The sequence below is a fragment of the Salminus brasiliensis genome, chromosome 6 (assembly GCF_030463535.1).
Source record: "Salminus brasiliensis chromosome 6, fSalBra1.hap2, whole genome shotgun sequence".
Lineage (NCBI taxonomy): Eukaryota > Metazoa > Chordata > Actinopteri > Characiformes > Bryconidae > Salminus > Salminus brasiliensis.
In genome coordinates this window covers 34,654,658-34,764,929 of record NC_132883.1, presented here as the reverse complement: position 1 = coordinate 34,764,929, position 110,272 = coordinate 34,654,658, and the positions used below count along the sequence as shown (strand labels likewise).

General features: G+C 39.0%; 2 protein-coding genes across 3 annotated transcripts; one reads left to right on the top strand and one right to left on the bottom strand.

Annotated features, from left to right (window-relative positions):
* Nucleotides 1-909: 909 nt before the first annotated feature.
* Nucleotides 910-22,707, bottom strand: gabrd (gamma-aminobutyric acid type A receptor subunit delta). The gene is made up of 9 exons (XM_072682166.1): nucleotides 22,455-22,707; nucleotides 8,942-9,057; nucleotides 6,174-6,241; nucleotides 5,678-5,898; nucleotides 4,969-5,051; nucleotides 4,755-4,892; nucleotides 3,610-3,765; nucleotides 3,289-3,497; nucleotides 910-2,290 (listed from the first exon to the last, which is right to left on the bottom strand). The coding sequence occupies exons 1-9, from the start codon at nucleotides 22,517-22,519 to the stop codon at nucleotides 1,982-1,984; spliced, it is 1,365 nt and encodes a 454-aa protein (XP_072538267.1). The 5' UTR covers nucleotides 22,520-22,707; the 3' UTR covers nucleotides 910-1,981.
* Nucleotides 22,708-28,384: 5,677 nt separating this feature from the next.
* Nucleotides 28,385-105,085, top strand: cfap74 (cilia and flagella associated protein 74). Of its 2 annotated transcripts, none has more exons than XM_072681025.1 (39): nucleotides 28,385-28,443; nucleotides 30,003-30,116; nucleotides 30,207-30,294; nucleotides 30,368-30,511; nucleotides 35,855-35,953; nucleotides 36,046-36,150; nucleotides 36,573-36,746; nucleotides 37,023-37,133; nucleotides 37,223-37,325; nucleotides 41,621-41,778; nucleotides 41,888-42,095; nucleotides 42,637-42,834; nucleotides 47,590-47,745; nucleotides 48,216-48,334; nucleotides 55,886-55,952; nucleotides 57,930-58,019; nucleotides 58,138-58,305; nucleotides 59,085-59,196; nucleotides 61,000-61,145; nucleotides 62,312-62,434; nucleotides 62,524-62,645; nucleotides 70,809-70,937; nucleotides 81,834-81,921; nucleotides 84,911-85,084; nucleotides 89,249-89,382; nucleotides 89,719-89,995; nucleotides 90,748-90,909; nucleotides 91,495-91,655; nucleotides 92,547-92,678; nucleotides 93,189-93,298; nucleotides 93,388-93,443; nucleotides 93,567-93,686; nucleotides 94,366-94,521; nucleotides 95,943-96,072; nucleotides 98,924-99,078; nucleotides 99,761-99,899; nucleotides 100,575-100,702; nucleotides 101,724-101,858; nucleotides 104,692-105,085. In XM_072681025.1, exons 1-39 carry the CDS (start codon nucleotides 28,392-28,394, stop codon nucleotides 104,788-104,790), a joined length of 5,142 nt encoding a protein of 1,713 aa, XP_072537126.1. In that variant the 5' UTR covers nucleotides 28,385-28,391; the 3' UTR covers nucleotides 104,791-105,085. The 2 variants fall into 2 exon arrangements, with proteins under 2 accessions (XP_072537126.1, XP_072537127.1); XM_072681026.1 differs by lacking the exon at nucleotides 28,385-28,443 and adding an exon at nucleotides 28,604-28,878.
* Nucleotides 105,086-110,272: the final 5,187 nt, after the last annotated feature.

Here is a 110,272-nt window from a genome sequence, read left to right as displayed (position 1 = left end):
AAGGAAGGAGTGGTCATTAAGTGGGCATAAATAAAGAGCTGACAAATTCTGCATGGAAACCAATGCATTCTTAACTGTACACCAGCAAGATTGTCTCCAAGCTAATCTGCTTACCTGATTTAAGGTAAGACGGCTCACAATCAGCTTAGTTTACAATTGAGTGAATAATGTAATGGGGCTATATAGCATACACTATGTGTTCAAATGTTTGTAGACACCCCTTCTAATGAATGCATTTAGCTGCTTTAGATTGCAAAGATGTGCAAATGCTAACACTCAGCTGGGCCACTACTGACTAAGGTCCTGTCCACATGTATATGGACAGGTTTTTAAAAACTGAGGTTTTTGTCTGCAGTTCTTATATGCTCTCCAAGGTGGAGATGTGTGTTTTTAATGTTGCCGTGTGGGTGAGGAAAACTGAGCTTTACTAGATTTTAGAACATTGCTGTGAGGACAAAAGCATTAGTGAGATCAGTATGTTGGACGATCACCGCCCCACCTCCCCAACTCATCCCAGAAGTATTGAATGGAGCAACATCATTCCAGAGACCACTGCTTCACAGCTCAGCCATGGGGGTCTTTATACTCCTCTAGTAATAACATGGTCCTAATTAACCTAGTCATGAACAGGGTCAGTGTTTGTTTTTACCCTGCAGCTTCTCACAGTGCTCTAACTGATCTAGCCAATACTGCCGTAGAGCATACGGTCCTGTCATAGTGAAGTAGCAATACAAATACTGTGATAAATCATACTGTTATACAAACAGTTTGTTTTCTCTCACAGTTACAGTCGGGCATTACGTGTCTGGAAACCCTTCATATGAAAAAACAGAAAACAACCCATTATTTATTATATCATTAATTTTTATTTCGATTTTTTTTTTAATTTTCCAAAAATATTTTTCTGTGCTGTGCCCCTCCCGCACCCCTACATCCCATGGTGCTGCATTTTATGCATGATAACAGATGGGCTACAGATTGCAACTGTGCAGATATACAAAGGACCTAAACTGATGAGTGAGTAACAGGGGAGGGGTTTCTAATAAATTAGACGGTGAGTGTATATACCTGCCATAAATGTTTACATCATTACTTCCCACTTCTGGTCGTCGTATTATAAATAAATAAATATATCTAGAATATGCTATCTAAGGTTATGTTTTGTATACTAACATGCATTAGGCTTGTTGAGGTCAATCATAACACTGATCAAAATGTATCATATATGGCTTGGTTCCGTGGGAGAACACAGGCCTTAGGTCTACATTCACACCACAACAGGTTCGTTACTTAACTTGTGGTCTTTAAGCTCTTCTTTCATGAAAGTGGAACTCCTTTTTTAGTCGTTGTCTCAAGTCAGAGTTAAAGGTCTCGGTTTTACTTAAATTTTTATGAATGAATCCGAGGACAGTCAAAAACAATCCTGTAGATTAATTGTAGATGAAAGAATGGATTAATAATGAACAAAAACTTACTACAGTATAGCTGTCATGCAAAGTTGTCTGTCTGTCATTTGATCTTATCAGTTTTTAGCTGAAATTTCTACTCTGAGGACACTGGACTTCAGCCGAAACAGGGCAGATGTTGTTGCAGAGACGAGGTCAGAATCAACTGCAACGTAACACAAAGTACAGTAACACATGAAGAAAGTGTGTGAGTGTAAGTGAGGGTGCAAAAGCGAGGTCCGACATTCCTAATACGAAGCAGTTCTTCTGGCACTTTCCCATGTTTCTCCAGGTTTAATCTGAGAGATTACTGAGCTTCACCACAGCTTCTCATTGCAAAGTCCAGCTGAAGATCAGCCATCCACAACAAATGACAGTCTGGCATTGTAAAAGTACATAAAAGTCCATAGTAATTCCAACAGTCCAACAGTTTAATCGTCCTAATGATCCAATGTCAGAAAATCTGTCACACAGTTTTGGCACCACTTTGCTTCACTGATCTATTTACATGCATCCAGTACTGAGGCCTCGGTAAATCACATGGTGTAAGCCACCCAGTAGATGACATTGACCACAGCAAAGGTGAAAGGGAAGACAGCGCGGGCGTAGATGTCGATGGTGTCGGCATCGATGGGCTTGCACTTGCAGCACTTCTTTTCCTGGCTGCTCTCCCGCTCAGCACGGCGCACACGGGCACTGCGCGTCTCCGCCTCTTCCTGTGGCTCTGTTGGGGTCTCTGAGGGGCGCTGTGCTCGGTTCTGCCTGGAGATAAGAACACCCTGGTTCATGCCTGTCACCGACAAAGAGAAGAGAACCATGGCCTGCTTGCCATTCTTCACCATGGACTGTAAAAAGAAGGAGACACAGGAGTGTCACAGGAGAGCCCCAAGAAACCAGAGTGTACGCAAGGCCTACATCATCAATACATGCTAATACATCAGTGAAATGTAGCAGGTCCAGTAATGCTTTCCACCTAATTTATACGAGCGTTGTATACTACATGGACAAAAGTATTGGGACACCTGCTCATTTAAGGGTATAAAAAAAGTTCATGCTGCCTTTGTAAGAGTAACTGTCTGTACTGTACTGAAGGCTTTCTACTGGATTTTGGAGCATTGGCGTGAGGATCTTATCCAGAGCAACTTACAAGGTTACGCGTATTACAGGTGGGTAGTTTTAGAAGACTTGCCCAAGGGACCATTGGTGTTCCCAGCCTGGGAAATAAACCACAGTCTCCCACATGTTGTGGTAGCTCAATGGCAGATAGTGATGTTAACCCTTGCGCCACACCAACTCCCGAATTCTGCCAATTCTATTGACAATAGACTCGACGGGAACTAGAAAAGCTGTTTGTGCACATCTTTGTCAGCACTGGGTGCAACTTTAAGTAACTAAATGCATCAAACTCTCAGAGAATCTCAAAGAAAGCTTGTGCAATTAATGCTAAAAAGAGAGGCTAAGGCTGTTCTGAGAGTAAGGGGCAGCCCTACCCAGTATTAGTGCTTTAATGTGTAAGTGTATGCATGTGTGTTTTTTGGAACTAGTCATAATTCATTATTATATTTTCCAAAAGCATTATGTTTGGAATGTAAATTATAAATAGTGTATTTGAATAGTGCATATTTTAAACAGGCTACAGTTTCTATAACTTACATCAGCCTCTCCAGTTTAAAATATGGAGAGGACAATTGAGTTTGAACATTAGAAATATGGGCCCTCTAATGTTCTGAAGAACACTGTAGCTAAATGTCTCCTTTCCTTGCCCAGAACCAACAATCATTCTCATATTTTGGCATCAGCTTGAGCACACCACACTGAGTTGAGCTTAGCGCTTTTATTTTACCTCAGCACTCTTGTTTGCCTTGACCTTGGCTTTCTCTTTCTTGCTGTAGTCGGCATTGTAGTGGGCGAAGGCATACTCAATCAGGGCAGCAAACACAAACACGTAGCAGATCCAGAAATAGACATCCAGGGCTTTTATGGCGGAGGCACGGGGCAGTGAGGAGCGAGCGCTGACCATCAGAGTTGTCATGGTGAGCACTGTGGTGATCCCTAAGGGCAAAATTCCTTCATTTTAGTTTTTTTAAAACTTAATTGTAGGATTTTATTTTATATATATCACAAGTAGTACATTTCTTCGGTCTGCCGAAATGAGTAAACTAACCTAGCGACACCCTTGCAGGGACAGCTGATTGGCTGATCCAGAAAGAAACCCATGACATGGCTACCAATAAGATGGAGGGCATGTAGGATTGGATGATGTACACTCCTCGATTGCGTCTCAACTGGAAACGTAAGCTGAGACGAGGGAATCTTCCGGCTATTAAAAAAGACAACACAGCAAAATGCAGTTTCTATTAATGATACTTAATAAATAACTGAGTAACTGAGAAAGAAATTGATATGATGGATTTTAGTTGTTAGTAGAAAAAACTCTTAACAGGAACATCTGTCAACAGGCAATTGAATCCAATACAATTATGCTCTTTGTAATCATTTGTAATCATGTAGTTGCTAATGATATCTGTGACAAACCTATTATCACAATAATAAATGTATCATGACAATAATACATGTTCACTGATCAATATAGCACCACTAGTAGGTGAAGTAAAAAACGCTGATTATCTTCATCTACAGTGGCATCTGTCAAGGAATGGGATCTACATATAAGGCAGCAAGTGAATAGTCAGTTCTTGAAGGTAATGTATTCAAAGCAGGAAAAATGGCAAGCATATGAAGTTGCGCCACTTTGACAAGAGCCAAATTGTACTGGCTAGACGACTGGGTCAGAGCATATCCAAAACATCAGGCTGAGTCTTGTTGGTTTTTTTGAGGTATACAGTGGTCAGGAAAAGAAAAGGTAACCGGTAGACCAGCGACAGGGTCATGGGCACCTGAGGCTCACTAATGCGATCTATGGAGGCCTCACCTCACAACTAACAGGACTTAAAGGATCTGCTGCTAATGCCTTTGTCCCAGATATCACAGGACACTTTCAGAAGTCTTGTGAATATGCCTCGAATGGTTAGATCATTGTGGCAGCACAAGAGGGAACTAGTTAATATTAGACTGGCACAATTAAAATACTATACAAATGATTAACCAGTAATTATGCTAATTATCACTTTTATGCGTTTTGTAATGAAATATATTTTCTCACCCTCAAACAAAATGAGTTACAAGTTTCATAGTAACTCAAAAGTAGGGGAGTATTGGGAGGATGCACAATAAGCTCTGATAACAAAACTGACACATATTGTCATGTAATTTAGGACAATAACTGTCAAAAGCTTTAATGAGATTTACCTGATTTGAAGTTCATAATCTCAGTAACGAAACGGTAGTCCGTAATAGTGAACTGGGACAACTCCAGTTTGTCCAGTCCGTGGATGTATTTCTGACTCTCTGACCAGTGATATACGATGTCCTCTGAAGAGTAGCCATCTGCGGTGCCAAGAAACACACATTGATGTAACAGCAGTATGAAACCATATTCAAAAACTCCAATCTCTCCACTCACAGCTCTCAAGGTCCAGCATGCATTCCTGTTCGTCCATGGGGTACTTGGTAAGATCCATGTCGCAGGCCACTGTGGACGTGATTCTGGAATAGAAAATGAGTGACAATAGTGAGACAGATAGATGTTGTAGGAACAGCCTTATGTGCGTCTGTGTGTTTTTATTATAATGTCTGTGTGTGACTATACCAGATGTGAGAGTGTCTTTCATTAACCCTAAGCTTAATTAAGCCTGAACTATCAAATAGGAAGAAATTGCCAGAAAATTGTAATGCTTTACAACTGGAGTGTTTATTTGACTTTCTGACCAGTTATTAAACATAATTCATTAAATAACGCTTTGCATATAACTTATTTTTAATCATATTTGATAAATCAGGAATGTATTGCACATAGCAATGTTTTTTTTTGTTTGTTTTTTTTACAAACTGAAACATATAGAACATATTGTTTAAGCCCTTATACTCTGCATTCAATTTTTTCAAATGTAAAAATCTGTATGTATTTTTCTGGTGCATGCAGTGTACAGAAAATCCTCCCGGAAGCAGAAAACATATTATTGTTATTTCTTTTATTACCAATATGTTATTTAATACTTTTAAAATTCATTTTAAATTGTTATCACACCGATGTGGCAAAACTTTAAACAAACAAAAGTCATTACATTGCTGCCTACACACATACATACACATGCACACACACACACACACACCTGCTGCTGTAGAGGATGACCCCATCAGGTTGCAAGCGTATGAGCTTGTTCTCCACAGTGACGTCATGGAACCAGGCTGACTTGGCATTGACGATGAATGTGTCTGGTAGCCAGAGTTTATCTACAAAGCGGCTGTCCAGCCCCAGGGTCTTGTTCGTATGGTTGTAAGACAGACGGTCGTCTCGCCAACTCTGACGCAGAAACACGGTCATGGTGTACTCCTGCCAGCACACACACATGCACAAACATGTACACATGCGAATACAAGGTAAGCTCATGCGGTCGCAACTATATTGAAGGTTCAAATGAGCAAAATTGTTTATAACAGGCACATCAGTTATCCAACAGGCAGTGGCAAAACATAACAAATGGATTTTTATTTGAGACTGTGTAATGTAATGACATACATATTTAATTTTGGACAAACCAGCAATATTTCTTGAAATATTCTATGTCAAGAAAAGCAACAAGCAAAACACAGTTATCCATACATTACCATATTGGCTTCTGAGATATGGTCAATGCTAGCTACTTCAATAGCCATGGCCACATTCACTGGAGGTCCTGTGAAAAGAAACGTGAGAAAAAGGAAACGTAACCCCCCCCCAAACACACACACACACCACCCCAACCCCAACCTGCTTTCCCTCCGGCCCCCCGGATGTCACAGAAAACTCAACAGTGTCAGCTGAAGAACAGTCTGCTAATGTGCTAATGGCTGAGCAGCCATTTTAATGAAGTGATGTTTGGGTTTGGATGGTTTGGTTCTTGCCTGAAATGGTGGAGGCTGCAGATGAGAGGTAATAAAGACTGAGGGACATTTGTTCCATTATTATAACATTATAACATTGTTGTTATGTCATTTTTTTTTACAAGAAAAGAACTGTGTAAAAGCTGTGTAAAAGAGCTGTGTATAAGAGTTTTGCAGATGTGCTTTAAAATCAGATGTCGTTAGAGCTTTAGGCCCTTTTTACACTAAACTATAGAGCATCTAGCTGTATAGTTTAGGTCCTATGGCAGCATCTAGGGTCAACTGAACTGAATCAATCCTAAACTGACATCCTGGCCATTAAGGGACCCTTCCCTTTCCTTGCCAATGGATACTTTTATCACCTCCATTTACAGACTGATTAATGTACTGTAGCAGTCTAACTGTCTTCTGCACCGTGGCCTCTCATTTCTGCAAGGCTATTTGTTCAGTACGACCTTTCGTATGTATATATATATATATATATATATATATATATATATATATATATATATAATTATTTTTTTTTCAATATTAAGTGTACCCAGATGTAGCAGTTTGTAAGAAATTCTGCTGATGAAGCAATGTTATTTATATGTGGCTTATTTTACACTATATGTCCAAGTGTTTGTGGACACCCCTTCTACTTATTGCATTCACCTACCTTAAGTTGCACCAATTGCTGACACAGATGTGTAAACACAAACACAGCTTGTCTAGCCCCTGTAATTAGAATAGAACTCTCCGGAGCACATAAACATGAACTGACTGGCACCATGCTAATGCCACACTAATGCCAGCCGTGGGATCGATGGGTATAAAGTGCCCCAGCATTGAGCTGTGGAGCAGTGGTAATGTATTCTCTGGAATGACGGTGTTCCATTCAACGCTTTTAGGATGAGCTGTGGAGTTGGGAATAAGGTGGGATGGGGCCCATCCTCTTCACTGGAGAGTAGAGACAGTTACTCCAACAGAAGCAGCTAAACTCATTTTAATACCCTTGATTTCAGAAGAGACAATGAATGAGCAGGTGTCCCAATACTTTTGTCCATATAGTGTACTTGCCGTGTTTAGCCTCCTAACATGCACATCCATTATAAACAGTTTCTGAATTGTGTAATAAGAGATTCTTTAGAAGAGTCTCTTAATTATTTCAGTTTTGAGTGGTAGAGCTTCAGCTCCAGTCTCTCTAGGCTGGGAGAGTACTAGCAGGAGTATAGAGAGAATAGTCAATCAAAAAAGCCCAAAGGCTGATTAAAGGGGCGGATATAATAGCGGGTACTGGTAATGAAGCATTGCTTTATATTCACGAAAACATCAACTTTTCATTTTCTAGGATCATATGACCACAGGTCATTTGGGTTTCTAGACAACAGAACCCACTAGAAATTAGCTTGTCCTATTGTAGTTTTACTGTCGTACTGATGTGAGAGCGCTTATTACAGTTGATACTAATTTAATACAAATAAGGCTCATCTCAGTTTAGGTAATTTGACAGTTGACAACTGACATATCAGCCAATAAAGCCCTGTTCATCTAAAACTACTGAACTAACAACTAAAAACTACTTTTAATTTTTGACCATATGCAGTTTTCTGCTCATTAAAATGTTTTCATTGGCCATGCCCTAACTATCAGCTTCACTCTGAAGTAACCAATTTATTTTTTTATTATTCTATTTCTTTCAAGTTATATTTTAACGAACCCACGCACACAATCCTCAGCGCCCATTTAGACATGACAAATCCCCTCAAACATGCTCTAAGATGTTCCATGCTCCTGACATTTGAAATGGCGATGAAACAAGCAGTCACACCGGCAGAGAAATGAAGTGGAAAAGAGGAAAGCAGAGTTCCATGATGGTCATGAATGTCTGTTCAGCATACAGCCTTTTACTGCTTATACAGTACCTTTGCATTCGAATGTGTCATCTCTGCAATGTTTCACAAGTCAGCCAGAGAAACAGACAGACAGTGACCTTGCAAAAGGCCTTTTAGTGGAAATGGCTCAGATACATGTTCACTTAGGCTTGAGCTGAGTTAAGCTGTGAGATAGAGAAATCTACGCTGTGGCCATTGGATGTGACACATTTGACAAGCATTCTTAGCAACATCGTCTTTTCGTGGGCAGCGCTGGAACATGCATATTCATGCTGTTGCATAATGCATTAAATAATGGATTCATAATTGTGCCGATGGTTTCTGTGGGCTTGCTCACTCCACGCGTATTGAGAGCTCATTAATGTCTAAAGTCAGAATTAAACAGCTCATTAAAAACGTGTGGCCTAAATATATCGCACTTCAGAAATTGGACTTCAGGTACTGGAACACAACCTTATATGGAGTAGAAGTAGTAGCAGTAGGAGGAGGAGAAGGAGGAGTAGAAGTGGAACTAGAAACCACAGCATTTTACCTACAAACATGTGCCTTTTTTGAGCGTTTAGCTAAGAATGACTGTAAATGTGAGGAAGGATGAATGGGCAATCCAATGACACGAGCAGTAGATCTCAAACTCACCTCCTATCCCCGGCCGAAAGTTTCGAGCATAGCCTTTCATTAAGTCATCCAGATTAGGCAACCAGGATATCTCAATGTCTGTACCTACATAGTCACCAATGTCACTCAGCATGGCCCTACAGGAACAAATTCAAAGACATCATAATTATGGGGCATAATGTGAATCCTGAAAAATTAAGAAAGTAATCTTAAATGGTATGGAAAAGTACAACTGTAGAAGAAAACAAGAATGGTAGAAAGGAGGGTAGGAGGAAGATGAAACGGATGTATGAAAAACAAGGACACACGGTGTCACTGATGTGAAGCACCAAAAGCTATGTAGCAATAGTGCTCTCTTGTGGAAAATTGTAGGCTTGCTAAACATGAGTGAGACGGGAGAACCAGGCTTAGGAGGTGCTTGAAATCACCACTTACTATGATACCCCCTTACTATGATACCTGTTACCTTAACACTTCTTAATATTTGAAAAGCTTGAAAATGGGGCAAATACAGTTCACAAAATACCACATAAATAACATTTCAAATAAAAAAAACACAAATTCAAATGCAATTTAATACCTTTTTAAGACCTCAAAAAAAGAAAATTATACAGTTTGTACCTCAGGACACAAACTAAAAGAGATCAACTGTTTAAACAACTGTTTATATATTTTGAAATGCATACTATGGCATGCCAAGGGTTTTGGAACCTCTAGTCAAAAATCATGCAGGATACCTGGATACCTCTTTTTTGGATACTTTTCGTTTTTGTTATTTCTAAAACTACATTTTTAATAAAAATAAATAAATAATCAAGCCTATGTTGTCCTTTTGTGTCATCCTTACCTTTTACGCCTTTTCGGGTCATCTTTAGCTACTCACAGGAACATATTTTGAACAGGAGTGCACCAAACTTTTGCATGCCACTGTACATAATTTATATTCACTAGCCCGATTCTCAATATCTAGCGCCGCTAACTGTGCTGTATGTTCCTTGCATGGGCTTTTCACTGTGTTTGACTTTATCAGTTCTGCTGTCCTCTCATTGGTCAATTTCTGTTGACTGAATATTGTGGTTGCTATTATGAATTAGTGTCATACACAGAATAATTTATTCCAGCCCAGTTTTTTCTGGAATGACTTTAGAATTTGACACCTTGTGAACCCTGTGACATCCTTTTGCCTATCTGATTATTTTTACTGCATTCTTAAAAGCATACAAAAATAATATTTTCATCTAAATCCAGAAATCATGGTACGATGAGATCCAGTGCACAAGCATCTTTGGGTGCTTCAAAATAAATTCATACACAACCTACATTCTAAAATACCAATGCTATGAGGACATGTCAGCGGTAGTCCTCAACCAGTATCCCACGGAATTGTCCACAATATGCCATATGTCAACAATAATTTAGACCCACAACATCACATTTGCAATAAAGACAGAGACACACCTACAATTAAACAAAGAACATGTTTTGTTTCTTCTATATGTTTTTTAATGTACTATTTATTTTACATTTGCAGTAGCAGCATCTGAAGCACACTGAAGCCCTTGTCGGTCAGGGCCCTCTGGATGCTGGGCCCATTGGTTTTCCGATTCACGGGCTTAGATAAGAACAGCACAGTTGTGCTGGATTTCTCATGAACTGATTTAAACAAGGAGTGGCCTAAATATATATTAAATATACAGGCTCTGACTCAGAGGGTAGTCATAATGCCTTGTTTATTGTCACTTACAGCTCCATTTTTAATTCTTATTTATTTGTCAATGCTGTCTTCCTAAATGTGTTCCTAAAAAGAATCAGACACATGGGGGCAGTATAAACCTAAAGGGCTATCCTAAGAGACTGCTGAAGACATTTTAAATGCTGCATCTCACACAAAAGTAACTGAAACAATTATCATGGACTGCTGATGTGTGTTCCTAAATATTCTGCTATATTAAAAGCAAGAGTGGGAAACTCTTACGACATACCACGACCCTCTACAGAAATAGTTCCACATGGGAAGAAGAGAAGTGGAAATTCTAAGATATTTAAATAATTAAAATCCATTACCAGTAGATTTTTATTTTGCCATTTTTGTTGTGTTGTATTTCTCTGTATTTCCCTTGTGTACATGCATATATCACTTCATATGAATCTTTCTGCTTGACATTATTGGGTTTCTCATATTTTTGCACTGAGGTATCTGCACTTTACCTGCGTATACGAATATTATGTAGAACATAATGCAATTACCCTGTTCAACCCTGTTGCATCCACATGGCCCACCAAAAGATAGTACATATATCTATCTATCTATGTGCACTATATGTCCAAATGTTTATGGACACCCTTTGTAATAAATGCAGAACAAACAAATGCTACTTTGGTTCATTTGAGCAACTTATAGCGGTTATCAGGCTACAAATCTACTGAGTAGGTCCCCCTTGTGCCGCCACAACAGATCTGATCTTTCAATGCATGAACTCCAAAAGACCTCTGATTGTGTCCTGTGGTATCCGGCAGCAAGATGTTATCAGCAGTAACTGCTAACAGTAACACTTAAGTCCTGTAAGTTGTGGGGTGGGATCTCCATGAGCATCAATGAGCCTTAGGTGCCCTCAGGCCACCCTATTTTTGTAGATACTGACCACTGATATGCTTTGATAGTCAGTCGCCATTACAATTTGATTCTTGTCGAAGTAGCTCAGATCCTTATGCTTGCAACACATCACATTCACAAACTTACTGTTTACTTGCTGCATAATATATCCACCCCTTACAGATGCCATTGTTGATGAAGATTATCAATGCTTTACACCTCACCTGTCAGTGGAGCTAATGTTATGGCTGATCATATGTCAGCCCTACTGGTTTATAGACCCATCACCTAGCTGTGATGGAATCTGGCTGCAGTACGACAAGAAACATAGGGCTACTAATATCACTGGACACATACAAACACTGGATCTAGTAACCTGCTCCTGCGGCAATCAATTAGTATTGATAGTAATTAGTAATTACAGTATAATACTACAGTAATGGCTGGCACATTGCAATTAGTAAGTAATTGCTCATAATGCACTGCTGAAATGAAATATTCGCTCTGTAGGTTGGGTCGTAGTCTACTTTGGACTGAGGAACATGACAGGTTCTTACTCCAAGACATTCTATCCAGAATAACTGAGAAATTATACTGTCAGGATCTCATTGTAAGTCGTTAGTATTTGTTTAGCTGATGTGTTTATTTTTAAGTGACTGTTTTGCTTATTATCATGGAAAATGTGCATCATAGGGTGGCTAAAATGTCTTTTTAAACTGGAATGTATTTTCTTCAGCTGGACCTGGGAACAAGCTATTTTAAGTCTGTCATGTCAGGTGTCATGAAAACATTAAATCCTAGGAGTACTGGTACATGACACTTAGGCCAGACAGCCAAGTACTATTCTACATAATGTCCTTGCAAGATATCACTAAAAAGGTAACAGGCCAAAATGTTAAATTAAAGGCTAAAACTAATTTAATTCATCAAAGGAATATAAAGAATATAACGTTTTACCTACCAGTCATCTTAACATCCCTATATTTATAAGTTAATTACCTTAACAATTTATTTAGTATTTATTAAGTGTGTCATTTACCATGACTGCAATGACACCAAATCAGTATCACAGCACATGTTCATCAGTTAATTGCTAAGCATCCCCCAGAGACATCTCTAAGACAACAGACGACGTAAGATGGCTTTGAGGACGATGGTAAAGAGATCGTAAAATGCTAATGTTGCTGCCTCTTTGATTAGCCCTGAGAGACGTGCTAAATGTCTGGTTTCACTGCAAAACCATTCACCAAGTTAATTTCCTTTCCATTCCTTTGGCACTTCCTTTTCGGTTCCTCTTCATTAACACGGCTTCCCTTGAGGCCACAATGCTTTATCTGTCCCTTAGCCGGAGACACAGTGCAGTGAGGGAGTGCAAAACAATAGGCAAGAGACACAAATGTGACTGGTACCATAAAACGCATCTCTAATCTTGAGTGTATTCAACTACAGCTATTTGCTTTGTTCTGTAAATCCACTAACTGGATACAAACTCAGTCCAGAACAATACAGTGAGTGTCAGAACACAGAAGTACTAGCAAAAATCACTATCAGTAAAAAGTCGACTGGTCTGTCTTCATATGACAATGATAATACATTGAGCATACACACATCTTAAGTGACATTACTCTGGTGTGTCAGTGAAGAGCAGGTTTGTCTCCTGTTTTTCTTTCTTTTTTGATCCAAAACTGTGACTCAAAAAACGCAGTCTGTTCTGAACAGAGAGTTCTGTGGTCCAAGAAGAGCTTATTAATGTGAATTAGCCAGTCTGTAGACTTTGTTTATTTTTTGTTTTTATTTGTTTCATTTATGTTTTATTTTTTGTTTTAGTTTTATTTATGTAGGATATTTATATTACAATTCCAAAGTCTGAATATTTGGTGAACAAAGATATATTCATCCTTTAAAAGGGTATATTTGGATTATTATGAAACTGTTATGAGTGGCATAAATGTGTGTTAAGATGACTATAATATTGTTTAGTACAATTATTTCTTGGACAATGTCCACAAAAACCATGGTTCATTTCCTAATCCATATTTGACCTTTTTGGTAAAATCCTGGTTATTTGATACTTAATAATCAGGTCAATATTATATATGACTCAGTGTATTAGTATACACTAATATATATATATATATATATATATATATATATATATATATATATATATATATATATATATATATATTCTAATACAATGAACCACCATTAGTACTAATAACCTGATCAACATTAAAACCACTGAAAGGTAAAGTGAACAATGACAAGGGCCAGATTCTGATAACCAGACGGCTGGGTCATAGCATCTGCAAAACAGCAGGTCTTGTGGGGTGTTCCTATTATGCAGTGCGTAACCAGCGACAGGGCTATAGGTGCCATTCTCCCCTGTACTCAAGTGCATATCAATCAACTGAACAAATAATTGAACTATGAGCCTCCAAGCACTGCGGCTCTCGCCCCATTTTAAAGTTAACTCTGATTGTTGCCAGTAGAGAGTTCAGTCTGCAGCCCTGCAAATTTGACTCTTGTCAGACGCTCCTTACGTTTTCATAGTGCCGACTGCTGCTAATACCAGCAAATGAGAAATAGAAGGCCAGCAAAGCAAAGCATTTGTGCATACATTCTGGGCAAACAGACATATATTTCATTGGACACATTTAGCCTTGTTTCTATATTTTCCTAAAGTCTTTGCATTTAGCCTTGAAAGGTTGTTGGTAGTGGGCTGGGTGTATTGGGCTGTAAATTTTGGACTGTGGAAATAATGACTCAAGACTATTATGTTTTATAGCTGTTTTTCTTTATACTTTTGAAATATGATACAACAGCATCGAAGGTAAATTCAAATACATTGTCACTTCCATGTACCAAATTATTGCAAGGTGAATACAGTTTGAAATTTTAGGGCACCTTTTAAAGACACACATTTTACATTGAACTTCAACAACTGAAGTAACAACATCCTCACCCCCATGAACAAGAGTGTGTCACTTAATTAGTCATTTTCTACCAGACTGGGGATTCCCTTTTGGCCTACTGTGTGCCCTGTGAGATATGCAATAGTCCTGTGGGCTCTTTCGCTGGCACCACAGAAAGGTTTGCTGCGTATCAATCTGATACATTCTTAGGATGGAGACTAAATAGTCTACTGGTAACCTGATGGTGAAAAGAGAAACCAATAGGGTCAACTATGAATGCAGACAATTGCATCACACTCCTCTTTGTATTCTCTGTATTCTTCATAGTGTCCATTAATTGTTTCAGATTTCAGATCAAATACAAAGACACCTTTCTCTGGACTTTACACTTGCCCCAACACCTGTGGCACTGTTCCAAATAGGTAAAATGATGCATTCAGCAGGCGAAATTTACCAGTAAACATCTGAATATCAGTAAATACCAGTAAAAATCTGAGTTGGTTGGTGTGGCGCCAGAGATAACACCACTACTTGCCACTGAGCTACCACACCATGTGGGAGCCTGGGGTTTGATTCCCGGTCTGGGTGACTATGCTGCGCTACACCAATAAGAGTCCTTGGGCAAGACTCTTAACACTCCATTGGCCCACCTCTGTAATACGAGTAACCCTGTAAGTCGCTCTGGATAAGAGCGTCAGCTAAATGCCATAAATGTGAATATTCCCACTGGAGACTTGTGGATCATCCTTGCAGTGTTTTAACAGCCTCAATTTTAATTTGCTCTGTGTTCCATACGTTTTCTTGTGATGTCTTTACAATGTTGCGTTTTATTGTGACTAGAGACGCAGAGCCGATTGTGGGAAGGCTAAACACCTTTTGTCTCAGTAATGGTAGCTTTAATGCTGCCACCCTTCAAACAGTGAACAATTTTCCTGCCTCTGCCCATACCTTGGCAGTCTGCAGCAGCACTGTATTCTGTCTGTCCGATTTCACCTTCACTGTACTAGGTATAACAGAGGACACACCAGCATCTGCACTGGCACTAGGCACCTTGTTCATACATATTATTTGGTGCAACCACAAGTAGCACATGAAATGCCCTTGGCCTTGTAGAACCTTACTACATGTTTGGATCTTTTTGGACAGAAACTTGGGGCCTTATTCACCCAAATATATATATATATATCTTCCTCGTCAAAATATCCAGCATCATAAGAGCAGCTAGATCCCATTGTCCTCATAAAACTGAACAAATACCATATAAGTGAGTAAAGGCGAGTAGTTTTGGGTATTGCTCCGATAATACAGCTGCTGGTTGCATGATGGCTGTTTGGGTTCCAGGTCACTGGATGACATTGGCTTTAGGAATGTTTCTTGGTTGCTGGATCTCTCTTTGTCAAACTGCTTGAACTGAAGTGCTCTCTCTCTCTGCTTTCAACTTCCTTTTGCAGAAAGTTCATGAGCTCAGGCACGCTCCGTTTTTCATCTGATGAGCGTAGCCAAGAGCAATGTCATCGGGTATCATTTGCAGTAATACTGGGCAGCAAGCTACCTTGTTTGCATTACATGTCTAGTGATTCCTATGAATTAACTATGTATTAGAATTTCAAATTCATCCCAGAGCTTGTCTTAATGCTGTTATATAGTTCTTTTAAGTTTCAAGTTCTGCAATATTGAGAGACGTAAGGTGAACTCTTTACAATTACTTGCATTTCTATATTGATTACCAATTATATCTGGTTCCTGGCAAATCTGTTCTTCTTAAAAAAAATAAATGGTAGGGCGAACCATGCCTCGTGCTACAGTTGCCGTTCACACCTGGCACTAACGTGTCCTGGGTGAATGGATCATGAGTGGGCAACACAAAGTACAGGTGTGAACAGAGTACAATGCGTTTCAAGGAACTGTCATCCGATCGCTCTGGGCTGGGCGATATGGTACAAATACTACCACTACTACACAATTCTTAAAGACATTTTGATGATGCACAATATATATCATGATACATGTAATCACAGACTAAATACATCAATAGCCACAGACTCTTAAAAAACGACTATTCAGACACTGTCCATTTCGGAATACAGTGTTTTTTATTCAACATCTGCTGCTCTTTATAAACTTTGTCTTGTACTTACAAAGGATTCTCACTCTTTTTTGCAACTGTTTCTAGGCATTGAACAATTTGAAGTCAATTCTCCATTTCAGCAGTTTAACTGATTGTTTATTCAGCAATCTGTCTGAGTTTGTAGTGCCACTGGTGAGATGTGTTCTGCTACTCACAGACTCACAGCTTCTGTGGAGTACTCTGCTTGGGCCACTCTTCCACAGCATAATGCCATACAGGTACTCATGTGTATGCTCTCAATCTTCACCTCTAGCTCAAGCATCAGTATGTATCAGTTCTGTGCACTAACAGTATCCTCGATATGCTTAGAAAAGCCTTTTCAGCACAAACACACAACGTGTTTGGAGGAAAAGAACACTGCAAACCAAAACCTTATCTCAACTCTGAAGCATCATTTGCTGCCTCAGAACTTAAAGGTACTGGCATCACTGAGGAAAAAATAATTTCACAGATGTATTCAAACATTTTACAGGTGAATGTAAGGACAGCAGTGCATGACTTCAAGCTGAAATGCTGTGGCACGACCTGAAGAGGACTGTGGAACCAAAGCATTGAAGAAATATGAATAAACTGAAACACATTAATAAGGGGAAGTGGTCCAATGGTCCTCCTCCAGCAATGTGCAAAATCTTTTTTGCCGCTACAGGAAACTTTTGGTGAGTTCACTTACATTTTCTAGCACGCACTGTGAATGTATACTGATGTGCTCAGAAAAATACATGACCTGCACAACTGTTAGTGTGTTATTAGTTAGGTTAGACTATATTCGTCTATAATTGTAACTTAGATAACAAAAATAGGAATCCAAATACTTCCAAATAATTCTTTCTTGCAACTGTTTTTAGGCATTAAACATGTGAATTATCCACTTCAGCAGTTTAACTGATTATTCAGCAAGCTGTCTGAGTTTGTAGCGCCACTGGTGAGGCGTGTCTTGTCTCGCAATCTCTTCAGGGTTTCAGCACTAAACGCAGTGGAAAACACAAAATAAATTAACTGAGTGGCATATTTTCAAAGGAACTTGGGGTCTTTTGGTTGGTTCTTTTTCAATTAATTCTTTTTTTTTATTAAGAGATCTTTTAAAGAAACACATTTTAAACTAGAGGCACAACAGAAGTAGGCCTGAAAAACTATCTAAAGAGGTACAGTAATTGAATTTCACACTTTATATTCACCCTATATACATTTTAGGCCAGCATGCTGGAAGACTTTCATGTGTAATTTAAAGGAAACTAAAATGAAATTATGCAGCCAATTCAACAGCTACAGTGTAGGAAACAACTGTTACTACCACTACTTCTATTGCCCATTTGCTGCAGTGACTGGAAAAGTGCTCTAAAATCTTTTCATAATGTGATACTTACGTGTCATTTCCAAGTTCCATAACATTCTATATAACTAATCCTAATGTTCATGTTATGTTTGCCGTTGATTCTAATACTGTTTGGCAGACCATGGATTACAATGGTTGCCAATGGAGCTACAAAAATGCCTTCACAAACAAATCAAATCAAAATAAACAAGAATCAACACAGATAAGGGCCGAAAATGATGATGTAAACAGGAGAGGCTTCACAGATGCTCCACTGGGTGCTTTAAATGGGTTCTCGGTAGTTTCAGCATAGTCAAACTAGGCTAACATCACAGAGGGCTCACTCATGTAGGTCAATCGGCTCTAAATTCAGCAGAATTTTCCTGCTTGTTAATGTAATTCTGGGATGTTTGGAATATGGAAAAAGGAAAACAGGGCCATTAGCAGCACTAACAGCCACTGACAAACTCATTCACGTCCTCCTTTGCAAAATGTAACGGCAAATTATTGTTGCAATGCCTTACGCTTTATTGAATACGGCCGAATCCTGCTTGGAAGATGTTGCATCCCGAAAAGGATTCAAATATTATAAACTACACGGCTGAGTCTTCTGCTTGAACTCTCACCAAAAAAAAAGAAAAAAAAAACTGTAAGAAGCCGTTAAACGGAATGGTCTTTCACCCTTTCAGCAGCTTAAGCACTCCATTCCGAGCACATGGAGTGAATCTGAATCCCATTACAATTCCGTGCCTACAGCCATTTCTGAGATTGGTCTTGGCACACCGCAATACTTGGATCATGGTGAGGCTTTTAAATGGGACATTCGAATTATTGTGTACCGTTAAATTTGAGGGAGAGCGGGCTGCAGGTGTTGATCTGTACCCTCAGAGAAAATGGTCCATCAATTGTATTACAGATATAAAAGCAGCGATCGTATCAATAAAGCAAAATGTAAAATGGCATTTTCATTACTCAAATCTCAGGAAATGTTCCGCGTGGTTTAGACAAGGGTATGCGTAGCACATGCAGGAGGCACGGCAGGACGCCAAAAGTATGAAATAGCGGAAATAGCAGTGCTTTGTTTACAGCACATCGAAGATGGCGAATGAGGCTATCGACACATCCACTGTGAATTCACTTGACAATTACCTGCTCTATTCACACATGGTCTCACTTTAAAAGGGGCTATAGTATGTGTATGTGTACCCATTAGATGGGTAAGAATTTAGCAATGCTCCTAAATGTCTCTCCTGTTATATCTGAAATGTATATGTGTAAGAATCAAAGTTTAGGACTTGGAACTCCACTTGAGACTTGCTTGTAACTTAGTTTTGCTTCTACTGTTAAAGCAAGGGTTACACTACACAATTTTTACCCCGATTGTCAGTCTGGCTGAGTCTGTGCTGTTTGCTCTAGCAGATTTTTTCATCAATCAGAGTTGACAGTTGGAGAGAGAATCCAAATGTCAACTCTGAGAGCTCTAGTGTGTGTTGGAGTATAAAATGCATGATATTTTCGACTCAATTCTAAGCGTAATCTAGTAGCATATACTACTCTACTCACTATAAGTTCCATGTATGATGCAGCAGCTACATTCTGGCGCTAGTACATGTCCGACACTGGACTGACATTTTTTTGCATCACCATAAACTTAGCAAATTTCAATGGGGAAGTGTGAGATTTCCAGTCTTTTTATAATCTGCTACCACAAACAAAGTCATGTAGTGTAGTGTCTTGACTGTACTGAGTGGGGGATTCAGCTGGAGACTTGCCTGTACTGACTTAAGGCTCGTCTTCAGTCTTGCCTGTACTGACTCGAGACTCTGAGACTTGAATGGTACCTTCACTGGCAGTGGTGGCTCAGCGGTTAGAGTGCCGGGCTGTGGGTTCAATTCCTGGGCTCGGCAAGCTGCCACTGTTGGGCCCTTGAGCAAGGCCCTTTACCCTCTCTGCTCCCTGGGCGCTGGAGTTGGCTGCCCACCACTCTGGGTGTGTGTGTACTCACTGCCACTAGTTTGTGTGTGTGTGTGTGTGTGTTCACTACCACAGATGGGTTAAATGTGGAGGACACATTTCACTGTTCAGTGACAAATACATGCACCTTTACTGACTTGGGACTTGACTTCCAACTTGAGACTTGCTTGTACTAATCTGGGATTTGGCTTTAGTAGCCTGCAATGACTAGAGGTTCAACTGGACACTTGCCTGTACTGATTCAAGGCTCGTTTTGGGGCTTGCTTGTACTGAGTCGTGACTTCAGACTTGCCTGTTATGACTCAATACTTCCCTTTTTTGACCTGGGATTTGGCTTCAGTCTTACCCGTACTGACTGGGGACGTAACTGGAGACTTGCAAATGCAAATTTACTTGTAACAATGCTACTGCTGGTTTTGAAAAACACAAACTTCACCATAAAACAAGTGGACATACCTCTATTAGACAGCAACCAGTAAATAAGCCTTGTTACTGTGTTCTGCGAGCATGTCGACCAATCCCAGCTCTGAATAATGATTCTATCAAGGTATTAGAATTATTTAACAATAGGGCATTATTTTGATCAAGTCAACCAATCGGTAGTGAACCTACTGATTCACTATTGTACACTTCAAACCAAACTGAAATCACAATACACCAATGAGCCAAAACATTATGACCATATGCTTAATATGCAGTAGGTACTCTGTGTGCCACCTAAATATCTTACTCTACAGGACCTCTAAAGGCATCCTGTGGTGACTAGCTGTAAGACATTAGCAGCAGATTCTTTAAGTTTTAAGATGCAAACATTTTGCACACCCCACAGGTAAACAGCAAACACATACCTGGCTGTCCATGTAAACAAAAACAGTATGCATCACTCCACTGTTTGAACCAGGGCTCAGCATAGGTACCCTGACGTTACGCAGCCCCATGACAATCAGCTGTGTGTCATGACACATTCCTTCAGTAGCCATCATTAAAAATCCCTTCTTTTAGACGTAATAGCCTTCGCTGCCCTTATACATCAATGAGCTATCGGCACCTAAGCCCCTGTCACTAGTTTGTGGTTTGAACCTGTCACACTGAACACTGTCTGTAGAACTGTGGATATAGTCCTATAATCACAAAACCTGTCTTTTGTCAATAACAAGCAGTGCTAGAGTACACAGGCGTGTGTGTGTGAGTGTGTGTGTGCCTGACCCAGTACAAAGGCATCTTCAAAGCAAACAGGCTACAGATTTGAGATCCCTGTACAGATAGGGAGCGAGGAACCTTCAGCGTTGCTTCGTTGCAGCAGCTTAATTGAAAAGCTGTTAACTGCAGCTTCCAGAAGGTGATGAGGTAACATCAGCTGCTTTCACGCTCTTCTGGCAAGTGCCGCGCCGCATAGGCAGCACGTAAAAGAGCAAGAGGCAGAAAAGGAGGCTGGATATAATAATAATAATAATAAAAAAACACATATCCTTGCTAGAAATAAATCATGCATTGAGAAAAGCGACAATGTGAAAATGGAAAAAGTGTCAGTGAAAAATGTGACAGACAAATTATCACAAAGCGTCATGACAGATATAATTTTTTTTTCCAGTGTATATTTCATGAACTGAGAGTGAAAGATCACAGCCTGCACATGTTGTCATTTAGTTCCTACTATCAAGTTCACATATATTTAGCAGGTGTATGGTAAATCTTTTGTCTTTAGCTAATTCAGGCCAGCATTTCTTGAATTTAGAAGGCAACATATTCAGAAGCAGCTCATGTATCATAATCTTTTGTCATATATGAAGAGCCACTGTTTAAAACGACTTTAGTAAGACGACTTATGTTTTCTATACCCTTATTATTCTATACCCTACCAGCTCCATAAGGCTCCCTGTGACTAGTGACAGTGACTGAGAGAGTATTTCTACTCTCTTACTGATGATTCAGCAGAAGGAAACAACTCAAGCTTGGCAAAATGGTGCATCATTCTATTTTCTCTCACTTTCTATTGTGGGCCTCGACTGGAATGTGTAATTCCAGTTTTAGCTAGTAAACACTTCGGCACTCAACACTTTAGCAGTGGATTTTCTCAACTCATTGCCACTTCTAACACAGCTGCTACTTTTCTCTGTCTGCCTTTCTGCTATAGTCCAATGCTCAGGGTCTGGAGAGCTGGAGCAGTTGGGTGGCCCCCATAAGATCAAACTGACACGCCCCACCAAACTGAACGTGGGGGCTCATACAATTTCTAAACATAAGGTCCTCATTTATTTAGGATTAACATTGGGTTTACAAAGCCGTTTCATTAGTTAGTGCAATGGTTGTATTAATATATTATAATATTATATATAAACATATAAATAACTACATAGAGAAATATACATATATATATATCTACATGTATTACAAATATATATATATAAATAAATTAACTCTCTTTGAGCAATAAAATGGTGAAATGTACCTCTCTCCTTTGCTAAGATTAAATTAAACCTCTTTTTTAGTGTTTTTAGTCATAAGAAGCAAATCTTATTTTAAAATGTTATCAGTCAGGACGAAAATCCACACGGGTTTTAGGAGCCTCCCAGCACCAGTGGTGTCCAGTCAGCATCGCCTCACTGCCTTACCTGACAAACTGCTTCCCGCCGACGAAGAGCGCGAGGAGCCGCACGAGGAAAGTGAGCGCTTCCATTTTGAAGTTTTCCTGACGAGAGGTTAAGCCCGAGTTAGAGGAGCCGAGGAAGGAGAACAGCCGAGAAGAGACATGTTTCAGGCGGATATATCCGTCCCTTCAGCCAACTTGGTGCTTCTAGCGCAGCGCTAAACTCTCACACACGACGCTCGCTCTCTCTCTCTCTCTCTCGAGCGCTCCCTCTTCCTCCCCCTCTCGCGCGCGTTCTCTCTCTCTCTCTCTCTCGCTCTCTCTTTGTGTACCCCCCCCCCCCCCCCCCCCCCGCTTCGAGAACAACGTCAGATTCAATCGGCCACGACTTTAAAACGACAGTCCTCGGCTATTATATAATAGCAGAGCTCTCCGCGAAACTCCTCCGTTCCCAGTCGTCACGGGAACTTGATCTGATTTCATTTCGCAGATAATTTGGCACTGGACGATTAGCCCGACGTTTGGTCTTCTTTTTCAAGTCTATTTTTAAAGATCATTTCGACCAAAAGTTGACAGAACAATTTAAGGAGAAAAACACAACGACTACTGGACTCTTTATTCAGAACGGCTGGATTCAAAGGCACGCGCATTTATAAATATGCATGAGTGGGCGGAGAACCAGAACACAATAAGCAGGTGAAGCGGAGATGAACGCACACTCACACGTGGAGAACCAGAGGGTCGCTGGAAAAGTGGGCAGTGAGTGTGAGGGAGTGAGCACGCTGTCCTTAGCTCAGTGAAAACTTTACAGTCTATTCTATCACAGTTTGCAGACCCCTGAACAGTACACAGGCGTGTGTGTGTGTGAGTGTGTGTGTGCCTGACCCAGTACAAAGGCATCTTCAAAGCAAACAGGCTACAGATTTGAGATCCCTGTACAGATAGGGAGCGAGGAACCTTCAGCGTTGCTTCGTTGCAGCAGCTTAATTGAAAAGCTGTTGACTGCAGCTTCCAGAAGGTGATGAGGTAACATCAGCTGCTTTCTACAGAACTACAGACTACAGAACTCGCATTCTGTAGTCTGCATCACACCCATATAAGGAACTTGAGAAGAAGAAAAAAAAAAGGCAAACTCTGGCAAATAAATGTTTTGTCATGTGACATTTTAGAGTTTTCTTTATTACAAGGTTAGAGTTTATGTTATGAATACAGTCCAACTGTTTAAAGCTCATCAACACTATGTAGCATGTTGACCTTAAAAAAACAGCTTCACGTCGATTGTACACTGACTTGTGGTGTATGGTGAATGGTGTCTTTGTCATTACCACTGTACGGTGACTATGTACCGGTATAACCTATATACTCCACAGCCTCAGCCTACAAGCTTCTTCAGCATCTCAGATGCCGGTTCTATGTCTCTCAGCTTGTCAGCAAATGCACATTCATAGCTGTCCACATAGGAGAGCTCAAAGCGCAATTGGTATTTACGGCAGTGGAGTGAAAGGGAATGACACTCCACCAGCTGCAGTGGGAGCCCAGGAGCAAAAAAAACACAAATTCTTGCATAATGCTGCTTTAATTTTGCGCAAATACATATTTGATGAGAGCACATGCTGTAGCAGGAGCATGCGATCGCTCCACACAGTTACACAGTTACAAATAGTGCCCAGAATCTATTTTTTTTTTTTCAGGAGTTGTTCTCCTCATTTGTGTGTGAGTTTGAACATTTCTTGTTCAGCAGAAATCAGGACAAAGAATGCTGGGCCTACTCAAATGTCAGATTGCGTTTACATTATAGAACTGGAGCTTAAATCTCTTTTGTTCTTTCCTTAAATACGCCTATTTACAGCCCTGTTATTTTGCCTCAGAGTGAAATACCCGACTATTTTTTTTTCAGATGGCTCGTCGGTAGCCCAGTTTGTTTTTGGGAAATAGACGTTAGAGAGAAGAGATGGTAAAAGCCACTTATCTAGTGATTAGCGAGCTTTTAGCCTAACATGGATCCCTGTCCCAGCTACGCCAAAGAAAAAACAGAGAATACAGGCATTTTAAGGACCCTTTAAATGTAAGACAGATGTAATTTGTTTCATGTGCGAACTCAAAATCAGATTATTGAAAAAAAATTGATGATGAAAGACTGCGTTTCTGCGGGTAATTTCAGGTTTATTCCAACCAATGACAAACATGGGTCACTTACGAGCATGAAAGTGAACTGCCAAGACAGAAAGATCAGATTTGAGCAAAAAAACTTATCCAATGTAAACGTAGCCTAGTCTTCAGGAGTTGTTCTCCTCATTTGTGTGTGAGTTTGAACATTTTTTTTGTGTAATCAGTGTGTTTTCTACCAGTTTCAGCTGCGCTAGCTTTGTGTTCTTGTTTGCTAGAAAATTGAGACAGAGTACATTATGGTTTAGTCTATGATCTTATCTGTTCTCCCCAAAACCAAACTTAGTGTAGTTACCATTGTACTTGTCAGGTTTGGCCTTTTTTCAGACTGATGAGTGTGTAGTGGCCCATAAAACATTTCTTTCGGCTCATGTCAAGGTTTATACTGGCTTAGGGGACAAATCGCAGACTCTGTTTTGAGAACCATGGTCTTAAGGATTCCTGTGCATTGAACTGACTCCAGCTTCACCCAAATACCCCTCACAAACCAGTGCCAGTTGACACCTTCCTAGAAAATCACAGAGATGCTTATCTGGGTGGGATTCAAATCCAATTCGAATATGGCTTTAGTGTTATTTGTTTAACTGCACAGGCACATATGAGGGCCCACACTCCTTACTCGTATAATTACATAAACTACATATTGAATTCATACATCTTTCAAAATATAATGATACATTAATAATGTTAAATTAATGTTATATAAATATATATGATAATATTATAGTATTAGTATAATTTTAATATTAGTACTTAATTTATTCATATTCCTATAATTTAGTTCAGAGTTAAGACATCAGATTATGAGAATCAATCACATGTTAGCACTGCACAGTTTAGAGTCCTAACTCCCTGAGTGATGTACAGTGTTAGAGAGGGTCTGTGAGCTAGCTTAGCATTTTCGCTTGATGACAGGGAGGTGGTATCACACTGGCAAATCATTTGTCTTAAATGGTATGAAACGACAAATCAATGACCAGGGACATGGACTAAAAAGTGAAAAAGGTCCGGGTTCATTTCAGGCTGGTGTGCTGGACTGGTTGATGTTCCGACTGGCTAGTCATTGTCTTGTTTCCTTTTTTTCTTCAGATGCCTGGGTGTTCAAAATGACCACCTTGGCATTTTCTTCTGCCCTTACTGTATGTCCATTTCAATGTGATTTCTCACTCATGTGCTGTAGCTGTGAATGAGACCTATTATTATGTAGGCCAATAATGGACTCTGGATATTTTTAGCACTTTACAGGGCATGGAACACCTACTTTAGTGAGATCAGAGTAGCAAAGGAATCACTGTTTCTTATTTAGCAATCTTCTGTTATCCCTAGATGAATCAAAACAATATATAATAGATGCACACACTACAGAGAATATAACATAATAGTGTAAAACCTTACTTAAACATTACTTAAGCCTAAGTTAAAGGGTTTAGTAGTATTTTATGGTAGTATTACAGACTAAGGTCTGTAGATTATGATTCTTTAATCCACCCTTATAGGACAGCAACACCCCTGCAGAGGGTAATGGTTTGGCTCAGGTGATGCAGGGGTGGGCTAATCCTTAAATATATAAAAAGAAATATATGCAAAGATTTATATAGTCTTATATAATACGTACATTTTTATGTCAATATTTTAATGGAGTTATGACATAACAGAATTTTGGGAGAAGGACCACGTCTCAAACTCCTCCTCCTCCTGACCCTCAAGCCTTTTATATAACCTCTTCTCAGTCCAACTCGACGAACAAACGCCACACCCACCTCCATCCCGTCTCCTCCCTTTCTTCCATCACTCATCTCACAAATGGACTCCAAGCCAAAAATATTCTGAGCCCACCCTCTGCACCGTTGCATCTCAGAACGTGGTCCATTCTAGCAAACTAGCCATTTTCTTTTTAAGTTGTCTTGATTGACCACTTATAATAGGTTTCCCAAACGCAGCTTAGCACAAAGATTACTCTTAAGTGGTGGAGAAAGGATCACACTAAACTCTCCCTCTACCATTACCACAAAGAAGCTTTCAGGCTGTAGTCAGTAGTATGTCAGCACTTCACTGGCCTACACATAGGGTGCAAAGGTAGGACTAGCCTACTTTTGCTTTTGCTCATCCACCAAACAAAAGCCAGTACAGTGTGGAAGAAACTCAGCTGTTGGTGGGAGAATCTGTGTCACTGTCGTTCTCCAGAGGTTTGAAACGCAGCAAGCATTTTCTCATGCATTCCTACCTGCCCTGGTTTCCACCTCTCAACCCCAAGGGAGCACGAGCAAGTAAAGGACGCATTAAAGGCTGCTCCATCTGACCACTCGTCAGAACTGTACCTATGCCTGTTCATTTGCGACCTCTTGACCAGTCAGTAGGATCGGTGATGTTGACAGCCTTCGGCATAAATGCTGTTCTTGCAAAAGAGTCCTCCCCCTTTCCTCCTTGTTCAGCAGAAATCAGGACAAAGAATGCTGGGCCTACTCAAATGTCAGATTGCGTTTACATTATAGAACTGGAGCTTAAATCTCTTTTGTTCTTTCCTTAAATACGCCTATTTACAGCCCTGTTATTTTGCCTCAGAGTGAAATACCCGACTATTTTTTTTTTCAGATGGCTCGTCGGTAGCCCAGTTTGTTTTTGGGAAATAGACTTTAGAGAGAAGAGATGGTAAAAGCCACTTATCTAGTGATTAGCGAGCTTTTAGCCTAACATGGATCCCTGTCCCAGCTACGCCAAAGAAAAAACAGAGAATACAGGCATTTTAAGGACCCTTTAAATGTAAGACAGATGTAATTTGTTTCATGTGCGAACTCAAAATCAGATTATTGAAAAAAAATTGATGATGAAAGACTGCATTTCTGCGGGTAATTTCAGGTTTATTCCAACCAATGACAAACATGGGTCACTTACGAGCATGAAAGTGAACTGCCAAGACAGAAAGATCAGATTTGAGCAAAAAAACGTATCCAATGTAAACGTAGCCTAGTCTGAGGAACATAGGTATACGCCCACACCCAAATGCATACCAAACAGAACCAAGTGTAGCTATAATCAGAACCATTTCAAGAATGGCTATGACTGATAAGTTCTGATTTGCCAGCAGTGCAAATGAACAATAGTGTCCTAGCCTTTTTCAGCTTATTCAGGGTTCTCGCCTTCTCCTGAAATCCTGCTGATGGGGGAAAGATGCTTATCAACTATACAAGCAGCAATCTGTCTGCCATCTTCCATCTGTATCCAATGATGACTACTCTTCAACTAAATGGCAAACAAGGGCAATTTCCATTTCTCATTTGCCCCCGTAGTCCTCTTCCCTTCACACAGGCCCAAGTTCTTCTTTTGTATTTACATCTTTTGCTTAAATTCAAATGATAGCTGAAATGCCTCTGAACTCTCTCTCTCTCTCTAGCATGGTCCATTACCCATAAAACAGAAATTCACCATATGATCTTTTGCAAGCCACGTTTTGCCTGAAGAAATGCACTGAAGATATTGATTTGTCTTCTATATTTGTTTCTGAGCAAAGCTTTCTATGTAGGTCGAGATGACTGAAGATTTTGCCATCCGTCTCTATTGGTAATCATCTGATCAAAACAGCAGACTACACACATGTCCATCTACCACACCACAGCCACTGAAACGTATATCAGGCTAATAAGGAAAAAGCATACCACATTAAACTCAATATATATTGTGCATCTGCCCATGCATGCGTTCGTCTGAAATCTTTCATCTATGAATAAACTCCCAGATCTCTGTACATACACTGATCCCAGATCAGCTCCGCTTAGGCCTTTCCCCGGCTGCGGTGTCCATGGCAACACAGCAAACAGAAGCAGCTTGCCCTGTCTTCTTGGACAGAAACGGTAAGTCAGAAAACCACCGTGAAAAGTGATGGCAAAGAAAATGGCAACGAAGGAAAGCAGTAGTAGTAGCAACACGGCGACAACAGCGAACGTTTCCTGTAGTTAATATTACAAGAAGCTATTCAAGACTGCTTTAGTCGCCTGTGACTCTGCTAGCTAATGTAGCTAATGCTATCTAGCTACTAGCTAAATTCTCAGCTTCTGAACTTCACGTGAGTGGCGCAGGCTGCTATCTGAACGATAGTCTAACAGTGGTTTGTAAATGTAGTGTAGTGATAGCTAGCTATGTTAAATGGGAAACATTTCTGCATACTTTAATTCGGAGTGGTTCTGTGTGAACTGCGCCGTTTTAGAAACCTTGTCTAAATACAGCACAAAGTTAGTTATTGACGCTGGACTGAATGGTTACGAATACGCCGCCTGATGCAGTTTGAGGTAAGGGGCCGTGTCTCTTAGGGTCATGCAGGGTGTTGTACAAAAAAAGTGCCCAAAACTATTTTGCCATTATTAATATGACAAAAGCTAGCTAGCATTTTCAATGTGAATAATGCATCATGTCACATAAATCAGCTTAATGGAAAGACTTAATGGAAAGTTTTCATCTTAACATAGAATCACACTCCTACCCATCATTCAGAAACGCCACAGGTTAGCTAGTGCTAGCTAGATACTGTACTAGTGGTTCCGTGAAGCCATCAGTGCTTATCTGTCTAACATACGGAGACCCTAAAAGGTAACAAAATAATAGTTCATAATTAATCATTAATATTTACATTTCATTGATGTAATAAATCATACCTTCAGTTGATTAAAGCTCCTCGTTTTAATGAATCATTCCCTCGGTTTAATAAATTGTTCCCTCAGTTTAGATAAAGCGCCCCCTGTTGAACAAATAACTAGATAGAGGGAACGAATTGATAAATTATGGAAACAATTTATTAAATAGAGGGAACGAATTGATAAACACTGAGAACAATTGATTGAATTTAGGAAACAAACTATTAAATTGAGGCAGTGGTTTATGCCTCTAAGACAAGACAACCATATTCACAATTTGTGCTGGACACATAAAATTTGGCTTCTGCCTTTAACCCATCCAGCATCCATTTCTTGCGGCAGCCGGGGAGCAGGGAGGGTGAAGGGCCTTGCTTAGGGGCCCAACAGTGGCAGCTTGCCAAGCTCAGCTATGGAACCCACAACCCTGTCAGCTATAGTGCTCTAATCGCTGAGCCACCAAGATTTCCTTACCTTGACACTTTAGGGGCTCCATAGTAAACAGATGTAAGTAGAGCATTTTACTTAAGCAGAAGTCACTGCAGCAAAGCAATGACATGCATCAGTATAGCAACTAAAATTGCAACAGCATATTTTAGGGTTCCTTTTGGCCGGCAAAAAGATCAAATGTGAGCAACAGCAAAATAGTTCTGGTGCTGAACCAACTGAACTGAAAGAAAATTAGAAATAAGAAAAAGAGTAAATGTCTTTATTTACATATATATTTGCATACAAGTATTTTTTACTGGATGGGTTCTACCAGTTCCTGTGTGTTTGCTTTGCAGCTACGGTAAACATCACTATGGAGGACAGTGTCTCTGAGGACTTTCCAGATGCACCAGCATCAGCAGTTGAACATAATGCTCCCCAGTCTACCTGGACAGATGAGGACACAGAAGGTGAGTAATATCATAAGAAAGAATGATCTGTATTATTATGAGCAGATGAATTTATGTATTTCTTCCATCAAACATGCCTCCCCTTTTCAGAAGAAGAAGATGGAACTTGGGGGGACATTTTAAAGGATGCAGATGGCTTTCCCGCTGATTATTCTATGGATTTTGAGGACCCAGAGTGGTGAGTCTAGTATCTCATATAAAAATATCCAGCAGCATGTGTTTGTCTTCCTGACAGCCTGTCTTCCTGTCAGGGACATGAATGAGTCCAGAGATATGGAGGTTGACACGAGAGAGAGGAGCTACGTTGACGGCACACGGATGTTCAAGCTGAGAAAGAACCTGGACCAGTTGGACAGCTTTTACAAACAGAAGGAGCTCAACGTGTTAAAGGCCAGGTCTGCATACACACATGCATGCATGCACAGTTCTATAATTTGACCTCACTCCCCTCTTTACACTTAACAACAGGACAGAGTGCACTTTAATTGGTGGATATATTTAAAACTCTCAAGGCAGTAAAAAAAAAAAACATATCCACCTGACATAATGTGTTTCCATATTGTGCCTTTAGCACAAGCTGTGGAGAAGCTGTTAGGTGGGTGGATGGAGCGACTCAGAGGTCACACTGTATTTGAATAGCAGCGCGGAACAAACATGCTGTCAGAATTCTGGAACATGCTGCCACTGAAATGCATAAGGCTGTGTGCAGTCAGACGAGCGGGGTGTTTCTGTTGCTTTACGTAGGATCGGGTTTTTTCTGCTGCTGTTAATTCACAGTGCTTAGGATACACTGTTCTATCAAGATCTGCATACGGTTTACTGAACTAGTCCTGCAACAAATTATTATTTCCATATTTTGTTAATCGATTCATTATGAATTCAGTTAAACAAAAAAAGCAGTAATTAAGACATTTTAACATTTTACAGCAGGTTTATTTAAAAATAAATAAAACAGAAGCAAGTTTTAGTCTATAGCAACAGATTTTGTGTTTGAAAACCAAAATACAAACAGTAGGTATCATTGTGATTATGTTATACTATACACAAATAGAGAAAATAGTTGGTACCCCTCGGTTAATGAAAGAAAAACTCACAATGGTCACAGAAATAACTTGAATCTGACAAAAGTAATAATAAATAAAAATGCTATGAAAATTAACCAATGAAAGTCAGACATTGCTTTTCAACCATGCTTCAACAGAATTATTTTTTAAAAATAAACTCATTAAACAGGCCTGGACAGAAATGATGGTACCCTTAACTTAATATTTTGTTTTTGAAGCAATCACTGCAATCAAATGATTCCTGTAACTGTCAATGAGACTTCTGCATCTCTTAGCAGGTATTTTATTTCCTCATGAGCAAACTGCTCCAGTTGTCTCGGGTTTGAAGGGTGCCTTTTCCAGACGGCATGTTTCAGCTCCTTCCAAAGATGCTCAATAGAATTTAGATCAGGGCTCATAGAAGGCCACTTCAGAATAGTCCAATGTTTTCCTCTTAGCCGTTCTTAGGTGTTTTTAGCTGTATGTTTTGGGTCATTATCCTGTTGCAAAACCCATGACCTGCGACTAAGACCAAGCTTTCTGACACTGGGTAGCACATTTCTCTCTAGAATCCCTTGATAGTCTTCAGATTTCATTGTACCCTGCACAGATTCAAGACACCCTGTGCCAGATGCAGCAAAGCAGCCCCAGAACATAACAGAGCCTCCACGTTTCACAGTTGGGACAGTGTTCTTTCCTTGATATGCTTCATTTTTCCATCTGTGAACACTGAGCTGATTTGCCTTGACCGAAAGTTTCATTTTTGTCTCATCTGTCCATAGGACATTCTCCCAGAAGCTTTGGGGTTTGTCAACATGTAGTTTGGCAAACTCCACTCTGGCTTTTTTATGATTTGTTTTCAACAATGGTGTCTTCCTTGGTTTTCTCCCATGAAGTCCACTTTGGCTCAAACAACGATGGATGGTGCGATCTGACACTGATGTTCCTTGAGCTTGAAGTTCAACTTTCTCTTTAGAAGTTTTTCTGGGCTCTTTTGTTACCTTTCATATTATCTGTCTCTTTGATTTGTCATCAATTTTCCTCCTGCGGCCATATCCAGGGAGGTTGGCTACAGTCCCATGGATCCTAAATTTCTGAATAATATGTGCAGCTGTAGTCACAGGAACATCAAGCTGCTTGGAGATGGTCTTATAACCTTTACCTTTAACATGCTTGTCTATAATTTTCTTTCTAATCTCCTGAGGCAACTCATTTCTTCGCTTCCTCTGGTCCATGTTGAGTGTGGTACACACCATGTCACCAAACAGCACAGTGACTACCTGTAGTCCTATATATAGGCCCACTGACTGATTACAAGATTGTGATGCTAATTAGTGGACAGACCTTGATTTAACATGTCCCTTTGGTCACATTATTTTCAGGGGTACCATCATTTTTGTCCAGGCCTGTTTCATGAGTGTATTTTTTTAAATAATTATTTTGAAGCAGGGTTCAAAATCAGTGTCGGGTTTTCATTTGAATAGAATTTTTTGTTATTACTTTTGTCAGATTCAAGTTATTTCTGTGGTCATTGTGGGTTTTTCTTTCATTAACCGAGGGGTACCAACACTTTTGTCCATGTGTGTAACTCCTGAAGAATAGCAAAGGAAAAAAAAACTGTTTTGTCCGGATAGGAGGCCGATACACAATATAAAAATCTTTTAAAATACTTGGTAACTAATTATAGCATGCAGTTTAGACTAATAATTTCCAAATACAGCTCACCCTTTTAGCCAACTTTGTTTATTTTTTTTATAATTACTATAAAAAAAGCTAGCCGAAATGCAGACAAAGACAGGCTATTTTTGACTTCTCACTATGGTTTTAGTATCTTAGTTACTCACTGTGCTGAGCTTCTGCTTCTGCCAGGAAAGCAGTAAGTTCATTTAAGATCCTAACACATAACAGTTGTGATGTCATGCCAGGTGTATTTGTTTTCAGTCTTTTTAGATGAGTGAAGTAAGTATACTTTTTGTTTTGTTTTGCCTAACAGTGCACTGCGTTCTCTGCCATCTGTATTTTCAGCCTTTCAAACAAGTGATGAGAAGCGCAAATGTCATCAAGCCAACCAATCAATAACAGAAGTTGTTGCAGTGCATTATTACAGTGCATTACGTTGTATTGTGGCTACTGTACTATTACATTTACATTTATAGTATTTTATAAGATTCTCTTACAAAAGTTCTCAGTTGCCCCCTCAGGAGATACCACTAGCTAGTATGCAATCACATGCCTTAATTAAATACAAGATTTGTGCTTCAGTCTGCGTTTAAAAACAGAGAGTAACTCCACCCTGTCCCCAGGACAGAGAAAGTCTAGATGATAGTCCTCCATGCACCATGAAGCCAAGCCACACTTGAAGCTCAAAGCACGAAAGTACAAATCGGGATTTGACCCTTGCCACTAGGTAGGGATAGGGCTCAGTGTTTTAAATTTGATATGGGCAGCTTAGGGTTGACTGTCCGGAAGCCACATAAATGTAGAATTATCTGCGGTACCTACACAACATGCTATTCCCCACCCCGGGGATTATCGCAACCACCGTAATAGTTTAAGATTGATAGGTGTATGAAAGAAGTGGATAACGCCCAACCCTAGGGCAGATACAGAAACTGCAGCTGGAGTGACCTGGGAAGTTTTAAAGAAGGTGGTAAAAACACAGTGTATTCCAGGGATGTATAGTAGCTCAGTCTTGCTGAGGTTGAGCTTCAGCTGATGGTCCACCATTCATGAGGAGACATGCAGAGATACGAGTTAAAACCTGGGTGTATTTGATGTGAGAAGCTGTAGGACATTGTCTGTGGAACGAGTAAAAAAATCAGATAATTAGGTGGAGGAGGGTGGTGTCTAATAGGAGGAGTGGAAACAGTAGGAAAGGAAATTGTTATCGGCGACAAAATCTTCCAGGGAAAGGGAAATAGGTGGCAGGGGAGCGAAAGGGTTAAGGAAAGAGGAGAAAATTATGCTGATGCTTCCATGTTCTCTCTGTAAAAGGATGACTTTGCAGCAGTTACTTCCACTGCGACCATAGAAAGGAGAGTACAGTATGAGCAGAGATCTGAGACTCGTTGTGATTTCCTCCACCTTCTCTCAACCACTCTTAGTTCTCTTTAGTTCCTGTGCAGAACATTTGTAAGCTAAGGAGCAGGCAGAGAGAATCTTGCTGGTCTTAAAGAGGGAGGACAAAGAATTGAAGAGAAGAGTGATGAGTAGAAAATGAAGAAAAAGAATCAAGGTGTGTAGGGGGTGCTTATGGTAGTTGGCGCAAGAGATGATTGGGGAATACGGTGTGTGAAGAGTGTAAAGAGGGGTTACTGACAGATCCAGTGCTGGGGCAGGTCTGCCGAAGATCAAGTTCAGTACGTTGCCTGCTCTGTGCGTTGAAGGAGACTGGATGAAGTTGAGATCAAAAGATGACAGCAAGGGACGAAGGCAGAGTGACTGTATCTGACAGAAGGTTGCAGTCACAGAGGAGAATGAGGGACCCACCCAGGAGAATGTCCAGCTTGCCACTGAAGTTGTCCAAAGAACCTGGGGGGGCATAGATAACAATGATACAGAGTTTAGTGAGAAGAGATACTGTAACAGCATGGTCTTCAAATGAGGAAATGTTACAATGTAAAAATAAAAGTGGAGTGAAAATCATTCTAGAGATAGAAGTAAACCTGTCTATCACAGAGAGTGGGAGAAGGTAAAGACAGATGATAGGGCAGCTTTCCTGGAGTGATACACATGTCTGCAAAATCTGAAAGAAGTCTGCTTTCTAGACTGCAGACTGGCAGTTTCAGCCCTTCAGCCACCGTGGCCTAAGATTGTGATGAACGAGGGTGGGAGATGAGCTTTCTGCATCTGTGACTGTGTCTTTTAGAGCTGTGGAAGAAATTGAAAAACGCGTTGGAAGCCAACTGAGATAGGAATGAAGAAAGTGATAATTAGAGTGTAAAATGAGGATGCTATAAAGCACTGCCTTTGTTTTAGATATTGTGGATTTGTAATGTTTTGAATGTTAAGCTAATTGGGGCAGCAGATTTAAATTAGAGTTCAAGGGGACTGGGCCAAAGTCTCTGACCATAGAGGTTTGCAGTAAGCCTACCACTGCTGAGCAAAATGGTCTGGATGGCTTCTAGCATTTTGAACAGCTCAGACGTTCAGATGTTCTTTTCCTGGTGAGCAAACAAGCTGCTGCTCTTTTTGCACTAGTTGTAGCCTTTTTAGACAGACAGCATGGCAACCAGTCAGTAACACAGTCTAAACTAGTGCTTCTAAATGCAGCTTATTTCTCAGCACCTCAGTTGTTGGTTACCATGTTTCCTTCTTTCAGCATGTTTCTCAAGTTCTAAAATCCAGTCTTAGTGTTGTATTACTTATATGGGACTAAATATGATAAAGGTCTTTATAACGGCATTGTATCTTTTTATGAACAAATGTGTGTAAAGATTGCACGTGAGCTTCGCAACTGGATTTTCAACAAACTCACACTTCTATATAACTGTTGGAAATAATTCTCTTTTCTAAAGACTGCATGATGCTGTCTGCAGTGAGCTGAGGTATGATTAATTTCCTGTTCCCCCGTGAGTGCTGCTGAAAGAGACTCTTTTGAAACTAATTTGGAAAGCTGCGTTTCGCCATCAAAAGCTTTTGTAGGCCATTTCAGTCTCTAGCCAGTGCTCCACTTTTCTGCTGTGCTTTTCACAGGGAGGAACTGAAAGCCTGCCGTCTCCACCTGGCTGAGCTGGACAAAGAGCGGGACAACTTGGAAAAGAAGATAGAGGAGGAGAAACTAGCCGAGAACAGGTAAAGCATAAAATGAGAGTTGCATTGTTGATACAGGAGAAGAAGCATCTGTTCTTCCTTCATCCCTGTTGTGTTTGTGTTGTTCTCGGCAGTGTGGCAGTGTTCCGCCTACGTGCCCGGCACAAGTGCCTGTGTGTACAGCTCCAAGGAGAGGAAGAGCTGGAGGCTCATCTAGCCATGGTCCTGCAGGAACATGAGTGAGTGTGATACCTCCATACCACCTCACCAATATGAATGTCCCAAGAACCACATGCGCACACACAGTGCACTCAAGTATCTCACCTTTTGTTTTATTAGTAGATTCCTATTCACACATCTAAATATAAAGAAGTCCTGTTCCTGTTTCATATTCGCAATATAGTTGCTGCTAATAAGCAGAAGAATTCAGTCGAAATTGCAAATTTTACTTATTTATTTTTGATGAGCAACCTTTTTTCTGTGAGGTGGAAGCACATTTTTGAGGAGTCAAAAAAGGAAATGGAATTATATAATCACATTTAAAAGAACTAAAACCTTTGTAAATATATAAGGATTCAGTGGAAAACACACTTACCATTGCTGCTACTAAAGGTTTTTCATGTAATTGTTTTTTGTTTTGTTTTTTTATTCTTTTGTCCAGACTGGAACTATGTGAAGTGGAGGTAGAACTAGGTCGTTTCCTCAGCCTGCGTCACGAGGTGGAGCAGGATGAGAAGAATTTTAAGGCTCAGAAACAAGAAAAGCATTGTCAACGAATCCAACGGGAAAAGAACATCGCCAAAGGAGCCAGACTGCGAGTGCTGCGTGCTAAAAAGTAACAAAAGTGACATGTCTCATCAAAGGTTGTAGGTTCTCACACAGGAAGTCACATCCCATCTTACATTCTCCAGCAGTTCTTAATCACAGAGTTTAAGATGATATCACTTGCAAAGTGGTGAACAGAGTACCCATATGTTACATTTTTACACACCTGATTAACATCTCTTCATCATTAAACTATCAGTGGCATTCTAGAGTGACATATTTTCATTGAATTAATTTACCATTAAAACGTTCTGCTCAACCAGAGTGATGTTGTGATGTGTGTCAGTGAGCAGGAGAAGGCCTTGAGAGAGCAGGCGGAGCTTGACCAGAGGAGGCAGGACCAGGCCCTCGCCGGTCGACAGAAAGCTGTGGTCTTTCTCAAACAGACTCTGAAGAGGTGTCACACATTTGTTTTCATGTATTCACACCTACGTTTTGTACTCACTGACTGCTGACAAGGGCACTAATTCACCTGTGCATTTGAAGGATGCGCCAGAAAGAGATGGAGAGAGAGGAGAAGAGGAAAGAGCAGATGAAGAGGAGAATGGATGCAGCAGCATCACTGAAGGCCAATATAGTGGCCACCCAAGTAAGTGACAAGATTGGAAATCAAGAACTGTAGATCTTCATCTTCATGATCTTCATGATTCATGATCAAAAAGTTTGGTTTACACAAGAAAGTGAAGTACACACTGCAAAAACTATTCCTTGGCAAGTGAAATCACCATACATCTAGTGCACATATCTAATAGTTATAACAGGATATGAAAGTTCTGCTCACATTGTGAGTGTACAGTGGGGCCAAAAAGTATTTAGTCTGATTTAGTACTGATTGTGCAAGTTATAGGTACACTTCAGCTATGAGAGACAAAATGAGAAAAAAATCCAGGAGATCACATTGTAGGATTTTTAAATTTGGAAATTATGGTGGAAAATAAGTATTTGGTCAATAACAAAAGTTAACTCACAACATAACCTTTGTTGGCAATCACAGAGGTCAAATGTTTACTGTAAGTCTTCACTAGGTTTGCACACACTGTAGCTGGTATTTTGGCCCATTCTTCCATGCAGATCTAGATGTTTTGGGGCTGTCAGTGGGCAACACAGACTTTCACGTTTCATCTTCAATACTCTCACTGATGGAAGGAGGTTTTGGCTTAAAATCTCACGATACATGGCCTCGTTCATTCCCTCAACACGGATCAGTCAAACACGACGAGTTATCTTTTTACCAAAAGGTTCTATTTTGGTTTCATCTGACCACATGATATTCTCCCAATCCTCTCCTGGATTATCCATATGCTCTCTGGCAAACTTCAGACGGACATGTACCGGCTTAAGCAGGTGGACACGCCTGGCACTGCAGGATTTGAGTCCTTCTCGGCATAGTGTGTTACTGATGGTAGCCTTTGTTACTTTGGTCCCAGCTCTCTGCAGGTCATTCATCAGGTCCCTCCGTGTAGTTCTGGGATTTTAGTTCACTGTTCTCATTATCATTTTAACCCCATGGGATGAGATCTTGCGTGGGGCTCCAGCTCGAGGGAGATTATCAATGGCCTTGTATGTCTTATTTCCTTACAATTGCTCCCACAGTTTATTTATTTACACCTACCTGCTTGCTTATTGTAGATTCACTCTTCCCAGCCTGGTGCAGGCTGGTGCAATTTTCTTCCTGGTGTCCTTTGACAGCACTTTGGTCTTGTAAATATTCAGGTCATCTGTAACTTTCTATATATAATATTTTTCAACTAAATCTGTTTCACATCTCTCAGCTTCTTCAGCTCGTTATTACCTTTAGTACTTTTTACTTTTTTTTATTTATCCCGTACCCTATTTATTGTTTAGTGTAATTTTCCTTTAGTTTAATACTGTAAATAATCTGTGTTCTGTGTTTTTGTTACTTGTCATACATGTTGCTCTCACCAAGACAAATTTATTGTATGTGTAACATACTTGGTGAAATAAAGAGGTTCTGATTCTGATTCTGATCCTGATTGGCCATGGTTAAGTTTGAAGTCTGACTGTTTGAGGCTGTGGACAGGTGTCTTTTATACAAATAGGTCAAACAGGGGCCATTAATACAAGTAACAAGTGGAGGACAGAAAAGCTTTTTAAAGAAGATACAGGTCTGTGAGAACCAGAAATCTTGCTTGTTTGTGGGTGACCAAATACTTATTTTCCACCATAATTTACATAAAATTCTTTAAAAATCCTACAATGTGATTTCCTGGATTTTTTTTCTCATTTTGTCTGTCATAGTTGAAGTGTACCAATAATGTAAATTACAGATCTCATCCTTCTAAGTAGGAAAACTTGCACAATCAGTGTCTGACTTTATACTTTTTGGCCCCACTGTATATATAACTTTTTATTAATACTAAAAATGCAACATGAGTAACGTGTTGCCTCCTAATGCCAGTTCTATACTCTGTAAAGTAAGCAAACAATCATAGGCTATTTTGACCTAAAAAGTCCATTGTTTCTAGAAATAGGGTTGAGACAACCCAGTAATTCTGGTTCTGAAATGGTTCTGGATGTAATTCTATAGGATTCCTTATAAATCTTATATATTGTTTTGTCTAAAAGTTTTTAAAAAGATAATTTCATCAGAACCACTTTCTAAAGAGAACAGTTTGTCCTGGTGAGTGTGGAAAGCAACTTTCTGACAGTATCTACTGTGAAGTGAACTAAAGAATGTGGATTGGCTTTGATTGAACAATAGAATTTTCTTACAGTGGCTCTCCACTTCAGTACATTGTTTTTTAAACAAACAATGATGACGTGTATTGCAGGATGTCAAGGGTATTTACATCTGCATGGGATGAGTCATGTAGAAATCATCGCTCTATTTTGTACATAAACCTACCCTGCACCTGTTTCAGGGGACTATAAGTAACTATAAATAACTGTTTGTAGTCATTTCTTCATTAGCTGTGTGTCACTGCATTGTCATTTAGGCCTATTTGTTTTCATATGGTAATAAAACATTTGCAGTATGACATATAAAAATAAAGGGTATTGATGCTGTCTCTCAACATAAGGACCAAATACATGTCCAAACACACGCAGGCCAACATGATGCTGAAAAGTGAACTGATTAGAATACTTTTGGATAGAATGAAAAAACTATTGATGTGCAAAAGCCCAGAAAGACCCCAGTATAATACACGCAGGGTTCGCCACAAGAGGCAAACCACTAGTGCTTGTACTGTGATCATGTACAGGAACGTTTTTTTTGTTTGTTTGTTTTTATTGATGGTTTAATTGCAACAGCAGGATGAATTCAGAATTATTCTGAAGCTTAATTCAACCAAATGCTTCAAAACTCACACAACTAAAGCACATTACAGAGGCAGAAAGTGCAGAATGACTGGATCTAAACCCTTCTGAGCATGAGCACTGCTCAGAACAAGCAGCAGGAACTAAAAATAACTGCATCACAGACCATACAGAGTATCAGAGGGGAGGTCTGATGATCTGTCAGTAGGTTTCTGTTTTTTAGGCACTCGTTGATATGTATAATGTGCTATATATAAATAATAGTAACCTTTAGCCCCTTCTAATGGGATGTGTTTTTTTTTGGAATGTGCACAGGTACTGCAGTACCCAGTTAACCCTTTGAGGTTGTTTGAGCTTTTAATGTTTATCAAACATTAAAAATTGTGATTTTATGTTTTTACAGGATGTTTTAAAGGATATTACAGGAGTGTGTTTATAATATTACACCTTATTACTATTACTAGTGCCTTGATTGTGAGTAATGTGTAGCTTCATAACAAAGTCAAGTTGGGTCAGTGCATCTCTAAAAGTTAGCCATCGATAGTAAAACACAGTATAATCAGTTCAGCAATAGTATCTTCTCATAGCTCATGGCCTTTTTCAGTGTACTACATTCTCATGCCAACCAAACTTTGGAAAAGTGGGTCAGCCTGGAGTAGCGCAGCTTTGTTGCAGTTTATTGCAATATTGTAGTTTATTGCAATGTTGTGGCAATACTGTAGAACCCATGGAAGCGTGCAGATTCTAGAAACATGACACATTGAACACTAAATATTTTATCTAAATATTTAGTTTGTGGAATCACAACCAATTATTTTATTGCGGTGTGTTATTGCAGACATACCACAGTTCTAGGACTGATAGTTACTAGATTGTTAGACAGTGAAAACACAAAAACTGACCAAGTCAGTTAGCTTACTTAGAGATATAAAATATAGCTCAGACCTGTAAGCAAATTAAATACTGGGGTTTATACAGGGCAGTGGTGGCTCAGCGGTTAGAGCGCCGGGATATCGATAACAGGGTTGTGGGTTCGATTCCCGGGCTCGGCAAGCTGCCACTGTTGGGCCCTTGAGCAAGGCCCTTTACCCTCTCTGCTCCCCGGGCGCTGGAGTTGGCTGCCCACCGCTCTGGGTGTGTGTGTGTACTCACTGCCCCTAACACGTGTGTGTGTGTGTGAGTGTGTGTTCACTACCAGATGGGTTAAATGCGGAGGACACATTTCGCTGTACAGTCCACACTGTACAGTGACGAATACGTGCACCTTTATCCTTTATCCTTTCTTCTTTCCCAGAGATGAGGAGATCGGCCACTCGTTAAAATATAAATGTGAGTTCTTGTAAAGCTTATTCTGGCGTCTGGTTACGGAAAAAAGTGCAGATACTGTATTGACTCTTCTAGAATGCCTCTTTGCCAATCAATTTTTTCAACATTTCCTATGATGGGCAGGAGAAAAAGGAGAAAAACAACAGGACTTGGCCCTCCAAAAGTCCAGTCGGGACCAGCCACTCTGCATTGGAAAAAACTACTGGTTGTATTTAAACAGCATGAAGCCAGAATAATCCTCTTATAAATAATGGATATTCACGATTTTTCTGGTTCCAGGAAACACTGCGTGTAAGACAGGTCAAGGAGAAAGCCCGCTTGCAGAAGCAGAGAGAGCACGAGAGTCATCAGAGAGAATCACTGAAGGCAGCAGGCGTAAACAGCATCAAACTCATGCACCTGCGGAAAGCACAGGAGGACCTCCACAGAAAGCAAGAGTAGGATTTTTTAGAACATTGCTAAGGCCTCAGAGTTACTTCTTCATTAATATCTCCTAACTTGTCTAGTAGGAAAACCTATTAACCAGATTATGTGTCTGGTTTGTAGGGAATTCCAGGAGATGCAGAAAGCCAGGCGAATAGAGATCATCTCCAAACTGCTCGTAGAGGATGAGATGAAGGAGAAACTGGAGAAACAGCACACACTCCTCTTCCATCCAACACCACCACACGTGACTCAGACCGCAGCTCTGAAGCGGCGGGAACAGAGACTGTTACAGAGCATACTGCCTCCATCACCACAAGCAGAGCAAGAGGTACCTCACTTACTGAATATTTTCATGAAGTTGTGTCCATGTTATAAAAATCAAAAAGGGTCAAGCATCATGATATATGTTCAGCAGCTAGCAATAGCTATCTTGTTAGCAATTAGCTTAGTTGGCTAGCATGGGCCACACACCTTGGATTGCGGACGGGTTTACTAGGCAATGTGGTATTACTGTTTGGAGTGACTTTTTGGAAAAGCTATCCCCCCAGAATTTTGATTTTTAAGGCTTTCAGGGGATCCTAGGGGGTTAGTTAGAAGGTCCTGAACCCATCAGGACTACTTTTTTTTTAGTTACCTTGGCAGTGTGGCAATGTGGTAATTTGGTTACTATTCCGTACTGCTGTGCAATGTAAAAACTCTTATTGATCCTTCTTGATGTTGGTGAAATACAAATACATTTAGGTTACATTATCAATAATTATAAATAATTAATGTCTCATATTAATAAGCACACCATACCTATGTAATGGGTTTTAGGAAAAAACAGTAAAGACAGGTAATTAAGCAAGTCTTCTTTTTGGTCTTCTCAGGAGAGACTGGCCCAGCGCCATGCATCATCTTGTGTCAGCTCCAGAAGTGATGTCAGCTCCTCTCTGGACTTCATTAAGGACGAGAGAAGGAGCGAGGGCAGTGAAGCTGTGGAGGGAGGAGGAGGAGGAGGAGAGAGAATGTGCCTGGTGCAGCCTGAGTTCACTGGCCTCTGGGACCGCAAGCACAGTGATTACACGGTAAATTCCGCATCGGATAAGAGATTACATAAGTTCACATTAGATTGCATTTTGATCTTTCCAGATTCTGATAAAGTTGCTTTGCAGGGCTACAAATTGTGATGTAATATAGCAGGTAGACTTTTGTCAGAATCAGAATCAAAATCAGAATCAGAATTGGACTTTATTGGCCAAGTATGCTTACACATACAAGGAATTTGTTTTTGGTTACAGTAGCTCATAGTGCACGATAACTGACATTACAGAAGTAACAAACACACCCAACCTACACACACACTCACACACAGTGACATACACACACAGACACACCTGTAAACTTAACATGTGCAGAGTGTATATTTAAAGTAAAGTGCTAAGTGCAGCAGTAAAGAACAGTGCAGACTGGATTAAATAGATATAAATATGGAGAACAGAGGAGCCACTGGTTGAGACGGTAGTACAGATTGTTCTGAGACACTATCAGATAAATAAAGTGCAGTACAGAGAAAGGAGAGAGAGAGAGAGCATCTGAATAGGATGTATGTATGTAGTAGACTGTATTCAGAAAGTAGTGTTGTAATGTTCAGCTGTTCAGTAGAGACAGTATTCAAAGAGACATCCAAAAAAGGATTTTTTTGCACATTCCCACTAATAAGATCAAGCAATACCATACAAGCTCATTACAATTATAAATAGCTCTTAAGATGTGGAACCTCCCTGCTGGAATACAGGATGAGTCTTTGTGGAAAACACAAAGAACGATCCTGGTTGTTTGTCTGATTTGAAAAAGGTGACGGTGAATAGACAGAGAAGGAGATTTGAGAGTTCACCTCCACTCCACTCCTTTATGAGAAAATCTCTCTCTCTCTCTCTTTGCCTCAGTATGCATCCACTGTAGCCCCTAAACGCACAGTGACACACATCACTTCTTATTTGCTGGTATTGGTGAAACCTCAAACCCAAGTTGACGCACTGCCAAGACTCAGACTGTGTGCAGGCAGCCATGTGGAAGATATCTGGGGCTGGATTGTTGTGTTTGCAGCAGAGCACAAAGCCATATCACGCAAATGGGTCTAGTGGGCCATATTAGGAGGCTGGCTGTAATTAAGAACAGAATGAAGTCCGAAGTGGGCTCATGGCGCTGGTTCTGTTTGAATCAGCAGTAGTGATAGTTTAATGGGTCCAGCAATACTGAAGTGATTATTAGTGTGAATAATCTGAGCATTACAAATTGTTTTGTAGGGACGCACAAAATATTGACTGAAATATTGAATATTCATCTGTTTCAATTATTTGCAGGCAGATTTGACTATTTAACAATTACTAATGGTCTAAATGCAAATTATGGCAGATAATAACAACCAATGATTTGGTGTAGGTTTTTACTAATGCACTAATTGTGATTTGTAAAATCTGCCGGTGATCCAACTTTATAGTTTCAACATGTCTTACACGCAGCAGTCGTTTGCAAAAGTTTGGACACCTCTGTTCAACAAATCCAACAAATTTAACCAGGAGCAACATTTCTATTTATTACCTAAAACAGGAAAAGTTTTTTTTCTGATTTCATGTCAGACTGTGAGAAAAAAACGCATGTGTCTTTTTATATAGTGTATGTAAACTTCTGGTTTCAATTGTACATAATACATTTTTTGTAATATGTTAAATTCAACAATAAGACAGTAAGGATGCATTAAACTGTGCATAAGTGCATTCTCTGTAAAAGAGATGTATTTACTTTCACCAGGGATGCCAAAATATTTGCATAAAAGTATATGGATTACTGTGTGAACCTGTTTTAAAATGCAGTTCAAGTGAAATGATCAGTAATTGTATCAGCCACAAAAACAAGGAGTTAGTTATTGATTATTGTTAACAGCCCCAAAATGCCATATCAAAGCATGTCTATGTATATTCCTGACGGGAGTTCCAATGACTTTTTCAAACTTTCTGCAGTAATCAATCATTGATATGTAAACGAGTTATTCAGAGTGTTGGTACATTCAGAGTGCATTATAGATAAACCCACTCACTCTTCTCTGTAGTAGCAGTAGGAACCCAGGCCCAGAATGTCTACAGCACTAATATAGTAATACAATTATATAGTCATTATATAAAAAAATGTTTTTCCAGCTTATTCACCTCATTCCCTCAAATTTCCACGTTCTCAAATCAGACATGAGATTGATAATATAGATACACCAAAAATGAAATTCATAAATAAAACAGCTAATAAATAAATTACACTTAATGAGGGTGCAAAGGGGAATTTCCTCCACTTTTCAAATGTTTCACTTTGTTTTTTGACCTTTGGTTTGGTTTATCTTAATCATTTAATACATTTTGAGAAATTACTCATTATCAACCGCGGTGGAGCTTTAATAGCTGAAATAATAGAAACTGATGTGAGACAGTCTTATGGATACCAGTGGGTCTGGTCATAGGACAAATCAAAGTCATCTATAGAAAACAATAGTAAACAATTTATGTTATTGAAAAAATATATGACATTGTTTATTATGTGCTATTACATTTACTTATGCCAGATTTTGTGCTATTTTTGGGGACATTAAATTAAGCAAATAAACCTTAATTGTGCTTAAGAATTTGCAGAAGTGTGTTTTCTGTTTAGGATGCAAACTTATTTTCACTTCAAAATCAACAACACTGTAATCTGACTAGAGGTGCCCAAACATTTGCATAAGACTAAAATTTAGTGTTAGTTTTCGATATAGACTGCCCTTGCTATATTTGCTGAAAATATCACTATAAAATGCATACATAATGACCAAAGATAATACAAAACACTGTAAGTACCTTAGTTAATTTGGTCTCTACAGTATTACATCTTTTTTGCAGGGATTTTTTACAACCCAGTTATATTACAAGCTTTATTAATTTCCTATTCAAACTCTTTGCAACTGATATTTGATAGATTTAGATTAAATATTGCTCACTTGTGTTTGTCCCAATTCTGAATTGCCTTAAACCAATTAAGCATTTCTCTGCTTGTGCTCAGATATAAATTTTGCCTCTTTCTGTTTCACTTAACTGAAGATGGTGGTTTGGTATCTTAGTTTGTAACATTTAAGGTAAACACTTATTTTATTCTCTCTTTTATAGAGAGGGCTTTAGGTAGTGCACTATACACAATGTGAATTTAATTTTTGCATAACAACAATTGCATTTTCCGTACTAATACGTTTCATCTGTATATATTATCAAGACATATCATGCATGCTCACAACATTTTTAAATGCTTCATAAGATGTTGAACTTCCCTACTCTACTCCCTACTAAGTATGATTCTCTTTGAAAACAGTATTTTATGTGCACTGGGTAGCAGAGACTTAAAAGACAGAATAAAATATTTTGATGCTGACTGAGGGTGGTATCATGGGGTTGCACTATATTCATTTTTTAGTAACTGAATAATGTAAAGTGTGTTTTTGGAATTTGGTTCACAGATTTAGAAGTGATGTTTAGTTCTGAAAGACTGTCGTTTAAGAGGTTGTTCTTAAAGACAGTACCTTATTGCAGTACATTAAATTGACTTGATTCAAATGTATACACCATTTCCACATGAACAAAATAAATGACACACACACAAGTATATACATAATGATACTGAAGTTTGTAAACACCTTTTTTTATTTTTATTTCTGCATACATTCGTACATCAGTTTTTTCTTCTAATGCCAAAATGGATAAAGAGCACCCAATTAAACAAATGACAAATAAACATATATAGTTTTTACATTTGTTTTTTGAGCACAATTATCCAAACGCTGAGTACCCAGCGCTCTCCTCCAAGCGCGTAGGTTGTCTGGTGATGCTGCATCGGCGGTGGTTGCACATGCGTTGGAGGAGGCATGTGTCATTCCTCACCCTCCCAGTGTCAGAATTGATAGGGGGCAAGTCCTAACGAGTGGGCTGGGTAATTGGCCATCTAAAATTGGGGAGGAAGATTGGGAGAAAAAAAAACCTAAAGAACACAAATTTGTATGTGTTAATTGTATGTAATTACAATTAACGGTAACCGGCCTTGCTTAGTTCATGTTTTCAGTTCAATCAATTCATTTAATTGTACTCTGCAGATGGGAAGTTATTCTGATGTAAGAAAGATGCTCTCTCTTTAATATTCATTATGCATATTTTTTTGCCTATAGTTTGAAAATAGCTTATTTCCGTAGACAAATCCCTGTACTTTAGCATGTGACATGTCAATCCGACACTGACAGCAGGCCAGGTAAACAGTGTGCAGTCTGCAATCTGACATGCTGAAACAATGATAGTATGCCAAAACATCGGTTGACAATAGCTGGCAGTAGCTGAACTCTTTTTCCGAAAATATTAAGAGAGAATAATAAAGTTCTCATTCAACCATACAGAATGTTTGTGATAATGAATGTGAAGGAGCTTTAAGAAAACACATTTCATCTTTTTTCTCTGAAAATCATTGAAGTTCAAGTTATCCATGGTTCAGGAGAGAGAAGAGGTAGTAATCATCTGCAGTGAAGTGCTGTAAATTGCTTTATTGATTCAAACCAACACGCTATAGAAAAGGCATAGAAAAGGCAAGAATAAAACATATGGTGTGGGCACCATATCATACTCAAACCATGATAGACTTAGCCCATTGTATTAACTATTTTTGAGAGAATACCTTAGTGAGTGGTAAGTAGAGTTTTCAGTACTACTTTTAAAAGTCACTTTCATCATTTTTTTTGGTTTCATCCTCCAATGTGTTGTTTTTCCAAATTGAAATGTTTTCAGAGCACTACAGATGAAGATATTCCTGTTAAAGAATCTCATCTTTGGTCCATGAAGACAGGCCTGGACAAAAGTTTGGCCTCAAAGGCTGCCAAGAAAGCTGCAGGTGGCAAAGAATCAAAAGCATTTGTCAGCAAGCCAGAAGTGGTCCTCTTTAAGGTAGATGCTGCTTCACAGTTTTTGTATTATTTAAAAAAAATATATGACACTGGAAGTCAAAAAGAATTGCTCAAATGTTTTTTGTACTGATCACTAATACACAGCAAAGACAATTGGAAGTGTCTATCAGTAGGCTCTTATCTAACTGCCTCACATACCTCCTATAGTGGGTTGATTGTTCTTTTGTACACACTTTTTTTACACCATCTAGTAACTGTGTTCTCCATGGCATCACCTAAATGTCTTCAGTCTTTTACCCACTCTGTCACTTGATGAACAATATGGCAACTTGCCATCTTATTGGCACAGCAAGTCATTTTTTTAAAAAAGTAACGGATCCCTTCAAACACCCAAAACCTCATTGTATGACGTGTACAACTGAGCAGTTCATTTTGACCACTGCTGTATTTTTAAACTTGTGTCAGTGTGTACTAGAGCTTGAATTAATAGGACACCATGCTATTTTGCAGGATTTTGATGTTGGAAAGACATACAAGAAGAAGGTTATACTTACAAATGTCTCTCATGGCACAAATTACTGCAGACTTCTGGGAGTTTCACAGAACCTCATGGATTTCATAGCCGTGAGGTGAGCATCTAAATAATTGGTCAGAGTTTGGTTTTAATTGATTGTAAACAACACTGTGCAAAATTCGGAAAGATTCACCATTCATTTATATAATTTCTCTTCAAAAGAACCATATCAAGATAATTCCTTTTTAGCATCAAGAAACCTGAGGTATTAATAATTAAATTTGCTGTTTCCAAACCATCCTAATATTACCAAACATCTGCAGTGGCCTGTCCATTGCCAACACCAGCAGCTTCCCTTTTGTCCGTTACCTTTTCTCAGTAAGAGCATCTTACTCAGAAAGGAACAGAATATCACTGTCCAATGTAAATTAGGCCTATCAGCAATAAATGTGTTTTTAGCTTTAAAAACTCCACTTGTATTTAATGAAATATTTAAAGATAAGAAAAGCACCATTAAATTGAGAATCACCATACGCAACTAGGACTGCTGTATGATTAATCGACTGCTGGACGCTGTGTTATCCTTTCTGTTGCTAATTAAGTGTGCAGGTGTGTTTCTGTGTAATATTTTAGTACTAATAGCATTACTCACAACAACTCGACTGACATAATGAAACCTTTTCAAATATTCCATTTTGATGTTTTTTAGTTTCCTACATACTCTAAAAAAAGCCAGCAGCCATTTACAATGCCCTGCAAGCAAAACCAGCATACACCAGCAAACAAGACCAGCATTAACCAGTTTAGACCACTTTAGATAAACATGGAATTCATGCTGGTCTAATGCTGCCTTCAAGTCTGCCTATGAAGATGTCATTTCTGTTTGAGTGGTTTTGGTCAAAAACAGCACAAACACCCTGGGGAAAATGCTTGTTTACTGCTGTTGTTCTGTTGCGAGCAGAGAGCAAGTGTATTTTCAATTACTGCAAACAAAACTAACAAAGAGTGAAGTATAAGCATTAGGTGAGCAATATTTTTATTCAGTAATAAATATGATTACTTATCTGTTATGTGTTCACATGTGGACGAGCGTAAACCATTTAAGAAAATAGACTGCAGTGTTTTTTTGTTGATGCATCCCCAACTTGGAAAGTCTTGGCTCATCAAAAATACGGGTTTGTGGTGGCATTCACATGCACATGCATCTCGGGAATACAATATTTCCAACATGACTTCAAGGCAGCATAAGCTGTTTGTTTTAGCCTAAAATATGAACATTTCTTGTTGAATGGACCAATATATCCATCCAAGATCACTTATAAAATAAAATAACATAATTTTTTACAATCTTTTTACATTAGCTCTAAAAAGTATGACTTCTTACCTTTCCCTGTGAATTTTTCAGTTTTGTTCCAGCAGCAATGGTATATATAATTTAGTAGACAGGGGATGTGCTTCATGAGGAGTGTTTGATGTGGATATGAGATGCTGTGGTATTTGGTGTAGACACATGTAATGTGATGTTTTTATGTGAATTTTTTATCATTTATACATATACACACGTTTTCTTTTGTCCTTATTTGAATATATGGCTATATGGCGGGCCCAAAGTGTTATTATAAACTTCTATTGCCAAAGAATAGCCCCACCAGATTGTACAGAGATCCTTGTAGTTACTGAATAATTTACCTTAGTGTATAATAATCCTGTCTGTTAATAGGTCATCAGTAATCTGTAGAGGAATACATTTTTAAAGTAACCCTCCCAACCCTGGTAATCAGTATGTAGTATATATCACAGATCCTCAGTTCACAAAATCCCAGGTAGCTTGTAAGACCAGTGGTGTAAGTTCTGTAAATGGTAGTGAAATGGTCTTTTACGTATTTTGCGCTGTTGAGGTTTATTATTCTTGTACATTTCGCCCCTTCCTGTCAAGTTGGGTATTTATGGAATCCGAATCAATCTGTGTTTGTATGGAAGTGAGCAGCAGTAGTAAGACTCTGCTCTCTTTGCCATATGTCTGTGCCTCCTTTGACGCCCCCAGAAATTCTAAAAATGGCTTCTTCTCTCTCTCTCTCTCTCTCTCTCTCTCTCTCTCTCTCTCTCTCTCTCTTTTATGTGTCTCTCTCTCTGTCTCTCTGTCTTTTTCTCTCCCTGCGTTCTTTTGCTTTATGCCAGAGCCCCCTCTCCTGAGTTTCAGTGTCACATGCATTCACACACACACACACACACACACACACAGCTTCTTGTCTCAGTTCGCCACACACAGGAAATGGGTTGATGACACAGATACTGTTTGATTTATTTTATTATTTTTTTTGCCAGTTTTTACATATCAAAGTTTTTTTTAAGCTTTTTCAACAGCCTGCTAATGAGAAATATGTCTTTTTTCCCAGCATGGCATGCATGCATCCCTTCCCCCATTTCATCTCCTTCATCATGTATCTGATTTATTACTGTTTCCAGAAAAACATTACGTTACGTCCTACAACTTGAAGCCTTTGAGGCCACTTCATACAGTCCCGTTTTGTCCACAAATGACATTTAATATTTTTTCAAAGTGCTGAAAAGTGCTTTTAACAAGTTCACACAATACCACAGTCAGAAAGACACATTATATTTGTGAATGTGATATATATGTATATACCCTGTTCCTTTAAAAAAAATGAAGAAGATGGTTTTAAATAGCTACATTAAGGGGCTGCATGATAATGTTAGATCCATATGGATGTCAGAAGCTACCCTGATTGTAGCATTGACAATGCCTGTAAAACAATAGTGGAGACCTTTTTAGGGGATATTTAAACATTTTTTAATGATTCTATATACAATTCCAGATAGCCAATTGCCCAGCCTAATCATTAGTACTTTCCCCCTATCACATGTAATACTCTTGACACTGGGAGGACTGACATGTGCAACCAGCCACTGCCTCTTTCGAAATGGCTGCCGTTCAAAAAGAAGTGGCTAACTGACAGCTGTGCCGGCCAGCATCATACTGAAGTGATGTGGGGAAAGAGCCATCTACCCACCCAGAGAGAGCAGGGCCAATTGTGCTGTCTCTTTTTCCAGCTGCTGATGGCAGTGGCAGCATCTAGCCTAGGAAGATAGAAAAATTACCTGCAGGAATATTACGATAAGTAGAATTATGAAATAACTCAATTTTGGGAGGAGGAGCATGCCTGAAACCCCTTCTCCCTAATCCAACAATTTATAAATTCTCTACCTTGTTCATGTGTCTACAACAAGTCTTCGCAACCCTCCACCACCCTGCCAAACTCCAGCCCAAAATTACTTTAAGTTCTCCATCATCTATCATAGTCTTCTCCCAAATCATCGCGAGGTAGTCCGGACTACCAAATCTACAGAACTATTTTTATGATCCAAATTGAATTGCAGAGTGCTACACTACAGAGCCCTACCCTGATTGTATTATAATAACCATGTAATTACCAACTGTGGTAACTTCTAATATTACTTAATATACACTATAATTAATAATGATAACTATATTCTGCACAGATACCTTGTATTTGTTTGTTTGTTTAAAAAAATCTAAATATTGCCAAACTGGCACATTGGCACCCTCCTATTAGACAAACTTGACCATTTTACTCTGGTTTAATTTGTAACACCCTTGTGTTCTTGGATGCTTTTAATAACTTAACATAAACATTAGTTTGAAAAGTCAACTTTACCCAAACTTTCGATGGGCACCAAATGTTATATTATAATGCATGACAAAGCAGTGTAGTGTTGAATAGACTTCATTGTACTTGAAATACAATTCATTAATTGCAGAAGAAGTAGAATGATGACAAATCATGGCATTAAGGGGTCAGTGCACACTTGCCCAAGGTCCCTTTCAGCATTGCAATAATTGAACATTATAGGGCAAAGCAGCAGTTCCCGCTGTCTCCTTAGGCTGGGTGGTAGGGAGTGGAAGCAGCTCATTAGTGGAACTCTTAGAGCTAAACCCATTACCTTGAACTCACCTGGGATAAATTAACCAGATTTTATAAAGCTGTGATCTGGCAGGCTAATTCGAGCTGGGAGACAGACTGTTGGCACAAGCCATGTAGAGGCAGCAAAAAATAGACCCTGAAAAACACATAAGGGACATAATAGCATCATCCACCTTGCATATATTATAGAGAGTTTTGTTAGGAGAAACAACTTTTTGAACCTAATTGTGCTGCGTGAGTTAAAGATACAGTTCGGAAACAACAATCAAGGTTAGGTCACAACATCAATACTGACAAGGTGTCAATAAACACACTTAGACTATAGCAAACAACAATTTTAAGTTTTGAAAGAAGAAATTTCAGAACAGCTAAACCAGGCCAGTGTTCCCAAGCTAGCAACATAGTTCCCAAAGTAGAAAACGTTTAAATTGATAGTTTAGATGAAAATGAAAATGTACACTCAGCAAAAATGGTTCTATATAGTTGTAAAGAGCAATGATCCATAACAAAAGCAGAACTTATTGACTTGATTGATGTTAATTCAACATCTTATACAAGAGGCTTTTATTCATAGGAAAGAACCATATAAAAGTGTCAGCATAAAAATACATATATGTGTACTGATTTATACATGTGTACTTTATGTTTGTTGTAGTAGGTTTTTTACCTGTTAGCTACATTAGCTTTATAGCTCAAATCAAAACTGAAGAACACCTATTTCTTTTCCTTGTCAGGAAATACAGAACAGGAAAGGAAACATTAGAAATTAAATATAATATTAAATGTTTTAGTATTTTGTGTGTCTATCTTTAATATATTTTCAGGAGATTAGCTTTTAGTTTTTCTGATGGAATCGGAAGCGATGTTTCCACCCCTCCAACATTTTCTCCAACACCTTTAAAGCATTTTATGCTTCTCATAATTCAAATGTTCCCAACCACATTCAGTGACATTGAGGTCTGGGGCCTTGGGTGGTCCATCACTGCTTGGCTGCTGGCTGATGAGTCTCCATTTGAGATGCGAACAAAATTCTGTACAATTAATTTTATCTCAGTAGTAACATGTATTTTTCATCCTTAAAATGGTTCTTCAAAGTCAGTGGTTATATGCAGAGCCATGACAACTTGTTGGTAGAAGTAGTGGCATGCAAAAGTTTGGGCTGATCTCCAAAAGACATGAAGGCATTAAATAATTTTGTTTTCTACAATTTTATAGTAAAACAAAGAAAAGGAACACTATTCAAAAGTATGGGCATCACAACAAATTAATCTTTTTTCAGATAACTAAGCTATGGCTTGTTCACACTCTTTGCTAGAAAAGTCCAGGTGATGCACACTTCCAAGCTTTATAATGGACTCCTTAAACCTTCCGAACAATCAGCAGCCATTTGGCTCCTCTAAGCAGCTGTGTAGCACTCTAAAATGTTTAATAATTAATGTCCGCAAAGCAAGAAAATACTATAGGTATACTATCTAAGTTGCCATAGAACAAGAATGATGAACATCAAGTTGATGTCTGAAAAGTCTCGTAGACTTGTTAGAAAGGCAATGGACTGCAAAAGATCTACATGAAGATTAAGGTGACTCTGGAGTGGTGGTGCATTGTTCTACTGTGCAGCAACACCTGAACCGACATGACCTTCATAGAGACGAGGGTGGATTGATCATGCTTGTAGAAGGAAGAATGGATTTGATTGAATACCAGCAAGAATTAAACAATACTAGCTAAAAAAAAATGAAACGAGGATGGCTTCGACAGTAGGGCAGTAGTGTACTAGCTCAAGCGGATTGGTTTTGCCATGACCCTGACAGTTCTTCTGACCTAAACATCATTGAAAATCTGTGGATAGAGGCCCTGAATGTCACAGAACTACAGGTCTTTTGTGAGGAATAATGGGTGCAAACAGTGTACTGAAACAGTATAGCAGTATATGCATTAGTGTGATACAAATGTCAGTCATAATTGCAACATATAAGATGTTAAATCAACCCAGTTCAAACCATAAATCACCAAATTGTTCATCTTGGTAACCTCCAATAAATAAACTGGGCTTTACATCTTCTGTTAAACTCCTAGGCAGGCTTTGCTTAAGATAGACAGACCCAGGGAGGCCAGAGACAGCAAGCACAGAACCGTGTGTATATCTGTTAAAATATTGACAGGCAAATGGATGTTTGTGAGAGGAGCTGATAACCTGTGAGAGTGGGAGGTGTTTCCATATCTGTAACAATCAGAAAAGACTGCCGACATATCTCCATAAACTAAAATGAAAGAGTGAGAGGGAAAAGAAAGTAAAATGGGGAAAAAATAAAGATGAAAATGTGGGTTGGGAAAATCTGGTGCAGGCAGATGGTGCATCCGTGATACCAGACTTAAAATCTTAAAAAAAAAAAAAATAAAAAAAAAACGAAGGCTGCCTGTCCGTGAGTTAGTTATCAGCCTTCCATCCATCCATCTGTGCGTTTTGCTTCTACTGGTGCTTTGCCATGCTGTATTGATTGCTTTGTATTTTTGAAGGTTGGGTCTGAGCTGAAGGCAAATAGTATTGCAAAAAGAGATATTGATCACTTGTTTTCTCTTGTTAGACTCTTATGCTTTTAAAAATTCAAGCTAAAATCACATGCCACTATCTTGTGCTGCAGATGCTTTTTTAAAACAAAATCAGGTTCTTTAAAATTAAGACAGTGAAACCATTGATTACAATAATGAATAACACATCGTTTTAAAAGTGCACAATAATGGTTGCTATAAACTGAAAAGAGGATGCTCTAAATTGTCTTTTCAGCTTAGTTTTTTTAAAAACAAGTGCAATGTTTTCCAAACATACACTATGTCAGCAAATAGATTTATCTCGGTTGCAGTCAGTACTCTAATCGTTAAATAAGAATAAGAATAAGACCATAAGAATAAGAAATAAGAAGTTATGAAAAAGTGCTTATTGCTTCATATATCATGACAGAAAGCTGCTGACAGTAGTGCATTCTCATGAGCAATATGTATAAGTAATATTTTGCTGCTGTCACACAAAACCTGGCATCTCCAAAATAACAACTTTACAGGAGACGGTAAAATATCCTCTTGAAAGTCAGTGTTAAAAGATGTTATTCAACATCATTTTGCATCCTTTCTATTGGTTCATTCAGCATGAAAAAAAAAATCTTTAGAATTGTGGTTGCGGTATGCGATATTGCAGTTGCGATATGTGCCTTCTAATTTAGTTTGAAAAGAGACATTAGCCCAAATTATTATGAGGTCTGTTACTTTGCTTTCCCACCACTGAACCTCCCTCACTGCTGCCCATTCCCCCTTCTGCGCATTTATGAGAAATGTTAAGTTTGATTGATGTAAAAGTTGCATGAATTCTGATCTGAGTCACACAGCCATGTATGAGATTTCAACATTTCTACATATGAACGTGCCGTTCACACTGCCACACATAACACATCTGTGTTCCCTATGATGAAAAAGATCGGGCCACTTTTACCTGCACTTTATTAGATAAAAAAAAAATCAGATGCTGCTGCTTCAGTTTAGTTGTTTTTCCTAAACACAAAGTGTATGTGGAACCACTTATTTGCATATAATGATGTTTTGTTTTGTGAGATTTGGTGAAAGTGCATCATGTTCTTTAAACAACAGCAGTGTTCTCTATATGAGTGTTTGAATTGCTGTATATGTCCATTTCTCTGTTCTGAATTCAGTTTTGAGCCTCCTGGGCCCATGTCTGCAGGTATGGCATGTGAACTAGAGGCTGTTTTCAAACCTGTGGTAAGTTCTCTTTTTACACATATTATTAATTTCTACTACAACTTGAATACATTATGGAGAATCTCAGTCATTCCTTGTAGCTGTGGATTTATTCGTAGTAGTTGTACATGGCACACAATAAAGGATACACCTGGTGAATAGCAAGAAAGCAAACCCATATACTCAATTTGCTTACACTGTGAAAAAAACAACAACAGTCATTTACTTCATGTCGTGACAGGCAGTTCAACCACTATATCATTTAAAATCTCATTCATTTGAAAGCAAACATTTGAAAGTTTAGATGACAAAAGCCATATTTTTCAGCAATCCAAATCAAAAATCATATTCTACTTTGTTCTGCTCTGTTACATTTTTACAAGGATTGGAGCTGCTTGTGGTCAGGGGCAATGGGTATATCCGAAACAGGTGTTTTAAGAATGGATTAAGCCTGCAGACCTCTAAAATGTGGTGAAACCTAGTGGTGCATGTCCCTGAACTGCAGGGGCTGTGTAAAAAGATGCTAGTATCCAATGCTTTCAAAGCCATGACACTTACCAGTCATTAAGGTACCATAGGTTCTCAGGATGTATTTTTGGGTTTCCTGAAGGGTGATGCTGAGGCTTTTGGGTTATAGTCTTTGAGATTGTACATGTAGTACAGAGTTAAGACACAAATAGCTGTATTACAAGTTCTAGAACACCATCCATGAGAAGCTTGAACAAATTAAATTGAAAGGTTTGGATGTTTTAATGCTGTGTGGGTTAGACAGTGTCTCTTTGTCAGGAATTTAAAGTTACAAAGGCAAGTTGGCTGCTGTGTCTCCAAATTAGTTTTAGTAGGGTGTTACCATGGGTATACCATGATGATAGTTCAGAAAGCAAGATTGGTCAATTTATGCCCAAAGTCAAGCCTGTGCATTAAGAGAAGAAGTAAGTTATTGTCCTATTAAACAGACCTTGACCTAAAGCAGAGTTGTAAAGCAGAGTATCGGAAATGCTGCTTTTTAGAACCACTCAAGTTGACAAACCATCGAGAAGTACTTCAAAATATTTTCCATATTAAAACCCAGTCAAACACAATTTTGCTTTTACAAAATGCAGCATTCCATTGAAAATGCCTGGTAGCCATTGTGAATTCTGTATCAAGTGCTTACTGCTATAGTGAGGAGTGTCATTTGAAGATTTAGCTCCCATTTCATTGGGAGTCCTCCCGCATGGTGTGGTTGCTTACTGGCAGGTAATGGTGTTATCGGTTTCGCCACACCAACAGGATCTTAGTTCTACAAAGTCTTGGCCTGTAGTCCCTCTGTGGTGCCCTTTTGTCCTGAGAAGCGCACCGCATTCTTCTCCTATAACATAGATCAGTTGCTTGCACTGTTGGCCACATGTTTTAGGTAATCTGTTTTTGATATAGCAGCCATGTTTTGCTTCTAACTATCTTAGTATTTGTACATCCTGATACCACATTCAAAAACTCTACATTAGCTTTCTCCAAACCAGTAGAACAGAAGAACACAGTGATGGAACCTATCATGTGTACTTTGAAAAACTGCTAAATCTCTCCGTGGTTTGTCTGATTTTATAGATTTTATGGGGAGAGAAAGGGACGGGACTCCCAGTGTTGCCCTTTCACTGATGCATAAAGACTTGATTGCGTGTGGTTTCACAAACCAGCATCAGCTGAATTGCACTATAGGTAGATAGTATGTAGTCCTGAAAAGTTTCTGTATAGAACTAAATACAAAATGTTTTTCACCATTGCAAAGAAGCTTTTAACTACACACACACACATTTAGGAATCCAAGAACTATTTCCTTTAGTAAAGAACCCTTAAATAACTCTTTTTAAGAGTGTAGCTCTGTCCTAGGTTTATACTTCCCAATTTATGAAAGTTCAAGCACTAATATTCACACACAAACTTTCTCTTAGCAGATTCTTTATTTAATCTATTTGTAAGATATTTCATGAAATTTCAATGCTTGCTTTCCTTTCTTAGCTCAATGGAAATTTGGATGGTGAGATTCAGTTCCAATCAGCTACTGGCTCTTTTTTTGTAACCGTCAAGTGCACAAGGAAAAGATGTGAGGTGAGAACGTCTCTGATATTGAGTGTTCATACAAATCATATTATCTATAAGTGTCATAAATACAAGAGTTTTTTTCTGAAGATGTTAAGTCTATCTTCTCTCTCTCTGTTTTCCCCAGATGGTTGTTGATAGCAGCCTCATTGACTTTGGCACCCATGTGGTCGGGCAGACAATTTCACGGGTAATCACCCTGACCAACAGGGGGGCTTTGGGTACTAGATTTGCAGTGGCTCCCCTCTCTACCAATTGCCTTCCACTATCCAAACATTCATCTTCTAAAACACAGGTAAGTCCAAGCAAGGCAACGAGCACTGGATTATTTTATGATTATGATTGATTTTATGTCAGAACATGAGAAATGGCTCTCTTGAAAAGTTTGAGAATGATAGAAAGGATCCAATAAATGCACAAAAAATGGTAGGTACAAGATATCTGGCCCAATTTTGCCCAGTAACAATAAAAATTAGCCAAGACAACAAACACATCATTCTAGCCCTTAGTCCAATTACATGAGTATGAAGTTGTCTTTCAAGAAAGTGTCTCTCTTGAGATTTTTGAGATAATAATAGAAATGCAGTTAAGCTACTAAGGGGGAAGTCTACCTCGCTGGGATGTAAAAGGTCTTTTTCAGTCATTTTGACATTAAATGTTGTAGAGAAATTTACTGATTAGTTTCAGTGATAGTGAGTGATAAAACTAGAGCTTTTAATGCCTGCAGTGTGAGTGTATTTATTAGCTGTGAACCAAGTGTTTATATGTAATTTTGATCATGGTATGTACAGATAAAGAAAACACCTTGAATTGTGTTTTTAAAATGCATTCTAGCTTAAAGCTATCTGGCCTCAATATTGTCATAGCTGTTGATGTAATAGTTTCTGTGATGTGGCTTTTAGAGACATTACATTACAGCTCTTTGGTTTCTTCCACTATTGCTTACCTTTATATCTCAAGTATTTAATTGTGCAATAATTTTGAAAAGAAAAGTTGGCACCCTTTCTCAAACTATTAGAAGTCACCTAATATTCAGTATGCATTTCTAAATAGTAAAAGATGTTTCCCACCTAGGTCCCTGCTGACAGCAGCAGTGTGAAAGCTCCTGCTTTGAATCCTGTCCCAGAACAAATTGAACCTGAGGTAGAAAGCACTGCATGCATAAGTTACACAGAAATACAAACAGGTGAGTCATGGTATTTTGATGTTGTTGCGTACAACAAATGTACAGTCTGTGAAAATGTCATTTATGAGATATTTGAAAGAGGCTTGCAAGGTGAAATATTTGGGTAAGCAACAATAACTATAACATAACTAACATCTGTGACATTGTATTTTACATGACATTGTACACTATTAAAATGTATTATTATAAAAAATGGCTTATACCATCGAAGAACAGCTCTTGCTTCCCTAAAGAATATTTCACTGGATGGTTCTCTAAAAAATATTTTTTGTAAATGACACATAAGTGCCAAACACATTTAAGGTTTAAAACCTACACGGGAGGCAAATGACCCCAAGTTCTATGCTTTTGCATGTGAAATTATTCAACCCCCATTGCAAATTAGGTTTATTAGCAAAATTTACAAACATTAGTTGTTTAAAATAAATCAGAAAAGCATGACACAACTAATATTTCCCCAGATTCAACACAAAATGCCACTTTTAATGATTACTGCAGTCTCAGAATTATTCAACCCCTTCATGACCATGATGCATAGCCAGACACCAGCTTCTGGCAATGTTCTTTAGAAATCTTAGCCCGTTCCTTATCGGCAGTGTCCTCCAGTTCACTAATACTCTTGGGTTTGCATGCTGCAATCGCCTTCTTAAAATCTCACCAGAGAGTTTCTATGGGGTTTAAGTCAGGCAATTGTGATAGTCACTCTAAAACCTTCAGGGGTTTGGTGGACTTTGAGGTATGCTTGGGGTAATTGTCCTATTAGAAGGTCTACTGACAGCCAAGCTTCAGCTTTCTCATGGAGGACATGATGTTTTCTCCTAGGATTTCCTGACACTTGATAGAATCCATCTGGCCCTGCACACACTGCAGGTTTCCAGTGCCAGAGGAAGCAAAGCAGCCCCAGGGCATCGCCAAGACATACTTCACTGTAGGGAGGGTGCTTTTCTCAGTATATGCTTCATTTTCTCTCCTTCACACATACCACTGATCCAAACATACCCCCCAAAACACCCCAGTTTTGATTCATCTCTCCTCACAAGTTTTGGGATTCTGTTCTGTGGAGGGATGAAACAAAACTGGAACTTTTTGGGCATTTGGATCAGCAGTATGTCTGGAGAAGAAAAGATGAATCATACTGGCATACTTAGTACTAAAGACATTTGTCATGAAGGGGTTAAATAATTCTGAGACTGCAGTCATCATTAAGTGGCATTTTGTGATGAATTTGGAAAAAGCACTTGTGTTGTTGTGTTGAGCAATTTATATGTTGCTTGTTTGATTGGTTTATTGAAAGAAGCTGAAAGTTTGTACATTTTGCTAATAAAACTAATTTAAGATGTAAAAAGCTGTATTTTTCTGTATGTAATAAAATAAAACATTTGTTTGTCAGGAAGCAGTGAAAATTGTGTGACTTGTTTTTGTTTGTTTGGTAACAAAAATGAAGTAAAAACAATATGGTATTGAGACAATACTACTATAAACACATAGTGCAGTTAGAGTAAGCTTTAATCATTCTAAAATTGATTGTTGTAGCCATGGTATAACTACAGTATATCAAATCTTACATTTTCTGGGGCAGTTGTGTTATATCCTATGCTGTCCATTTTAGTGAGTAATTAGTTAAATGTAAAGTAAATCTTTAAAAAAAGGAGTGACTTGGGCCTATATGTGCATCAGTGCCTGTACACAAAAACAGGCTACCAATTCACTGGTGCAAATTTCTCAGCAAATAGTATATACAATCCTGAACTGAAAGAAGACTGTACTTCTGTGAGATCATTTATGACCTATTGTGATTTTTAGATACATCCCCCACCAGCTCTAATGCCCACGTAGATGCAGAAGCAACAGGAACTGATCAGGGTTCAGAAGACAAGTGTTTGGAGATGAGCACTGCAGAGATCGAACAGGACCATGGCTCTGAGGACACTGAAATAAGCATCGGTGAAGTATGTAGATAAACATTTTACTTAACTTAGCAGTTTAGGTGCTTGGGGTAACTGTAGAGCAGATTTCAGATCCAGCTCATAGAAAATGTTAGCAAACATAGAAACCAAAAACTATACTGAACATACCTTATGTAGTACTAGTTTTGTTGACAGATCCAGCTCATAGAAAATGTTAGCAAACATAGAAACCAAAAACTATACTGAACATACATAAGCAGATTTCAGATCCAGCTCATAGAAAATGTTAGCAAACATAGAAACCAAAAACTATACTGAACATACCTTATGTAGTACTAGTTTTGTTGACAGATCCAGCTCATAGAAAATGTTAGCAAACATAGAAACCAAAAACTATACTGAACATACCTTATGTAGTACTAGTTTTGTTGACAGACCGTCAACATATTTCCTCAATAATTTTGTTAATATTTATATACATTGTGCTTATAATATGCACTAAGCATTATTAATAGTGACCATTTGATGCAATTAGTATTATTATTAAGATATGCAAAATATATATGAATTTATGTCTTATATCTTAAATATATATTAATTTAGACTAAAATAATATATATATATATATATATATATATATATATATATTCATATATATACATATATATATATATATATATATATATATATATATGAACAATAGAGAGTAAGTAAGTATCCCATGTGATAGCTGCACAGCCATAGGGTCATAAGCCCCAGTGGGCATCGATTGCATGGGTGATGCACAAGGAAACCAACCAATTACAGAAAATTGCCAGTATAATTTGGACATACTTCTATATTTGACTGGTATGGAAATAAAGCAGGAGGAAAGAAAGGCAGAGTTGCATCCACTGTTACTGGAAAAAAAATTGTAAAGGCAAAAAGATTAAATTGACTACAATGTTAGGCAGGAAAGGTTTAATTGTGTTCTATTTTATCCCATTATTGATTGGTCTTCAGCCATTGCTGCCATTTTCTCTTCTTCCTCTTTTCTTATCTCTTGATGCTGATGCTTTTTCCATGCCTTTTCAAGATTCTCATTTGGTCACTGACGCCATGTGTGAATTAACTTGTATTTGCCAAGTTGTATCAGCTTGTATCAGTTGTATCTCCAGAGGACGAAAGAAGTTACCCAGAGACTTTGTGCTTTCCTCTTCCCCCATTAGATGCATGAGGGTGAGGTTGGCCCCTTCAGTAGTGTCAAACTGCCCATTATTTTCACACCGACCATTCCGGGAGAAACCAAGCTAGATATCCAGATTACCTTCTCACAGCCGGACTGTAAAGCGGTAAAGAGCACTGCAAAATCAGAACTTTAAGGGGTTGTTTTTCATGTTGTTTGCCCTGCACTGACCATTCTAATGTATTAAACACACAGATTGTGGTGTCAGCTCGTGGTATTGCAGAAAGTGTTCCTGTGTGGGTGACCAAACCAAGCATGGACCTGAGGATCTGCATGTATGATCGCCTGTACCAAGACAGCATTGAAGTTCAAAGCAGGTAAGGTCAGCATCTGAATTGTGGACTTATGGAACAATATCCTAGGTTAAGAAGTTTTGCTGTACCCCAAATGCAAAAGTTTGGTGTACAAAGTAAACTTTTGTAGTTTTGCAGTGGAGCTACAAACTATTAAAAGCAAGTAATAAGGTATATAAGTACCCAACCTCCCTCCAAATAACTTGCGTCTACAGTGGCGTTAAAACTTTTGTATACAACATTATACCTTATTGTGTCCATTAACCTAATTTAGAACACTGCTGCAACCAGAAATATCCATCCAAAAGAGGTCCTGTGGTCCAAAAGTATATATAAAAATAATGAAGTACTACAGAACAACACATCACCAAACACACTGAATAGACATATACATACATCTTAAAGTATATCTCCATGTTTCTTGTGAGCATTGTTATGTGTTGGAAATGGTGATAGGACTCAAGCTAGAAATTAGATGGTCTTAAAGGGGCCATAGACTGGAAAAGTGTATTTATCCTGGCATAGTTTAATATTAAGAGTTCAGTACATGGAAAAGACATTATGTGAACCCCAAACACTGTTGTGTCCTTTTTAAAATGCAAACCCACATAAAACAGAGCTGTAACACAGGCCAATTCCCAACACCCAGTGTCTAGTGTACCCAATATCTGAAGAATTGCAAACAAGGCTAAAAAGTTAACAGGGTTGCTTTTTTCACCCAAGCCAAAGTTACATACTTAATATTTATACAATTAGGAGCCCCTTAACTCAATAAATGTATTCTTTGCTTTAAAAAAATATTAAGAAGCATTTATTTTTAGAGATTTTTACATTTTATAAATTCTGCCACATCCTGAGCCATCTTTGATTAATTAGTGACTTTGCAAATCTGTTATAGTCATAAAAACCAAAAAAAGATATAAATAGTTGTATTATACATTGTCTTACTTGCGTATTGGTCAGGCTTTAACGTACACTTGCAGTGATTGCTTCTGTGCATGTCTACTGGGGTGAGTGCGTATGTGTGTGTGTGTGTGTGTAGCTACGGGTTCACGTCACATTGGCGGATTTGGTACTGTAGCCATCTGGAACTTGAACAGATCATTGCATGTGCTGATGACTGTGTGTGTATTTGTACCCACCCTTGGAAAAAGCACGCACACACACACATATTCGTGCACATACACAGATTCACTTAATTGGATCCACACAATATTTGTTTACTCGCACTGTCACGCAATAGTCTTGATAAGACGGAAACATGCCTGCATGTGCTTTCTTAAAGCTTTAAAAGTGCATCATTTGATTAGTGTTTAAATCAAGTGAAGTATTTAAATCAAGGCACAAAAAAGTCTCTGACAGTAGCTGACACATTCTTTAGCTCTCTGCTGTCTAAAAACCACTCAAAATAAGCCCTTCATCCTGTCACCCCTGCCTGGTTTAACAAGCCTCTGTTTGCTGCTGTTTCCCCTCCTCTCTCTAGTTCTCTCACACACATGCTCACAGTTTGTTTCTATCCAATGTCGGGATATGGGGTCGTACATACTGGTGTGGTCTGCCCACACTTATAATGGATGTGAATGTCATGACAGCAGTGGGCTGTCATTTAAACAAACTGATTTTTTTTTTTATTTTAGCCCGTTTTATACATACATGGTCAAAGAATATACCCACACCCACATAAATGATTAATTCAGTGGTGCAAAAAGTGACAAAATGTCTTTTAACTTAATCCATAATTTCCTGTCAGTGATCCTGATGGGCTACAGCTGGCAGCTTCTCTGTGCCTACATCAACTGGATTTGTTTCACAGCACTCATTGCTCTGACAGACACAGAGTACAATAGGAAAGTCAAAGGAATGGATAAAGCAGACTAACATGAAGCGAAGAGTTCTGCTAGCTTGTTGATGTCTGCCAAAAGCGTTTGGTCAAGATACAACCAAATGTAAATTTTTGACCTTGTATACATAATTATTGCATTTTAATGAAGCACTGTTTGGTTTAATTGTTACTTGTTTCAAGCTGAGAAAGACCTAATATCCTAAGATGCTGTGTTTTGATGTTATGTTTTTAAACCCCCCCTCTGTTACACATATTTATAATACACTATATAAGGGTACCTGTTAGTCCTCTTATGATCATGATGTTTTAGCTATAGATAAACATAGTCATATAAATAATTGTTATTCGTGATTGAATACTTTCTAGTTTGTTTTATGCAAACCTGTGCAGAAAAAATGAGCTCACTCCACCTGTTTCTGTTGTCTCTGTGGTTGGCATAGCAACAGCCAAGCTGCTAACCCAGCAACCAGGGGTTCCCAGCAACTAGAACTTTCAACTTTCAACAACATCAAAAAGGATTAGATGGTACTCTGCTTTGCCATGCACAATGCTGCACTTCTAAAAGCAGCTCAGAGTGAGCTACAGCAGTGGCAGCTGGTGGTCAGGTTTGGGTATTAAGCACTATGGCAGCAACAAAATATGCAAAGTGTTTAGGAGAGCATGGAGTCATCTGGTGGCATCCATATCAGTGCTAACACAGTAGAAAAAACAGAATTATGGCAGGTTTTCATGTCAAAACAGGAGGCCTTAAGTGATGGAGACTGCTCTTGAGATGAGCTAGTGCTAAAGCTACCACTAGAGCTTTATGGTGCTATTCTATATTCTGCAGAGTGTGCGTAATGTTTTAATTAAAATGTCAGCATAACTTGAAAACCACCTCCTTGTTTCTACACTCACTGTCCATTTTATCATTGCCACTGTACATATAGCAGCACCTTGTGGTTCTTTAATAACAGACTGTAGTCAATCTTTTCATTTCTGCATACTTTGTTAGGATGGACCACAGGACCACCACAGAGCAGGTATTATTTGGGTGGTGGGTCATTCTCAGCACTGCAGTAACACTGACATGATACTGGCAAACATGATACTCTACTGACCACCAACCAAATACTACCTGCACTGTGGTGGTCCTGTGAGGTCCTGACCATTGAAAGGAGGTGAAAGGAGGCTAACTAAGAATGCAGAGAAACGATAATTATAGAACTACAAAGACTTTATATATGGTATAAGTCTATAAGCTCCCTGTAAACAGCTAAGCAGATCTGATCATTTCTGTAACACACACACAAACATATATATATATATATATAGTATATTGTTAGCATAAACTGTAACCCAGATGAGGTTAACTTTACTCTAGCTAGTTTAGTCTCTGTGTCTACAAACATGTGGATAATTATACACATTAATACAGTGTCCATCTCTCAACCCCTCAGGTTTGCTTTCAGCAGGTATATTTGTCACTGTGGGCCACAGGAGTAAAATAATCAGATGAATAATAAAATAAGGCCATATCAGGGACAATTATAAAATTGTTACAGGTTAAGGAATGCACTGATGAGTTCAAAAATGAAAGACAACAAGACATAATGGTTGATAGAAGTATCAGGATGAATTCTGTGTAGAGTAGGGCTGCACAATATATTGTTTCAGCATCGAATGTGCAGTGCCATGTAAGGCAAGTTCAACTAAACACATCCTGCTACAACTTCCTTGATACAAAAGGAAAATATCTGAAATATATCTGCCCAGTATTGTTTATTTTGCCCCAATTATTGATACACAGAGGGCATTATGACATATTAGAAACATTGACCTCTAGTGAAAAGGCCTTTTTAAAGTATTTTTTTTAATATCACAATATAGAACAACAAAATATGACGATGTCTGTTTTTTTGTTCCCAATATCATGCAGCCTTAGTATAGAGTTATAATTCTATGCTCTTATTCAGTCACATGCTGCAGTACAGATGGTTCTTGAGTTCAATCAATTGCAGACACAAAAACAAGCAGCAACTGAAATTGGCTACAGTAAAGGCCTGGCAGAACATCTTAAGGATGGAAGATGTCTATGGTCAAATATGTCCAATGCTTCTAATAATTTATAGGCACCATAGTTTGTCCACTTACTTTTGAGCCTGTAGAAATTGAGAGACTACATCAAAAGTGTCACAACTTGCAGTGGTGATGCACAGATGCAAAAAAATAATTGTCCAAATACTTATGGATCTGACACTCATAGATCTAAAAGGTACTTTACACAGTCAGAACGTGACCTGATATTGTAGCTTGATCCTGTGTATCTCTGTACAGTTGTTCCTGCAAATAAACAGAGAAATACACACTGTTTCTCACTCATATATTGCACACACATACACGCACCCACTCATGAATATAACACACACAGCCACAGAGAGAAGCCTCCTCATCGAGGTGATTAATATCCTTTGTTTCTTATGGGACACACACTTCAAGCACCCACACTCACTCATGTGACAGAAGCAGTCCTCTGCCCCCTTTTTTCTTTCCCTATGAGCTGCGTACTGCTTTTGAATTTGGGCTGCAGGATTCTTAATATAGAGATATTTAAAAAAAAAAGCCTCTGAAAATCCTCCAAGTCTTCCTCCCAGTGCTGCAGCTACGCTAAGTGGGTTGACAGCAGCAGCTTTATACACAGTGTTATGTCAGCATACATGTGAATTACAGAAAGAAGGAAGTAATGGAAAAATAATTCAGAAGGACTTTTGGGAGTGTGCAAAAAAAGCTAAAGGGCACACACACACACTTAGTAACTGTAACACACACTACGTCCACCATCTGGACCTGCCAGGCACTGATAGTGACACTACTGCCAGAAGCAAGGAGGACTCAGCCACTAATGAGTATTAGCGTGTCAGGAATAGTCCCGAGAGTGGCCAGTTCTTCCTTTCCAGGAACTATGAGTTGGGCTAGATCTGAACATCTTTGCAACATGCTTTCGTCCAGCATTACGTCACTGTAACGCAAAAACCCTAAAAAATTACAAGAGAACAAATTTGCAGGAGAAGAAAGAAAGATTTATTTTACTTATACAGTGCACGTATGTTGGAGGTTGCAGAATGTATGAGTATGTGAGTCAGGAGCTTTCAATGTGCTGCAGTGATTTCAGCGATTGTAGCATAACATGTTTAATTTAATTAATTATTTTTTTAATTTAAATGTAATTTTAATTCATTTAATTTAATAAATAGGCCAGCACAGGCATGTGCTAGCTCATACCTCAGTGCTGCATACCTGATGCTTTCCTCCAGGTGCGTTGGTTGTACAGTGACAAGCAGCAAAAAATTGCAAGCAGCAACAGTCATCACCCTCCCAGTATTTTGAGCATTAAGTGCGATAGGGGGAGAGCACTGATGAGTGGGTTGAGTAATGGGAGATGATTGGAAAAAAAATCTATATATATAGAATAGAATATATATAATATATATTTATATATTGCCCATTGTTGTTACACTTGCGGTGACTTGTTTAGAACTACTTTTTTTTTTTGAAAAGGATCATCTAATAAATAACTACTAAATGTATGCCATCATTTTCTCCATAGAGAATGCCACATTAGCTTGAAACCACTCAAGTCAACCAATCAGTTAAAACTTAGAAATGCAGAAATGAGAGCACAAAGGGCTTTTGATTCTTTTTTACTGTGAAGTGTTTTCATTATTATTGTGAAAAATGTTTGAAACGCAATTAATTAAATTAGTGTGTTTAAATGTTCTTTTCAGACTAGTCATCTATAGAAGGACCATAACGATTCTTCCGAGGCAGGATTTTTTCTCAGTTTACAAAAGGCAAAACTAGTTCATTCCAGGCCTAATTTGAACTACAGTTTCTCTTTTTTGGAGTCTGCTGTGAAAATCATGTGTTCTAAGGGACTGAAGACAGCTTCTTTTCTTTTTTGATGCTTGAGATTGATGTTTTTCAGTTTGCTGGGTTTTTTAATGTTTTTTTGTGAGCTACCAAAGTTGTGCTTTTCAGCAGCTGTCATAGTGTAAATTGCCAGACTAGACGATCAAGCTGTGAAGCGGCTTTGAGTTTCTGCGGTTTGATGTAATTGGCCACAAACAAAAGGCCTTGGAGAAATCTAAAGAAACTAACCATTCTGTATTATTAAACCATTTCTATACCACTTCTATTAAAAATAAATTAATTAATTATTAATTTTTAAATTGGTATTAATATGGTTCAGTAATACAGAATGGTTAGTTTCTTTTGATTACATAGCTAAAAGTACACAGTAGTGACCATAGAAGAAACCAGTAGTGGATTTTGTCTGTACGTCCGTCCATTTTTAATGATTACAGCAGGCATGGGGGAAACTGTGTAACTTTAGGATGAACTTTTGATTTAGGAACACAAGCCAAATGTTAGTGTCCGAAAGCCTCTCAGTGGTATATCGGCCAAGCGCTCCATGAAGGTCTCCAATTTATACTCTTTAGACCGCCACTGCCCTTGCCTGCAGCACAAACCCATCTGTTGAGTGCTATGTGGGTCACTTCACTGAAGGAAAATGAGGTGCTAACAGCATACTGCAATGTCAGGGAATTTCTAGCTCCTCATCGTTGAGATACCCCATCCCTCTCCCCTGAGAATCCGTAGAGGAGCCTGACTTGAAGGGCACCACACAAGGACTCAATTACGCATTCATAATGTACACAAAGCAAGTCAAGAAAATCTATCTGGAAACATATAGGTAACCAGTCTTTTCCTTTAAGCTTTCACTTTACCCCAAATGTAGTTGATATGAATATTCATAGTAAGTACACATAACCATAGCAGACCTTTATGAGCCAGTGTGCTGTTAATTGATGTTGCAGTACCCAACTACTAATTTAGTAAGCTGTGTTCATCATTCATCTGGCAGTGCTGTCATTACTGTAGGAGTATTTTAACCGTCCTTATTTAACCCCTCACTCAATTAGAGCACTATCAAAACCCTTTTATGTAAGTTGAGAAATTACCACGCAGGCAGTGCTGGTGAGTCATGGAGAGCCGTAAGCCCTTGGCACATTGCTCACAGTTGTAGGTGTGCGTAGTCGGAATTCTGTGGAGAATTCCCAGGATGGTTAGCCATTTATATCCCTCGATCTGGAAGCTCCTTGCCACGAGGCGCAACCCGCCTTTGGATTCTTCATCAAAATTAGGTCACCTTAATAATGGCAAAGATGGGGACAGTTACACATTACATGGAGCTATTAATGTCCAAAACAATCAGGTGCTCCTGTGTGTCCTTGCTGAGTGTACTTTTCTTAGTGGTTTTTTTTTTTAGCTTTCCAGAAGTACATTATACATTATTATACATTCTTAAAACTGTGCCTAAGATGGTTCCATGTTTGTGTGAATTTGAAGAATCTTTAAATTGCTAAAGACTGTAAAGGTTCTTTAGATTTGTAACGGTTCTTCATGCACACACAAACATGGTTATTTATGTAAACAACAGTGGTTCTTCTATGGCATTGCTCAAAGACACATTTTAAGCAGCTTTATGTTCAAAAGTGTATAGATCTAATAATTATTAACAAAAAAATTATAATGCACAGGCACAGTCATAGCTTTGAGGTAAGCAGTTTGACCAGTGAACGGTTGTTTTTAACCTCCATCACATGCTGGCAGTGTTAAACAGTGGCTATTAGAGCTAGGCTTCAGTTCAGGCCATAAATGCCAAGAAACTGGAACTTCCAGAAGACCAATTCCAATTTTTCTCACAAAATTAGTCCCACCAATTGGAAATCAAAATTGCTGATAATCTAACATATGTTCAGCTAATGAAGTCCTAATCAGCGAGAGTTCACTTGACTGTATCTACCAAGATGTTCATGGTGGGCCGCTTCTGGCCACTTGCAGTATTTATACATCTGCCTTCAGATGTGCCTGGGTTTAAACTCACTTTAAGCCATCAGTGCCAAAGTGAAGCATGTATGCAAAAGCTTGAGGTGTGAAAACCTAGATACTAAGAGATTAAAATTCTGACTGAATCATTTTCATTAACTAAAACTTATGGAAGTACACTGGCAGATCTTCTCAGAGAACCCTGAAGATTCTCCACCGTATGACAGTATAAAAGGTTAAAGCTTATTCTGGTTGTAGGTCAGCATCTACCAGTGCATTTGTTTTGCTGAGGAGAATAACAAGGCAAGTGTATCAGGGGAAATCTAGTATACTGGTAAAGGAGCTTATAGCAGGATCATCTTTAATTAACCTCTTTCTTTGGTTTGTTTTGCAGTTTATTTATATTATATATTTTTTATATTATTTATTTATTTACATAATTTATTCCAGTACACATGCATGTCTTTGTGTTCCAGAGCCAATACAGCCCTCAAGGTGACGTTCGAGGTGTGTAAGCAGATGAAGAACCACATGGACATCTTGCCTAAAACTGGCTTCATCCAGGCCAAATCCAGCTTCCATGCCCTGCTTAAGTTCCTGCCCAGGTAATAGTCAAGTCAAGTCAAGTCAAGTGGGTTTTATTGTCATTTCAACTACATACAGTACACAGTGAAACAACGTTCCTCCAGGACCATGGTGCAACATAGACACAGTGCATACAGAACACAAGTGCAACACAATACAAGTGTGGACAGACAACACAACACAGTACAGACAGAGAACAATAAATAATTGGGGGTAGTGTGCAAATTATGCAGTGTGCAATAAATATTGAGTCCAGTGAGGTAGGTAAGTTATTTGTGCAAAATGCTTTGTGCAGAAATGCTTCCCATATTATCTGGGGTAAATGGTTGGAGAGAGAGAGAGAGAGAGAGAGAGAGAGAGAGAGAGAGAGAGAGATTGTGCATGTAACAAAAAAACATCAGTTCAGAAGTTGAGTTGAGTTGAGAAGTCTGATGGCTTGGGGGAAGAAGCTATTGCAGAGTCTGGTCGTGTTGGACCGGATGCTGCGGTACCTTCTTCCTGATGGCAGGAGGGAGAACAGTCTGTGTGAAGGGTGGGTGGAGTCATCCTCAATGCTGGTTGCTTTGGGGCAGTGTAAATGTCCATGATGGAGGGGAGAGAGATGGCTCCTGCCGGCCAGGTTTTCATCTGCTTCTGAACTGGTCTGGGGCGTCTGATGAGAGGTGTGTAGGCTGGAGTCAGCCACACAGACATGTGGTCCGAGAACGCGAGGTGGGGGCGGGGCCCCGCATGGTACGCGCTGGGGATGATTGTGTAAACAAGGTCCAGCGCGGTCGTTCCTCTCGTTGCAAAGTCCACATATTGATGGAATTTAGGGAGGACTGACTTGAGATTAGCGTGGTTGAAATCTCCGGCGACAATGAACAGTCCGAATAGCCAAAGTAATAACCCCTGAAGCAAGAAAAATGACAAACCTTAATGCATACTGTTGCTATATGGCAAACATTACCTGATATTGCAATCCCAAACTTTGTTTCCAAGCATGAAAGTTTAATACATGGGATAAAATGTTTTTTTTAATAATCTGTCACATCTAGCAAATCTTCTATAAACTAATTTTACCCATCTGCCTATACTTTGCCATCCAGCCACACTAGGGCCAGTAAACCTCATAAGATGAGTCGTTTGAATGTTGTAGCCTACAAATATTACACCTAGCAACAACATTTTCAAATTAGCCCACTTGGGCAGGAAAACTGTGAATCTGGCAACCCTGGGGCCAAATGTGTGCATGCGGAAAACAGCACAGTTTTTGTTGTTGTCATAGCGACCCTGCAGCTTGAAATCCCTTCTGTTTTCCAACTGTTAAATGCAGTTTTACTGTCACAGCTGTTTTCAAACTGTTCTGAACATTTTCACTATGATGGCTTTTCTCATGCTTGGTTGTAGGATTGGGAGGGTGTTGCTCCGCATCTGTATTTTTTTGAGTGAAGGAGGAGGGAATAATCACTGTTGCTGCTTATTTTTGTGGGGCTAATGAGTTAATGCACATGACTTTGTTTTATGCCTGGATGATGAATGTGGCTGCGTCGTATTGCAGTGTACTGTTTTTCTCTAACTGTAGGCGTTGCATATTACAGCTCCTTTGTTGCATGCTGTGGCAGTGTGGAAACAAAATGCAAAATAGCCCCCTTAAAATATTTCAAAAACAATTCTAAAACTCTCCACATGTGGCAAACCTTTTTTATAGAAATATAAAAAGTAGGTACCTCGGACAATAAAAGGCATATTTAAAAAAGGACTTAAAACAGGACAATAAAAAAAATATTCTGGCAGGGTGAGGAATGACAAATGCCACTACCAGCACTACCAGCCACTGTCCCTTTTCGAACTGCTGAAGTAATGTGGGGCGAGAGAGAGGCATCTAACTCACCTGCAGAGAGTAAGGTCAGTTGTGCTCTCTCTGGCGGCGGTTGCTGATGGCAGGCAGCATGAACCGGGATTCGCAGTGGGAGCATCTTAGTCTGCTAGACCACTGAAAGCCCTCCTCGCTGTACATCTGTTAGTGTAATTTACTTTTACGAAATTGTACTGATATTTCTAAAACACAGACTGCTGCATTTTACTGTGGACTGCAAGAGGCCCTTAAAAACGGATGTAAGAAGCTTATATGCATGCGTGCATTTGACCTGGGATAAACATTAAGGGCAAAATCAATACATAAATAAATAAGCAAACGTTATTTGAACTGAGGAATGTGTGGCATGATAACATAAAAACAGACATTGTGTGTGAGACGGTGCCTGTCAATTCAGGTTAAGCTTTGATCATGAAAGATGCTGATTCTGCTGGTCCCACTCACTCCGGCTTGGATGTTTTTTTTTCTGCTGCAGATCTTCAAATGTGTGGTGCTGCATTAGAAAGTACCCCCAAAATTAGAAAAGTATTAGAAAGTATTCCCACCTGCCACTGCATTCTTGACCTGTTTCAAATCTGGCAACCTGTGAAAAACAGTGCAGTGTTTGTGGTTGCTGTAGCAACTGTGCAGCTTAAAATCCTTCAGATTTCACACTGTGAAATACAGTTTCACTGTTTTGGCTGATTTCAGTTTCACTAGAACGGGTTGCCTTGTGCATAGCACTAGATTTGAGCACTTTAGTTTTGGGGCTGTAAATGACCCAATGACCCAATGCTGGTGCCATGCCATGGGGGTCATGAGAGTGCATCAGGGTGTGGCCCTGCTGTCTTTGTTTTTACTCACTGCTTTTTGCGTTTCTCATGGAGGCGTATTGACAGCTAAGAAGCTTGGAGGTCCAGCTGCATGGCTTACATGACAAAAGTTAATGGCACATTTGATCAGAGCTGGCGGGCTGATCCAGGGGGAAGTGAAACCTCACTAATCTGCTTTAGTGAATCAGAAAGCTTTAAAAACGTGGATTAGAACAGCATTACTCTCGCCCGCCCTCTCTCTCTCTCTCTCTCTCTCTCTCTCTCTCTCTCTCTCTCTCTTTCTCTCTCTGTCTCTCTCCCCCCCCTCTCTCTCTCTCTTTCTTTCTATCTCACTCTCACGCTCTCTCTCTCTCATCTTTCCCTCCTCACTCCTCTTCACTGACTCCTCTCCTCCCATGCTCAAAGCTCAGCCGCCAGATTTGCTTCCACTCACTCGATTGCTTATGTAACCTACTATAGGTTTTGCATTTTTCCTGTGACACCCCATTTTTCCATCACCAGGTACTAGCTAGATAAATAACACAACTGCAAGTGTGGATGTTTTGGGGGTGAAGTATATGTTTTTTAAATGGCTTTGCTCTCTTGTTTGGAGTTTTTATAGCGGTGGAGTGGATGAATAATTCGTGCCCTACCAGCAGCTCACACGCTCAGCAAGGATCATCGTCAGATTCGTTTTTTTGTTTTTTTTCTTGCCGTGTCTTTCACCATTATCCTGTATCCTGTCAGGAAGGCGAGTCAAAACGTGAAGCTGATGTTATGCTTCTTTTTTTTTATCCTCCACTTTTTCTCACTCACACAAACACACACACTCACAGATATGTGTTTTATATGGTGTCAGTATATGTGATTATTCATGTGCCTTAAACACATATTCAAAAACTTGTATGCAGTATATACTGTATGTAGACTATATTGTCAAAAGTATTGGGACACCTTCTCATTCATTGTTTCCTCCGAAATTAAGGGTATTAAATTCCTGCTTATGTTGGAGTAATTCAAGCATCAGTGAGGTCAGAGTGCTGAATGATCACCTTCTTAACTCATCCTAAAAGTATTGGATGGAGCACTGTAATTCCAGAGAACACAATTTTACTACATCACAACTTAATACTGGAGGGCTTTATGCCCCTCTAGCCCACACACCTGGCATTACAAATGGTGCCAGTAGGTTCATGTTGATCTGTTCAAGAGAATCCCATTGTATTGTCGATACTTTTCTACAGGGACTAGACAAGCTGTGTGTATGCATTTGCACATCTGTGTCAGCAATGTGTGCAGCAACTTAGTGCAAAGTAGCTGAATGCATTCATTAAAAGGGGTGTCCACAAACATTTGGACATATTGTGTGGGGCTGGGCCAAAAATGATTTAAATCCATTTATTTGGGCAATTAAAGTGTGTATGCAACATTAAGGCAGTTCCTTTTTTCTTTTTTTTTCAAAAAGTAGTTCAGATGTTCTGAAGCTGCTTTGCTCCCAGATATTACAAAGATTTGGTCAAATCAACTGATTTAACTTAATGAAGCATTGATTAACCAAGCCAGGTATTAGGTGGTAAGAACAGATAATACTAGACTTCTTCTTAAAAGAGATTTGGAAACACATTGGTACAAAATCACTACTTTTTATATATATAAGGTGCCATTGAACAGGTGTTTCAGTATTTAAGTTGTTCCTTGATGGTAACTTTGGTCTCGCTGAAAAATGCCCGGATGGAGAAGTGTTCTTTTCATGAAATTCTGTGCCCAGTTTTTCTCCAAACATAGCACTTGAAACTGTTTGAGAATAGTGATTAGCTATGTTTTTCAAACAACAGAGGCAAAAAACTGCGCTAGGGGCTAACAAGCTAGGCTAACAAGCTATTAATAAAATATCTTACCTGTTCAGCAAGAAAAAAGCCAACTCTTTTGAAGGCCATCAGGTCACAGAGCTCTTGCTGTCTTTCAAATGCCATGCCGGGGTCTATCCTGTTTAAGCAAGGCCTGCCAGCTCTCTTCAGTTCTAAACCAGATTTTCTTTGGTTTGACAGTGGGGGAATGAGCAGATAAAGACTTTTTGCTGTTTTGCTGTTGTTCTGATATCTAGAATATCAGGCTGATATTTAGATTTTTAAGCTTTGCAGGGATGGGCACAGAAGCACACTATACTATTTACTAAAATACTTGCTTTAAAAAGGCAAATAAACTATAACTCTGAATGTATGTGTACAGATGTTCTGTTCTCTTTGGAGAATCTGCTAGTTATTGTTAGTTATTGAAATGAGAAATAGTTGAACCCATTGTATCTTATTCATAATCTTTAAAGGCACTGTATTAGGTATGCAAAATATAGATATATGAGATCAAAAATACATGCATAAGTAAAATATAACATGTATAGAATTATTTGGAAATCATTAGTCGAACCAGATCAAATAAATATACAGGTAAATATTAAGTAAAAGCAGAGAAAGTGAAAAGGAATCATAGCAGAACGTTACACTTCTTTCTCTCTCACCACTTTCTTCCTCTTTTCTCAAATGGGATTAACCACTCTAATACTTTTCCATATTTTCAGTGGAAGAAGAAGTGATTGAAATGAGCCTCTTTGTCCTCTGATAACTGGGGGAATAGGGGCAGTAGGAAGAGGATTTATCCCACTGTCTCCATGTTCAAACATGTTAGCCGATGCGGCCTCCTAACTGGTAACTTTTTGTCACGCCAGCTGTTATTTTAGCTTCATCCGCAGAGTAGATAGGATAGAACGGGCCTACTGACATAACCTATTGCATAATACAGTGGCCTACTGTAATGCCATTTTGAAGCTCTGTTTATTGTGCTCAGTGTGCAGGTACCTGGATTAGGCTTAGATGGTAGATTTGTTTTGGAAGTGGCAGAATTATAGTATTTTTTTCTTTTGTGGTTAGTAGCACGAGATGCTTTCATATCAGAAGCCAAAACTGAGCGGCAAAGAGTGTTTGTTCCGACAGATGGCCTGTGTGACGTCCCGCAAGGCTTTTCCACAGCGCCATGCCAAGCTAATTCAGGAGTGACTCTCCCACCGAGACTCTATTAACCGAGAACAAGTGATTCCTTAAATAAATCATCGCTAGTGTGGGATTGATAACACCAGCCTAGAGTGCTCAGATGGTAGTAAATAGCACCCAGACCCTTTAAGGGGCCATTGTTTGGCGTTGGTAGCCTAAATGTATCACAGTAGTGATGAATCATATTTGCATTTCATTTAACTTTGTTAAAAGACCAAAGACCACTGCCAAAGACCACTTATCAGTTCAGAAGTTCAGGAACCACAAATTCTTGGCTTTCATCCTGACTTGAATACAATCTAGACAAATACATTCACCTTGCAGTTTATCTTTTTTATTATTATTAATCTGTTGACTATATTGCTAATCTATTGCTAAAGGAGGTATGCAGGTTGCAATGTTGCAATGTTACATTAATATGTTTTTAGGTACCCTGTGAGTCACAGGCCCTTAGAATCGTCCTAGCCCCCCACCCCCATACGGTGCTCCAGGAGGTAGGTCCTCACGTTGCTTTGAAAACAGACTTTATGGTTGCATTCATCAATTAAAACTTCCGGGAGATTTTGGAGATGTTGACATGATTGCATCATACAATTCATGCAGACTTTCAGGAGCACATTAATGCTGCAAATCTCGCATTCTACCACATCCCAAAGGTGTTCTATTGGATTCAGATCCAGTGACTGGGAAGGCCACTGAACCCATTGAAACCCATGTGAGATGTCTTTTGCTTTGTGACATGGTGCATTATCAGTCTTAGAAAATGGCTAAATTGTGGTCAAGAATGGATGCCTATAGTTAGCAACAAGGCTCAAATAGGCTGTGGCATTTAAGTGTGCCAGGAAACCATTCCTCACCATCACCAGCCTGGACTGTTGACACAAGGCAGTTTGGGTCATTGGATCCAATGCTGTTGGCGTCAAATTCTTACCCAACCATCTGTATTCAGAAATTGAGATTCATCAGGCCAAGCTACAGTCGTCCAGTCGTCAACTCTTTATTTTGGTGCACCTAAAGCCTCAGCTTTCTGTTCATGGCTGATCGAGTTACTGTAGTATTTTTGTCAGCTTGAAGGCCATTCTTTTTTGACCTCTCTTATCAACAGGCCGTTTAAATCTGAAGAACTTTGGATGTTTTTTTTTTTCTTTATTGCACCGACTCTCAGTAGGGATTGTTGAGCATGAAAATCCTTAGCGATCAGCAGGTATAGAAATACTCAAACCAACCTGTCTGGCACCAACAATCATGAGATTTGAGTTGTGTGAATCTGCTTCTGTTTGTGTTATCCTATTCATTACCTGGAGAGGTTTCTTTACTGTCTTGTAGCGATCAAAACATGTTCATACATATTTTAGTGCAGTATTGCTAATCCCTTTCCCTGCATGCAAACTATTCTGCATGCAGGGAAAGGGATTAGCAATACTGCACTAAAATATGTATGAACATGTTTTGATCGCTACAAGACAGTAAAGAAACCTCTCCAGAAGTGTTTGTGGGAGAATTCTAGAGACAGGACCTCAAAAAGCTCCAGTTTCTGCTTAACATGCAGCAAGGATCATTACTGTGTGTGTGTGTTTGGGTCATACTGTGGACTGTATCAAAGGCCACACACCAAGTTTTAGATGTCAGAAACGTTTGAATGTTTTTTTTGTCAAAACTATTTTAACTTAACACTGTGAAGCTGTTAATACGAATGACGCTTGTTATACTACAATATGCTGTTTAGTCAGAGTTCTTAAATGTTTAAAAAGGGAATTCACAGCGTTTAAAACCACCAGTTTAATGACCTGCAAGAATCTTCATGAATTAACAGATGTGAAAAACATCTCACAGCCTAAAATTGGCCAATTATTTTTATGCAGCTGTGGAACAGCAATGTGCTGTTTATGAGACAGTTTTACACTTTAACAGAACACAAAAAATAAAAATACAACTAATACTAAATAACAGCCATGTTAATGTGAAAGTTAGTCCGCTGATATTTTGGTCTGATTTGCACAGTCAAGTGCCTTGGTTTTCCCTGCTAGTCGTAGCTGATGTACGCTGGTCTAGGGTCTAAGCTGATGTACACTGGTCTAGGGTCTAAGCTGATGTACGCTGGTCTGGGGTCTAAGCTGATGTACACTGGTCTGGGGTATAAGCTGATGTACGCGGGTCTGGGGTATAAGCTGATGTACGCGTGGTCTAGGGTCTAAGCTGATGTACACTGGTCTGGGGTCTAAGCGGATGTACACTGGTCTAGGGTCTAAGCTGATGTATGTTGGTCTGGGGTCTAAGCTGATGTATGCTGGTCAACAACAGCTCTGACCATTCGAGACATGGACTCCACAAGACTTGTGGCATTTGGCACCAAGACATTAGAAGCAGATCTTGTCAGTCCTGTAAGTTGTGGGGTGGGGTACTCCATGGATTGCATCAATGAGCTTTAGATGCCCATTACTCTATTTACTCTATTGCTATTATTATTTATTTGTTTGTTTGTTTTTTGAAACCACTGCATACCAGAAAAGGCCCACAGAACCTGCCTGCCATTTTGGAGATCCAGTCGTCTAGCCAGTCGTCAATTCGGTTCTTGTCAAAGTGGCTCAGATTCTTCACTCTTCACTTGCTGTGTAATTAACTCCACCCTTCACAGTTAACATTGTAGATGAAGATACTTTTTTCTTTTTATTCACCTCTCAGTGATGATAATGTTATGGCTGATATGGTGTATATTGTTGCTGTCACACAAAAACATGTGTCACCAAAACGGCAACTTTACAGGAGAAGAAAAAATGCTTTCAATGGAAATCAGTAGATCTATACTTGTGTTCTTGTGGAACTGTGAAACCCAGACGGCTTCTTGCTCCACCCCTGTAATGATGCATCACAAGCTGACTTTTGTGGACTTGCGTGGATCCAGTACCATGTATTGGATGATAACTACAGTCAGTAGTGGGTTTACTCAGTGCAACGCTGTACACCGCTCATGTGTAACATCATGTGCTCATAGGCACTGATTAAACCTGACCATTGCTCACTAAACCAGCCATCCCGCTGCCGAGCACTCAGGGCTGTATTTGTGTTTGACCCCTCGCAGGGTGGTATTGCATTTGCACTCTAGATGATTTTAATTCAGGGTTATTACTGAGCTCAGCTTATTGCATTACATAACGTGACGCACGTCTCTGTCTCTGAATCCCGCTGTACTGCATCCTACACCCGCAATCACCATGGTTACCGCACTCTCTTCTACCAGTTCCCATGATCAGCACAGAATTTCAAATGCAACTTCTCTCTCTCTGTCTCTATATATCTCTATACACATATATATATATATATATATATATATATATATATGTGTGTGTGCATATATACACATATACGCACTCAATCCTTGTGTAGTCCCTGTTGCCAATAGAATAGAACTCTCTGGAGCAGATTAACATGAACCTATTGGCACCATGATTAATGCGCTGTTGAGAACTGTGGAAAATGGTGCTTCACCTAATACTTTTAGGATAATCTGGTGGGGTGGGGATCATCCAGCATGCTGAACTTACTAATAATTTAATCACTGAATGCAATCAAATCCTCACAGCAATGCAAACTATTTTTAATATCTAACACAAGTATAGGTCTACTGATTTCCATTGAAAGCATTTTTACAAGATGGTAATAAAAATAGAATAATAAGTAGACAGTGAACAGTAAGTAATGAAGCACTGAGGTGTGAGTAGGTTTTACACACATATGGTGAGGTGGGTGTTACCCTCTCTCTCTCTGAGGTGGGTATGCTGGTACATACTGTGCAGAGATGGGGGGTGAGGCTATGTGCCCCTCTCCAACAATGCCCCCCCTCTCTTCTCTCTATATATTGCTTTCTCTCCCTCTCATATTATATTAGTAAATGTTATAGTATTATATATATATACTCTTTTTCTCTCTCTTTCTGTATCTTCCCTTTCTCTCTCTGTCCCCTATCCTCTCCATCTATCCTCCTCTCATTCTTTCTGTGCCTCCTATTCTCTCCCACTCCTCTCCTTTTTCTCTCCCTCTGTGCTTCCTATCCTCTCTCTATTCCCCTCTCTCTCTACTTTCTGTCTCCATCTTTCTCTCCGTATGTTGCTTCCCTTGTCTCTCTCTTTCTATTTTCTCTCCTTTTGTAAGTTAGGAGCGTCTGCTAAATGCCTTAAATGTAAATGGAAGTGTTTCTTTCTCTTACTGTCTCTTTCCCTGCTCTCTCTCTCTCTCTCGCTCTCTCTTTTTGTCTCTTTGTCGTTTATTCCCTCTCTCCTTCTTTCTGTAGTTTCTCTCTGCATTTCTCCCTCTCCCTCTCCCTTCCTTGTGTTTCTTACTCTTTCTATCTGTATCTTTCTCTCTCATTTGTGCTCTTGCCCTTTGCTCGCTTTCTGTATTTTCCCCTTCTCTCTCTATGCCTCCTGTCTTTCTCCCTCTACCATCCTCTCCTGCTCTGTGCCTCCTATCCTCTCCCTCTACCCTCCTCTTTGTACCACTATCTCGCTCTCTCTCTCTCCCTTTTTTCTGTGCCTCCTATCTTCCCCATTTACCCTTCTTTCTCTATCACACACACTCTCTCTCTCCCTTTCTCAGTGCCTCCTATCATCCCCCTTTTCCCTGTTCTCTCTTTCTGTGCCTCCTATCCTCTCCCTCTCCCCTCTTCTCTCTCTCGCTCCCTCTCTCTATGCCTCCTACTATCTCTCTCTTTCACACACACACACACACACACACACACACTCTTTCTGTAAGTCCTACTGTAGATCATCAGGCGCACTTTAGTCTATTAGTGGAGGGGCACTCTATCGTTGGAGCGTGCTTGATGCTCGAGTGTTTTGCTCTCCGAGTTTTGATAAAAGCAGGACTCCTGTGCCACACAGACATGAGTAAATAGCAGCATTTGAGCTGTTTGATTGAAAGTGCTGCCACAGGCAGTAATTTTTAAAATATAGCCTCTGACAAAGTACCAAATAGCAGCCTTGTTGATGAAGCAGGTCTGTCTATCCTTTAGCATGTTCAAGCAAATAACATCTACATTTCCATAAGCACACTCCACACAATGAAGGGCTCATTTCTCCCTGTTGTGTACATCACAGAAACCTATAACACAAACTGTTTACAGCCATGCTGAAGTCTGATGTCTGAGACATTGGTTTATGCTAATTTTGTACTAAGCTTTAGGCCTAAAATGTATTTTTCTGTTGTGCTTTATAAATGTATTAACAGACGTAGCTTACCTGTGGATGCCAAATCCCTCTTTGACCAGAACACAGGGGTCTTGGAGGTGCCCTTGGTGATACAGGTGGCTGACCAGGTAGGTGCCTTTCGTATGCTTCCCAGATAAATGTTCATGGCTCACTCATGTGTCTCTCTCTCTGTCTCTTTGTCTCCTTGTCTCCTTGTCTCTCTCTCTCTCTCTCTCTCTCTTTAATTGGTTTCTGGGTCAAGCTTTCTCTGCAGATAGCAGGGCACTCCATTTAACCACTTAAAAGGGAATTCCTAATTTCTAAATAATTCACTGGTCAAGACTCTAATTACTCTACAGCAGTGGCAGTTGGAACCAGGGGTTATGACATCTACATCACAAATGTAGACATTTTTTTATATCCAAAAGCACCAGTGAGCCTAAACATGTCTTCTTTAGAGTGTTATATGTCCTGCAGATACCTTCCACTATAAAATGCTTAGAAATACATTTGCATTATTATTATTGCACTATTAGCATAAAACAATGTCTCAGAAATCAAACAGCATATATGTGAAGAGTTTATGTTATAACTTTCTGTAATGTATCTTTTAGAGTGTGTTTACACTTGTAGTTTGGTTTCGTTTGGTCCAGATCCAAGTAAGTGACACATTTTTAAATTTCAGTCCTAGTTTGCTTTGCATTCACACTGACACATTTGCAGTCAAACCAAAATTAGGGGAGGAAAAGGTGACGTATGGAGCATTTATGACAGTAAGTAGAGGTCTGCACCAGGTCCTGCGTGATCCACACAGTAACTAGCTGGCGGGGTTTAATTCGCAGCACCGAGATCATAGCAGGCGGACATCCAGCCTGTAGGCCATCATGTAGGTCGAAGGAAGCAGGCAGGAATAAATACACTGCAGAGAAATAATTATAAAAATGTAACCCCTGGACGCATAAGCCTGGTTTATTAAATCACCTTGTATTGATAGAAGTACTAAACCATGTTTTTCATAATATTATTAGTTTGTTTATTTTCATGATGCTGCAAAATCTTATGTTACTGTGACTGATTTTACGACTTATTAGTGTTCAAATATTGATGTTGCTGACAATTAACAAATCAGACAGAAATTGTGTCACACATTGGAGGATACTAGCTTGTTGTTGTTATCCGTGTTAGCATGCTTCATTGTTTTTATGCTATTTCTTTACCTTTTGGCTAAGCACTCATGGGTTTGTACTGCTGATGTGCTCAAAGGCTATATTTGAATAAAACATTTAGTTTCAAAGTACACTACCTAAGGAAAGAGAATATGTTGTTTAAACAAGTTTTCTCACCTAGAGCTTCAAGACCTCTAAGGAATGTTGCACACAGTTTACATCTGCAGCGTCTAACTGCACATCTCTAGCAATGAAGTATTTCAGACAGCTGAATAACGTATGATATTTATGCAGCTTATTTCAAAATGCTTGACTTTCCTAAAAAAACAAACTGGGCCACGCTGTTTTACTTTGATAAGAAAGCGAGCTTATTTACTGAGTGGGTTAATTGTATTCAGGAGCACTTTGGTTATCTGTAACAGCACATTGAGTAGCGTGAAGGGGGGAGGGAGGGGGGTGTTCAGAACGAGTGCAGGACGAACTGCCATAATACCTAGAACTGGACGCTGGTTATCTTTCCCATTCCAAAATCCTGCCTCCTCCACTCCTTCGTCTCTCAGTATGTGTCTACGGAGAGCAGGATCTCACCTCATCCGCTCGTCCTCTCACCCAGGCAGATTCATCCTGCAGGCCAGGACACACGCAGAGCTCAAACCTGTGCCCCAGACCAAAGCGTTGGCACGAGCAGTATTCCTTCCCTGACCCCCTCCTCTCTTACACTCAACATCACCATATACACATATACACTCACACACTCTCACACACACACACACACACACACTCACAAACAGTATACAGTATAGAGTACAATGATTGAATGAGGTCTTCCATACTGCACTGTAGAATCTTCCTTCGCTTTCTTTATGGTGCGATATATTGCAGTGCAAAAACCTTCAAAACCTTCAAAATGTCAGCTTTACAAACAAAGGGAAAAACCTTTTTTCAAAAGTTATTCCAAGTCAGTTTGGAGCATTTCTATTGGGTCTATTCATCACAGCATTTTGATGCAATGTAAAGAGCAACTGTGACTGCACAGTTTTGTACAACGTGAAAAATGTATAAGACTTGCTTTTAACTTATTTTAATGTTCATTTCAGACATCAGACACCTTGTGCTAAGCTTAGCATAGCATGTTACTAAATTTTTAAGAACTTAAGAACTTAACATATATTTATAATTATATATATGTATATATATATATATATATATATATACACACATTATATATATATATATATATATATATATATGAGCATTTCTATCATGAAATATGGATTCAATGTAAAGAACAACTGCCAGATTCGACTAATGTCAAATAGTGAAAAATTGGAAATACAAAGTCTTTGCATGACAGCAACGATATACACAGTATGAAACATGACATGAATAAATATGTAATATGTAACCTAAAATAACTTTTCTATGAATAACTGACGCAGGTCACTGAATAAAATGAAAGTTAGTGGTTGAGCCTGCTTTGGGCTGTTTTGTCTGAAGTCATTGGTGCAATGATTCCAAACCTGCTTGTCCTAAATACATGCCCTTAACACACCAAAGCTGTCACCAAACCAGATGACCACCATAAAATTCTTTCATCTTATACAGTATATGAAAGCACACACATACACAACTCCCAGGTCTCTCAGTTATCTCCCTTGAACATTTTCTCATTCCCCGTTAACCAAGCATTTGGTTGCCAGTAAGTAAACAAGGTCATTCGTGTCAAAGTAGGGCACTCTCATCATACAGAGACATGAGCCAATATTTTAGCCACATAGGTAGTTATTTCAAAAACCTGCTGTTTGCTCATTTGTACATTTCATATCAATATGCCTCTAAGGCTCATTTCATTTTCCTGTTTAGATGAAACACATTTCTCATTGGTAACGAGATGTTAAACAGGCCATTTGAGGTGTGTAATAATACACTGATGACGGTAAATTTTTCATAGGTGAGGCCTGTCCCATTCACGGTCCATGCAGTTGTCACCAACTCCGATCTAGAGTTTGACCGCACCGAGGTGGACTTTGGTCACTGCTCCGTCTTTGAGTCCGTCCGCACCAGCGTGCGGCTGACTAACCGTTCTTTATTGCCACAGGACTTCGGCTTTGTGGGGATTCCAAAGGTGAGTACAATTAACTACCAGCTTTATAATATGCTTTATATAGTATTGTTTTTATTATTATTTTTAGTGGTTTTTGTAGTTTATTGTTGGGTATTTACAGAAGGAGAAATTCAATTCCTAGAAAAACACTCATACAAATATGGCTATAGTAGGTTATTTGAGGAATGCTACAGAAGAACCACTTTTGCTTTTATAAAGAATCATTTTTTGTAAAAGAGCTGTGTGTTTAAATAACCTTGTAAATGTTTAAAGAAGTTGATGCTATGGTTCTTGCTATGCTATGGTACCAGTTTGAAGATCCCTCACAGCTCCCATCCTCCTATTCTTTCATATCCTTATGGAACTAAAAATAGTTCTTCAGTGGCATTGCTCATAAAACCCTTTGTAGCACCTTTAGTTGTAAGAGTGTAGCTACATTTGACCTTAGTAGTATCTTTTAAAACAAGTGAACTCATGATCTTACCATGCTTTTTAACCCCTTAACACTCCAAGGCTTATTACACACTAAGTCATATTACTCAGTAACTACAGGGAATTCTGTAGGTTAAATTGAGTTCCAAGTTTTTTTTATTTTTAAGTAGTAAAATGTTGGTTGCACTCCTGTTCTGTTCATGTTCATATCATATAATGCCATGTTAATATAGACTCAGATCAGCATAAAAACCCTCAAAATGATCACAACACAAAACCTCATGCAGGTGTATTTTTGACTAGCAGTGTACAGCGTGACACAGCATGGTACCGGGAGACACAACATATGTCGCTTACATCATTGACATATGCCACTCAGGGCTTCAAGACACCGATCTACAGTACACAACTCAGTCTTGTCTTTTCCAACGTTTATGTAAATATCACATTCAAAAGATGTGCACAATATAGTCATTATTGCTCATAAAATATGTTTACGATTAATAAATACTGCTCGTGGTATGATTCGAATCAGCTGCAGTTTTATCACAGCACATCAGCTAGGGTGTGAGCCCCCCGTAGTTATTCGCGCACACAGTGGCACTCATTCTCACTGATAGGGTGGCCTGAAGGCATTACTAATGTGTGTTTTACTCAATCTCGCAGGAGCTATTTCTGGCGCTCTGAAATTTGCATTAACATGGTGCTTCAGAAACTGTTTTGGGAATTAATTATTTCCAGTTTTAGCCACTACCGTCCCTCCTACAATCTTTTACTAAGATGGTAACAGTAGATTACTGATGATAGAATTCTAAAGTAGTAATGATCAGCATATTATGTGATAACATTTTCCAAGAATGCAATACCAATTTCCCACTGATATAACTGATGTATCACTGATATAATACCTTATTTTACTGGTAAATTATTCATTTCAACATGCCTTTTAAAGAGAAGCCAGACTATTACACCACATGAGCCTCAATATGATTTACACACCCAATACTAATTTAACATGTTAAAGAGTGTGAAATGCTTTATTTTTTATTGATAATAAATAGCATGCCTCTGCTAATAGGTTGTGGCATCAGCTGGTCACTCTCTCTCAGCCACGTCAAAGTAAATGTCAGTACAGTAGACACCATGTCCGCCAAATTTATGGCAGGCGTATCAGCACTCTCATGCAAAAACCCTATGGAAATCTCCATGCATGTTTCAATTTTTGACATAACATAAATCTGGCAGTTGTTCTTTACATTTTGTCAATCTTTAATGATGAATGAACCAATAATAATGCTCCGAAATGACTTTACTGAAATTACCTATTACTGACTTTCAATTGAAATGTTTTTTTTTCCTGTAAAACATTTTGTTTTTGTGTGACAGCAATATTGATATTTACAGCTGGATTAATACAGGCTGACCCATCTGGTGTATAAACAGATTTAAAGCAAATATGTAGTTTAGGTGAGTTTCATATTATAGGGAGAGTCAGAGAGAGCACAATTGGCCATGCTCTCTTAGGGGCGGGTAGATGGCGATCTCTCCCCTCAATCTGTTAGCTGGTGTAGTGGAGCTGGGGACCTGGTGATTTCCTTTGAGCGCGTTGGCTGCCTGGCAGTGCCACATCGGCAGCAGTTTAAAAAGAGGCGGTGACTGGCTTTGCATGTACCAAAAGAGACATATGTGAAGGCCTTTCCCTCTTAGTGTCAAAAGCATTGCAAATGCTAAGGAAACTTACGGCAGTACTAAATTGGCAGAAAAAAGGAGAAAAAACAGGTCATGGATATTGGGTAATTTAATGCGTATACACAGCTGAACATATATACGCAATTGAACATTTCCTGAGTGAATGGCTCAGGTGATTTGTGCATATATCCTTAGTGAAACATCTCTGAGAAACTAGGACACCACACAACAAGCACATAAAGAACCCCTGATGAAATGAGCCATCAGTTCACTCATCTTTGGTGTCAGCCGATTACTTGGAACATGCCAAGCCAAAATGGCAGCCAAATTGCTGTGTGAGCCCTACCCTTCTCAAATATTTCCTTTAAAAAGAAGAGAAACATTGGTAAAGGTCAGTCCTATGGCACATGCCCATGGGGCTTCTCAGAAATAGACCACTTCTGCCTAAAAGTGGGCAGTACCCTGGCACCCTAAGTAGCAGTGGTCACCAAGGGGAAGAATCCATCTGTCCCTGACTTGGCAGCCATCGAAAATGCCGGCAGATTCCGAAGTATTTGGATGGTATGCTATATCATTCTTTTCACCTACAAGAAGGTAAAGCCATACGTTTTATTAAACCATTCAGGTGTTATAGAGATTCAGGTACGAACCCCAAAACCTCCCTCAGAGTGATAAGAAGAAGCATTGAGAGAAACCAAGACACAAAAAAATAACACAACAAAAGAATGAAAAACATGCTAAATACAGAATACACTGTCATATCAGAATATTTTGATCAACCCTGGTTTGGAATGAACCCTTTATGCAGTCCTATAATAACTAACACATCACCACTATGTCAGTAACACATCACCACGTCAATGTTACTGCAATGCTGAGAATGACCCACCATCCAAATAATATCTGTTCTGTGGTGGTCCTGTGGGGTCTTGACCATTGGATATTACATAATATTCTGATATGTGTAGATATACAGTAATAAAAAATAAATATAAAGAAATAGAAGCAGGATAATTTTAGTACTACACAAAGGTGCTCACTAACAGCAGAGATTAATGATAGCAATCATGTGACCTGACCACTCCACATTTTTGGCACATGACAGTTTATGGTTCTTTACTCGCTAAATAAGCAAGATTTAAGCCAGGGACAGGAGGGCGATGAACATGCACCACCCAGAATGGTCAGGTGAACATGCACAGTACCAGATTTCAATAATTAGGAGATTCCCTTGTTTATGAAGTTGGAGGACTCTTGTGGGAAGCCAGATGTTGACATGGCATGTTGCCATTAGCATGCCGTTCTTGTTGAGACCCAGATTCAGACTTGCATACCACCTGGTTTGGATGAGACTGGCAAGCTAACAACCTAGCATTTGTGTTTTGTATGTTATAAGGATTAGAGTCCAATGAGAAAGAAAAGAATGTGAACTTCAGCTTTCTTTCCTTCCACCAGTCGCTTGATAACAATTGGCAGGACTTAAGCAGACATGTTTAAAGCTGTAAAAAATTGTAGAAGACAAAAATCAATGGACATCCCAGACATTTTACACAGTTTAGAAATAAATGAATCCCATATGGTAACCCTGCTTTACCAATTTAAAGGTTCTTCATATTCTCATGTTCGCATTCATGTTATGTTCCCAATTAATTATAATTCAGCTTATCGAGATAAATGTGTAGGGTGATTTTGCATCTGCAAAGTTTTCACATTCTTTTAAAATGAATTCTTGCATGAACTGTGTACAAAATGAGGCGTTGTGTAACTGTTAGAGGCTATTTGTAGATATAGATATGTCATATACTCAGTTAATTGAGATGATGGTGGACTGTCGGGACTATTGCTAGTGCTGGGAAGAATACAAAGGGATGGATTAATTGGCAGCACCAATTTGGAAGGAAAAGAGGAGGGTTAAATGATTTTTGTGGGGAAAAAACATTATGGGCCTATAGGTAATGCCTATATTAATCTGTGATTAAGGCAATATAAGTATAGTTCAAGACAGTAAAACACAGATTTTATACAAGCCTAAGCCAATGCCAACAATTCACATCTTCTCTGCAGTTCATTGATGTTCAGCCTAATGATGGCTTTGGCACCCTGCTCCCCCTGCAAACCCTGGAAATTGATCTGATCTTCAGTGCTTCAAAAGCTGGCGAATACAGCTTTCAGCTCACTTGCAAGTCAGGAATTAACAGGTAAACATTTTTATTAAAATAATGTCAATTTAAGATTTCACATACACTGTCCAAATGTTTGTGGATACCCTTTGTAATGAATACATTCAGCTAATCTAAGCTGCACTCATTAATGACATAGATGTGCAAATGCACACACAGCTTAGCTAGTCCCTGTAGACTACTTTTTGGAATGACCAATACTTTAGAGGTGGGGTGGTGATCATCAAGCATCCTGACCTCACTGAAAGAAAAACATTGACATTCCTGATAATGGCTAGGAGAAACCTGAATGTGACCCCTGACCTAAGCACAACAAACCATATGTGTGATATATCCTCACCATTTGTACTTTAGGGATTTCCTGCTATCATGTAGTGCAATTGGTGTCCGCCCCTTGCTGGAGCTTTCCGATTCACTGGTGCAGTTTGGTGGGACAGCAGTAGGGGACTGCTCCACAGCAGTGCTGTTTGTTGTGAACTCTCACACCAGCCGCAATGAGTTTACACACCCTGTACCTCGGATTGGGAAGGACCCCATTCCTCCTGTTGGTCCCAGACTCTTCACATTCTCCAAGCCAGAGAATTCTGAAGTCACAGTTTCCCCTGCTACCGGACATGTCCTGCCTGGAAAGGTACTGACCACTCCAGCTAATGCAATGTAGCTTACAATGTGTCATTATGTTGATTTGCTAATTGCATATATAGCATTTAACCAAAATGTAAATGTTTAAAAGTTGTGTAATAATATATTATTTATTTAGTTTATTTTGTAATTTGCAGCATATGTCCACTAATATACACTACATGTCCAAATTTTGTGGACACCCCTTCTAATAAATGCATTCAGCTACTTTAAGTTGCACCCATTGCTGATGCAGCTTGTCTATTTGTAGAGAGGTTTTGAATAGGACTTTCTGGAGCAGATAAACATGAACCTATTGGCACCATGTGTAATGCCCTGCATGGGCTAGAGGGGTAAAAAGCCCCTAGCATTGAGCTGTGGAGCAGTGAAACTGTGTTCTCTGGAATGATGGCGCTCCATCCAATACTTCTGGGATGACTTGGGATGTTGGGGATTAGTTGGGGTGATGATCGTCCAACATCCTGACCTCACAAATGCTCTTGTTACTGAATGCAGTCAAAGCCTCACAGCAGTTTTACAAAGTCCAGTAGAAAGCCTTTCCTGGACAGTAGAGACAGCTACTCCAACAAAAGCAGATTTTTTTTTTCTTAATACCCTTGATTTAGGAAGAAGCAAAAAATGAGCCAGTGTCCTAATAAATATCCATGTCCATATAGTGTAGGTCAATCATAAAATATATCAGTCACCAGTCAAATCTATTATCTATCTATTAGCTGATTAATGATTCTTAATCATCCACAGAGGTGTCTGGTGCAGGTTACATTCAGCCCACTGCTATCTGATGATGACATCAGGGCAGAGGCTGTGCGACTGCTGTGTCATAGTGAGGATTTGCGTGCATTAGAATCTCCAAAAGCTAATGCTGAAGCCAGCTGCAACAAGGGCACAGAACCACCAACAACTGTAAGTTTTGCAAATTTTCCACTCTAAGCACACAGGTCCAACTGTATTGCTGGTTCCCCACATGTTTTAGTGACAAAGCAGATCATTTTCCATCTTATTTTTCTACTCTAAATGCTGCTATTCAATAGGTTTGTTGTTGCATTAGCAGTTTGTATTCATCCAATACAAAGTAACCGTGCACTGACATCTGCAGAACAATGTTGCTTTTTAGATTAATTTGCTGATGTTCTAATTGATGTTCAGTCTTTATGATGGTTAGTCCTGCTTTTGCTAGTTCTGACACATATTTTTGTAAATTCTTCATTAACAGCTCAATCTAGTGTGAAGATTTAGCCATGATGCTAATTGGTAGTAGCAGTTGTCCACTACTTGTTAGCTACATTGTTAGCTGCCTTGTAGCTCCAGTGCAGAATGAAAGAGCCAAACATAAATTGGCTGATTGACTACATTTGGGGAAAAGGGGGAAATTATAATAAATAATAATATAATAAAAAAGCCATATTCTTTACTACAGTTAAACATCCAAATGAAAACAGCAACACTACCTAAAGTGTTTCGGTCCTACCTTTGCCACTGTGCTTTTAGAACAAAAAGGAAACACAGCTGGATGCAAAGACAGAGAAGAAGCCATCCCCAAAACTTGGCTCTGGCAAACTAGCTGCGAGGGAGAGGGGAAGCAAAACATCTCTTACCCCAAAAAGTGACGGTCCCTTCAAGCCCCCGAGTCCAGCAGACATTCAAAAAGGGTCAGTATAAGCAGTAAACTACATTTACTTTAATGAAACTACAAAACGTTCTGAAACGTTCTGAAACGTTTCTGTGAGTCACATATATATTCAGTAATTCTTGTTGAAGTTATAAGGAGTGTTTCAACCCAGTGAGGGTTTTGAATCTCTCAGCTTGTCCAGAAATGCAGGTGAAAAGCATGTCCTTGTGAGGTGGCTCAAAGAATGAATTACACTCCCCGAATGTAGGGAAGCTCAGGAGAAAGAAACACCAATTCTAGCATAATTCTGCTTTAAAAGCATAGTAGCAAAAACAGCCTGTTTCATCGTAAGGGTAAAGAGAAGTTGGAAAATGATTATAAGAAATGAATCATGCCTGTTTTAGGTACATGAACCGACATAAACTTTAGAACTTTGGGGGCGGGGAGTTAAGAAATATGTAGATTATTGCCCCTTTAATGTGTATTATGCACATATGTAGAATGATTGGACAGCAAAAGTGTAATTTATTGCGATTTATTGGTCCACAAGAGAGCATGGTAAAGAGTTGTTGCATAACAGTGGATGTTGTCTTATATACAGAATATCTAGCTTTATTGGGCAACACTTCCAGTGCTACATGTATTTACCACTGTAAACACTAAGCAGTACAAAAATAAATATAGGTGTTTTTGAGTGGCTTTGTGTGATTTGCTCCACCAACAGCTGTTAAAGTAAGATAAACAATATACATCAGACAATAGACATAATTCGCAGTTAAAAGTAATTAATAATAACTTAAAAGTTCAGTATATTGTAAAATAAAATGTTGTCTGTGTTTTGGAAAAGTCAGCCACACAGTTTGTGGGATCGGTTTAGAAATGGAAGAGCAATGCAGTGGAAAACAGTTATTGCGCTCTTTGTATCTCCCAGCTCAGATGAGTACGCTGCTGGAAAGGCTTCTCTCCTGCGCTCTTTTAAAGAACGATATAGCCGCTACGTCATCCCCTGCTTTGTGTCCAATGGAGACATTACGCAACAGGAGTCTGAGGAGCCTGTATACAGGTGAGCGTCTGGCCCCTGTGTTAATGAACTGCAGTTTAGAGGAGAAATGATCATACAGTTCACAGTTCACTGTTAAACCCATTCACATTGTTTTCCATTATGAAGCTTGAATTCAGTATGTTGAATATATACAAAGATGTGTAAAGAATTTCTTTAAGAGAACCCTGACTGTTAAGATGTGTATTCCTTTTAGTACTTCCAGACATCTTAGATTTTGATGTATAAAGCAATATTTTCTTTTTACTATTAGGTTGACATTTCCACACTATGATGGTGTTATACGGTTGCACTGGACCATTACATTTGATAGTTACAAAAATGGCATCCTACTAGTAGATGGGTTTTTATCTATTTTTTAAAAATATTTTAAGTATTTTGTTTGGTTTATAGACTGTTTTAATAGAATTCGTTGAATGTACCTTATATTGAGCATTACTTATCTTAAGAATCAGGGATCCTTTTGAAGAGTCCCTTAAGGCTCAACTGACCAAATGGAAATGTTCTCTACAGCCCCTATAACACTCTTTATCTGGAACTGCATTGTTCAGCCGTCAGACCATTATTGGTGGTCATTTCTGACAATGGAGAGACCACCATTCACTTCAATCAGGTGGCAGTAGGTAATGCAGTTTTACTTGTCCTGTTTCCCATAACAGTGTTAGTGTATAGTATTAGTGTTTCAAATTAATTAGTGGTTTCACCACTGTAGGTCAGAAGGTTTTGAAGAAGGTGACAATCCAGAACATCTCATCAGAGTTTGTGAAGGTATCCCTCTGAACCTCAAAGCTTGTGTGAATTCCATGAATTGTTATTGTTGCCAGTGTTGGTTTTAATATTGCCAGAATTCTTACTGCAGTTATTCTCATTGTGTGTTAACGTGGGCTGTAGCTGAAATCTTCACTTCTGGACCTAAACGGGCCGTTCTCCGTGCAGAACGCTATGAGAGAGGTCAGGCCTGGAGACACCCACACACTCCTGCTGGCTTTCACACCGGTCCTGGCCAAAAAGGTGAGTCACACTGACCTCTGCTGGAGTGTAGCACATATGGCAAAAAACACACACAAAGATACAACACATAGGGCCAGACTGCAGATAGTCCCTGCAATATTTTACATGTGACCTAGGTAAAAGGCAATGGAATTTATTAAGGAGCTCATGCACATTTATGACCGCTTCATAGCACTTCTTTGTTTTACTTCAGATTCTGAAAAAGGAAAGCTTAATCTGTGCAGATTATATGAACACACCTTAAAATATAACAAGTAGAAAAGTGAAAGTAAAAGCATCCAGATATCCAGATATCATTTTGTGAAATGCAAAACAAAAAAAAAGCTAGAGAGTCATTTATTCACTGCTAAAAGTGAACTACAGAAGTACAGCCTGTGCAAACACACATGTGCGTCTCCTTTACATGATTATACATGTTTAATAAAATGAGGTAAATTATTTACTTATTATTTTACTATTTTTTTAACTGCTTTCACTGTTACTGCTTTCAAGATACACACTGGATAGATTATTTTAATGCAGCTGTAACAGTAAACACATCACCAGTAGTTGTATTGTTATTGAAGGAATTGTTCATGTGTAATTACTAGTTATTAAAGACACTTGATATGAAGAGGAATCAGAAAGCATATTGCAGATCCTTAAGTATATTAATTTCTCTGTGTATTTGTTTGATCAGTACCGTGAAAAGCTGGAGGTGAGCTGTAGTAAAATGGCCCTGGCGTTCACACTCTGTGGGGAAGGCATTGAGCCTCTCGTCACCTGTTCTCATGAGGGAGGTATCATGAACTTTGGATATGTGCTGGAGAAAGAAACCTCCACCCAGATGTTCAAGGTAACAACTTAATCCTGTAGTAGCAGCCTCATTCTTTCTCTTTTATCACATCTGTAGATAATTTATAAATCTATTCACTTTAGCCTCCTATGTATTATGTGCAAATGTTCAAATTGTTAAAAAAACTGGTGAAACTCAGCAGTGTAAATGTTAGGTTATGTTAAGAACTAGGCTTACGTTTAGGACCAGGGTGAGGGCTAAATATACAGTGGCAAGAAAAGTATGTGAACCCTTTGGAAGTTTATGGTATTCTTGCTTTTGTCATAAAAAGTGATCTGATCCTCATCCAAGTTAAGCATATTGACAAATATTATGTGCCTAAAATAATAACACAAAAAGGTTTAGCTCTTCATTGAGGACAACCATAAAAACCTCATAGTGCTAGTGGTTAAAGTATGTGAACCCTTGAGTTAATAACATACCTGGTGTCTTCTCAAGAAAATGAAAGGTTTGGAGGTGTGGACTAGAGCTACTTTGAACACTCAAACGTTTTGAGTTGGCTCCACACAAGAAGGATACGCGTATGTGAGCCATGCCTCGCTCAATTAAAATGACCCCAAGAGCACAACGGAGACTCATGATTGAGGTAAAAATTAACCCAGAGTGACAGCTAAAGATCTGAAGGCGAATTGCTGTACGCCTGAAGTTTGTGAAAGAGCACATTGACACTTCACAACAGTACTGGCAAAAAAGGTTTTATGGATGGAGAAACTAAGGTTGAGCTATTTGGAGAGACCATGCAGCTCTACATCTGGCGTAAAAAAAGGCACTGCACATCACCATTAAAATATCATAACCATAAGGTATGGTGTGGGGAACATCATGATTTGGGCCTGCTTTGCTGCCTCAGGCCACCCTACAATTATTGAGGGAAACCAGCTATTAATTACAAGGGTTCACTTACTATTTCCAACTAGTACCGTGTCAGTACGCTTGACTTGGATTAGGATCAGATCACAAAGCACATACTTTGAAATGCTGGTCATTTCTCTTAACGAGGCACAAAAAAAGATCTGCTTACTTGATCATGCCTTAATTCGCCAACTTTTCAGTCATGTTGAGGAAGTGTTGGAAAGCTCTTGGTTTAAACATCCAAAGTATTGGAAGTCTTCCAATTTAAGCTGTCACTCAATCAGCTAAGACATGTTTGGTATCTAAATAACTACACATCAGGTATCATATTAGTCTTGGCAGATCCACTGCATCTGGCTAAAGCATAAGGGGCAAAATCAGGAGTGAGGCACATGCGTTTTTCATGGCCTATGTTAATCAAATACTAAAAACATGATAAAGCCTGATGAACCTAATTTCTTCAGTGAGTTTGTCTAGATTTAAGAAGTACCAATGCTGTGTAACGACTGACTTCATATCGTTGTATCTCTCACTATACCTCTTGCTCTCTTTTCTTCGCTGAGGTGCAGCTGCAGAATTTATCCTCTCTACTCGTTCAGTTCAGTGTGTTGTTAGACAGCCTCTGCATCTCCAAACACAGCGTCACCCGCTCACTCCCAGCATTCCTCTCTTTACACTCTACACCACACCCAACCTTGGGTAAGTGAGCAGACATAGACCCACTTTCTGCTGAACACACAACACATTTTAGAGCACAGTAACTATTTTATTTCTAAATTTAACATATAAAAAAATCACAACAGTGATTTTATGCTCCCCTGTTTTTGCACACACCGCATTTATTTCTTAGCCACCACACAATCTGCATAATAATGCCAATGGGAGTTGTGTACTGTTCATATCTCTATTAAAGACTTGATTGAGATGACTGGTCTTACACTCTGGAGGTTGTATACGATTTATTTGACACAATATATCTTACAATACCTTACAATATTGATCACATAAACAGTTATTAAGCTATATAATGGGCTGAAGTATATTTTCTCTACAGGATGTGAACATATTTTCACTTAGAACACCAAAAGCACATGCAATTTCACCAGAATTGGCCAAACATTTGCATAAGCCTATATGCCAGGGAGGCTAACATGCAAAGTTTACACAGCACAAAAATACAGTATTCTTAATAGTGTCCTTTGTAGTGTTTCTCAGCAAAGACTTTAACCCTTTAAACTCCCAGCTTCATTACTGCCCAATGCTTATTACTATTTAAGAACTGCAATGACTACTATACCTTCAGAACAAGTCAGCTAGTTTGTATTGAAAGTGTAATAGTAGACTGCACCCAAACTACTCTTCATTTACATTTACATTTATGGCATTTAGCAGACACTCTTATCCAGAGCGACTTACAAGGTTACTCATATTACACAGGTTGGCCAATGTAGTGTTAGGAGTCTTGCCCAAGGACTCTTATTGGTGTAGCACAGCATAGAACCCTGGTCTCCCACATGCTGTTGTTGTAACGCAATGGCAGGTGGTGGTGTTATCTGTTGCGCCACACCAATCACTGTGTCTTCATGGACACATGCTCTTCCTATGTTTCTTCCACAATCAGGTTTATTAAAAAGGAGTTTGTCCCCCTTTTGCTGCATTAACTCTGATGGAGCTTGATCATTCCAGCCCAGTGTGTGAGGGCTTTGTATCCCTCTAGTCCAAACATGACATTGGCCAAAGAGATATTAGGCACATGGGTGGCTGCTGCAGAGCGTCCCATTGAATTGACAATGCTTTTCTTCGGTGCTTATACAGGCTGTGTGTACACATTTAAATGGGTGCACCATAGCATGGCTGAATTCGTGCATTAGAAGGGATGTCCAATAGTGTATCCCTATCCCTATAAATTATAGTAATTACAATTACTGGCTACTAGTTGCATTACTGTCACACTAAATTGATATATCATAATAATAGTATATAAATGCTTATGAAGTATAAACAAGGCTAATTATTGATAAGTAAACAACACTAGCTTTCGTGCACACACATGGGAGTTATGCAAATGAACAGGATAACATACAGGGATGAAAGCCCCAGAAAATCTGCATAATAATGCAAATGAGAGTAGTGTACCTGTTATTCCTTTATTGAGGACTTGATTGAGTTGATTTATGATTATGGTTGTTTATGATTTGTGTGAATCAATTCACAATTGTGACACAATTGACACAAACCTCTTTTCTTTTAGTGAATAATTCCGTTAAATCTTTATTTATAAAAAAAAGTGCTTGTATAAACGTTTTGATTAGGCACTGTACAGCTTGACAGTCAGTTTTTTATGACTGCTAGAACACATTTTCTGAAATTCAACTCCATTTTTAAACAAATCTTAAAAAACTTCAAATCAAAACTTAAAATTCACTAAAATGCATCTCTGTCTAGCTAACACTTGAGAAAAGCAGTGCTGAAATAGTGTTATCTATGTTTTATGGCAGTTATTTTAAATTAGTTATTAATTAGGTTAGTTGTTCTTGTTTTCATGAGAGTTTCTGTGACCAGTTTGAGCAGCAATAACTTCAACCAAATGTTTCTGGTAACTGGTGATCAATCCTGCACAATGGTTGGGGGTATTTTGGCCCCTTCAACCATGAAGCTCATCAGCTCAATAATGTGGAAGTGCATCATTTTAAGGTCCTTTCACAATATTGCTATTAGGTTAAAGTCTGGACTTTTGAATTTTTAGAATTTGTGCAATTCATGGAGCGGTCAATGATGGCCATTCTGGACCCGTAGCCACAGTATAGCCTCAAACCATGATACTACCACTTCCACTTCCAAACTTCAAATAAGCAGAGGTGTTCTTTTTTGAAAGCAGTGGCTTCCATGTGGCTATCCTGCCATTCAGTTCTTATTCAGTGTTTGCCTGATGGTTGATTCATGACATAATGTAATGCATAATTTAATCACCCTTAATGCAAGAGAGGCCTGTAGGTCTGTAGGTACTTCCCTTGTGTCTCAATTCAGTCTTGTCTTAATAAGTTGGGTGGGTTACATAATAGGGTACTGGCCAACCTGTTCTACATTTACATTGTGCTGCCAAATTTACCTATTTGGCATGATATGATATAAATTTATCACTGTCTCAGGAGCATATCATGTGCGTGTTCTGGATCATTGACCACATATGTAAAATGACACCAAAATATCTGTATTCCTTATTCTCTTGATTTATTTTATGAATTTCATATTGCTGCTTTACTGATTTTATGTCCAAACCTGCTGTGATTTAGCTGTATTACAAATTTAAACAGCACCCAAATTACTTATTTCTTTAATATACAGTCATCATATTGGTTTATTACTGCTGGCACAAAGGGCTGATAACAAATGTATAAGCCTGGTGATGAAAGACAAATTACAAATCCTTTGTGTACATTACAAGGCAGGGACCACCTCGCTACACTGTAGCAGTGGTTTCTCCATTGTAAGTGTAAAATGAAACCTGTGTCCACCTGACCCTCTCACTTTGTTCTATCCATTCTTGCAGGCACTCAGAACTACAGCGGGCAGAGTGTATTCACTGTGTCGCCAGCAGAGGGCACTATTGGCCCTGGTAAAAGTCAGGATATCATTGTGACTTTTCAGCCTGACCATGAAAGCCTACATTACCGGGACACACTCAGGGTGCAACTGATGAACAAAGTGAGAAAGATTGAATGGCAGCTAACTTTTACCATTGTCCTGTATATGCATATGTAAGCATATAGTACTGTGCAAAAGCTTGGGCATTCAAAAAATGATATGTAAAATCATTTAACACAACATTATGTAGCATTTTTACCTTGAAATAACAGCTTTAAAATAGTTTAGATGCTCCACTGACTTATAGAAAAAAGAATAGCACCTTGCTACTTCGGGCTCTGTACACTGCTAACTGCACTATGTAATGTCTAAAATTACACTCTTTAACTGTAGGGGGAGACCATGGGCAAATCTTGCATAATTCTACTTTAAATAAATACAGATAAATAGTACATGTGAGTTTGCTGTGTATGAGTGTATTGGCGTATCTCCACAAAGAGGCCAAGCAGTTCCAGTTACCGCCCAATACCTAGTTTTCTATACAATCCATGAGCTGCTGATGGAACTGAACACATCCATACAGTGGCTGTAGTCCACAGAGAAGTCAGGGCTGTCAAGTAATTTCTTATACAACATATTAGTACCTTTACTGAAAACAAGATGTGCTTGTTACTGTATTTATTCTAATGTTATCCAGTGATTTTACAGGTAAAAACAAACTTACTGGTGAGATGAGATGATTTCACAACTGCCTGAGACTTTTGCACAGTAGTTTTAACATTGTGTGTATGTCTGCCAACAGCAAACAGTGTGTGTTATGGAGTTGCGAGGCGCAGCACGGTGCCACACCATGTTTGTGTGTGGTGGGGACGCATTAGACGTGTGCTCTGAATCACTCATCCCGAACCACATATACAGCACAAGAGAAACAGAACACACAGGTACGCAAGTGCTACTGTCTTAGTCTCTAAACCACAGTTTTTCAACACTGGTCCTTAAGTTCCCCTTGTCCAGTACATGCTTTCCTGTTCCAACACGTCCACTTCAACTCTGGAATGGCTTAAGAATTAAAATAGTTTATCTCATACAGTTTATCTTTCTCCATGCCTTATATCTCAGTCAAGACATACTAAATCCAATTTAATTGTTTACTTTCATGCTAATTTGAGATTATATCTTTTAGTCAGTAGTTGTGCTGTCAACATAATGTAATAATTATTAACAATTACTATATTACTAACAATTATTAGAATAATTGTAAAATTCTATTAAAAATACATAACTTATGTTGATTGTGATCAACTTTTTATTTCTTTTTACACATTTAGCAATAGAGGAGGGGGATGGGTGACCTGACAGTTACATACATTATTAGGAACACAAACAATAATCAAAACACAAATATAAATCAGGGGAATGTCAGGTTGAATGTTTTATTCTATCTCTGAGTGGCTCCTAGCATGTTTCAGCCACCTCTATCGTCTCCAGTGTTTTCAGACATATGACATGTAACATTTTGTGGGTTATTTGTCATCGTATTTTCTGATTTTCATTCCTGTGTGCTTATAATATACACTATGTTTTTCATCTTGTCTCATGCACATATATACACACAGAGAGTGAAAAGCCACCTACCCCAGTGTTGCTGACTCTGAGGAGTGTGTATGCTGAGGGAAGAATGATGGCAGCAATGCGAGAAATAGAAGTGGGATGCATCCGTACTTCACAACCTGTTGCCAAGAAGGTAAAAATCCAAAGTACCACATAATATAAGGTAAACAAAGTAAAAGTGGGACCCTTTTTGATAGATGCACCAGAATATATACCAGCATATAGTCACATCTCTCTAAATGTTTTATATAATCCTAAGTATGCTAGTTCATCATACATCTGACTGAATTAAAAACAATTTTGTAATGAACTGGCTTTTTTTTTAACAAGTGTTTTTGAAGGATGAACCTGTTATGGTCTGGTATAGAACTGCAGCTAAAATTACCAATGTCACTCCTTTTACTTTGTCCTGACTGAATTTCTCTTGTTATTTTCTCTGCCTTTTCCCTGTCTGCTCTAATTTGGGTGCCATTTTACTACAAAACTGATGAAACTATAGAACTTCAAGAAAAAGGTTCAAATTATCTGGATGTTGAATAAACACATGAACCACAAATGATAACTAATCATCCACTACTACACTTAAGCTTCATGCTTCTGCAGACAAAGTGGTCAGGGTATTCTCGAAAGAAATGAGAAGATCACTGTGAGGTGTATGTATAGCCAGACAAGTAGCCAAGAAGCAGGTATGACATGCAAAATAAAGAGGCCCAAGCTTTGAGCCATGTGGAATACCGATGGAGAGTCTGCATGTAAATGATGGGGATCCTCTTCATGTTACCTGTTCAGAACGTACCTACTGGTAGGACCACTGGTTTGCAGAACTTGTGATTCCAAGGTTGACTGTCTGTCAACAGAGAGCTCAATAAGTATTAGGACCGATTAGAGATCTACTAAAGAAACCTGTTACAGGTGTTACAGATGTCTGATAAATTGAGCGTACCAACAGATGAGTATCACTACATATATGATAAATGTGTATCTGATGAAAGGGCTAGTGACTGTATTTACTGGGTAGACAAACTGGTAAGTGCATATTGTAACATGCCCAAAAGGGAGTTTTTGACTGTTTATTCTAGAGAATGCAAAAACACTTTTTCTCCACTTTAATACATTCTGCACTACTTCTTTTGCTGTCTTCACCTCTTGGCAAGAATGTGGAGTTTATCTGGGAAAATGTGGCAGTTCTCCAGCAGCATGGCTTCAATGTGGACCCCACCAAAGGAAGTGTGGATGCAGGACACAGGCGCACCATCACAGTCACCTGGACTCCCTCCGCTGGCCACATTGTGAGTAACATCCCTGGACTCCATTTGAACAGCATGTAGTATTTGGTCAGTTTTTATCACAGAGTGGATATGGATTGACTCAGTGGATATGAATTGTCTCAGAATTCTGGATTTATCATCAGCATGAGCTTATGATGTTTACAGCAAACACCAAAATAACATGCAATACAGCTAAGATTGTGGTAATGTGAGTTTTTTCAAGGAAATTAGTCAACTAAAGTAGGTACTTCAAGGGGCACTCCAGTCTGAAAATAACCTGTTTCCAAATCTGTTCCAAATCTATAAATAAATAAATGTAGGGTAGCAAATGATGTTAGACACTACCGTAAAAGCTTTGCTCATTACTGTGCGATTGCCTCTGTGTAAACATAGCCAGAGCTGCTCATACAACCACTGGGAATCCATGGGGTGTCTAACCAGTCCTGACTGCTGGCCTAGCCACTGAGCTATAGCAGTCATTCTTACAAGCTTATTAATATGATGTATAATTATCACTGTGGAAAACCCATGGCACTTTATTCTCAGTTAAAACTTATTGACAAACAAGTGCTATTCGAGCTCTGAATTATAGTTTGCAATCACTCGTGTGTTTTTAAAGTAATGGCCGTCATTAATCCAACACACTTATTTCAATGACTGAGGCATCTGAGGCTGACATACAATGACACTGACTAAAACATTTAAACATGCTTTCTTAAAATGACAAAGCTTCAGTATTTTACGTATATATTAAATGTGCTATGTACGATTTAAAAATGTTCAGATGGTCCAAATCTTTTGGACTGTCAGTATACTGTCAATATTCTTAAATGGCAGTGATTTGTTAAAGCTTGCCACTTTGAAAGTGGGCATATCTGGAAAATTAAAAGCATTACAATCATGCCCCATTAACCCCATTTAAGTCTTCCCGAGAACATTCAGTGATGTAGAAAATCACTAAATAAATAAAGCTTCAGTAATCAGAAAAGTGTCTGGTTTACCAACAGGATTATATAACACATTAGAATCATTTGTTGAGCCATGGTGGTGGAAATTAAAATCTCATTTAGGTCAAAGTTGTAAGCTTACAATTTTACACTCTCATTCACTAAACACAGCACTTAACCCACCAACATGGCACTATAATGACAGTATAGTGTAAAACGGCTGAGGGTCAAGTAGGTACCTAATAAATCCAGTTGGCTAACCCTAACCTAATAAAATGGTGACTGAGTTGACTACATTATCAGTGAGAGAGTAGATGTGAAGCCTTCAAACTAGTCCACCGAGGCAATCCCATGCTGTGCTGTTAATAGCCATATACAGTCATGAAAAGAACATATGGTCCTTAGCAGGTCTTAAAATGAGGTAAATACAACCTCAGATGAACAACACTACACAACACATTCCACCCTGCCATTATTATTATTATATATTTTTAATGAAACCACAATATAAAGACCATGTGTGGAATAAACTAAATACACTACATGAATCAGTAGCTTGCAATAATGGTTTTCAGTATGACTTGAGTAGTTTTGGCCTACTCTTCTTTATAATGTTGCTTCAGTTCATTGAGGTATGTGGGCTTTCCCTTCTGCACAGCTCTTTGAAGGTCCTGCCAAGGCATTTCAGTTAGGTTGAGGTCTGGACTTTGACTGGGCCATTGCAAGACCTTCATTTTGTTCCTTTTTAGCCATTCTGTTGTAGATTTGCTGGTGAGCTTGGCATCATTGTCCTGTTGCATGACCCAATTTCGGCCAAGCTTTAGCTGTTGTATAGATGGCCTCACATTTGACTCTAGAACACTTACAGAGAAGTTCATGGTGTACTCAGTAACTGCAAGGTGTCCAGGTTCTGTGGCTGCAAAACAAGCCCATTCATCACCCCTCCACCACCGTGCTTGCCAGTTGGCATGAGGTGTTTGTGCTGATATTTTGTGTTTGGTTTTCGCTAAGTGTGGCGCTGTGCAGTATGGTCAATCGTCTCTTTCTGGTCTTATCTGTCCAAAGGATATTGTTGCAGAGGTCTTGTGGTTTTTTCAGATGCAGCCTTGCGGATGCAAACTTAAGCAGTGCTGCCATGTTCTTTTTAGAAAGATAAGGCTTTCTCCTGGCAACCCTTTCAAACAAGCCCTACTTGTTCTTTATCTTAGATACTTGTCTTTATCTAATTGTACTGTCATGAACTTTAACATGCTAACTGAGGCACGTAGAGTCTTAGATTAGTGTTAACATTTTTTTCTGAGCATTACATGAGCTGACCTTGGGGTGAATTTGTTGGGCCGTCCTGGGAAGTTTGGTTAGAACTGGTTTGAATGTTTTCCACTTGTGAATAATCTTTTTCACTGTATTTTAGCTTTTTGAATATCATTGCTGATGGCTTTTCTTCCTTCCTTTGATTATCAGCACTTCGCTGCTACTTATCCTCTGAATTCCAATGGAAGCAGTAAGGGTGCACTTCAATTTTACACACTGCTTCTGTGTATTGGCTTAGTTTTTCATAAATAAACAATGACAGGGTGGAATATGTTGTGTAGTGTTGTTCATCTGAGGTTGTATTCACCTCATTTTGAGACCTGCTAAGGACAAGATGTTTTTTTATGTCATGTCCTGGTACATAAAACCATAGAATGTAAAGAGGGTGTGATTTTACATTAGAATAATTTACATACTGAGAGCTGTTCTTTTCTTCATTCTCAACAAAAGGAATTCTGTATAAACCTGAATAACCCTTGACGAACCTCCATCTTAAGGGTGTATTACTTTTGTGGTTAAGAAACCCCACATCTTAGTCTTGTAATGATGTACATTTCATCAGTAACTGAGTTGTGTGTGTGTAAATTGTGTTCCAGCCCAACGAGGCGATTCAGGTGTGTGTTCCCTTGATTTTGAGAGGAGACGAGACTGAAGTATATAGTGTCACACTCCTGGCCTACACATCCCAAGAATAGAAGTTTTTATTGGTCTGTAAATATTCATGGTTTTATGACTTTGTGTGTTGACATTTAAGGTGTAACTTTAAGGTGTTGATATTTTGGACACTTCTTTGTTATGTAATAAAGTGACCAAGTAACAGCCAAATAAAGTAACCAGGTGTACTGTCTGTTTTTTATGGACTTTTCCTCTTTTGTGGTTTTGCACACTAAATCTGCCTCAAGGCTTTTACTATGATGGAGAATCACAAATAATGCTATGTGAAGTGTTTATTGTTGTATATACTTTAAATTAAAATGATATTTATCAACGCTGCCCTACAAAAAACCTTCACTTTTCTTTTTTTTCAAATAATTGAATTGCATCTATCAGGTGTTATTTATACTATGTCTACTGGTTATGATGAATGGATCCATAGAAATGCTCCAAAATAAAATCTGTTACATTGATATTCATTTAAAGTTAAGAGGGTTTTTGTCTCCTTCTGTAAAGTAACCATTTTGGACAAGTTTTTTGCATGGCCGTGAATATATATGAAAACTTGTTTAAAGGTGGGATCAAATCGTACCTCCAAAACACTTGCTGTGTACTCGATACTGTAAGCAAATAGGGTTGAAATAGTTTTGAAAAAGGGTTCTTTGACTATATACGTAGAACCAGCAACCCCGTTCTCTGATAACAGAGTGAGGTATGCTATATGGACCAAAGTGTTGGGACACCTGCTCATTCATTGTTTTATCTGAAATAAAGGATATGTAAAAAAAAAAAAAAGAAAAAGGTCCAGGGCAGGCTTTCTAATTTGATTGCATTTAGCAACAAGAGCACTGAGGTCAGGATGTTGGATGATTATCACCCCATGTCATCCCCAACTCATCCCAGAAGTACTGAAAGGAGCACCATCATCCCAGAGAACACAGTTCCACTGTTCCACAGCTCAATTCTGGGCCCTTGAATCCCCTCTAGCCCACACCTGGCATTAGGCATGGTGCCAACAGGCTGACGTTTATCTGCTCTTTGAAAAGCACCAGTAATGTTGGGAGGAAGGTCCACTGTACTCATATTTAACTTTTCACAAGAGCAGGATGTAATATCCCTAGCTCAGTCAGAATCCCCTTTTGGGACTGGAGATGCCATACTGAACGTCATAAAAGGAAACGGGGTGCCTTCATGGTTGGTCACGCTTAAAGTGGTTCCCATAGTGAGATACTGAATGAATTTTAAAATAGAACCATCTACAAAAGGTTTTCCACCGATGCAAAGAGCCCTTTAACGAGTCACAGAAGCATTTAAGCAATTGAATAATTCTTTGAGTTGTGGTAGTTTTACACAGAATGATAACACTACACTAAAGAACCCCTGAAGAACCATTTTGATGAGTGTAGAACACTTGAATGCTGGTGCTCATATAGTTTGTCTGAAAGTGTTCACTGTAAATAAGCCTTTTTTTATTTTATTGTCTGGATTTGTTTGGCAGTGTAAGGAAAGGTACAAGGTCACTGGTAGCTTAAAAACTATCCATCAGGATTGTGTTCCCCATGCTATCTAGAAACATACAGCAAAACAAGCTCTTCAATTGGTTAGGACTTGACAAGCAAATCTGAAGGTCTAACGCCATGACATTGGAATCAGCCATACACATTTTGATGAACCATAAGTGGCCTTCTGGTGGCAGCACATCTGTGCCTAGGCCCAACAGTGGTTCGCCACTGCTGTATAGTATAGCACTTAATGGGAATCAATGAAATGAGGACTTCACACAATAATTTCCTCCACTACAAAAACGAAGACGTAGAAAAGGAGATTCGTACAAAAACTACCAGTAAAATATTAATTTAATAAAACAATGATGTTATACCTTGTTTAAGATCATCTAGTTGATTTGCCAGGACGAGATTCAGCCAGTTTAATTAATTATATTGACCTGTTCTTGGCAAGGTCATTTGAGGAGCTAACACGACCTAAATGATCTAACAGAACAGGGTGTGGATAAACTGTAAATGGCTCAGTTGGGAGATAGGTCGGGTCGGGACAGGCAAAGTGCGCACATCTCAAACATCCCTCGTTCTGGCTGGATGTGACAACTGAAAAACAAAAAATAAGCTAATCAAAAATGGAGCTAACCAAAAAGATGGTTACTGATTATTTGGTGTCACTTGCTGGAAAAAAAAAATCTGGATTTTTTTTTAGTAATTTTAATGTAATTTAATTTAATGAGTTCACTAGTCTGAAATTATTGATTGGATGAGGGTAAATGTAGTGCATTAAAATCCTGATGAGTCTGACTGACTGAGAATGTCCCAGAGCTATTAGTGTGTGTGTGTGTGTGTGTGTGGACTTCTAACGAAGGAAGGAACTTACCATAAAATGAGTGTGGAAAAAAAATCGATCCACTGTTACAGTAAAAGCTACTGTGCGTGTGTGTGTGTGCGTGTGTGTGTGTGTGTGTGTGTGTGTGTGCGCGCGGGGTTACTCGAGTATTACATTGCAATGTTGCACATCCTGATTTTCATGCAGGTCGTATTACAGACGTACAGCAGGGGGAGACTGAGCGCCCACCCATCCCTTCATGCACGCATCACCCCACCCTGCTTTTTTACTGGGAAGATTAAAACCAGGAAAGAAGAAGTTTTCATTAATTTGCACTTAAATATATAATATATAATATTCGTGTAAAATATCATGCCTCAGTTTTCACCTCTAGACTGAATAAGAAAATAACAGAAAACACCGTCAATAAAAAAGTCCCCCGATAGACCTGGATTCGGACTGGGATTGGCTAGGAATATTACCTGCTGCAAAATGATTGGCCAGGAGTCCATTATCATAAGTTATCAGTAAAACCCCGCGCAGGAAGCAGGAAAAAGCGGGTCGGGGAAAACCAACCACTGTTACAATAACAACATCCTCTCGACCAGTAGGAATCTGTCATTTGGAGGAATCTGCTGAAGCACAAAAATACCTTGTATCTCCAAAAACGACAACTTTACAGGATGAACTTTCAATGGAATTCAATGTCAAAAAATGTGATCAAATTCTGATACAATATAGAGAACAACTGTGGGATTTAAAATGGATATTTAAAAAAATTAAGGATTTTTTTTTTGTGTGGGACAGCGATTACTATCAACACTATTAGGGATAGTCGATACCTATAATTTCCTTCTCAAATGATACCAAGTATTATGAATGCTAGAATCTCTTTATTTAAAAGCAATAGTTTGATATTTACAGGGAAAACCAGTAAACTGTCTGTATTAGCGAGAAATAAATCACCACATAAATGTTCAGTAGAGTTTGGGAATGCCAAACTCTAATGTTTGTAGTGGGCCAAGGGCCAAAAACTCATACCATTTTTTATATAAAAGTGCAATAAAAACTGTAATAAATAATGTGCAAGGGAGTAAAAACATAGTTCCTATCCTACACAACGTACAATTAATAATCATAATTATTTCATCCTTTTATTCATTTGTAGAGTTGCCTGATTGGTACTGCTGATCAAATATTAAAGTCTCACTCTAAATTATTTTCTTCTCTTCTATTTGTTGTTTGTAGTTAAATTCTCCCGAATATTGTAACAATTTAATACTGAAATTATTTAAATCAGTTAAACACATAAGAAGGATATGTTCTTTACAAAGAATAAATCAACAGAACACAAAAAAACAAATGTTTAAAACACGATGGTGGTGTTTTGATAGTGGTTGGGTTTTGTGGCGTCTGGCAAGGACTGCTAAAACAGTTTGCTAACTGAGAGCACAGCAAATGTACTGTACATACTGTATACTTTTGTGGCCCAGTTGTTATTTTAAACAAGCTGTTGTTACAGTGCTAAAAACAGGCTTAGCGATCTCTGACTGGGGTTTCAAGTCGATTTCAGTTAACATCATGCTATTAGCATAGCATTGTGTAATTTGCTTTTCCACGGCATCAAGCATCAATGCAAACATCCCCAAAAGGTTTCCTCTTTGGGAAGAATGATATCATTCTGCAGGGTGGCGTTTACAGTTTCTGTTACTGTACACAATAACATAACACAGTCATGTGAAAATTAGGACCTTTATCAGTTGAAGGTCCGTGTCTTAACAGTGACCTATTAACTGCCTGGAAGTGGGAACCACTTAAGCTGTACCAACAGCCTGCATTTTGTTCAGGAAGTGCACTAATATAGTTGTACAATAATATCTTTTACAAAGCCGGTTATCACAGGACAATGCTCCCAAATACTTAAAAACACTCTGGCAAAAAAAAAAAAGGAATGCATAACCATTGCTAGGTCTTTTGTAAACATGTCTACTTGTGTCCTACAGGAATGCTTTAGTGGTCTCTAGAGCAAAAATGTCTTGTTTGGGACAACCTGGGAAAACCACACTCTTGATGACAAAGTATGACAGTGGGAGGAAAAAGCCCTTGGATGTTGGCTGTTTTTTCTAACTCACTAATAAAGATACAGTGCAGAGAAAAAGGTCTTCTCTGATTTCTATCTAAAAACTAAATTTAATACAAGACCAACAGAGTAAACACAAAATGCAGCTTTTCAGATTTCATTTGTTGAAGAAAACCCCCAACTGACTATGTATGGAAAAAGCAACTGCCACCTAGTTACTTAATCAGCCAGATAACCAAATTTAGTTGTTTAATTAGACTAGACATTTGAGTGCAGATCAAGAAGTCGCCACTTAAAACCTTGGCAGCATGGTGGTGCAACGGGTAGTGTGTAGTGCACAGCTCCTGGGTCTGTGAAGAGTTTTGCGTGTTCTTTCTGTGTCCGCTTGGTTCTCCCTACTCCAACCTGCCAAAACACATGGTAGGTGAGTTGACTGTGTTAAATTGCCTTTATGGCAATGACTGAATTAGAATGTGGGGCACCCTATGACGGACACCTGGACTGCCAGATGTGCTTGCGGAAAAACACATCAAATACCTGGACTGGCTAGGACTTTTTTTGACATTTGACTGCATGTTAGAAATATGGCCACTTAAGTTAAGAGAGTTGTGCAAAAGAATGTTCCTAGAGATACAGTTGGAAGCGTAGTTCGCTACACTACCTGGACGTGGAAGAAAGAGGAAGCTATCACCAGATTCCTGAGGGGGCAGGTGGTCAAAAAACATTGACTGCAGAAAAACTGAAGTTTCAGTTCAGCGCACAGTAAGGCGCATACTAAACGCTAAAGGTCTCAGGAAATACACTATTACAGCTGTACAATACTATCTATTACAAAGCCAGTTATTACCGGACAATGCCCATACGCCTCTACTGACCCAAAAGCAAAATAATCCAATCTGCTCAAAACTAAATAAAGCTCTGGGATTCTGTTCTGTGGATCGATGATACAAAACTGGAACTTTTCAGGCCTATGGATCAGCAGATTGTCTGTAGGAGAAAGAATGACGCATATGCTGAAAAGAACACCCTGCCTACAGTGAAGCATGGTAGTGGCTTGGGTGATGCTCTGGGGCTGCTTTGCTTCATCTGGCACTGGAAACCTGCAGCATGTG

Coding starts and splice junctions, on each gene's coding strand:
- gabrd (XM_072682166.1), bottom strand. CDS start 22,519: ATGGAAGCGCTCACTTTCCTCGTGCGGCTCCTCGCGCTCTTCGTCGGC. Junction 9,058..22,454: donor GGCGGGAAGCAGTTTGTCAG/GTAAGGCAGTGA, acceptor TTGTTCCTGTAG/GGCCATGCTGAGTGACATTG. Junction 6,242..8,941: donor CTTTCGGCCGGGGATAGGAG/GTGAGTTTGAGA, acceptor TTCTTTTCACAG/GACCTCCAGTGAATGTGGCC.
- cfap74 (XM_072681025.1), top strand. CDS start 28,392: ATGGCAACACAGCAAACAGAAGCAGCTTGCCCTGTCTTCTTGGACAGA. Junction 30,512..35,854: donor CTCAACGTGTTAAAGGCCAG/GTCTGCATACAC, acceptor TGCTTTTCACAG/GGAGGAACTGAAAGCCTGCC. Junction 92,679..93,188: donor TCTGAGGAGCCTGTATACAG/GTGAGCGTCTGG, acceptor TGTTCTCTACAG/CCCCTATAACACTCTTTATC.